The following is a 122,514-nucleotide window of genomic DNA, read 5'->3' as shown; positions in this document are numbered from 1 at the left end:
CATGGCAGTCTTGCGGATGGGAAGATCGGAGAGTGCATGGGTTTAATATTTGACTAGTACCTGGGCGACCGAATTTTGTTATTTTATTTTATTTTATTGCTATCGTTTGCATTTCTGCATTTGGTCTTCAGCTGAGCTGGGAGAGTTCAGATAATGAAGTTCTAACATGCCTGACCTCTCCCAGAGACAGTAAAATCTGGACTCTTTCAAGAAGATCATCTCAGCTTCACCCCTAACATAAAACTTCCTCGGAGCAAGGGAGAGATCTCCCCCTTCACCCGAACCGGAGCTTTGTGGTTCTAGTCTCTCTTCCACCCATGCAAATTGCAGCGCTTGAGGCTCGAGAAATCCCAGTGATGTTCCGATACCAGTCATGCCCTTGTGCTGAAATTGATTTTGCCTCATTCCCTTGTATTGATTTTCTGAGTCTGCACATAACCCCTAATCCCCCCCCCTCCCCACACACACACTCCAGTGCTAGACATAACCCTAGAAAGAATCTGACCTGGTGCTGTAGGAAGACTGGAGGGGGAGAGGGGGGGATGTCGAGCAAAAGAAGTAGCTCAGCACAATGCTTAATAGAAACGAGACTAAAAATGCAGGCTACAGCCGCTTTGTCTTTGCTTGCTTGCCTTCATCACAAAGATACCTTTCTTTGTGAGCCTTGATCGTTAGTTTCCACGGTTTTAAACAATCAGTCACAAAGGAGCACACAACTAGGTGCTGGAAGGCATAAAAGTTATTTTAAGTAGAATTATTTATTTTATTTTGCAGCCAAAACCGTTTCACCAATGTAGGAAGTGATTTTGGTGCTCAGTATTACAAGCTCTCTTTTCTTCTAAATGCTTGTGAGAAATAAAAAACCTGGAGATGACTGTCTTTATTTCCGGGAGTAGACTTCAAAATACGTGCCAGAAATGGACAATTCGAGTCTCCTTTCTCCACATCAAATGCGAGCTGGAAGGGGGATTAAAAACCAACCACGTGGTAGATCTGGTTTTATACTTTGCAACCTCCAGCTCCATTTATGTTCTTTACCCTGCTCAGGGAAGATTAGCCTCTAGATGGATGTGTCTGAGGGATCACCTCAGGGGCAGATCTGCATGCAGAAACCGGTTTTTGCCATGGCTGGAAGAGAGCTATGACCTAGCAGAGCGCTCCATCCGAGCGGCTCCCCCAGCACTGCAGGAGCTGCTGAGCGCTTCCTGCACAGGAAGCTTTGTGAAGGCAACAGCTTGGAAGGGGAAGCTCTTCAGATCTTTCCCCTTCTCCTCCTCCTCCCTGGCCTGTGAGTGATTCAGTGTCCCAAACCTTAACTTTTTGTTACCACCTTCCTCCTCTTAATCTCCTTCATCTTCAACACCTCCTCCTCTATCACTACCATCTTCTCCTCCATCTGTCTGCCTCCTGGATCTCTCTTGTTTGCTTGCTTCCCCCCTCCTCTTCCACCTCCCTCCCTCTCTTTCTTCTTGCCTTTTCCTCCTCTCTTTTCTTCTCTTTTCTTTCTCTTTTTCCTCCTCTTCCCCTACACGTTGTTGTTGTTGTTAGGAAGGATTCTTGCACCCCCTGGTGCTCTTGCGTTTTGTGTGGTAGGAGAGGAGATTGTCTTCTTTCTCTCTCTCCCTCTGGTTGCTCATTATTCAGAGAGAGACACAGAGGGTGAGTGAGAGAGAGAGAGAGACGGATATCTCAGGTCATCTGCAGCTGCAGCAAACCAGTGAAGGAGAGAGAGAGAGAGAGGGAGAAGGGGGGGGGGAAGCAGGGAAAGATGGCGATCCTCCATTGCTGAGACCTGGCAAGGAGCACATGAGACTCACAAAACAACTTCCACAACAATAACAAGAAGAAGAGCTAGGCAGAGAGGAAGAGGAGAGGAGGCAGCAGCAAGAGCAGCAGTGCCGGGACGCTCCTGTAAGTTCTTGCAATTAAAACCCATCTCCGGTTTGGCATTGGAGAGATCATCTCTCGTGTGTGTGTGTGTGTGTGTGTATATATATTTTGTTTGGTCTTTTCTGTCTTTCTTTCTTTCCACCACCTTCCTCTGAAATCCATTCATTCGGTCAACGGAGGAAGGAGGAAGAAAGAAAGGAAGGAAAAAAAAAAGAGGGGAGCGAGAGCGGGGTGTTTTGTTTGAGAGAGAAGTCTCTTGCATGGAGGAGGAGAAGAGGAGGAGGTGCTGGTGGTGGTGGTGGTGGTGGTGGGAGGAGGAGGAAGGCGGTTAATTAATTTTTTGTTGTTGCATTAAGGGGGGGTGTGAGATATGGGGAGATAAGTGAGATATCAGCCGAGCTTTCGGGGTGGGGGGTGCCCGAGAGGATGTGTGTGTGTGTGCGAGGTCTGGATGGTGCTGTGCGTGTGGACTTGGATCAGAGACGGGAGAGACACGGAGGAGAGAAAAGCTCTGTGCTGGCACAACCCAGGCAATCGGGTGACCTCTTTCTTCCTTTCTTCCTTTCTTTCTTCCTTTCTTTCTTTCTTTCCTTCTCTCTCTCTCTCTTTCTTTCTTTCTTTTTTCTTTTCTCTCTCCCCCTCTTCCTCTCCTTCTCTTTCTCCTCGTCCTCTCTCGTTGCCCTCCTCCTCGCCGCTGGTGAGGCTGGTCCCTCACCCCGGCGGTGGTGCCCCCACCGCGGCTCTCCTGGAGTTGGGATGCGGGGGTCCCCGGCGGCGTCGGGGCTGGGGGGCTGGTGGTGCCCGCAGGAGGTTGCTTGGAGGAGGACAGCGTTCAGCTGGAGAGCAGGAGCCATTACACACGCTTGTGCTCTCCTTTGAGAGAAAGAGAGCGAGAAGGGAAGAAAGGAAGGGGAAGGAGCCCACTTCTTCTTGCTCAGTTCCCCGATGTCCCTACCTTTAAAGCAAGAGAGGGAGAAGGCGCTTTCTCCCCTGCCCCTTTCTCAACCACCCGGAGCAGCTTTCTCCCTATCTCTCCCCCTCTTTCCCTTTCTTTATCTCCCTGTCCTCCATTTGCAAGCTGTCTGCTTTGGTTCCAGTCCAGGCTCCACAACACAAAGCTTCTCCTCGCTCTCGCACACATGCACACACACAGTCTACAGGCTCTTTATGTCTTCTGGAGTAACCTTCTTCTCCCCCCCCCTCCGCTCCTCTTAGCATTGTGGTTTCTATTCTCCACACAGAGAGATCTTCCTGGAGCTTCATGTAGTTGTGATCTGATAGGATTTCTCCCCCCCTCACCTCCCTCTTTTGGGGGAGAAAAAGGGAAAGTTTCATTCGTTTTTCTGGTGTTTGGAAGGAGAAAGACCTTCAAGTTTGAGTGCTTTCTGTTGCTGCTTTTGTGTGTGTGTCTGTGGGGGTCTGTTTGTCTCATGAAGCTGCTTGCATGTCTAAGAGGAAGTGACTAGTTTGGCAGAGAGCTGTGATCTGAGTCAGGTAAGCCATGTCATGTTCTCTAGCTCCACCAGAAAATGGAGGAGAGAGAGAGTAGACAAAGCTGAGATGGGAAGTGCTCCTAACATCGTGGATGTCTCTCCATGTTTTGAAGCTTTGCTGGCAGTAGCTGGCTTAATCATGATTTTTTCCCCTAAGGTTTCTTCAGTTTTTTCAATGTACAACATTATGATGGGTCTTCTCTCCGACTTCATGCTATCAGGAAATGAGGATTGGAGGAAATTGCTCAGATTCTCCTTCACACAGAGAAACACATCCTCAGGCTTGTTTGCTCTTATGCTTTCATGCAGAGGTCACCTTTCTAGATATTTTCGTTTGGTTAAAGACCACAGAATTTAGAAGGTTGATCAGTTGGCCAAAGAAATAGTGTATATATGCATATATTTATAGATTTTTGAAAGCATTTGGAGGTAAGTGCATGCAGCTTGGCTGCTCAGGTTCTTCCAGAGAACGTCATGAAATGTCATTTTTTTCTAGGTGATGATGGTGGTGCCTGATTTTTTGGGATTTTTAACATCTGATTTTCAAGAGCATTGCTTCTTTTGGATGTTTTTTAAATTAAGATGGAATATTTCTCCCCACTCACTAGGTCGCATTAAAATGATACTGGCAAGCTTTTAGTAGGTTCCTCAGAGCATCATAACATACATAACTTCTCTTGGAAAAACCAAAACAGTTTTCACAGCTGCCTTTTGGTGTCTTAAAATATTTTTTTCTGAACACTTATGGCAACATTTTTGTTATGATTTTAATGTCATTATGGAGACCTAAGATCTTTAAAGTGAGATAGCAGTTAAACAGGATTTTGTGTGCTTTTCTTTAACCCACCTTTTAAGCTGAAATAATTTTGAGTAGACTCAAACCAGGCCTCAATCTTTCTCCACCAACCTAAGTTTACACATCAGTTGCATAGTAGATGCAGTTCCTCAAAAAATTCAAACTACATGCTGAAATGCATGAGGGGGATACCAGAGTGAAGTGCTACTGTGCTTGAAGGCATAGTTCCATAGAAAGGTATCAGTAATGTTCATACGTAGGCCACTCTGAAGAGTTTAAGAAGGAATGTGTTGCATGTGGGAGGTGTAAGTGACAGGATAGGGGACCAGTGAATCTGAATCAGAACACGCTGCCAGATGTGCGAAAAGAATAGAAAGATTTGAGGACTGCAATAATGAGTGATGAATGTAGGATCCAGCTGCTGCAAGGTTAAAATCAATGCCATTTTCTTATCTTTGCTGTGGAAGAAATGGTTTATTACATAACCTAATATACTTTGGAAGGACATTGCACTATCAACCGTGCATTTCTTAAGTTCTGATTCTGATATGTCACCCGAATTACTGAGATAGTGTGGTTGTCTCCATCTTTTAGAAGTGGGCCATGGAATATACCATTTCAGGTATGTTTAGTCTTAGATTTTGACAAATGGGGGAGGTTAACTGTTCGTTTGGTTTTTGGTTGGTTTTTTTGCCTCCCTTGAGGTGATGTTCTTTGATGCACTTTGCAATCTTTGCACAGGACTAAATCAGCAGCCACTGAAGAAATTAGAAGAGTCCCCACTGACCTTTGCATATTTGGGTCAGATCCTAAATATCCATCCTCTGTATAAGACTGTTAGGTATCTGCTTGTATTTCATAGTTCAGAATTGTGAATCTCCTCTTCTTGGGAGGTCAACTCAGTGCTTGCGCTACAGTGTGCCCTACAGATACATTGCTCTTGAACATGGGATGTGCAATCCAAGAACAAGTTAGGGATTTAAGCTGAGGATCTTTATGGGAGGGTCTCTTATCTCCCTCCTGTGGTTACAGACACTCTAGAAAACCAAACGTCGTTGGAATAGTTTCAGTTGGAGTGAGACTGGTGTTATTTCTATGGGGGGTTTCTTCACTATGAGAGACAAATCCCTTATAGAGAATGACGTTCTTGTTGACGATGTTTCTTGCTGTAGTTCTGCCCAGACAGACTAAAGTTCACCTTGCTGTTAAAGTAGTAGCTGAGGGTCTTCTTTCATGTTTAAAAACAAAAGAAAACTAATCTAAAAAAAAAAAAAAAAACAAACCAAAAAACAAAATCCAAGCCAGTGAGTTTTAAAGGAGCTCTAGAAAGATAATCTTAATTCATGAGATGGTGGTGACTAGAACTGGTATGTAATCAGGCACAAATTTCTTCATTCAGACAATGGCTTTCAATTGCTTTGGGTTTGTGGGTACTCAGAACTTTTTCATGGTGCAGGCTCTAACAGAAACTGCATTCATAGCTTACTCTTCAGTATATAAACTTGGCTTTTCTTAATTGCCTTTCTCAAGCCCATTAGACATAGCCTATGGACCACTGCTTTAAAAATATTTAAACAATTATTTGATTTCCTTATACATTTTTACTTGTTCATAATGTATTACATTGTTGAGAAATTTAAAATTTCATGTTTAGAGTTTCCTTCCATAATTTTTTAAAATTATGTTGTTACAAAAGAAAAACTAAAAATATGTTGTGTATACTCAGACTGTGAAGAATTTGAGTACATAATTGGATGCTGGAAAAGGAAAGTAGAACAACTGCAAATAGAAGTGGAAAAAAAAAAGATTATAATTTCAATTCAGTGAAGTTTATAACAAATTCTTCAGTGCTGTGAACTTTGACTTTAAGGAGGATTGACTTTTATGAAGACATGAGTGATTGAAAAGAAAGCTGATAAGTAGATAAGTATTGGAGAAGAACTGTGTTCAACATAGATGTCTGGACATCTGGCAGATGTTACTCTGGGCCCCAAGGAATGGGGCCTCTTAAAAAGGAAATGGGAAGAACTGAAGTCTTATAATAGTACAACTTACAGTTTGAGGAAGGTTACTTCAGAAAAGCGCAAAGAGGTCTCTTGAAATTTGGAACTCCCAGAAACAAGTGTAAATGAGGTTTTCCTATTGAGTTTTCCTATTATTCCAAACAACATGTGCAGAGTTACAATGTAACTTGAGATTGCTCCAGTTTGCTGTAACGCTTTCTCTGCATGGTGTTGTGGATAATTTCTTAAATTGAGCAGAAGAACACTGCTTTGTAGGAAGAAATTGCAGGAAAAGGACTTATAAGTGTGTAACTGGTGAATAGCTGTGTAGTATTCGTTAGCTGCATTGCCCTTTTATGAAGCTATCACTAAGCAAACTTAAGGACAAAACCTGTGGTATCCAACCGCCCCCCCCCCCCCCCCCCCCCCAAAATACTGAAAAGAGTGATTTGAAAAAGCATAATGATAGAGGAAGGAGGTCCTGTTTTGACAGATCAGGAAAGGTCTATGAAGGCCCATATGTCTTTGTGCCTTTTCAAGCTATTTCGTTTCCTTATCCTTTGTTACACTTCCAATCCATTGTACTAGAAAAATAATGTAAATGCTCTCTTGACAGATATTTGTGTATTTTAAAATTAAATAATGGATTTTGTGAACTTGTTACAGATTAAAATGGCCTGCTGCTGGTGCCAGAACTGTATGATTTGCTTAACTTGCATACTTGATCAAGATGTGATCAAGTATGAACTTCTAATTGCTGGCTTCAGTAAAAATGTTGAACTTCATCAGCCTAAATGCTTGCTTGCTTTTCAAGCAGTTGCTTCCTTCTAGAGTACTAGATCATGCAATCTGTTGAAAGGGTTTATTTAATGGAAATCTTTCAGGTAGTGTTAAAACACATTATGGGCCTGTAGAAGGTGAGCAGGAGGTCTGTGAAGTGTTAATTGAGGAGGGGATGAGAAATGCCACCTTACTCTTCAGAGAGTGAGAATAATTTTGAAGTAATGAAAGAGTATGATGAGAATGAAGGCTTCTTAAACATCTATCCTCTCAGAGAGAGAGGAACTCAAACCGTTTAATTGAGGTGCTGGAGAAGGTGGTGTGATGCAAGTCTTCAGCTGCTGGCAGAGACACAGTTAACATTGTAAACGGTTGAACTTCAGCATGGCACTTCTCCAAATGAGTTGACTGTTGAAAATAAAATGTTCCAGAAGAACTGGGAGAACAGGAAAGAAGTTAAAATAGCATGGTTTGTATGCCAGTGCTGAAAGAAGAAAAGGGGGGGAGGAAGGGAGATAGCTCAACTTATGATAATTATCTTGTTGGTTGTAGTGAAAAGTCTTTAGTAGAAGATTCCAAATGAGGGGACTAGATTTAATAGAATGCAGTCTTCATTTGTGTCCTGAGTTCTGGAAGCATTCTTCTGCTTTCAGCTTGTGTTTGGGAAGTTGAACACATAGGTAAATAAAAAGACATGATATTGTTTTGTGTTTTGTTCCATTTTGTTCTTTTAACTTCAAAAACAATCCCAAAGATCTAAATTCTGTCCGTCATCTCAGGTTTTATGAAGCTGTGCCAGATGTTGCAGTACAAACACAACTGTGAAGGGGTTTGAAAGAGGGGGTTTGAGATATGGAAAAGGAAGTATTTATTTCTGGTGTCTTGTATTTGAAACACACAGTCTTATGTACAATTTCAATTTTGTCTGTGTTTTCTTCAGCTCTTCCAGAGTTGAAGATCTTGGTAAAGTTGCTTTGTTCAGCTTGAGGCAGTATGTGTTACTGCAATAACTCAAAATGTCCGTGCCTAATCACTACTTGAAGGAACTTTTCTTTAAGCAGTGTTTGAAAAAGAGCCTTCCCTCACCATTGGTTGTGATTACTTTGTAGTAATTTTTGAGACATGCTGGTTATCAGGACATCAGGCCCAGACTTACCATCAGTGCTATTCCTTTTATTTCCCCGTGATCTAAAAGCCTCTTTGTTTTTGGCTAATCTTTGTGATATAATTATGGATCTCCACAGCTGCTGTCTAGGGAGGGAACACAACAGGTTTTTGGCTTGGGCTAACAGCAGCTTTTTGGGTAGAAGATGGTAAGATCCCTCGAGAAAAACAATCCGTTTACACTTACTTGGTAATTTAAAGAAGATGGAGATGAGACATTTCAGAACGTGCAGTCATTGTTCTTGAGTGGAGTCAAATACAGTCTTTAAGAATGCATGTTTAATAATGTCAGCATAAAGAGCTGTAGGCACAGCATCAATGTCATGAGTGATTAGGAAGGACTTACTGAGGGCTTATCGGGGTAGCAATCATTGCAAGGCCAGTGTGTTGAGGACAAATAATTCTGAGAAAACACTTGATTTAGACTACTCCTCTAGTTTTGAACTAGTTAAATTAAGAATCCAGTTGTTCAAGTGTGTCACTTGTTACTTCATGATGGGCGATAAAACAATCTAATTGGTATTATGCAGAAAATTGGAGAGTTATTTCATGCCTTTGGGAGAAGCTAGGTGCTTGCATTTTGTGCCTGTGTTTTGCCTTCTCCTTTCAATGCCAGGAATTTGCAATTAATAACTTGCTAGTCATTTAGATAATGGGTGGTCAGCAGCACTGTATGATGTATTTGCAGCACTTGTTACAGGTACAGGCTCTATGCTGACCTGAAGATTAAGAGGTGGGTTGTTGAGCGATGGCATTACTGTTGCTATTAAAAAGCTCTGGAAAGGGGCCTGAGAACCCCAGCTGCTGTCGTGGTGGAGGAAGTCAGGCCTTCAAAGGATACAAGGATTAGAGTGTCAGGAAAAGTAAATGGTAGCATCAGCACAAGTAGAAAATAGGCAGAGCTATTCAGCAAACAGAAAAGTAGGCTAAGGCATGCCATAATTATGTGTAGTGGAAACTTGCTGCTAATAGAGCAATTGCGTGGGGTAGAGAGGCAGGAGAATGATTTTTCAAGACAAAACAAAGCAGACATTGCAGAGAATGATATAGGAAGACTGAGGATTCAGTGTGCTTGTGATAATGTGAAAGAGAAGACTTTGTTTTGAAAGATGCTAAAAATGGAATCTTCTGATGTACATGTGGTCACTGTTTCCGTGGCCTTGTAGGACAATAGGGGCTTCTTTGCTCTGCCCGAATGAGCAAACTCTTCCTTCCCGCTTGCAGCTCTTAAGGTTCAGATAGTGCTGCTTCAGGGTGGTATCAGTGGTTGTGGAAAGAAGGCATCACAGGATATTCCTTTTGGGAAGAAGATGGATCATACTGGATTGGACTGTTATGTAAATTGATTCAATATAGAGTTGCTGCTTATCACAGGACCCAGGCAAACACATGCCTCCCACACATGGTCCCTAGACCTCTCATTGGTGGCAAAGAAAAGAGCAGAATGGGCGAATGTGACACACAGAACCTGTGCTCCAGCAGCCCATATTTTGAATTTAGTCCTTATTTATCAAATTAATAGGGTAGCCAGGGGAAGACTACATGTGCTGCAAGATTTTGGTCCAGCATGAGTGTGACATGCAAGGTGGTTCATTTACCTTCTAATGACTTTGACTTGCTGAAGACTTTAATTTAGTGTCTAGCTGGGAAAGGGATCATTAATAAAGGCCTTGCTGTGGTCTGAATGCCAGAATTCAGCTGTCCGGTGATGCTGAAAAGCATTTTTTTCCTTGCTGCCTCCCTCTTGTTGATCTTAAATTGACAGCTCAGATAGTTCCTAGGTCAGAAGTTCTAGAGTGATTGGTGAAGGTGGCTTACGTCAGCGGATATTATGTTGGATGTTTAACAACTTCTTCCTCCTTTCCTTTCAGGTTTGTTTGTTTTGTTTTGTTTTGTTTTTTAAACAGAGTGGACACTCCAGTCTGGGCTAAACTTGTGAGACAGCTTGGAAGAGTGCTGGTCTTGAGGTGGATGCAGTGAATCAGGCATGACTGTTCATCTCTAGTTGAGCAAACTGCTTCTGGAGAGAACTTAGAGAGGTCCTGAATATTTATTTCAACTCAGACTTGGATTTTTCAGTTCCAGTCAGGCTCAGCTAGGTTTGTGGCCATGTGCCTCTCTACAACAGGGTTTTAGGCCTCTCTGACCAAACAGTAAAACCAAAGAATTAGTGTCTAACCCTTGAAATCTTGCTCTTATTTTTTTTAATTACTTCAATCATCCACCCCTCTACCCAGTAATATAGGCATAATTAGGATTTAGCAGGGATATTGGAAATCAAGACCTTGGTCTGGATTCTGTTGCTGTGTATGTTGCAACAAACCAATATGTAGAAAAAAAAAATAGGAAAACCTCCTTTTGCAGTGATTCTGGTGTGTGAGACTGGAGCAGACCTCTGCTGTTTGGAAACACTTGGGAGATGGGAACTAGAGTTACCTGCCACTTTGTTTCTATGTCACGGCTGTCATTCTGACTGTTCATTCGTTCTCAGGTATGTTGCTGTTTGTGGTGAGTATGGAAGAAGGGACTAACTATATATACAGGATCTACTTAGTTTAGTTGGTAATGCAGCAAAGTCTGGAAGGCAATGGCCATAAGGAGTCATCCTGTTTTCTTCTGTGTTGTGTGACAAGTGGTACTGTCAGAAAAATAAATAAATGTCAATATGAACAAATTTGGAATGATTTCTCTCCTTATTTGATTGGAAGCTCTGATCTTGCATTTCAGTTTTTCCCTCCCTTGTCTACATCTGGGTGGCTCTGGCTGTAGGATATAGGACCTCCAGCACTGGTGGGCTCTGAAACTGTGGTTCTATCATGCTCAGCTAAATAACTTGACAATTGTAAAAATGTTAACAAATGGCTGATGGAAAATTGAGAGCAGCCAGACAGCTCTCAGCCTGGTTAATTAGTTTCCTGACTGCTGAATTGTTCCTCCCCTCTCATACAGCTGTGGCTTGCAGCCCTGTGAGAAGGGGTTTGGGTTCCTGGCCAGGAGTGCATCCCAAAAGTTGAATTCATGTAACTTGAAGTCAGTGGGGACTGGTTCCTTTTGGTCTAAATGACCTTTTATCTTCATTGGGGGAGGGCAGTGGGGAGAAAGCATATCAGCTTTCAGCTATGTCAGGTCGCATAGAGGTCAAGTTCTCTTGTCTGCAATCAAGCATATGGTGTAAAACAGCCCAGTGCATGATAGCACCAGGACCTGGGGAGAGGAGGACTTTATTAGGCCTTCTGGAGGTAAATATGAGTGAAGGCCATGTGGTGGATCTGCATATATGGTGGCTTTCAGCTCAGGGCTTGCAGGATTTGTGTGTTTAACTCTTCTGTGGTGCTGGCTCCTGGTGTGTTTCCACCCTGGTAGGTTGAGAAGAAGCTGTTTCTCAAGAGCATGCAGATCTCTCCTGCCAGGTCATCTGTGCATGTGTGAGACCTTCTGAAATCCCTGGCTCCAAGGGCATAACTGTATGACTCACTGGAGCTGCTGAAAGAGTGAGTCAATATATTTGGGTCTCCCAGCTGCATGAATAAATGAGTAAACCTGAATTATTTTTAAATTATGAGATTACAGGAGTGATAACATACTACAATGAATTTTCCATCCCATGCCCTCTACAAATTTGCTGCTCTCCTTCCATGGTGGAGTAGGGGAGGAATACAAGATTATCAGTGTGTTCTTCTTCCAAGGAACCACATAAAACCTGCTGAGGTCGCACTCAGAAAATGTCTTTCTGACCAAAAGCCTTGAGTCAGAAGTTGCTTGGCAGGATGACAGAGAGGTTGACCAAAGGTTGCATGTAGTGTGCTCTTGCAAAACGAACATGAAATGCTCATTGCCCTCCATGGTTCTTTGGTGCTTCCACAGGTTCACCCATGTTACTTCAGTGGTGTACAGGAATACAGTTTGCTTGCTGGTATTCTGGTCTTATCTCTGAAGATATTTATTTTAAGAATTCGTGTCTACATAGGTTTGTTAATACTGTACTGTAATATCAGATGGGCTGCTGAGACCTCAAGGGGGTGAGAAATCTATTTTTAGTGTGTTTGAAGGGTAGATGATGTTTCAGGTTGTGGAATGACTTTCTGGGGGGCCTGTCACCATATACTGAAGTTTTGTATGTCATGGCAGTAGAGGCCAGTCATATGATGATGAGGTAGTAACTTAAATGGGACATTAAAAAAAATCTTGCTCTTTGGGGAAATTTTAAAGATAGATGGAGCTAAAATGCCACACAGTCTGTTCTCAAGCTTGTTTCCTTGATGTGCTGAAGATATCTAATCCTCTTTACAGGTGAAATAAGCAGCATGCTTATGAGCTGAAGGCAATGCCTGCTGATCTGTTGATGTCCACATTGGAGGGTTATTCATGTCTGAGAAAGAATTTTAGTAATGGCTGTTTTAGTTGCCCAAGTGGTGTGAAGAAGATGGTTTCTGATCTCCTTCCACGTCAGAAGTTAGTCACATGTGGGAAGTTGGATAATAGCAATGCTGTCCTATTTAAAACCTATTTGACACCCCAGCCTGCAGAGATTTGGAGCTATAGTTTGAGAAGACTGCCTCAGATAAAATGTGTGCATGCAGCAATCTGAACAGTGAATCCAGCCTTGCTTTGGAAGCGCTGCACTGTAGTGGTAGCCATGAAGAACAGATTTTAGTGATTTATTATGGTTAGATTTTGTGTGGACTGGCTTCCTATTTTCTTTGGAAGGCAGTAAAACTGCAACTTTTACAGGATTCTTCTTACATTCCTGGGATTTTGTTTTGTGTGCAGGCATGTACGCTTTATTTATTCATTTAATAAATCCTTACTGCCACTGTTAGGAACATTAACAAATGCTTTTTAATAGGTCAGACCTCAGCTACCATTGCATTTTATTGTTACTGTAGTACATTTAGCAGATAATAGAAGATGGGGGCTAAAGCCCTTTTACTGTAAAAGCTTATTCATGTGAATAGTTGCTGTGATCTGATTTTGAATTTTACTGCAGTTACTCCTGTGGGTAAACACTGGAAGATCAAATCCTTAGCTGCATGGACTAATTCTTGTGGAGCTTTCAGGGAGGCACTTGGAAATTACATCTCGAATAGAAGATGTCTTTAGCTTTCACCAACTACCAACTACATACATGAGATGTTCATTTGTGGTTGAGTGTAAGGGCATGGTTGTAGCTGATTTCCAAGAGCCAATGGGAGCTTATGCATTACTAATTCTTTCATTCATGTACTCCTTTTCTTTCATTTTTGCTCTTTCTATTTTGACAGGGGGAGCATGTATGTTTCAAGTACTCAAGTTTGACTTCAATTAATGCTGGGATGTCCCTGAAGAAAGATTTCATATAAGTTTGTGGGTGTTCTAGTGTGAACATTCATGTTGCTGGGCTGCCTGTAGATGATGTTCATGTGTTCTGGAGTCCCATCACTAACAGTGGTCTTTTCGGAAGCCATGGTTTTTCACTTTTTTTTTTTAAATTTGATTAAGGGATTGGTTTGAATAGATAGTAATATGGTAACTGCCTGTTCAAGACAAAGGTACTTTGGATCAGGGAAAATACAACCTAGGCCCTTTTACAATGACAGGAGTGTGTACCTTTGCATATGTGTACATAATACAAGTTGTTATCCATGTGGTTCATACTGCTATGGTAGTTCATCTGGCAGTTCATTTAAATATTTACTCCAAAAGATCTTGTTCTCTGTTGGTGTGAAGCAGCATTTCCAGTTATTTTTAGGTCATTTTCATCTTAGCAACCCTGTTGGAGATAAACCAGACACAAACCCTGTAAACTGTCCCTGCATCTTTGTAGAAATTAATAAAATAAAGTTTAATGGTTTTGTCCCAAGGGGAGAATGGACCATCTGGTTAACAGAAGGTTAGGCCAAGTAATACAGTGCTGAGAGTGCCACAGACCAACCCAGAATATCTGGTAGTGTGTCCAGTTGCTGCATGTATTAAGCATTGAAATGGTGCTTTCAGATCTGCAGAGCCAGCAGTTCTGTTACCACTGCTGTGACGCAGGAGATAATTCTGTTGGGCAAGCATCAGCATGGGGGTGGATCTACAGTACAGGATGTGTAATGTCAACATGAAGCATGGGAGCTGGCAGTAAGAAGGAAAGCAGCCATTTCATGCCAGTGCAGGAAGCCTAAATAGATTTTTCCCCTCTGCATCTTGTCCTTTTATGCTGCTTTCATACTTGGTATTAAACGATTACCTTCTGCTTTGTCATCTGAAAACTTCAGCCCAGCAGGGTTTAATTTCTTTCTCTTTTTGAACCTGTTTGTTTTTTTTTAAACAAGTGAAGTGCACTTCAAAAGCATGTCTGATGGATTATAAAAGGGGCTAGGGGGAGGCTGAAGGGCTAAGCAGATCTGGGGGAAGAGAAGAGTTCAGTCATGTGCAAGTTCTGAGCTTCACATGAAGTTTCATTGTAGATCCTTTTGGCTCTAGTGCAGAGACAGTTTGTTCAAAAGCTGTAACCATTTGAGAACATTGTACTGCAGCTGTGAAATGCAGAAAGGTATGAAATACTGCAAGTGATACTGTGTAGACTTTGAAACTCTGTAATTACTAAGAAGCTGTAGAAAGCTATTGTAATTGTTTCTGCTTTCTTTTTCACAGGAATGTTCTATTAGAATTTCTTTTTCCTATTTGGTTAAAACTAGTGGCAAATTACTATGATACTAGGTTTTTTTTAGAGCCAAATACTGTTACATGACTGTCTAAATCTGCACAAAAAGAAATTTAAACAACCTTGCTAAGCATTCTGTGGACTTAAAAATCTAGTGATATGTCTTCTGGCAGGTCTGTTGTGGACTGGTCAACAGGCCAGTTTGGAGTTTTTTATTGTGGTGGGTTTTTTAGTGTTGGGTTTTTTTGTTTTGTTTTGTTTTTTTCAACCCAAAGACACTTGGAGCTATCTTCCTCTAGCTGCAGCCTGGGAAGCTCTAGAATACTAGAGCTTGCTTCCTGATGAGCATGGCAAAGCGGAACTTCATAATCAGAGCTCTCATGGTTTCTACTGCCTGTTCAGCAGGATTTTCAAAGAATAATATTACAGCTGCCCTTGAATGAATCCTTGTCTTAGATGCTGTTCAGTAGTAGCGCTGCAAAGGTATGACTTTCTTCATATGTTCCTAAGAACTGGAGTGGGAGTTTGGGAGTAGTCAACCCACAGGTATGTTTTCGCAGTTGCATTTTGGTAATGGGAGGAAGGGATGCATATAAAACATGGCTTGTGTGTGAAGACTGATTGCTCTGTTCTGCAGTAACTTCATCCTTACGCAGTCCTCCTTGCTCCACTGGCTCCATTCAGGAGATGTTTTGGTTGAAACTTTGGGAGTCTAGCACTTCTGCATAGGGCACTTGCAAAGAAGTGGCACTGAAGAATCATGTGAAACTTGAACATCATCTCTCAGGGCAGAACAACTTCTTGGTTCCATAGATAACTCTGTTGTGGTAGATGTTTCAGCATCAGAAGTATTAAGGATGCAGGCAAATTGAGAGACTTTTTCTAAGGTATGATTGTTCTGTCATGTCTGTCCATGTAATTTCCCTTGCAGATTTTATTTTCTAATAGCTGGTAATTTTGTGGTTTTTCTAGTGGTGTTGAACAGTTTTTAGAACACACTGGAGAATGTTCATCAGAAGTGTTTCTTCGTATGCAAATTAACGCTTCTAGATTTTTTCCTGCACCTTTTCTCATAGAATATCTTTATACTGCAAAGAAAATACATTGTCCTTGACTTTTTCATACCAAAAAAGGTGCTACTTGCCGAAGATAGTTTATTATAAATAACTACTAAGATGATAATCTCACCACAGCATGCTTGGCAGTCTTCCACTGAGTTAGCCTGTTTCAGCAAGGAGCTGTCGCTTAAGATACAAACCAATCTGCAGGGACATATGATCACACACACTGACTGTTTTCACTGTCATCATGGATGCCTCATCATTTCCTGTGTCTCATAATTAGGAACTGGAATTATTATCGGGTAGACTAGCAGGACCTAGCACCAGAAATATGGACATGAGTTCCCATCTCATAAACACCAGGTTACAGAGAAGTTTGCAGTTATGGAGGCATTAGTAGGAGAATTTCTGTTGGACTTGGTTGCTCTTTTTGATGTCACAAGGATAGACGTGAACTCTGGGGAAACTCTTTTTTATATATGTATGTTCACAGCATACTTTCCCATTAGAAATGGTGGAGAAACATAAGTCTACTGGCAGTGGTGTAGAGAGGATTTTTTTAGGTGTTAGTTTTGTTTGGGTAAATAACAACTTCAAGATCTCTGAATGTTTTGTTTTGTAGAAATATTGTCCAAAAGAAATGAGAAGAGGTAAGAGGTAGTATCCATTTTTCTGAGGGTTTTGGAAAACTAATATTGATACCCAGTTTTGTTTACTATCAATATTTGACTAGTCACATAGCTTGACAGTGACTTTTTTGAGTTTGAAAAGTTGATACTGCTTTGTGATACGTGGCTGTTGAGTTATCATTTTATTGCAACAGTTGTGTGATGGGTATCACTGGCTGTTTTATGCAAAATTCTTTTCAAGTAGAGTGCTGGAAAGTGTACGTGTTTCATTTGTTTAGAAACAATTTGATCAGGCCATCTCTACTGCTTTGTTAACAGTATAATATGAATAAGAACTTTTTCTAACCTCCATGTTACTCGTGGATTCTGTTCCTTGGCACTTGATGCTTCTCAATGTCCTAACAACTTCTATTTAAAGCCTGGGCATCTATGGCTGCTTAAAAGTATGGCATGTGATATTTAATGGAAGCAATTGGTAAGACTGAGATGGAATAATGAAGGTATCAACAATGATGTTGGAATTACTTTCTCCCTTATTTGACAAATCCTGTTAATTCCAGTATGTATCTCAGCAGGATCAAGGGGAAAACAGGACGTGAAGAATTTAGTCAGACACTGACTTTGCAAGCCTTAATACCAGTCCTTTTTTGAAAACCTTACAAGTGTTTGGAGTTGACTCTCATCTGGGAAGTAATTTGCTGTCCTCTGAAAGGAAGGCATGGAAGGAGGCAGAGAGATGGTAACTCTTTATTTAGTGATGGTATCCTTCCCCACAAGCTCTACAAAGGCAAATTCCTGTGTTCTTTGCTGAAACTGTGGGAGTAGATTAATGATGGGATGGGTTCTGCTTGCTGATAAGATGAAGAAATAATTGGAACTGGTTCCTGATGTTCAATGACCCATGCATCACTGTGTAGTGTTCATCTTTTAACATTTGGCCTAGATACCTTTACACTTTGGGATGGCTGTTCAGATTCTGTCATGTCCAGAAGCCACCTAACTTGGGTGACCTTGTGGCTTTAAAGAAATTCCCATGGAACTGTTAGTTTCAACCTTACTGAAGGACACATTCTGAAGAGCTAGCTCATTAAGCAAGCTTTGAAGGGTGTGCTCTGCAGAGCAGCTTCCTGTTATTTGGTTAATGGTTGACCTAGTTCTATTGCCATATGCCTCCTGGAACGCATTCTAATATAAAATATGTGCTAAAGCAAGACTGGGATAATAGAAGGAAAGTCAAAGCCTTTATGAAACAGAAATCATATAATTCTGTTGCATTTTGGAGGGTATTGTAGTTACTAAAAATGGCAATATCTTCCTGGAACTGTATTGATTCTGATTGCAAACTCAGGAGTGGAATAGACCCATTTCTGTATTTTTTTTCAGACTGGCCTTGTACAAAAGGTTTGTATCAGTAATTCCCTGTGCTCCATATGTGAAGCTAAAGTTAGGGAGTGAAGCACTCAGAGTGATATTATAGCTGTGAGGAAAGATTAGATTAGATTTGGCTGAAGGCAGGAGGATTTTTCCCTCGTGGTGGGTGTTTTTTTCATTGCAAACCATGGATTAGCAAATTTTTTTCCTCTTTAAATCCCGGCTAGAAGCTGGAAATGGGAATTCAAGATTTTACCTGGTATCAGAGACAACGCAGCATACATACTTAGGCAAAAATATAAGAAATTTGGAAGTACGAGGTGAAGTTCAACCTCCAACCTGCATGAGTACATTATGACACACTGAAGTTCTGAAGAACATATAGGCTGTGTTTTCTGGTTAATTTGATTTTCTGCCCTAGGAAAAGGAATGGTGTGCGATTTTTCATAAGTAGTGTGCATTATGGTTGAAGAGGGGGAAGGGAAAATTAAAGCCATGCTTTGTAACCTTTTGAGAGCTCATGACTCTATCAGTAGATGTGGTGATTTATTATTATTCTGTCAGTGTGGGAAACTGAACTGCTTACCAGACATACTGCTTTGAATATTCATATAACCTGGCAGTGGCTAACCTGTGTCTCTTCAGTTGCAGATGGCTTGCAAGCAGTCCAGGTGTGAATTCTGGGCAAAGGTATGTCATGACAGTGGTGGGGGTGGCTGCGGCCAGCCCTATTTGTCTGTGTGGGAAGAAGTAAGCTGTCAGGACCTGTAAAGACAGCTGTTGCTGATCAGCATCTGCCTAACCTGCAGAGAAGTGCTGGGATGTCTTGGGAGTCATAAGCATCTTATACCCCGGTAACTCCTTCAACTCAAGGCCCTTCATGTGCTTCTCATGACTTTGGGCTCATTTGGTGAGGTTATGAATATTTTGGCTTATTTGGCTAGGATACATCTAGTGACAGAATTACAGTTTTCCCTCCTTCCTTAGTGCCTAACACCGAATGGTATTTTTGTAGAACTCCTGGATCTGGGGGAAAACAAACTGCAACATTTTTAGTAGGACACAATGTGTTGCATGAGCTGTAATCATATTGGCCATGAAAAAAAATCTCTGCTCTGGGGAATGACACAAGCACAGTTCTTTGTGCAACCTGATCAGAACAAAGGATAATGCTTCTGCTGCAAGATCAGACAGATCTGATGCTTCAGCAGGCTGAGCAAATGAATGGAGGAAGTGGTCCGCCTCCTCTTATCCATTGTCTCAAAGATGCAGACTCATAGAGAAGAAAGGGAGGTTGAATTGAGCTTCTGAAGGAATATGCTCCTTTGTGTTCTGTGGGAAGAGAGCAAGCAGGAGTTCTAGAAGTTCTCTGCAACGGTGGGCTGAAAAGCTTGTGATAGGAAAGTGTGGCAATGGACTACTGGTATTGAAAGAGTACTTTCTCTTCTATAGCCTGCCTAGAAAATCTTAGTGGTATTAGAAGGTGATGAAATGTTCCAAGCTGGGAATATGGGACCAAGCCTACCTTGAAGAAAGCCCAGTGGGTGTAAAAGTTCAATAAATTCTGACCTGCTAGTAGAGAATGATTTAAAACTTTTTCTGTACATGAGGAAATTGAGAGTTTTTTATCTTCTCCTTCTCTTCTTTTTCTTTTCCCACCCTGAATAACTCATCTGTGTGTTCCAGAACACATAGGGAGAACTGGGATGATCAAATTACTGGGACAGGCAGAGTTGTCTTCTGCTTAGGAGAATCCTTCTGTTTCTCTTGCTCCAGCTGTCAAGCTGTCATAGCCAAATTAACCCAAGTGGTATTTTAGTAGCAAGCTCCCCTTTTAAAGGCATAATGAGGCCAAGGAAATGTGAGAAGAGAAGGAGCAGAGCAGGGATTTTTGATAAGCTGGGCAGAATTGAGGGTTACGTCACATTCCAGAGTTATAATATTTAACTTCCAGCCTCCAGGGAGATTTCAGCTGTGAAATGAATCCTTTAGAGGGAGGGGTGTAGAAGTTCTATCAGTATCATAGCTGGTTAGATCTCTGTGTATTACCTTTTTGCATGGTCATTGGGACTAGCAATTGCTAGCAGTTAGGCTTCTGATGATCAGAATACTTTCATATAGAAACTGTTTTCTTTCAAATCAAGCTTTTCTTGGCTCAGGCATCCATAGCTGAAATTTCTTTAGCAAGTATGCTATTTTTCTTTTTTTAAGTTAATGAAGATTAGATTTGTGTCTGTGATAGCAGAACCAGCTTTGGTGATCCATGAGGTGTCCCTTTGATCCATCCAGCATGTTCTCCCACACACTGTCTCCAAGGTTATGTCAAAAGAGAAGTAATTAGTTCCACAGGAAGCTGACAGAGTCCATCACTAGTCTGTAGTGAGGACGAAGATGCTTCTTTGGGAGCCCACTTAATAAAAGCACATCAGAAATCCATCAGACTTCTTGAGTGGAAGCCTGTGTTGAAACTTTTAAAAACATGATGAATGGGCTGCCATGATTGGCATGCATAGAATCAAAAAACAGTTGTGAAAATTCCCTCTGTTTATTCTTAGGAGAGGGTTAAAACCCATCCCAAAGGATGTGCCATGCTGGATTTGACTCAACAGAGCCTTCAGTACAGGTTTCCAGCTGCTTTGACCTACAGGAAGTACTATTGGGGAGAGGAAATAATGATACCAGTTGCTCAGTGGATGAAGTATGATGGCTGCTTTGCCTCCTTTATTCAACCATGGTTACACCATGTCTAAACAAAATCAGTGTTATTTGGACAGGGTGATCAAAAATGTGTATATTCCGAAAGCGTCTACTGGAAGAGTTCAGTGAGCTTTCAAACAATGCTTGCATATGAGGACAAGAGGAAAGATCTCCAGCGTGGATATAAATCTCACTAATAAATCAAGCAGCATTTTCCCAAGTGATAAAGATTTGGGTCTGAAAGTGAGTACTTTCTGAAGGAACAGTATGAGCCTGGTGCTAAGAAGAGAATAAAAGTAAATTGTCTATTGGTGAAGGCTGCAAAAGAATTTCTTCTGCTTACTCACCTCTTTAGGAAATAGGAGGCACAGCAGATGGATCTTGGCTAGTTTTGGAGATCTTCAGAAAAGCATCCTTTGAAACTGTTATATTTCCCAACTTCGTGTTATGCAGATCTTATCTTTATTTTGTGGGATGTTTTTATTATTTTCTTAATAGAACTCCATAAGATATAAGACAGTTAGGCCAATCACTGTTTCCTGAAAAGCCACAGCACTGTGCCAGTCATGAAGTTAATAATGTTTTCACAAAAAAGGCTGTATCATGGCCTAGATAAGAGGAACCATGAAGGGCTGGCTTACGTGACACTTCAAACAAGAGCAATGTGCTTGGTTTCTCAGTCATCCATCAGGTCAAGCAAGGTGGATGTCTGACATTCTGTGACTGAATGTTGAATTTTGGAATTTACCCATTATACTTCAAAGACCACAGCAAATTTTTGGGCTATTATCAAATGTTCACAAAGGAGTTGAGCTGAAGAAGGGAAATCATCCAAACATGTATTTGTACAATCTTAAGGTCTTTTGTGCCTTTCTTCTCCTCCAAGTAAAAGGGATTGAGAATTGGGAGAGTTTCCCCAGGGATCATCCAGATGGAGGCACCTGCTTTTGCAGCTCAACAAGAAGGGGACTGTGGGGTGAGAAAACCTCATGCAGAGAGTGCGGAGGAATCATAGGTCTCATTGCCCATTGGCTTTTCTAGTGTATCAGAAAAGACTTTTGGGGCTTTCCATGACCAAAGTAAACTACGACCTTGCTTTGATAGATCAAACAAATAACACCAGTGTTGTGCCTTTGAGAGCCCTTGATCCCAAAGAGAAAAGCAAGGGTTTTCCTTTTTATTTTGGACGCATTCCACTGCAAACAAAAGCATCCTACAGGTCAGACAAGAAGGGTATCTGACAGGATTTAAAGAGACTTTTCCTTTTTGCTTCTGTTCTCTATACCAGTAATTTATATTTAAAAATATCAGACCTAAAAGCTCCTCATTCAGTTTATATCTGTAACGGATAGAAAATGTGGAAAATGCACTGTGACTCACTCTAGAAATGTCTTGGCTTTGTAGCCTATGTGGGCTTTAAGAGTCCTGTCTTCCTTTTAAATGATAAAACAGTGATCCTGTAAAGTAGTAGATATCATTCAGAATGGTGAGAATAGCTAAGTGGACTAGTACAGCATTTAGATGTATAAACACAGGACATACAGTTGTTCCTCTGATCTGTTCAAGTACCGCTCTCAGAATACTAAATCTGTTCCTGAAGTTGGCATGTTTGTGAAAACTGAGGGTGGAAATGCTGGGCATAGTAATGATTTGAAGTCTGAAAAATTGTGCTTCACACTGAGAGCTTTCAGATAGTCCATTCCTCCCTTTCAGAGGTTTTCAGAAGTGACATTTAGAGGACTAAAAGCAGTTAATTTGCCAGGCTATGTCCAATATTATAGGAATCTGGAATCTGTACCAAGCTGTAACAAGATGCAGTGGCTGGAATCTAAGACTAGAAAATGTTTGCTATATAAATAGTTCCTTATTTCTAATTTAATAGTGGAAAAAGATTAAGAGCTATTGGAATGACTGATAGACTCTGTAGAAAGTCCTAAGGTGTAAAGCCTAAGTGTAGTTTCTCTTCAGATGCTGTGGTGGGAGGCAGGGGTTAGACTTGTTAACATTGAGTTGGATGTGGACAACTGTCTAGTTGTAGAAGGTGAATTTTCAGCAAGCTGACTCCCACTGCTGTTATCTCATGTTCGGTCAGGGATTAGTTGTCTTAAAGAACAGTTGATGGGAATGATATAACTTAAAGGTGTAGGGAGCCTAAGAAGGTGACTGAGTTTTAACAGAACATGCAAGAGGACTCCTTCTCACCTGGCAAAGAAAAGGGAAGCTAACAACCAAATTAAGTGAAATTATAAGGCTGACTGCAGGTTTGTAGTTATTAGTTTAGGTTTGATTATCTGTAGCAGGTTTTCCTCCATTTCCCTGTCTTAGGCTTAAAATTATGAACAAGTGGTTTGCATTTTGTTCTCCAAGTGGAATCTGTGCACAAGCTTGGTGGAAGCTGCCTTCCTCTTAAAAATTAGATGTGTTTTCCTGTTACCTCAATAGAGGAAGAGAAGAAATGGAACAGGGTTTTTGTAGATCTGACAGAGCTACTATAGACTTTCACATTGTGGTTTATAAAGGACAGTAAATCCCCCAAACAGAAGACCTCTGGTTTCCTCTGAATTCTACAACCCAGCATTTTGGTCACCCAGAACTTTAGTCCTGGTTTTGCAGCCAGGAACTATAGACTTTGGTCCTGCAGTTACCACAGAGGTGGTTGTGGCATAAAAACCTAATCAGAATTTGTCAACATGTCAATTTCACAGAGTAACCTAACTTTCTATTAGAGATATCCCACCAATTATATTATGAAAACATTTCAGTAGATTCAAGGGTCTTGACCCTTTCAGTAGAGAGATGTTTCAGTTTTTTGTTAGACACCTCTAAAATCTTAGACCTTGGTCTGTTAAGGGTGACGCATCTAGGAACTTAGAGATTAACTCTTTTTCTGTGCTAATCAAAGACTTCAGCAATAAGCGCTATCATTAGATCCTCTTTTTTTGATAACTGATGCACAAACAAGTCAGTTTCTGGGAAAAAATGATACATTAGCTTGGTTTCGAAGGTCATGCTGCAGTTGAGGCCCCACTGTAAGTGCTTTTTTTTTTTTTAACTTTATAAACCAATTACTATAGCAGGATGAAGGAGAGTTTTGATTCCCTAATTGACAAATTGTTTTCAGTTCTTAATTTGTAGTTTCAATTTTGGAAGACTGCTTTCAAGATTCAGAACTCTGTATTGCAGCAATCTAGCTGGAGGAGTTAGAAGACAATGGGAGAACAAAGGAGTTCAGGAATTAAGAAGGAGAAAGAGGTTGAGCTGTTTCTTCTGTTTCTTGGTTTTGGAATGAGTGACTATTATAACCTCTAAGTAATGCTGAGATTAGTGGCTATATTCCATCATGAAATGCAAGTAAAGTTAAGATACGAAGGTAACTCTTGGCAAACTGTTCCCTCTCCATTTCTCTCCCATATTCTGTGTAGTCTTTTCTCCCAAGCATGGGTACAGAAGAGCCTTCTTGTCTTCTAACTTGAACGTTTCTTTTCTTCTAGTAATCAAGCCTACAGATATAGCCCCTGTGCACTCAGCTGAAAAGGAAAACACTTTTTTTTTTTGACAGCGAAGTTTCACTGCCAAAATGATCTTGTACTGCATGTGGCTAGAGGTATATGATACAAGTTACTTTGTCAGCTTTGGAACACATCTGGAGAGCAGGCTCTTCAGAAAGGGTGAACCGTAGCACTAGTCCTGTGATTAGCAAGTCTGGTTCTGCCTCCTTCAGCTTCTGAGACCTTGAAGAATCATTGCAGGTTATGCTTTTGGGTAAGGAGAAACTTATACCAATTTTGACCCTCCACTTCATAACAAAAGCCTTTAGTAAGTACTGATCCACATAAAGGTCTGGTCCTTAGCTGGGAAAAACTGGCAGAACTCCAGCAAATTTCTAGAAATAAAAAACTGGAGAAATCTCTGAAAGCACAGCAGTTTCTGGGACTTGCACAATATTCTGCAGCCTATAAGAATACAGGAGCAGGAAGTTGGAATGACACTGATGGCTTAATCTGTGATCTCTTGTTTTTTTATGAGGGAAAGAAAATCTTTAGGAGAGAACTTTGCTCCTGTTCTCTTGGTGGTATTGGCTTGCATGGCTTTGTTTTTCTTTGAAAACTGATAGCAGAAGACTATCCAACCTTCAGGAGTGGAGCCATTATATGTGGGGCTGTGCAACAGGAGCCAAAGTTTAAAAATAAAATACCAGGCTGCCTTCCTGAGGATCCAGACATAGCATACACACACACACTCTCATACGCAATATCTTGACTGACCACAGTTATATCAGTTACTGAGTACAGAGCAACAGACAATGAGGACCAAAACGGGAGTCTTAGTCTTGTTCCTCAAAAAGAAAGAGGAAGAAATATAAGACTTCTGCAGACTCGGATACCAGTTTCTGGAGTGCATGAGAGGCCCCTCATCACCAGCAGGGTTGAGAGAGAGCAAGACCAGATGACTGTCAGTCATTCCTGGTGGTGTCTGCTGTAGCCCCTTCCCAGCCCTCCCTTTTCTCTCCTTTGTTTTCTCTGTCCTACTAAATAATGGTTCTGGGCAGAGCAGTTTTTTCTGAAAATGTGCTCCTTTTTTCAGACATAAAAGCAGTGGCTTTTATTTCATACCGAGAGCTGAGGGACCAGCACACCAAACATCATAAGAAATGAAAGACGAACTGCTTTGACTTCAGAGTTACTTAAAATATGCACATCACCAGAATCATTCTCTGCTAGGCTATGGAAATAGCAGATAATCAGTTTGCATCTTTCCAGAAGACCTGGAGAAGGAGGGGCCTACAGAGGAGGTAGTAGGTGGACCAGGAAGAATTATTTGTGGCAGAAAAACAGAAATGTAAGGTTTAATGCCAGGAATACAGCTTGGAAGTTGAGATAAGTTATGTTAGAAGGAAGAAAAAGTGACACTACTCAGGCAAATAATCTAAGAAAATTTGAAGATACAGTTCTTGATCACTTGTAAAGGTGGACAGGGATGAAGAAGGTGAAAGATTTAACCCTTTTTGTGGCTGCTTCCCTGAAATGCTGGTGTCGTATCAACTTCCAGACTTTGCTTGATGATTGTAAGCTAGGCTGACAAAAGGTAGGAGTCACAGAATCACAGAATGGTAGGGGTTGGAAGGGACCTCTGGAGATCATCTTGTCCAACCCCACCTGCTTGAGCAGGGACACCCAGAGCAGGGAGCACAGGACCACATCCAGGCAGGTTTTGAATGTCTCCAGGGAAGGAGACTCCACAACCTCTCTGGGCAGCAGGAAGTAGGATTCCTCCCAGTGGCTTGATGTGAAGCAGCAGGGAGCATGCTTCTCTCAGGAGATGTGACATAAACTAGTGCAGGTAGCAGCTTTTGACTGCAGATGCAGTTTCCAGAAAAGCCCCTGATCCGCAGATGCACCTCATGTAAATGCAAACTGGATTTTTAGCTAGGCTTCTTCCAGCTGCAGCATGAATGTTTGTATATCTCAGTTGACAGCTACAGAGTTAAAAAGAAAAAAAGAAGAGGTGTCACCACTTCGTATCTTTGCCCAGGCAAAGTAACAGTCACAGCTGCCCATGACACACTTGGCTTTTGGCAGAGCTCAGGCTGATTTTGCTCTGCAGACATGGGATGAAGCATGTTCAGTATGCTTCTTTCAAAAGGAATGCCAGCAGTATCTTGGATTACTACAGAGACCGCTCGCTGTGTCTGTGAGCTTCTTCTGCAGAGTTTGGGTTCACATTAAATTGGATACGGAGTCCTTGGTAGCCTGTGTATTGCTCTCAGCACAGGCTAATCACCTTTTTTGGGAAGTCATGTTTTCTTAGACATCCAGACTGTCAAACTGGAACGCTTACTTTATTGAAGATTTCCAGAAAAACCATACTAGCTTTACATACTAGTTGAACATACACAGAAGGTGATGCTGTAGCCTAAGGGTTTTCTAGGACTTGATTCTCTTACAGTCTGAATTATTTTTTTTTAATAATCCATAAAATATCTGGGTCTTGTTTGTGGTGATGTCCTAACAATGAAGGGTAGGTGCAACTGTCAGCATGTGAAAACTAATTGCTTGGTAAATTCTCGTAAATTTTGTTAGCCAGGGTGGAGTGGAAGTGTGCACATGCTTTGTGGCTCCAGCTAGCATGTGTGAAAGAGAGGTCTGATTAAATCAAACTTCCTCTTCTTCGGTCATTAATATCTCCTGCTTACAGAAGACACTGAGGAAGACCTAGAGTGTTCCTCTTAGAGATATTTCTATAAAGGTGCTATAAAGAAGACTCCTTTTGATGACTTATAGTAAGTTTTGTTGAGTTTTTGTCCAGACATTTTCTAGAACAGAAGAATTATTAATATGTTGCCCATTATTTATAAGAGTTTGGGAAGACAGTAGAAGGATTTAGTAGTTTGGGGAAAATGGTGTTAAGAGAAAAGCCTCTCAAACCATATAAGAATCCTGTCAATCCTTCAAGTATCCTTCCTCACCCCCCATATATAGCTCTCTTTTTGAGTGGCCACCCATCTTTCCATCTCCCTCCTCCCACTGTCATCTCAAGTAATATGAGTATTAGACCATGTTCACCATCCCTGAACTCTGTCTCCCTTGGTATTCTCATCAGCTCTGCAGACATTTTGCTGAATTGACCTAAATTCTTCAGCAAAAGGCCTGGATTCTGTGCAGAAAGCTGGAAATGGCAACTCCAGTTAAGTAAATACGAAGATAAATAAAGAGCATCAGTTAATATCCTTGTGTGTGGTGTATGATTTACCCCTGCTCCTGAAATTTTAACTTCCATTGTGCTGGAGAACCATCCATTTGTAGCTGCTGGGTGAAGTTACCACTGGGATTTCAGGCACAGTGGCACAGAAAGGTAGCATGGCGTAACAGGGAATGGCTGGAGTGTGGAAACACACTTTCTGCTGCTGGCTGTGCCACAGACCAGCTGTGCAACCTGGAGTCAGGCTACTTCACTTTCCTGTGCTTCTCCATCACCAGGTACAGGAAGACGGTTCTCCATGGTACAGACTCACTCATCTTGCTTTTCACAGAGAGAGCCTACAACAGTGTGACCTGAAGCTGCATGAGTCAAATAAATAGGTAGTAACTGCATGGAATGGAGTGTCAGTGTTGCTACTTGATATATTTAATTCTGCCATATGTTCCTTACAGACTACCTACAGGTTGTGAGTCTTCAGATTTTGTTCAATAATTTGAAGCTGTTCGAAAACCAAAGGAATACTTCAGTCTTTTCTCTCTCTGAGATCAAGTCACTTCTGCTGACTTAAATGACTTGTTTGTGATAAATGAATGGAGACCTGAAACATATGAGACTGTCTTGTCTTGCTTTGGTGTTCCATAAACAGCAGAAAGAAAAAGTAAATTTCTGCAGGACTGATTGTATGATTTTGGCATAGACTCTTCTGTCAATGAAGTCCTAAATTAATGTGAAACTTTCACTCTGTATACATTCCTGCAAACACGAACCCACACTTGAATGAATGCTTGTTGCATGAAAAAAAAAAAAGTACAAATGCCCTTTATTCAAATGAGTTTTAAAGGGTAAAAGGTCTAGAATGGCCCACAAAACACATTACATTCTTCCTTTTTCTCTTCCATAGAGTTAAAGGATATTGGCTAACAGAAATGAAGTGCTTCAAAGTATTCTTTGTATGTATTTTGGTGTCATACGGTTCATGTATGACTCTTGGGAGTAGATTTCAGCTGACTGTCAAGTTGTGTTGCTGAATGCTGTGTCTGAAGGGCTGTTTACGTACCTGGACTCTTACTGAAAAGAGATGTCTGTTTAATTCTGTGACTGTCCATGTCTTCTCTCCACGTGTAGTTGAAAAAAATGCATTGTGTCCTTTTCATCCAGCATAAATCTGAGGACATACAATTTTATAACAGTTGAGTCTGTGGTCTTTGTGGTTTAGGACTTTTTTTTTTTTCGCTTGCTGATTTCCATCTTTGTTCCTTTAGTGAGAAGAAGAAAAAAGGATTTCTTTATATGGTTCTGCTTTGCAGTAATCCTGATTTATTTTAAAACCTCTTGAGCTGGAGGATTCAATGACATTTGATCTACGTAAAGTATTTATGTGTACCTCTTGGAAAAAAAGTAAGTTGGGAAGTTTGTACGTTTCCTCCCTTTAAGTCACACTTTGGTTCCTTTTTTTAAGTGGTTCTATAATAATCAACAAAACCAACTTCAATTATATACCCCTTTGCTTTGGAACTGTAGAACATTGCAATGTGTCTTTGTTATTACCACACGTAATTTTTTCTCTTTATTGAAAACGTGAGTCAGACTACCCTTCCTTTGCTTTCAGAACATTACTTCTTAAGATTTCAGATTAATTAAAAGGCATGTTATGTCGCATAATTTTGTTTGTATCTCATCAGGTTGAAAGTTCTGTTGAGTGTTTTAAACCATCACAGAGCTTGAATCTTCTGGGTACTTTTGGGTATTTTTTAAAATGTTGTTGCCATCTTTGTTAGCTTAAAATATATCTTATCCACTTCCATCTATTTTGAGTGCAGAGTAAATGTCGAGTTTGTCTACCCATGGAGTTATTTAGAGAGAGCTATTGCAGTTTCAAATAACCCCCCTCAAGCCCAGAAGTATGTCCAAGTGTGGGTACAGCCTCACTTCTGGTTCTTCTCACACATATGGCTTGGTGTGACGTGCAGGATGACCTGGAGCCTTGATGAGTGTTTGTAGGAAAACATATTTGAGGTCAGTTGCAGACGGCTACTCAGAATCATAACACTAAGTGTTACTTCCAAACAAAATGGATCTGCTCCATATGCAGATACACAGTGACCTCATTGTACTTTTGTATTTTGGTTGAGGAGCAGTTGGTAGTCAAGATGTTCTGTCTCCTCCATTCCAGAGAGGGAATATGCCTGGAGCAGTTACTCTTTCTGCAGCTAAAGTAATGGCTAGTGTACCATGGGAAGAGAGAACTGCCGCCCAGACTGCTTTCCTAGAGCCATGCATGGGTGGGATTCTGGTGGTAGCCACAAGCAGAATACCTGTCCTGAAGAGCCACTGTCTCATGAACCTTCAATAACATACCTGGATTTGAAATGAAAGAAGAGATTTTCTGAGGACAAAGCTTATAGGAAGACCATTTCTTTGCTGTTTATCTAATGCTTCTCTTCAGGCTTCTTCTAGGTGTCCCTGCTCAAGCAGGGGGGTTGGACAAGATGATCTCCAGAGGTCCCTTCCAACCCCCACCATTCTGTGATTCGTTGTCGCTTCTTGGTATCTATGTGCACAACCAAAGTCCTGGTGAAGTCTAAGGTGCCTTTTCTTGAATTTGTCTAAGTATCTTAGTGTTTTTTTCAGGGCATTTTTGTCCTATTTGGAGAAGGTCCCATTTTTGACCAGGCACATAATGAGCACTTTAGAAAAAGTCCTTCCACCTTGAATTTACCCTAGAAGTCTCTTCTTTTAGGCAAGGAAAACTGAAAATCTCTTCCAGTCTTCACCTTGCTTTAGAGAGAGTGCTGTCTGGGGACCTGTGCTGACTTTTCTAAATCCTGCCTCTTACAAAAAATCAAGCATTTGGGTTCAGTTTCCAGGTTACACAGATTTCCAAAGGTTAAGGAAACTAATTAATCCAGAGACTTTCTCTTAAGTGGACTGTCCTATGCTTTTCTTTTTCCATAATGAAGATATGCCATTTTCTTTCAGAGTGTTTGAATAAAACATGATGGCCAAGTTTCAAATTGGTGATGGCCAGAGGTAGCTAAAATCTTTAATGAACTATTTGTAAATTATGAGAAATTGTTAGTTTAATTCACTGGGTTAAATGGAAGGATTGTGTGGCTGGAAAATATAAGAACCAGGTGTTCTGGTCTCCCTTAATTCTTTTCTCAAAGAGATACCTTTTATATTGATGAACTAGTCTTGAACTAAACTTCCCTTATGACAAGAGACACTTTTATTTCTATGCAGTTTGTCAATTGTTTACATATTCTGGGATAACATTTTGGCAATTAGTTTCTCTTTTATCAGCTTTCACCCCATACCTTTAGGGTAAAGCAAGAATGGTTCCACTTTCTTCAAAATGAGAGTAATCTTATGACAATGGAAACTGATTATTTTGTTCTAAAATTGGATTTTGTTACCTTCCTAGTTATTTAAGACACTTGAAATTTTTCCACTTTTAAATGGTTAAATGTAAGAGCATTTACAACACCAGAAAAAACCGTGTTCTGTAATGGACTTGCAGAAGAGAAAAAAGCCGCAATAATTCTGTAATGTCTACATACTTGCAAGGATTGTAGCTTTTGAAAGATGCATTTGGTTAAAATTCTCAGCCCCTCTTAGCCATGGGCCTTATTACAAAGAAAGTGTTAGTTATTTTTTCTTCTTTATGGTCCATTTCCTGTTTGGGTATTTCTTGGGAGGAAGAAAAAGAAATTGGGTGTTAGTGGCTGACCCTCAAACGGCTTATTTAAAGCAAAAAAGGATTAAACTAGGACAGAAGAACTCTATTAGGAGCTTCCACATCTTACAATTTTTGATACAACCCAGCTTTAATAATAGTTTTTTCCTTAATTTGAATCTGTCCGAAGTAGTCAGGGGAAAGGACTGTTTATTATTGGAAAGATGAGAAATAAGGTTAACAAGAGGTTGGGGTTTTTTCTTTTTGTGAGGGAGATCGTTCTTAATTATTACCCGCATAACAAAGTGTGTTTGTTTTATTGATAGGGAATAGCAGCTTCTTCCTATTTTTAATGCAATAGTTTCTAATGCGTCTTTGATCCAAACACTTTCTGGCTGGAAAACTTCAATTAACCTTGGTCAATTCTTAGATATTGTGATCCATAATCTTAGGATCTGTCTGAATTACTTCCCCCCCTGCCTCCACCTTGAAAAGCGTTGTAGATGTTCCACTTAGTTTCTTCTAGGGACTGTATGCTATCTGCATATCACACAAATGATGATGATTGAGCCAGTATGCTATTTTAAATATTTTGTACCTGGGCTTTATAGATTACACCAACTGAAAAAACTTGTTTCCTGGAAGGACCAAGGGGCCGGAGATGGAGGTTGAAGGGGGAGTAAAAGAAGTAAGGTTCTCATCTGCACCCAGGATATTGCATTCCAGTGTGCATATATTCCATCCCAACATGTTATCCAATGGACTATAGAAATACATATAAAAATTTATTTGTGACAAAGTGAAGTATTTTGGACAACGTAAATGTTAGCTGCAGCTTATTGTCCCTCCTTTTCAGCAGGATCACTTTTCAGCCATCAGTGACAGGACCAGCATCTTGCTGCCACCATCCCAAACAGACAGAGGATCTTGACTTGCGCAGATGGAAAAGATCTTTTGGGAGGGATGGCAGGGAGAAGAGTGGCAGCCTAGTGATAATCACTAGTCGGGAGATCTGTCAAATACTTGAAAAGTATATATTCTACCTGGGGCAGAAATGCTGGCTGCCATACTGCGAGTGACTCAGTGGGCAAATAAAACTCTGTATTCTGTCTGGCATTATAAATGGGTCAGTGATGGATTTGTATTACCTGAGGAAATGAACTGGCTGACAGAGAGGCTTCTGCTTACTACCCAGCAAATGTCAAATATAGCAGGAAGCTTGGGGGAAGGGGAGGGGTAACTGGAGACAAAGGCCATGTTAAAATAGCTAGGATGTCAGTGAAGCTCCTCAAACGAGTGTTTCTGGGGAGTATACTGGGAAAGCAGAACAATCTTTAGACTTTGCTGATTAGTGTTTCCTTGTCCTCCACCACAGTTTCAGCATGAATCCTGCTTTATAATTAGAGTGGTGCATGAGGTGGCCTTGAGCCTGCATGAGGTGGTATGTTCTATTCAGTTTTGTTTGCTGGTTCAGAACATGACTTCTGGTTCCAGTTTTATAGGGTTAAACCCATTCCTCTGAATGCCCTTTTCATCCTTTCCACCTGCAGCTCTGCGTGGCGTTAATCCTTTAAAGGAGTACCTCTGGAGTATGCAAGATCTCAGGATGGACTGAGGGAGAGGACTGCATCATCCCCAGGGCCTTTACTAAGCTGACCTCATATTGGTGACAAAAGGCAGGCAGTGGGCTTTGGCTCGCTTGGATCTGATCCATGCAATGTTTCTTTGGTTCCCAACTACCCTGTGAATTTCTCTTACTCAGAGAGTCTTGAATGTCTACCAAACTTGGTGCTGTATTATGGAAGTGATCTCTGGCTGAAAGATGACTCCTCTCACCAGCCAAGTTCAGTCTCTGTCACCACTGCTGTGACATAGGTCCAGCAAAGCACGTAAAGGAAGAACATGTGTCCAGCAAAGCACCTTTTCACATCCATCTTTCAAAGTGGTGATAATCTCTATTTTGCGTTCTTGAAGACATTTTTCAGTAGCAGTCCCAAAGCAGAGCTTTGCCCTTCGCACTTTTGGTTTCTGAGTGCAGTCACTTGATTTCCATCTCTGTGACTCCACTGAGGGTGCCTGCTTGTGTTTTGAACCAGCTGTGTTGGCTCATCTAATCTCAGATCTCTAAGATTAAAATTCTGTGGCCCCTAAAATAATCCAGCAGTTCATGTGTTCCCACAGTTTAGCTCTGTCACCAGTTTGTAAGCTGTATTTAGCCTCTGTAAAAAAACCCATGCTCCTTGCAAACTAAAATTGGTCCTCTAAAGCATGCTTGCAAACAACCAGCATTGCAAGTGACCATGGAATGGAGCATGTAGTCCGGGGTGAATGGCAAGGTTACTTTTAGAGGCACTACAGGCTGTGCAGGTCTGTTTTAGGGTTCGTTTAAGGGCAGATGGCCATCAGGAGATAATCTGTTCTTTCTTCAATCACAGCTTTATTCTTTCCCACTTCAGTTCATGGTGTAGCAGGGTATGTGGTTGAGTTTGTCATGTATGATTTGCTACTGGCAGGACCCCTTTTATAACAGCTCTGACTTCTTGGCAAGAAAGAGATCTTTGCTGGGGTTATGCCAGGCTGAGGAGCCTGCTCCTCCCCCTACTCCTTCCAGGGTGAGGCTGGTAATGCATCCTTTGTGTAAAGAGCTCCTAGAAGATGTTATTTGCAATGTATGAGAAGGAATTAGGTTTTCTGGAGTACCGAGGCAGATTGCTGCCGTGTTCTCCAGCACCACCTACTGACATCTTCCTCTCCCAAGTCCATGTACACAGTGGAGCGCACTTCTCTTAACTCTCAGGAACTGCATTTCTCGAGTAATTAACAACACACTCTTGGCTGGAAATTAGAAACCCCAGACCCACTGCTTTCAGTTGCATTATGCCATATGGGGAGCACTAAGGATCAGAGCACAAAAGCCAAGTTGCTTGGCTCTGGTATCTGTTTTCTCAGGTTGGTCCAGCCCACTTGCCTCTTGAACACGTATGTCGATGCAGAAGGGTGTTGAGAGGTTGGGTTGTGTTAGTGAGGTGGGTAACTTGGCTCGTTTCCTGTAGAGTTTTGCTCTGTGCTGTTCCATCTTCCTCCTAAATCCTGGAAGGATTTAAACAGGTATTTTCTTTACAGGTTTTGACTGGGAAAATGGTTTACTGCTTTTTTTGTGTGTTTTCATTTTCTCCCTCTTCTTCACCTTCTGGTAGGAAAGGAAACATTAAGTTTATTCTGAAAAAAAAAAGAGTCTATCTGATAAAAATTTCCCCATTCCTAGTAAAATTATTGTTGCATCTTCTTGTAACACATGGCCAAAGCAGTATTCTGTTTACTGGCTCTGGTGAACCACAGAAAAACTTGAGAAAACTGTGTGTCTGTATTTGCACCTCTACAACTACTTTTGTGCAGTAAATTAAGTACTTGCCATTCTTAATAAGGGAAAAAGTCCTACTCTGACCATTTAGTTGTTCAGATTCTCACATATATTTAGAGTCTTTTATTTCTGTAGGGATTAATAACGTGCCATGAAAGTTATTTAGAAGATCAGAAAAACCCATCAGTGCTTGGAGCAAAAGCACTTAATATTTGAGATCCTTCTCATAGGCGAAGTTGTTCATTCTAAGACTCAGTTGCCCATGCTCTATACAACGTAATGTTTCAAAGTTAACCTTCAGGAATGGAAGACAAAAAAATGTCAGAATCATACTTTGTATGACTCTCTCTTAATTTCTCTTTACTTAAGTTGTGGCATTTTATTTGCAATCTGCTTTTATTTTAAAAGTTTGACATTTGAAAGTATCCTTCAGGCATTTAGATGGCCTCTTCATGTATCTTTAAAAAAAAGAACAGATATATATGTACACTCCAGGAGCCCAGAGAAAGAAGAGGAGACATTATTTGTAAAGAAATTGAAAAGGAATGGTCAGCATTTAGGTAGCTTGAATCACTAAAGACCCAGCCTGATGCTATTTGTAGTTTTGTTACTTATATCTGAATTATCTTTGTTGATTTTATTTCCTTGCAAGTAACACATGAGTGTAAGATAAAGTATTCCATCTTGGACTTTTGTCTTCCTTGCTAGGGAAGTTTGTGTTTTCTGCAGTGAGGTAACTTACCAGTTTGTTTTGTCTGCTTGAGCCTGAGGACTGCTCCTATCTGTGATTTTCATTTCTTTCATACCTTCTTATAAAATCTGTGATGTGCCTCTAGTCTCCTAGAGTCTTACAGTGAGATGGCTAATATGCATTGACATTCACTAACTGTACACCATATTTTTCTGGTTTGGGGTTGGTTTTTTTTGCATTAGTTGGTTTTTGGCTTTATTTCCCATTTTTAAAAAAAATCATAGTCTTGGAGAACTGGTCGAGCTGATAGCACTGTATCCACCATTTGGACCTGTTTCAGGGCATTTATGTGTTTGTGTATTCAGTTCCCCAAAAGAAAAATAACCAGAGGTTCTGTGAATCCTTGTTCTCTTCCTGAACTGAAAAGCCCATCTATGCCTCTGGCACCTCCGAGCACTGTGTAGCCTCTCTTCCGCAAGCTTTAAGAGTAATGTGGTTTATATTTCCTTTAAAGTGTAGAAGATTTTGCAAGCTATGCGATAGCTTTACAGTGATCCATGTATGGTATCAGGTATGTTAAATGAATGTGTGTATTCAGGAACATAAGTAAATAGTGTATAGGGATCAACAAAGTTGGTTGTCCTGTTTTCTGTGACTGGGAGATTTCTGAAAAGTTTGGAATATAATGTACAAAGGAAGTAGTAGGAAGACTTCGTGTTGTTGTGAAGTCTGACCTGGAGCCCACTTCAGGTTCAGTCTTCCAGGTCGCTGGATAAATACCTTTTAGGAAAAAAAATTAGTCTGTCTCTGCTCTGTTGTTTTTACTGATGAGTTGTAATGCATCTGTAATAGAAGTTCTTTCCTGAAAATATCTTATGTTGTATTCCATGTACAGAAATATTTACTGGAAGAAATGGGCAGCGTGATCACATGTACCAGCTAATGTATTTCCCTCATAGCTATAACTGTTAAGTTCCAAAATGTAATATATGACCCAAAACTGGGCATCAGTATGGAGATCATTAATAATAAAAGGTATAACTGGTCATAAAATTTTGTCATAAGTGCATTACATGAAAATACGAACCACAAAGTAAGCGTATCAGACTGGGCAGTTGCAACGCAACCCAACCCATGGAGTACTATCAAAATACAGTTCTATCAAATTAAAAAAATAAAGTTAAAAAAGAAATGTTCCCCAGGGGTCTGTGCTGGGTCCAGTCCTGTTCCACATAGTGAGTAATGACCTGTACAAAGGGACAGAGTGTACCCTCAGCAAGTTTGCTGATGATGCAGAACTGGGAGGAGTGGCTGATACACCGGAAGGCTGTGCTGCCATCCAGCGAGACCAGGACAGGCTGGGGAGCTGGGCTGAGGGGAACACAATGACATTCAACAAAAGCAAGTGCAAGGTCCTGCACCTGGGGAGGAACAACCCCATGTACCAGTACAGGCTGGGGGCTGAACTACTGGAAAGTGGCTCTGCTGAGAAGGCCCTGGGAGTGCTGGTGGACAACAAGTTAACCATGAGCCAGCAATGTGTCCTTGTGGCTAAGATGGCCAACCCTATGCTAGGGTGCACTAAAATGGGTGTGGCCAGCAGGTTGAGGGAGGCTATCCTTCTCCTCTACTCTGCCCTAGTGAGACCACATCTGGAGTACTGTGTTGAGTTCTGGGCTCTCCAGCTCAAGAAAGACAGGGTACTACTGGAGAGAGTCCAGCAGAGAGCTATGAAGATGGTCAGGGGACTGGAGCATATCTCTTATGAGGAAAGGCTGAGAGACCTGGGTTTGTTCAGCCTGGAGAAAAGAAGACTGAGAGGGGATCTTACCAATGCTAAAGGGATCTTAACTATATCTAAAGGGTGGGTGTTAAGAGTTTGGGGCCAGACTTTTTTCAGTGGTGCCCAACAACAGGACAATGGGCAATGGACACAAATTGGAACACAAGAAGTTCCCCCTGAATATGAGGAAAAACATCTTTACTTTAAAGGTGACAGAGCACTGGAACAGGCTGCTCAGAGAGGCTGTGGGATCTCCTCTGGAAATATTAAAAACCCACCTGGACGCAATCCTGTACACCCTGCGCAGGGTGTACTTGCTCAAGCAGGGGTGTTGGACAAGATGATCTCCTGAGGTCCCTTCCAATCCCTACTATTCTGTGATTCTTTGAAATGGTATTTCCCTTTAGTTTATTTTGATACCAGCTTGGAGGAGTAACTCCAAAGACAACCCTCAGAGGACCAAAAATCCCAGTAGCTTGACTGGATTTTGGTAATTGAAAAAAACATTGCATGATTGTAGTTGACAGTTGAATTTATTATTTTAATTCCTCATTAATTATGGGTTTTTTCATAAATGAAAGATGAGGGTGGCTTCCTCCAGTTGGAATAGCCTTCAGGTTTCCAGTTTCTCAACTGTATAAATTTTTGCATTGCTTCTATGATTTTACTTGTTTAGTCCTCATTTTCCCTGTTGTGACCTTATATGATAAAAGTGTTTAAAAAAAAACCAGGCAAACCAACCCCCAACCCTAGGACATTGGAGCAGCAGCTCCATCACACATGAGCTGAACGCAGCCAGGATCCCAGGTGGCACAGCTGGAAGGTCCTCACTGCAGCTGTACGCACTGATGCCTCGTAAAACCCAGGCTTCTCTGGCAGGGAAAAATGCCTGCAGTGTTACTCATGGGAATTTTGAAAACTACTCGAGTCTGTAATTAGTTGATTGTGAATCGTATTGCCATAGTGTTTGGTAGTTTATTTCTGGCAGGTTGATCTCCAACAGCAACAGGAAGGAGGTGGGGAGATTAGACCAACACTCAGGCTTCCTGCATGTTTTGAAGGAAAAAATATGACTCTGGTGCATGATTCCAGCCTCTCCTAAGACATTTTGTTTGTGCTAATCTGCTCTGACCCAACGTGCTGTGCAGAAGTCACTGGGACTCCCGATGGAGCCAGCAGGTCAGGCTGGCAGCCAGGGCCCCACCACCCCAGCTGGGAGCAGGGCAGGCCTAGGGGCAACCTCAGCCCCAGGCATTGGGAGCACCCCTGGGGCCCAGCCAGGCCATGGGCTTGCAGGTGGGCCTGGCTCAGCGGGATGCAGGGCAGGGCTGTGTGGAGTTGGAGACTGGCCCTGCTGTGGTGTCACTGGGGCAGGGGCTGATGGCACCACAGGGTGAAATGGAGTCCTGGGCTGTGGGGAAGCCCCACAAGGGCTGTTGAGGAAGAGAGAGGCCTGTGGGTGCCCTGAACTGCATCTCCAGGGGGACTTTCTCCAGCTGAAAGCGGTTTGGCAGTGTTTCTGCTGGTGTGATGGGGTGTGTAACATCATAGAATCATAAAATCATAGAATCACTTAGGTTTGAAAAGACCTTTAAGATCATCAAGTCTAACCATAAACCTAACAGTGCCAGGTCCACCACTAAACCATGTCCCTAAGTGCCACATCTACCTGTCTTTTAGATACCTTCAGGTATGGTGACTCAACCACTTCCCTGGGAAGCCTGTTCCATCTGTGAGCTCCACCTTGGCACAGAGTAAAATGAAAGCTGTGTTTGCAGCCTGCGTGTATGAGGTAGAGATAGAGATGCCTCTGATCATCTGACTGGAAGAAGGCTTGGAGAACCGGAGATTTCTTCATTTTACATGCAAAGTTACTAATACTGAGCTGGAAGTTCACATAGTGTGTGTGGTCTGACTGACCTTTTCAGTTGTGGTTGTGCATGTGCATATTCTTAACTTCTAGAAGCTCTGCTGACTCCATCTCAAAATGTAACGGATGGGTAGTCAAACCACAGAAGCTCAATTTTGAGGTCAATGCCTTGGGCTTCACAATTAATTTTGCATTTTGAAGCTTTAAAACCAAACTTAAACATAATGATTTGTACTACTTTGGCTGCTGCCAAATTCTGTAATGACTGTTGTTCAACAAGCACAATTATATTTTGTTCTGGAATTTTAAAAACCTACAAATCTAATGCAACTGTGTCTCTGATGTTCTCACGCATTTATGAGTGTAGAGAAGGAAGTCAAAGACAATTCGAGGCTTCACCTTGGGTCTTTAAAACCATGGCTTTCCGAATCTCTTTTGCCCAATGTTTTGGAAGCTTTCCACATGTAAGGAAACTGAGAATACCTCTTCTCCGTATTAAGCATTAAAGCCATATATTTTAGGAAGAGGTTGTAAATGCAAACTAGTCAGACAATGGCCTTTTAATAATCTGTTTGGTGAGGTTAGCATCGCATTAGTAAGGGTATTTTAGAAGTCACATTATCTGTGGGCAATGTGGTCTCAAGAGATTGGTTGTGAATATGTTAGAAGGCTTGTGGGATTTATGGATTAATTTCATGGTGGTTGTGTTTGGTTGTTTTGGTTTTTTTTCCCCACTCTAATGCTTTTTAGTTAGTGGATTTGGTAACTCCTCTCTCCCTCCACCACCTCCATCCCCCTCTAAATTTTCTTATACTGCTGTTTGAAAATTTAAAGGATTATGGAATGCATTGCTTTAGCTGGTCATGATGGAAGCTGCAACTCTTGCTTTTTCTCCTTTACTTGGAGTGTGTGTCTTGCCAGTATGTTAACATCTGCACTTGAAAATGCTCTTTACTGGTAGGTAGGTGGGTCTCTCTCAGTTCCATATCCCATGCGGACCAAGAAGAGAGAATGACACACATTGTGTCTCAGTTTCTTTTGATATATGAGCTCAAGCTAGCAGTCTGTGTTTTTCTTCGCCTTTGTGCAACGCCTGAATTTTGAACGAAAAATGTGGAAATGGTAAAGCCGAATTCCTTACAAAATACTTCATCCTGCTTTCAGTGTTATGCATGGTGAAAACTTCAAGTCCATTCAGCTGTACCTGATGTTTGATCCTCATAGCTGCAGTAAGATTAACCTCTCTGACTTGGTGCTGCCTTTGTGGTACAGACCCTGCAGAGATTCAAGCTAGAACCCATTAGAAAGTCTCCCATCAGTTTTTTTAATCAGCAGCTGTTAATGATGTCTCAACTATTCCTTCTGATTTTTAGCAGAAGGGTATTGTTGGTTTAAGACTGCTTAGGCTGCAACCAGCATCCTTGAGGATACCTTCTCCAAGCATCAGTGACTGCTGGAGATGGGGATAGTGGTGGTTTTACCTCCCGAAGCTGCCAGGATGATCTTTTTGCAGAATGTCAGGTTTGCATTCCCTTCTGGTTTTCTATTTTATAAGCTGGCCTGAAGTTTCCAAAAGAGAGCTGAAAGCGTTTTGTGGTGGTGTTTCTAAAGGGTCTGAGGTTGGGGGGCGGGGGGGGGGGGGCCGGGGAGGGCGTGAGGGGGGAAGAGCGAGATTTGTGTGTGTGTTGTTTTTTCTCTGTTCTACACAATGGAGCTTTCAGAGAACCTCTCCTAAAAGGCATAGCTACAGCCTTTGTGTGAAGGGTGTGTCCGCTGGCAGGGTTTGCTGATGCAGACGGGCTGGCTGGTGATTAACAAAGGTCATTAGACTTTGGAATCTGGCAGGGGAGTGGGGTTGTGTGTCTTCTGCGCCAAGCAGGAGAGCTCCCCAGGGACAGGGCAGGCTGGAGGCCCCCTCCCTGCCTCCCCCCTAGCCCCCCCGCAGGAGGCTCAGCTGTGTGTTGCCTCTGCCTGTAGGACAGCTTGGACCAGTGTCTTGATGCTGTAATGCTCTGTTTCTGGAACAAACCGTCACATTTGTTATCCATGGGACAGGGAAACCAACCCTAGGAGATGCTTGTGGGTGATCTGCTCAGGGAGGGAAGGCACTGCTTGGGCAGTGAAGGGGTACAGGGGCAACATGACTTGGGGGGGCAAGTCATGCAGGAGAAGGGGAGATACATTCTGGGGATGCTGATTTTTCAAGTGCCATCCAAGACGGAGGAGGGAAAAAAGGAGGAAAAAAGAAAAAGCCTGGTGTGCTTGAGATGAAGCTGAGATAAGCGAGGCCATGTTGTGCACTGGTGAGAAGCTCTGAGCCTCTGAGTGCAGGAGTTGTCTGAGCTAAAATGGCTGCTCCCAAAGCTCAGAGGACTAGGGCAGCTTAGTGAGTCTTAAAGCTTCAGTGACGCAGGGGCTCATATCTCTTGAAAGTGTGATAAACACATTCAGCAGAGCTGTGGCTTGTTTGGCTGAGATGAAAGGACTAAGCTTGGGGGATGGGTAGTGAAAACTGGATGATCTGCTTTTCTGTGAAGTACTCTAAATGCAGGAGTCGTCTGCTCCATGGAAAAATTTGTTTTCAGGTCTAATGGACTGTGCTAAAGGAGACGTGGGGTGGGGCTTCACTCACTGCTGTAATTTGATCCAGAGCAGATAGCAACCTCTTCCACACAATTTGGTCTGGTGCTTGCACATAAAAGCTTGAGTATCTCGATTATTGTAACGTTGTTAGCTGAAAAGAAGCTGGTGCAGCGTTCATTTTCTTTATTGGTGGTGGGAGGGAGTGGGGGAGAGAAGGGACACCGTGCAGCCTGCAAAGTAATGTAGGTGAATATATGGAGAGCCTCTGTGCTCAGACTGTCCAGAATTTGACTTCCAAGAAGTTTATTTTAGCAGTCTAGCAGAAGAAGCATCCTTTTGTACAAAATCCTGATGCTGTACCCTCTCTTGTTTCTGTGCCCTAATGTTTTGGAGCTTTCTCCTCGCTGTGGAAGTAGCTTCCTACTCTACACACAATAAACACACAGAATTACCGGTCCTTTGGGCTGCCATTGTGCCTTGGAACTCTGAAATACTTGGTTTATCATCCTTCCCCAGTGCAGCACCTGGATCCTTAAAGAAGTAATTCCTATATTAACATAGGAAGGTTGCTCATGTGCCTATGGATTGGACAGGGTAGGAGGGTCTAAGGCTTCTTGTCTTGGTTGTGCTTTGTGTTGTCTCTCCTTCATGGTGGTGTCAAAACATAAAACTCTGTGTTGCTGGATTAACTGGTCACAAGCTGAACCACCATACTTCATGTTACTGTATCTTGTGTTGCTTTATACTTAAAGGTACACAGAGCTTTTGGATAAACCAAGAAAGTAATGATATCTCTGAGTCTTTGTAACTCCTGTTTCCATTGTACTTTTGCAGTATTCCTATTGCAGTTGCTGTCCCTTTCTTCCTGCATGCCTTTCCATCCCCCAGACTGCTAATGCACAAAAGTCATCATGTCCCCAGTATAACTAAAATTAAACCATAAACATTTTAACAAAGAATGGAGATGCCCTTACAAAGTTTGGTGGAAGTAGGGCAGAGCAAAGCATTCTACCTTGGGTTCATGTAGCTGCACCTCATCTTGCAGTTATGTCTAGGTTTTCCACCAACATCAGGATTGATGGGAAGAAAGGCAAGTTTCTTCCTGGGAGGCTTTTCATCTGTGGTAGTGAAACTGGCAGGACTTGGCAATTTCCAGGGAGGCTGGAGTGGGTCTCATAAAGGCAGAAGCCACTGTCTTCTGATTGTAAATTTCAGTGCATGACTGGGAGTAATGTACTGTTTCTCTAGCATATGGGTTGTGGTCTTTAAACAAGACAAAATTACTGAACAATAGCCCTATCCTGTGTAATGGAAAAGACAAGAGGACAAAGTCCATTGAATCAATAGTCACTTGCTAGAAAGTTGACTTAGTGTTGAGTCAGCAACATGTGAGCTACCTAGATAGGACTTTATGTGAATCTGAATTGATGCCTCTTAATATGGTAAGCAAAGGTTGAGTTTTATGCCTCAGTATTTGCGAATCTCTGGAACTGACTGAGTCATCATAAGCTTGGTATTACTTATTTTCAGGATTCGTGACAATGGCATTGCTGTACAACATGTCTCTTTCTTCTCTCCATCCCGTTTTTCTTGCAGAATTTTCTAATGTAAAAGATCATCCCTGAACCATGGAGGTGCTGCAGTGTGACGGCTGTGATTTTCGAGCTCCATCTTATGAAGACCTAAAAGCTCACATTCAGGATGTTCACACTGCTTTTCTGCAGCCCACTGATGTCTCTGAGGAAAGTCCTAGCCAGCCAAGGTCTGGTTCCATGAATGCTAGCAACCAGACTGAAGTTGAATTTTCTTCTGTAAAGGATGAATTTACTATTGCAGATGAAATAGCAGGTAAATCTCAACTCTAAGATTGATCTCAACTCGAAGATCTCAGCTCCAACCCTCTATTTTACATGTGGCTTATTTCAGTGTGTTTTAGTTCCTACTTTTAATGTGATTTAAAAGCTCACATTATCTTTATTGGTGCGTCAGCAAAGCAGTTGTCTATCTTCATCCATATTGGTTCTGACCATGGCTTTTTCTGTAAATGCAGACATGGAGGATGATTTTGTTTCCCAGCTGCTTTTGATATATTTCTTCATACTGCTTTTTGGTTTTCAGAGATTCATGGTTGTTCTTCGCTACCATGAACCACCTCAAAATTTTCAACTTTATTAGCATACTAGCTTTCTTTTTTCCCCAGGAATATTACTTTGGAAATTATCTATCCCAAACTGGACACCACGGTCATATATATCTGTAGACACTATGCATAATGGTAATTTTTCTGACCATTGCCAGATATGTAGATATCACCATAAGTATGTGAGGGAATCCTGGTGTGATTATCATCTGTTCAGGATGTGGTTGCATTTTTATGCATACAGGGTGGGTGGAGAAAAGCCTCTTTATTTGATTTTATTTATTTACATATACACCTTAATTCTCATTTTAGGGCAAAATGCAACAAGTCAGATGGGAACTGGAAGTTACTATAGCCAGAGCCAGACTTTCTATGGTCAGCACATGGCTCCAAATCCTAAACCAACCAACAAGTTTTTCCAGTGCAAGTTCTGTGTGCGTTACTTCCGTTCCAAAAACCTCCTCATAGAGCACACACGCAAGGTTCATGGAGCACAGTCTGGGGGGAGCTCAGTAGGACCACCAACTGCTAGTTCCCTAAGTTACAACATCATGATGCATGAAGGGTTTGGCAAAGTTTTCAGTTGCCAGTTCTGCACCTACAAGTCACCCAGGCGCGCGAGGATTATTAAGCATCAGAAAATGTATCACAAAAACAACCTGAAAGAGAGTTCAACTCCTCCTACTGCTGCCGCTATGTCTGAATCAACGTCTGCTTCTGTGCCAGTGCAAGAACCCTGCAAGGAGCTGCCTGCAGAGGTGGTGGAGCGGAGCATTTTGGAATCTATGGTCAAGCCCCTGACAAAGTCTAGGGGCAACTTTTGCTGTGAATGGTGCAGCTACCAGACACCTCGAAGGGAGCGCTGGTGTGACCACATGATGAAAAAGCACCGCAGCATGGTAAAAATACTGTCAAGCCTGAGGCAGCAACAGGATGGAACCAGTGCACCTGATGTACCATCTAAGAGTGCCCAGAGTGCCTCTCCAAACTCTAATTATATCTCCATGAATACAACAGGACGTGAGATGTCAAATACTAATGTCTCAAACTTCAGGAGCTCTGTGGGCAATTCCCTTATCAGGCCCAACTCTTCCGCATCTTCCAAGTTTTCTTCTGTGTCTTACCCTCAAATGAAGCCTAAGTCACCTCACAACTCGGGCATGGTTAATTTGTCTGACAGATCCCGCTATGGAATTGCTGATATGACGAATTCTTCCGCTGACCTGGAAACAAGCAGTATGCTAAATGACTCCAGCTCAGATGAAGAGCTAAATGAAATGGACAGCGAGAATGGCTTGAACTCCATGGATCACCAGACCTCAGGAATGTCTGCAGAGCAGCTGATGGGATCTGATGGCAACAAACTATTAGAAACAAAGGGGATTCCCTTTAGAAGGTATATGAACAGGTTCCAGTGTCCTTTTTGCCCTTTCTTGACAATGCATCGCCGAAGCATTTCCCGTCACATTGAGAACATCCACCTGTCTGGGAAGACAGCTGTGTACAAGTGTGATGAATGCCCTTTCACTTGCAAGAGTTCATTAAAGCTTGGTGCCCACAAGCAATGTCACACAGGAGCAACATCAGACTGGGACACTATGAACGCTCAGACTGAAAGCATTGCCTCTTCTTTGAATGACAGTACAGTGTCTTACGAGAGTGGAAATATAAATGGCAGGAAGTCAGCTGGGATGATGGAGGCGGTGCAGCCACAGCAGCAACAGCAACAACAGCAGTCACCCCAGCCCCATTCACAACATCCATACAAGTGCACAATGTGCAACTATTCCACCACAACTTTGAAAGGCCTCAGAGTTCATCAGCAGCACAAGCATTCATTCTGTGACAACTTGCCAAAATATGATGGACCGCCATCAAACACACCACAGGAGAGTGAGGCAGATGCTCACCCCTCTGCCAGCACAGTGAAGAAGAGCCAGACCTCCATCCTTGGGCTGTCATCTAAAAATAACTTTGTTGCGAAGGCCCCTCGGAAGGTGTCAAATGACTTCCCTTTAGATCTCTCTCCAGTGAAAAAGAGAACTAGAATTGATGAAATAGCAAGCAATCTGCAGAGCAAAATCAACCAAAACAAACAGCAAGAAGATGCTGTGATTAACGTAGAGGATGATGAGGAAGAGGAGGAGGACAATGAGGTGGAGATAGAAGTGGAGTTAGACAGAGAAGAGGAGCAAACAGAACCAATGATAGAGGTTTCCAGTTCTTACACACCCCAACAAATGTGGGGCAGAGAGGCTAATGATTCCCAGAAGGAGACAAACTTTAGAAGCATGCAGCATGACTACAATTCCACCAATGGAGCAGAGATTGAGCTCACTTTATCTGAAGATGAGGAAGACTATTATTCTTCTGTGAGCATGAAGGACCATCAGAGCCCTAATACCTCTGTTCTAGGGAGCCAGTCAAACATGTATGGTACTGATCAGAACAACGAGAATTCGGAGTTTAGCGACTCTGGCAGGCTTTACTATTGTAAACACTGTGATTTCAGCAACAAATCTGCCAGGAGTGTTAGCACCCACTACCAACGAATGCATCCCTATATTAAATTCAGCTTTAGGTATATCCTGGATCCCAATGATCACAGCGCAGTATACCGCTGTCTTGAGTGCTACATTGACTACACAAACTTTGAAGACCTGCAGCAGCATTATGGAGAGCATCACCCTGAAGCTATGAATGTACTGAACTTTGATCATTCTGATCTGATCTACCGCTGCCGCTTCTGCTCTTACACAAGCCCGAATGTTAGAAGCCTGATGCCACATTACCAAAGAATGCATCCCACAGTGAAAATTAACAATGCAATGATATTTTCAAGCTATGTTGTTGAACAGCAAGAAGGTCTGAACACAGAGTCTCAGACACTGAGAGAGATCTTGAATTCTGCTCCAAAAACTATGGCAACCTCCACTCCCGTGGCTCGTGGGGCTGGTGTGCCAGCTGGTTTTAACAAAAGTGCCACCAAGAGTTTTAGTCCTGAATGTGAAAATCAGAAGGAACCTCCAGTCAATACTGTGGTTGTTTATGACTGTGACGTGTGTTCATTTGCAAGCCCTAACATGCATTCTGTTCTGGTGCATTACCAGAAAAAGCACCCTGAAGAAAAAGCATCATATTTCAGAATTCAGAAGACCATGCGTGTAGTGTCTGTTGACAGGGGCTCTGCCCTGGCACAGATGTCTTTTGAGTTGGGGACACCTGTCTCCCCAAAATTGTCCAACTTGGCTTCTCAACCTCCACCTCCCCCACCACCACCCCCAGACCTCGCTACTGAACTCTACTATTGCAAACACTGTTCATACAGCAACCGCTCAGTTGTGGGAGTGCTTGTCCACTACCAGAAGAGGCACCCAGAGATAAAGGTCACTGCCAAATATATCAGACAGGCACCCCCCACCGCAGCAATGATGAGGGCTGGTGAGTTGACACCTGGTATTCAGAGGCCACCAGTGTCAATGCAGCAGTTGAGCCGGGGTGGATCTGAGGCCTCTGTGAATCCTCCAGAGAATGAAATGTTCTTCTGCCAACACTGTGATTATGGAAATCGGACTGTGAAAGGCGTGCTCATTCATTATCAAAAGAAGCATCGTGACTTCAAAGCTAATGCAGATGTGATTAGGCAGCATACAGCCACCATTAGAAGCCTTTGCGATCGCAGCCAGAAGAAATCAACTGGCGGCATGCCTGCTCACACCTCCAGCACCGAACGGGACAAGTCAAAGCTAAGAGCCCTCAAATGCAGGCAGTGTAGCTACACATCACCTTACTTTTATGCATTGAGGAAACATATTAAGAAAGACCACCCAAATCTGAAGGCCACGGTCACATCCATTCTGAGATGGGCATTTTTGGATGGCTTGATAGAAGCTGGTTATCACTGTGAATGGTGCATTTATTCACACACAGAGCCAAGTGGTTTGCTTGTGCATTATCAAAGGAGACACCCCGAGCATTATGTTGACTATACGTATATGGCAACTAAACTCTGGGCAGGTCCTGATCCTTCCCCTCCTGCCCTAGTGATGCCAACAGAGATAAAGACCTATAAATGCAGAGACTGCATTTTTGAAGCATCTTCCATTTGGGATATTACTAATCACTACCAAGCATTTCACCCTTGGGCCATGAATGGAGATGAATCTGTGTTGTTAGATATCATTAAGGAGAAAGATGCTGCTGAGAAATCCATCCCGCAGCCTGATGAAGCTGGGGCCAGGATGGATTCTGAAGACCAAATAACAACATCACAGATGGATCAGGATGCAGAGTGTGCAGAGGATCCCAGCCTTTCCCAGGAAAAAACTGTCCAGCTGACTTCTGCAAACCCTGCCATCTCTTCCACTCCGTATCAGTGTACAGTTTGCCAGTCTGAGTACAACAACTTGCATGGCCTCTTGACACATTATGGCAAAAAGCATCCTGGCATGAAAGTGAAAGCTGCAGACTTTGCTCAGGATATAGACATTAACCCAGGGGCTGTATACAAGTGCAGACACTGCCCATACATTAATACACGTATTCATGGCGTTCTCACACACTACCAGAAACGGCACCCATCAATAAAGGTCACTGCTGAAGACTTTGTGCATGATGTGGAGCAGTCAAATGATATTGCTCAGAATGATGTGGAAGAGACAAGTAGGATTTTCAAGCAAGGCTATGGTGCTTATCGGTGCAAACTCTGCCCTTACACCCATGGAACACTTGAGAAGCTGAAAATTCACTATGAGAAATACCACAATCAACCTGAATTTGATGTTTTCGCCCAGTCACCACCAAAGGTGTCTGCCGCAGTGGAGCCAGACATGGTGACTGAAATCAAGGCCTCCCCAGAAATTGCTGCTGAGGATGTTGGAGAAGTCTCTCTGCCAGCACCTCATTTCTCCAGTTCTCATTTAGTGTCTCACACAGTTTTCCGGTGTCAGCTCTGCAAATACTTCTGTTCCACCCGGAAGGGGATAGCTAGGCACTACCGCATCAAGCATAACAATGTCCGGGCACAGCCAGAGGGCAAGAACAACCTCTTCAAATGTGCTTTGTGTTCGTACACCAATCCTATCCGCAAAGGGCTTGCGGCACACTACCAGAAAAGACATGACATTGATGCTTACTACACTCACTGCTTAGCAGCCTCCAGGACAGTAAGCGACAAACCCAATAAAGTGATCATTCCATCTCCTCCCAAGGATGACACTCCTCAGTTAAGTGAGGAGCTGAGGAGGGCTGTGGAGAAGAAGAAATGCTCGCTTTGTTCCTTCCAGTCCTTCAGCAAAAAGGGTATTGTGTCCCACTACATGAAGCGTCACCCTGGTGTTTTCCCTAAGAAGCAGCATGCAAGCAAGCTAGGGGGATACTTCACTGCTGTGTATGCCGATGAGCATGAAAAGCTAACTCCAGCTGAGGAGAGGAATGACTTTGAAAAGCCTGAGGTGGACACTGAGGCTCAGGAAATTGAGTGGCTTCCCTTCAGGTGCATAAAATGTTTCAAGCTGTCCTTCAGCACAGCAGAGCTGCTGTGCATGCATTACACCGACCACCACAGCAAGGATTTGAAGAGGGACTTTACCATACTGGGAAGCGGCACCCGCTCTCAGAACCCTGTCTACCAGTGCAAGCACTGTGATACCAAATTGCATAGCACAGCAGAGCTGACCGCACACTTGAATGGTCACAACGAGGAATTCCAGAAGCGTGCCAAACGTCAGGAGAGGAGGAAGCAGCTTTTGAGCAAGCAGAAATATGCAGATGGTGCTTTTGCAGATTTCAAACAAGAGAGGGTAAGGATTTGTGTGTCTGGTCTTTTTCCCTGCTGCCCGCTCCCTGCCAGGGAGCCCACTAATGCCCACTTCCATGTTCATTTTGACAGCCAAATGACCACAGGCTAATGAATGACTCAGCATGCCAATGAGCTCCATAAGTCAATTACACATTGTGCTTTAATTTCCTCCACATCTCCCCAGGTTCTGTAGAAAGCCCTGCTCCTTCCTACTGCTTCCTTCAGTAGTTTATCTGCTTTCCTTCCTCCCACCCTTCTTTAAAGCAAGGTATCTGACAGTTCCTTGTTCTTTTGTGTCAAGGCTGCCATGTACTTTGTTCCAGATTCTTTACAAAATGTCCCATCCCCCTCTTCAGTGTATCCCTGAATAACACATCAGTTTCCTTCTCAACCTCTCTCTCAGTATTTTATTTGATTAAGCACTCAATATTAACAGGACATGAATTTTTTCTGGTGACTGAAGCTTTGGGCAAGTGCCTCACAAGCAGAAGACAAAACCGCTACTTTTCTTGCCACTTATTCTTCCTTCTGCTTCAGTTTGAAATATACTTGCTGTGGAAAACCTCGACACAGCTGTTGGGGAAGTTGTGGTGTCAAAGAGCACAGTTTCTGGCCAAACTGAATGGTCTTCTAAAGGACCACTGTTATGCAGAAACTGAAGGTTTCTCCTGCACAGACGTCTTGTCCACTTGCTCTGGGGAGGCATTAATAGATGTCAACAAAAATTGACCTTGCAGTTCTGCAAAACAGGACATGTGTACATCAAGCATAATTTCCCTTCAGGTGTAAAATCTGATACCATGTTCCTAAGAATGAGATAACAAAACATACTTCCATGATTTATGCTTATGTACTCAAACAGGCTTTTGGACACTTGGAAGATGTTTCAAAACTTAAGGAGAGGAAGGTGGTTGGCTACAAATGCAAATTTTGCGTGGAAGTCCATCCAACACTTCGAGCCATCTGTAATCACCTCCGCAAGCATGTCCAGTATGGGAATGTCTCTTCTGTGTCAGCTACAGTAAAGGTAAGAATTTCAGAAAGGTGACTGAAGGCGACTGTGACTTCTTGCATTGTTTGAAATAAAGGACTCATTGAAAACCTATGGAGGGCTCTTGTAAAGTTGAATGGGTTTTGAACTGGGTATTCTGGTTCAGCATGATGTTTTAATCTAACACTAAGTTTCTGAAGTGCATTTGGTTTATTTTAAAATGTTTTAACTTTTTTTCACTCTTGATCCAGGGGCACGAAGACTATTAATTCTCATTTCTTCTCAGCCAGAAAGGAGTTGATGTCGTTGATGACCGAAAGACTTGGTTTATGAGCAGGAGACTTTCTCTCAGCTATTCTGGGCTACTTTTCTGCTTAGTTACACCCTAAAGAGCTGCTTGTTTTCTTTTTTTCTTGAATTTTTTTTTTAAGAAGAGGAAGTGTGCACATGCAAATGTGCGAAGTTGCTTGTGGTGCACCTTTCCACGTGAAATTTGTATACTGACTCCAAACAAAACATTCAATGGCCAGCTGAGCCAGTGGTCCCATTCAGGTGATTAGGTGTAAATGTGTCGTTCCTTTCTCTCCGTGAAAGGCAATGCCTTCTAGGACGTCTCCAAGGATAGGCCGTGCTCCACAGCTGTATTTCCAGGATATCGGCAGGGGCAGTGAAAGTGCAACAAGGCTGTGGGAAGTAGCTGTGTATTCCTTCTCGCGCTGCAGTGAGCTCTTGGCAAAACTCCTGCTGCCTAAGGGTGCTTCTTTCGTGACATCATCTACTTGTTGTGAGGAAGCCAAGTCCTTCATAGCCTACCTCATGCTACCTGAGAGAGGTTTCATTGCCCTACCACTGACCTTCCTATACCTTACCTGGTACTACTGACAGATTCAGATGCTTTCTTCTTAACAGTCCATCTCCAATTCTCCTTGCTTCTTAAGTGAGGTTTATGTAGGGTCAATGCTTTCTTTTGGGTAAATAGAAATTTTGTAGCAGGGAACAAAAGCTGAAATCTATGGCTGAAGGAGCGTGATGGAAATACTCTTATAGGTTATTAAAGTTGCTGAAAAATGCATGCTCTGGTTAGAATAGGGAAAGGAAAGTTAAGAAAGGGAATTTAAAAAATTTTTTCCTTTGCATTTTACTTTTAAAGAGGATTCTAGGGTCTTAGAGTACTGGCTTCTTTGTTGTGAATTTGACACTGATGGACAAAGTCTAGTGTAGACTACACAGCTGTATTAGTCTGCAGAGGAGCTATGCAGTAAGCTAGAGCAAGATAAACTAAAATTGACTTGCTCTATAACTTACTAATGTTTATCTGATCAAGTTTAGAAGATTCCTATCAAGACTATTGAAAGGTAGTTGATTCCGTTTCTTGTCTTTTTGCATTATCTGACACAAATTTGATTAAGGAGTGAGGCTCCTTTTACATATGTGTGTATGTATGCAATAATTACATTTTTCCCTCCCAAGAGTAGGCCCTTTTTTCAGAAAGCCATTGATGTGGAGTTTGTGTAGGGATATATTTAGAAAAATAATGCAGTGGGAAGCCTAGGCATTATAATGAACACGTGGGAAAGACTGAGGGACAGAAGGGAGAGAGAATTGATGGCTCTGGGGGGGTATGTGTTTTTTAGCAGGAAGCTGAAGATTCTTCAAACACAACTTTGATGGAGGGTTGTGAGGGAGCCAAAGACCCTGGCATTGTGGAATTTACAGAAGCTGAATCTGGAGCATCCTTGGAAGATGAAACCAGGCCTGGGGGCTACCACTGCAGCCAGTGTGACCGGGTTTTGATGTCTATGCAGGGTCTGCGATCTCACGAGAGGAGTCACTTGGCTCTGGCCATGTTTACCCGGGAAGACAAGTACAGCTGCCAGTATTGCTCCTTTGTCTCTGCTTTCAGGCACAAGTAAGTTGTAGCTTTTATTTTTGTTTTCAAAAGAAGCACAAAATAGCACTACTGTTTTGTAGGTTGGCATTGAAGAAGAGCTCACTCAACTTCATCTTGAGTAACACTTTTCTCAGCATTTAGGTATTTTCCGTGCAGCAAAATCTTTGGCCATTATGAGTGGCTATTTATAAAAGGTCACATCTTTATATCTTCTTGAATTTATTTAAGCCCTTTTAGCTTTTTGCATGTAGGGGAAAAGCATGTGAGCAAAAGAATAAGACTTCTTTCAGTAGGCAGACAGTGAGGCCCACCACTTATGCAACCTTGTCAAATGCATGAGACTTAACAAGCCAAGAAGAAGAAAGTATTTTCCATGTTAATCTTTCATATATAAGGAGTTTCTGCTGCATATAACTACCTTGTTTATGATTACTATAATTCTTTGATGATTGAGTTTGCATTTCTAATGTTAAATAACTGTCATAAACTTACCTTAAAATTAGATTTTTTTTTTGTCTTTTCTTAGTTATGGTATGCAATTTCAGTCTACAAATATTTCAAGTTCATACTAGTGTGATATACTAGTGACTCTTTCAGCATGTTTCCTTGTCTGATGTAGCATGTGAAAAATACATAGTCATCATTAATAGTCACATTTCGTATGATTTGTTTCCCTAATGTTGTCTTTGCCTTCCTTGAGCTGGGTATTTTTTTAAATTATTTTAATCATAATCATATATATATAGCATACCCCAAAAAAGTGGGGTTTGGGGGATATTTTCCCCTGGCATCTTGGACTGACTCAGAGGCACATGTTTTTCCAAATTTCTGGGGAGAGAGGTGCTTATTTACCATTTTAATAAAAGAAGAGAGATCCAGGTGCTCATTTGATGTAGGCATTGATAGCACTGTCAGTAGCGCTCTTAAATTTGGTGAGGATGTCACTGGTTTGCAATCAAATGCATGTGAGAGAGGAAGCATGATAAAAAGCATTTTTTAACTCATGTTAGAAAGCAAGATTTCTGCTAGTGTCACAGCATTGCAAATTGATGCCACAGTGTGGTCTGCCTTGTTGAAAAGGATTGAGCAGCCAACAGTAAGAAAGGGACTGGGGGAAGAATGGGTACTACTGGGTGAATCCCACCCTGCTTTGGCAAGGCTGACAGTGGGGGATGCCCCTACCTTGCAAAGTTTAGAGAATGTGCTATTTGCCTAGTAAATGGTTTGCTTCCAAAATGAGACTTGTGTTGAGTTTGGTGTCTAGTCACTCTGTTTCCTACCTAGGAAGCGAATAAAGTCGTGCCCTACAAGTAGAAGGATGGGGTAAGTCAGAAAGTGGTGGATGGCAGGGAAGAACTCTACAGGTATCACCAAACTTGATAATAGGTATTGTCGCTGTTGTTGAAGTCATCTGCTTCATCTTTTATTTTTGTTTCTGATGCAATTACTCTCTCGAGAGATAGTCTGTGAAATTAACAAACCAAATGCTTAAACAGCCCACTGTTCTCCCAAATCTGACCAACACTTAAAAACCTGCCTTCAGAAGAATTTTGTGGGCAAAGTATGTGGTTGTGAATGTACTTTGAATTGTTGCTGTGTAGAATACCTTAAAGTATGTATTTAGAATAGCTTGATATGTATTATATACATCTTTGGCAGTCTGCTTTTATTGTTAAGTACACTCATTTCCTGTCAGCTATTTAAAACTGGTTTTGTTCTATGAAGTATTCACTGCAAGGGTTCAGTGTCTTACTCATTTGGGAGACTTTTTCCCATTTCTGCCGAAAAGCTGTACATTTTATCTTGCCACAACCTCCATCCCAGATTTCTATGAAATTGTATTTGTATGAAGTGGCCCTGAGAGGAGACATAAGCTCATTTTTTATTTTTTTGCTGTCATCAGATCTTTGAGTACACAGACTTCAGTGTTAGCTCTCGTAAACAGGGATTTTCTGGCTCAAGCTCTTGTCAGTGTGGGACTAAAGATCCCGTGACAATTTTGTGTAGTGTGAGAGGGCTGGAACAACTGCCACTTGAGCTGCGTGCTGATAGTCAGTAAAAAAAGGACAGTTTAGGAAAAGTAAAATGAAATATGCTGAAATACATGTAGAATTAAGGTGGCAGGTGGGGGGTAGTTTTGGCAAATTGCCACTCCTCCAGTGTGCTGTGTCTGCCCTGTTGTTGTTCCACCACCATGCATAAGGTGACTCAAACTAACACTAGATCACAAAGCGTGAATGTGTCAAGGAGGAGGCTGTACTGGCACACTTTACAGCCCAAGCTGAAACTACCTGCCTGGCACCTGGAGACTCTGAATTCATGGCTATTGTCCACAGTGTAGGAACTGTAGAGCTCTGCAGGGCTCACTCAGATAGAATGAATTTGATCTTCTGTTAGAAAATGTCGAAAACATCCTTTTTTCCCTTCCAAACTTCACTGAGCTATTATGAGAAACTGTGGAGAGAGAGCAGGTTCTGATCACCCCCCAGTATTCAGACTGTCAGTAGCTTCCAGTTTCCCTGAAGAAAGTAAAGGCTGGTCTTTGCCACCCGTTCTTCTCTTGTTGAGCTTCATGCAGAATCTCCCACACTGTTACTTTTGAAACTCTGCTGCCTTTTAATCCTGGAACTCATCAACTGCAGCCTGCTGGCACCCTCCCCAGAGCAGGATCTCTAATCTGCTTTTGCTGCTGTAACGAAAAGAAGGCTTCCTCAGTAAAGCTGGTCGAAAATACTTCCCCCCCCGCCCCCCATCAGCAGGACAAAAGAGGGCATATTTTGATGAAAATGTTTGCCAGGAGAAAGATTCTGTAATGATAATTTTTTTTTGTTCTTGTCTGTTTCTTGTTTCTTCAACTGATCCTTTAAGTCTGGATCAGGTATGATTTAATTTATACTAATCTTGCCCTATAAGTTTATGTAAGTGGTTTGCTTTCTGCATAACAGAATTGGCGTCAGTTCTGCTCCTTTTCCTCAGTTAGATTCTACTTTATTCTGTAAGCAGACCTATTAAACTTTAGGACAGAGTATGAGAAAGAAGAGTTGAGCCTGGTCTGCCTCTTATTTAATTTATTATTGCTGTGAAATGTGTGCTTTGCATCTGAAGGAAGAGTGAAAATTATTTACTCTTTTGTGTTTCCCTTTTCTGTCTTTCTCTTTTTAAGTCTGGATCGTCATATGCAGACCCATCATGGACACCATAAGCCGTTCCGTTGCAAACTGTGCCCATTCAAGTCCTCTTATAATAGCCGCCTGAAAACCCATATACTCAAGGCTCATGCTGGTAAGTTTTCTCTCTCAGTTTTGCAGTGCAGCAGCTGAAATGGCCCATGTATTCTTCTTGCTGATCAGAGATGCTGGTTTGAACCACGTGTTTTGTCACCAAATTTGGGTAAGATTTTCAAAGGCAAGTCAGGATTGGCCAGCCTATGCATCTGTTAGAATCAATGGGAGTTTGGATAATGTTTTTGGAAGGACAAGAATTTAAAACAGTGATCAGTACTTTACGAGCTTCTTTCTTTTCCTCTATTTTCTTTTATTTGAATAAATTTTTTTTCTTACAATTTCTGCTTGTTTTCAAGTAAATTTAATCAGTCTGCTTGTACCATTGGTGCTGTCATGGATTGGTAGTGAGATTTGCTCCACTGTATTTGTATTTATATTTGTGCTTTAGGTGACTCTGAGAAAAGGCTTGTGGATTGCACCTTGGTAGAGTCTTATGCTGGCTTTCGTGTTAAATCCAAGCACTGCAAACTTTGGGAGTTGGGTCACTTGTGCAGCACACTGAGAATGGCACGATTCCATTATTGTACATGGAAATTTTTCTTGCAAATCTCTGTATTGCAGTATGGAATCCATACAAGCAAGCACACGACATGCTACTGAAGAACAGGAATTGGGAAGGTGATATGTCATACAGGATAGGTCACCTCAAAGTGTTGCACTTTTGATTATTAAAAAGTGAGAGACACATAATTTCCTCATCTTTATTACGTGGCCCTAGACTAATAGCACTGACGCGCATCATGCACTGAAAGGTTATCAGAAGATTGGTATTAAAAAGCACTGGCTCCATTGGTTACAGCTGCATCTTTGTGGTTAAAAGGACAAAAAAATCAACCCTCAGACCGCAGCCCAAACATGTACTCTGATGCAAATAACAGAATAGTGACCAATCTAAAAAACTGCAAACTAGTCCAGTTGTTAAACACTTGCAAGTAGAAACTCCTGGAACAGATGACGAAAGGGCTAGAAGTATGCTACTCTCTATTATATGTTTACACTGTGTCATACACTCGGGGTGGGGAAGGAAGATGGGAAAATGGGAAGAAAAAGCATGAGGAATTTATAGCTGTCTGCTGATTTAGGAAAAAAAAAAGGTAATTGTCACCATTGATCCAAAGGCACTTTTCATCTACAAAAATGTAGGAGGGATTGATGGTCACTTGCACTTCGTTTCCTGTATTGATTTCGTATTTCACAGAGCTTGTGCCAGGACCCTTTTCTGTAATTAGGTGGGTATTGTGGATTACTTTAACTTTTGCCAACCTCCTGTTTTATGGGACCATAGCATTCTGTTCCTTCTAGGAAATCCAACTGTATGCAGCAGTTCCAGTTTACAGAGTCCCACATCCTGTATGGAAGTGACATGGTTCTTTATCTTCTCCAACAATAAAAATGTTTTCTTTATGCTCTTGTACAGTTGGGCTACTTTGTGTTACCTTGTTTGAACCTGCCAGATTTTTAGCACCACTAATATTTACTTTGCAGTCCTCTTCATGTAAGTCATTGATTTATTTATTATGAATTCGTGCTCTTGAACTTGATTAGCAGACGCTCCTTGAAGGACCATGTTTTGCATCGTACAAGAACACATTTTCACGGTTGCCTAGATAGTGCTTACACAATGACTTGTGTAAAAGGGTTTCCAAAGGCTTATGAGATGTTTCAGCCTGCGTCCATTCCTACCAAAAGAGTATTTGCATCACAGAAAAATCGCTTGTATGTTTTTCAGTCAGAGCTTTGCTTTGTTGCGTTTTGAGTCAGTCCTTCAGAAATACATACTACTGAATAAACATGTTATGAAGACTTTTCCTCAGACTTCCCCATTTTCAATAACTCAGTGATTCTCTGAACCTCTCTTTTACTACTGTTTTTTGTCTCCTGTCAATCAACTCATTATCAGTTTATTTAGAAGTGGAAACTTCTCTGAATTTTTCTGAGTTCTCCTGGAGATCTTTAAAATCCTGTAAAATCCGGAAGTCTTTTGCTCAGCCTTTTACTGCTCTTTTACTCTCTCCCTCATTTTCTGGGGTTGGGTCAAAATTCAGTGGACTATAAAATGCATTCTTGCCTAGCAGCTGGCACCACTCAGTGTTTCTCACATTTGTTTTTCATCCAGTATGTGCCATCTCCTTTGGCATGGAGCAGAACAGTTTATAGTATCTCTAAATGGGCTGTCTGTTGTTTTCATCTGAATTTTTTCACCTGTTCTTTTTTGGGTTTTTTGGTCTTATATGTTTGGGGGGCCTTTGTTAGCATTTTCTAGTGTCCTTGCTTCATTAGTAATGACACCGGATGCACTGCATGCACAAATGGATGATTGTAAGACAGAGTATTGGCTCTGCTCAGTTTCTGTGTAACCTGTAACATAATGCTTTGAGTACATACCAGGTGTTGGGACCCACTACATACATTTTTAGATCTATTTTTTTGTATATGTATTAAAATAATCATTTTATGAAATGCAAAACTAGCAGTGAAAGAACTGAAGAAGGCTTCTGTTGAGCCAAACTGTAGCCTTTCCTCTGCAATCAAACACATCCTTTCATGCTAATGTCCACGTGAACTGTTATGGCTATAGTGGGTATATTTATTAGTTGTGCCTAGACTGCTTAATATGGAATTGTCCCCTATGTGCTTTAATGTCTTGTGGTGCTCTTAAGTTAACGGTTGGTGCCTGCTGTCGCCCAGGAATCTCTTATACTGACAAACCATAAGTTCTATATCTGTATCTCACTGGTGTCTTATACCTTGGAGTTTCTTTTGTCCCTATATTATTCAGTTCCACTGAGCAACTTGTTATACATGCTATACAAAGAATGTTTTCTTTCTACTTGTAAAAAGGTAATATATAACTGATACAAGATGCAAGTGAGGAATGCCATTTGAAAAAACATGAGACAATTTCTTGTTTCACCATTTCACACTCTAAGTGATCTGTTCTTTTTCAGATGTACCAAAAGAGGCTTTTGAAGAGTTTGTATTTTGTCACTGTGATTAGCATAGGTTTTTTGGAAGAGTGGGGCGGGAACTATTTTTATGTAGTATGGTTGTTAATCTTTTCAGGTGTGCTTGCTCTCACTTGCTGCAATACATGTGTTTTCACATACTCTTTTGGTTCACTTATATCCAGTGTTGGAAACAATGCTGATTGAGGACCTTGTTTGCTAAATTTGATGAGAGATGGAAAACATGCTCTGCTTCGTTCATTACCTGAACTCTTGTTCTTCTGTTACTATTCATGAATATTTCACTCCTGTATTAGTTTTGGCACTTTATGTACAACTCATATATGGCCAGTGTTACTCTTGTACATGGAAGTGGCACTTCCAAAACAATAACTTGGCACCTGCATAATATCACATTGTTTGTGTTGGGACAGTTTCACTTTGTGTTCCAGTTGCCTCCATGCTTAATGCAAAACAAATCTTGTCTCAGGATTTGTTTCCCCTTGTTTGCTGTCTCTATGGCTTGGGATGTATTCAGAATTAAATTCACTACTGTTCATTGCTTCTGTTCTTTCACTTCTTTTTAGTGCTTTTTCATAACACTTTCACATAGCCTTACAGGTATGCACTGTTCTTAGTATTGCCATGTTCACGTCTTGCAGTAAACCAGCCTTGACTTGGTTACCAGTTCTATGAAGATTACTCCTGCCTAATGGCAGGTTTTTCATAAGAAAAATGCGACCTTCCCCTAATGTAAATACCCTCCTCCCCCCTTTTTTTTTGGAGGGACCTTTCTTAGCATTTTGTAGCGTCCTTCTTGCTTCATTAATAATGATGCTGGATGTGCTGCATGCAGAAACAGATGACTTCACCCTCTCTAGTTGCTGTGGTCCCAAAGAAATTTGGAAGTGCTATAGTTAAGTGACTCCATTTTCATCCCAGAGTCTGTTTCTTTGTCATACCATGCAACACAGGCATGCTAAGAGTCTGGTCTCTGTTTTCTGGCATCAGTCACTTTACAAGGATCTGCAGTTGTCAGAAAGCGATACTTTGGTCCAAAGCAGGTGTCTGTACTCACAGACTCCAGACTGCTCCAACAAGGAGACCTGCATAGCTTGTTCTCTTTGGGGTCAGTCTTTCGCTGAAGAGTCCATGGGAATTTTACTGCCGAGTTCAGTAAAAGAAGTATGGGGGCCCCATTTTGTTTCTTTTGTGAGCTGATGACTTGCCTGTATTTCGCTCACCCAGGTGAACATGCCTACAAATGTTCCTCCTGCTCATTTTCCACCATGACAATCAGCCAGCTGAAAGAGCACTCCTTGAAAGTGCATGGGAAAGCACTGACACTACCAAGACCCCGCATTGTCAACCTTGCAGCCTCACACGCCCACCACACCTCCAAGAACCACACTCCTGCTGAAGAAGTGGAGGACTCTAATGGTAAGAGGTGCCTCAGAGCAAGAATTTAATTGTCTAAGGTGCCACTTAATATTTTTATTACCAAAAAAATTACAGCAGGTAGCTTGCCCAAAAAGCAGCTTCATTTGATCATTAAGAAAATCCAGAAGTTGCATCAAAACCAAGACTAAATGTGGTGTTGTAGGAAGTGACCTGCTTTAGATTCTCACCAGTTCATACTACATTAACTTGTCCTGTCACCAGTTGACTTTGGGATATGTCAGTGCTGGCTTTACTTCTTAGCAGAGATTTAAATGGTAGAGAATTTTCACAGGCAGAGCTTCTGTTGATAGCCAGTGGGGAAGGGATGATCTAATTCCATCCATACTCCTGAAAAACACCCCTTTATCTTGTTAGTAGAGCACTGCAGTGAAACCACATGATTAAGCTTAAAATGTGAACCTGTAATGACAGTAAAAGTAATTATTCTTTTTGTCCTTGCTACAGAGGACACCAAAAGTACCTTCAGTTATTAAGCTGCATCTGCAGAAAGGAGAATCTGAGAATCATTTCTTTTCCATGCTTTCTTTGAAAGCTGTTCATCCCCTTGTGCTGGAGGAGTATGCAGAAGATATTTGGAAAGGAAGGAACATTGTTAACAGAGAAAGTGTAGACTCAGAGGTGTTGTGTGGTATCACAGCAAGCGTTGAGGCTTTTTAAGTGGTAGCTTATGATGCATGTTTTGGGTGTCACTTCCTGCCAATTAAGAAAAGAGGTGGTCTTCGGGGAAGGGGGGGGAATCTTAATTCCTGGATGAGTTGCACTGGCATGGGAGGAAAATGTGAGTGACTCTAAAAAAAGGTTTAGACCTGCAGATGTTCATGGAATTGGGATGTATGCAGGGCGTATTAGAAGAGAGGAAAACAAATTACCTTTCTTCCAGAAGTTTGAGAGGTTCTTAGGGTTTTTTGTCATTACTGTTTTGCTTGGGTTGTTGGCAAACTAAGGATGGGAGGAAAATATTATCAGTAATAATTTTGTAGCATTTTTGGTCTCCCATCTTCCTTTCTTTCCTTTCTCACCAGAAAAAAGTGTGAAATGAGAAAGAGGGAAAGATAAAGAATTAAGTTCAGAAAATGGCAGAAAGGAATTTAAAGAAAAAAGTAATCAGCGTAGAAATACGTGACTGAAGAAAAAGCGAGGTGTGAATAATATTTTTGTGGTTCAGCAAGTTACTTCTGGGGTCAGAATCACAATTAACAAAAGATTTTGGCTAGCTGCTCTTAGACTATCTTTTGTCAAAGTGTTATACGGAACAGTGCAGTGAAGATTTACTAACTGAGCTTTTATTTTTGCTAATGCTAGCTTAAATTAATCCAACAAGCAGAATACATATTGTGTATTCTGCTCCTTTTTTATTCCTTTTTTTAAAAATGTTCCATTACTGACTAAGAAGTGGGGAATAATTTTCAGTGTCTGTCCTAGTCTTTCCTGTGCATTAGCAATCTTTTGGTAGCAATGGTGTGTGAGAGATACAGAAGGGCAATATTTGAATTTGGGAAGGCTGGTTCATTTACTCCTTTTTTTGCTTATCCCATGAGCTCAAAGTCATGATTAGTGAGGTTTAAATTTTAGTGCAGATCTCTGTAGAAGGTAATTTTACAGCCTTTAGGAACTCTTCCTAAAAATAGATAAGATGATGACTTTGTTAACAAAAGCATTTCATGAGCTTAACTCTGTTACCTAGATCTGTATTGCAGTCTGAAACCAAGGCAGAATTTGTCCCAGTTAGTTTGATCATCTTTAAACAGGGTTAATGGTTAAGTCACTTTGACAATAATAGAAGCCACCCACTTGGGAAGTAGTCAGAGAAGTACAGGTGTTACAATAATCGTGTAATCGTTTTCAGCATTGCTTGAGGAAGGTATAACCTGTTTTAAGCAATTTTTTTACATTAGGAAGCTGGCTGCAGATCAAGTTAATGATGTCTGCTTTTACAACATCATTTATTTTTGTTTTTTAGAAGAGAATAAATCAATGTCTCTGTAGCCTAAGCCTGCAAGTTGCAGGTGATATGTAGGATTAGATAAAAGACTGGTCCCACTAATAGGAAATAGGTCTGTGTGACTGGCGCTATTATTTCCAGCTGGAGCCAATATTAAGTGGGGCTCACCTGGTGTAGTGTAGTTGGATTTTGCCGGTGTTAGTACATATAAATAACCTGCAATTTGGGCTGTGATCAAGTTACCTCACTGGGATGCAAAATTGAATTAGGGCTGGGGTGAAAGGCAGACAAAAGGTTGCCTCACATTGTTATGAACTTTTTTTGTAGGTTGGTAGGTATGCAGCAGGCTAGTACAATTGAAGTGGTTGTAGAAAGGGCCTGTTCTTGTCTGTGGATGAATATTGTGGTTGGAATAGGAAATAGAGCAGGATGACTTGGGGGAGATTTGAGGAGCTAGCAGAACTCATCTTGCCAATTGTTGAGCCCTATAAAAATGGAGAAAAAGGAAACGGGTACTGAATTGTAATAGCAGAGTGCATGTCTGAATAGAACTGTTCTGGGACAACAGCCCAGTGGAACTTCTGCTGATGCTTTTTTTCCTGCAGAAATTGTTCCCTGCGGGGCCTTTCTTAGAACACGTCTTTTGTTATTTTAGATTGATCCATTCATTAAAAGATGCAAGTATATTTAAATTTCTGTGACTCATCTCTTTTAGTGTTCAACTGTATATCCTGGAGATGTTTTGGGTGCTTGATATACTTTTTACTGAAGTGAAGTTAAAGTGGAGTAGGTGCTGAATGTTTTAGGAAGGCCAATCCCTGGCAACTACATTGTCATTAGAAAGCATAGCAACCACTTCAGTGCTTGTATGCCTCTCTCAGAGCAGTAGTGTAAGACAGGGATTGTGTCAGCCTCAGTAAGTCAGCAGAGACGGGTTTCTTACAGAGACATCACTGGAAGATGCTGCTTTTTGTATTCTACCTCGCTGCACGTTGAGTGATATTTTGATATGTAAGGAACCAGTTTTCATTGTATCCGAATCTAACCAGAGGTAAAGCACTCAGGTTTTTTTTGGGTGGTGGGGTGATGATGGGTTTTTTTGAGGGTGTTTTTCTTACAAACACCCACAAAGACCCAGCAACTGTTGATCTCCAGTGCAACTTTTCTCTGTTTTGCATAGCACAGGGGCACTGAATACTTTGTGGTGGTCAACTCTTTTTGAAATGATAAGGTTGACAAATACCTGTCCTCTTGCAAGGAAGGAATGGTGGTGTCTGACTATTTTTATTTACTCATTTGCCATTTATACTGAAATGTGGCTTAACACTTCTGAGAACTTACACAGTAAAAATTCAGTGTCAATTGAAGTATGACAAACTGCTAGGAGGATTGGGTGAACCCCCTAACAAGATCTGTTTCCATGTTCTTTCAGAGCCTTTCTGAGAATCAGAACTTATATTCATGTTAATTTCTGCCCAGAAGGGTTGTATGGATTTATTGATGATACTGTCATCCTATGGGGCAGTGTGTGTCACAGACAGGGGCTTCCAATGTTGCACTGAGCAGGCTCAGCTCTGTTCTGTTGACTTGAGTCCGAGGCAATGGAATCCCGCAGTCTGCATTGTCAAGGCTTAACATTAGAAGAGAAATATGGAAGAATTGGAAGCAAGGCAGAGACACAAAAATTGCATGACTGAACACTAGAAAACAGGACTAGGAACAGCAACTGGTGTTACTAGCAAAGTGATCATCAGCTAAGGAGAAAGCACGTGGCAACAGGCGTGGATTGCGTAAGCAGTGGTGTTGTGTGTCTTTGCTTGTATTCAAGGGCTGTGGAGGTGGTGGACTGCCTTCCTCTTATAAACTGGAGAAATTAATGAGTGCAACCTATTGTCATAAAGCCCACAAAGTAGAATTACTCAACAGATTGATAAACAGTATCATGTTATGACTTCACCTTCAGCAAAAGCTTCTTGGGAGCATGTAAAACACTTGCCGTAAACTGCCCTGGCTAGTACTACTGCTTTTTTGAGTAGCTCGTTATTATGTGAAAATAACCCCTTTGATCTAACTGTGTTGTAGAGCAAAGTACTACTCTTCATTTGTGTGGTTGGCAGATTGGAGCCTCGTAAATTTGTTTGTATCATGACTGTGTGCAGTAATTAAAAATAATAGGCTTTTAATTTTACTGATTAAGAATACTGAATTCTCAAAATAAAACAGCAAAGTGCAACTGATAGACTAGAAGGACCTGGATGTGGCTTCTAATGTCTTCTCAGTCATGCTGCTATTGTACAAGATCATTACTTTTTAGTGGTAACCAGTTCTTGAAATATTGAAAGCAGTACTCTCTGTGTGTGCCCTTGAAGCTCAGTAATCATGCTTTTCACTGTTGGACAAACCAAACGGGATCTATCATTAATACCAGCACACATCACAAAACACATGCAGGGTCAGAACTAGAAGATTTTTTGAGTATCCCAGTACATGGTATGTCAACATCTTCATTAAATTTAATGACTTGCAGCAGCAACTGCATTGAAGACCGCTAAGTGAAACACCCAGTGCCCTGTACCATCTTTCTCTGAACTTTAGCCTTTGCCAGTGGAAGAGAACTTTGCCTCATCTAGAGACTGAAATATAAATACATCTGCTTGCTCTGCCAGAGCTAGGCTGGGTACAAAACTGCTTGACTAAGTTCTGTTTCTGGGACTGTTGTTTAAGAACTGTAAATCCCTTCCCATTTCTGTATACTTCTTCAAAGTGTATAATGCATAATCAGGACGTGTGTCTTCTGTGCCACTTGTCAGATAAAATCCTGAGGGGTGCAGAGGGCCTTTAGCAGGTTTGCTAAAGCAATTTCATGTGATACCAGAATGAGAGGAGAACAGTGGGAAGCAAGGAGCCTTTTCAACCAAATTCTCTCAGCTGGTGCCAGTGAGGCAGGACTGTTACAGTGATCCACTCAGCCCTAGAGCTGCATATCTCCCTCTTCCTTCCACCTTTCAGAAGAGAGGCAACCTTTCCATATGCTCAGGCATACTACTCCTGATTTTTTTTTGATCCATACCATAGTTTGCGACAGAGTTGTTTATTTCTATTTGCTTGAACTGTTGCTGTTGATAAAGGATACTTTTCTAACTTTCCAGTCAGGGCACAAAGTTCCTAAAATGATCCTCCTCACCTTTGGTGCTGTTTCTCGTTGCTACTACGTCTCAGTGTTTTATGGCTGCTGCATGCTGTTTGAGGAAGACCACAACTGTCCTCACAGCCCAGAAACCCTGTACTGAAGCAGAATAGCCTTTTCCTTGTGTTTAGTTTTGGGTTTGGTTTGGTGTTTTTTGGGTTTTGGTTTTGTTTGTTGTTTTTTTTTTTTTTCCCAGGGGAGGGATTTGGACCCCACTCTTTTGAAATTTAAGACCCTCTTACTTCACTGTTGTTTGACTGGGAGGCAGAGAGCCAGTAATGACTACAGGGCAAATTCAGGCAAAGTTTCAATACCAATTGCTTTAATTGCAAGGTGAGTTGGAAGGGATAGCATCCATATTAAGGATGCAAGATGGGGATCTGCATACTGCAGAACAGAAGATGCCTCTGCTTTTGTAGTTGCAGTCAGGCTGCAAAGAGTTATCTACATACTCTGCCTGTTTCCTGGCTTTTGTGCTCCATAGGAGTGATGCTACATGCTCACTCTGAAGTATCAGATTAACACTTCTTCCTTGCAGCCTGCCTTTTTTTCCCCAGCCGTGTTCCTTCTTTCCATAATCTAGAGCAAGTTTCTGCTTTCCCCTCAGACTTTGCCTGTCTTTCCTTCCCAGAGGTGCCACCAGTGACCACACTGCCTGCCAGTGCTTGTTACAACTCTCTGGTACTTGGTGATGGGTCTTGCTTCTTGTGGTCAGCATTAAAGTAATTATCAGATGTTGGATCAGATGGGAACTTTTCTCCTGCATCAGATTGGCAGGAGCTGGTGGAACAAGTGCAGGGCTTGGTCACCTCCAAGTTTACTGAACAAACTCCTCAAAGTTTCAAAGACCTAGGGCAGTGATGATGACCTTGTTCTCTGCAGCTCTCTTCCACTGGTGTACAGTTGTTTGGCTTTTGGTCTTTTCCTACAGCATGTTGAGAATAGTTTTGTGGCTAGTGGAACAGAGGGAGATGTTTATTCTGTCATTGGCTGCCGTCAGGGTGGGTGCCAACTTGCAGATAATTGTGCGGTTTTCTGGTCCTGAGCTTTTTGTTCTTGAACTGAATGGGTAAAGACAAAATGGGGATTCAACAGGATGGAGACAGGAATGCATGCAGCTGGGAGAAGGCTGCTGTGTCTGTATGGATTTGGCCAGCCTGCTGCAATGGGATTGATGTGGTACTCAAAAGACTTGCCTAGTTGTAGAGGGAAGACAGAATAAACTGTTTGGGTGGATCAAGTAATAAATGAAGGAGGAAACATCTTCTAGATTCCTCTGGACAGACAGAAATGGCCTGACTGCACCCACGGGGGAAAGAAAGAAGCATATCTAGGCTCCTGTTGGGTTTTTTGCTGAGGTTTTTGCTTTCTTTTGGCTCTGACTTTTACGTTCAGGATAGGGGATGAAGTGGTAGGTGGTGCTCTCTTAGCTGTCATGTTCTACTGCTGTCCCTGGAATTTGTGATCACTCTATGTAGAGTAAAAAGGATGCTATTGCTGTGAAGGGGTGTTGTGATATGACTTGACAATTGCTGTGCAAAAGAGCATTTCTGCAGGCTATCGTTCCCACATATTAGTAGCCTTCTTGTGTAAGCTAACTGATATTCTCCCTGTCCCCTGAGACTCCAGGTATTTTCTACTGATCTAAAACCTACTAGAGGGATTTAGTGCTTGATGGAGAGGTAAAACTCCTTTGCTCGTTTTAGCTCTGTTGAAACTGACATATGCGATCATCATTGTTGACGGTCCAAAGTGTGAGGTTTAAGTAGCTGGTTTTATTTCTTCTAGAAGGGACATTGTTAGTATATTTTGGTACCAATGCTTGAAAATACTGCCCAAAGTGATCTGAGCTTAGAGCTGGTGATAGAGATGAGGCCTTTCTGTTGACAATAATAATGTCAACGTGTATGCTGGAGGTCTCTAGAACAAATTACAAGTTCCTGAGCTCGGTGATTAGAATGGATCCCCACTACCCATATATTGTCACTTTAATTTAGGGCCAGTTTCAAAGCAGAATGCAAAAATGTAGCACTTAATAAAGATTATTTCTTTCCCCTCTTCATTTCAAGGTTAGAGGCAAGCAAGCATTTAGGTGACAGCAGCATGTGCATTTGTGGCTCTGTGATTGTATTAATACAAATAGTTAAAGGACCAGAGCAGTAGAAAAGGAAGTGTGGAGTGCTCCTGACAAGTATCAATGAATTGCCCTTAAAATGAGAAAGGAAATCATGGAGCATAATAGTATGAGAATGGTTCAGTTAACCATGCCAAAAAAAAAAAAAAAATTGCTTGGTAGATCATTGTCTGAGTGAATAATCAATTGAAGTAGGAAATCTTTGTAAATTCAGAGAAGAACCCATTACCAGTAAGTCCTCTTGGCAGCTTGGTTAAATTAGCATCTTGCTAAAGCTATTTCCAGATCTGTTTGTGTTCCTCTCTTCTGAAAGTGTACTTTGATTTATGAGGTTTGAGTTTAGCTCAACAGAATAAGGAATAGCTCAGCAACTTTTTATTTATGAATTTTATGAAAATAGGTAAGCACATGCAAATCGCCATATTTGACATGTAGCAGAAGTCTTGGTTTTAAGTGCCACCCTGTATTTAGACAATGGAATTTTATTCTTTGTGTAACTTAAAAGTTAAAAGTATAGGGTTAAACTGTGACCAACAGTTTGAACTGTTCACCCAGTATAAGCCAATGGCAGCAGATTCTCAGCCTGCAAAGTTCTTTAAACAGAAGGCAGTGGAAGAACAGAGGTGAAATAACACAAATGCGGAGCAAGGGAAAGATGTTGCACTCCCCATGCATCATCTGTATTCTAAGAGAAAATGGCAATAGGTAAAGCAACCGGTAGGGTTAGAAAGCTCTAGTGGCTTGACACTGATGCAAAGGTTGCAAGTGGTAGAGCAGCTGCTGAAAAAATGTAGTTTATGAGAGGCTTGTGTGCAGCCTAAATGTGACTAGTAAGTGGCCAAGTCGTCTAAAGAACTGCAGGAAAGATAAATTGAATTGAATCCAGGAAAGAAATTTTGTTGTGGAGACGATGGATGAAAAGAAGGGATAACTAGAAATTAAATAGCTGTATGATGCAGTTTTTCCTGAGCCCTAAAACCAGCCCTTCCAAATCACAGCATTAGAAGAGGAGGGTAATGATTCAGGCCGTGTTCATGACCATGTTGTGCCTGTCTTGAAAGTTAATGCTAATAGGAATTCCTGGTAGTGTTGGATACTCAAAAAACAGGAGGACATGGGAAGCTCTTGGACTGATCCTTCTCTTCTGATGGAAATAGTATGGTATAACTTATTTCATTACTCATTTGTAAGCCTTACACAATTCCTACTGCTTTCCTTTGCATCATCTTATACAGAGTATTATAGCCACTTTCCCCTTGATCTCAACTATGAAACTCCCAGATTCTTCACCAGGCAGCAGTATGAGACTCTCTCTGTGTAATGGAATTCAGATGATAAAATTATTTATTATTCTTAGATGCAATTTATGTCCCTTTGAAATTATTTGGATAGTAGCACAAGAAGCTGCATGGCATATATCCTGTCTCAGTTCCATTCAGAAATAGGTGTGCACATAAGTGAAAAGGGAATTCAAAGTTATAAAGAAACATGGATATAGCTTCTCACCTCTTTTGAATAAACAAGATTGCATAGTCCATGTATCTTTCTGGTTGCCCTCTTCTGAGCCTTAGACGTAGATGTAATATCTTTCTCACAAAAGCTGGTCCAAAATGATCCAAAAAGTGGCCTTTTCAGATAATGCTGAAATAAATTCCTCCAACAAGGTTTTTGGGTTGGGTTTGTTTGGTTTTTTTTAAATAAATCCTTCAAATGGCAATTTTATTCCAGGGCTTTATTTTCTTTCTTCTGTGATTACTTTTTTCTTTTGTCAATTGGAGTGTGTGAACAAGGACATAAAGTTTGTTTCCATTACATGTCGTTCACAGCATCCTAGCAATGTAAAGGTTTTTTAGTAGAAATCAGAATTTAGCTAGAGGAGTAGGTTCATACTCTGTTTTTAAACACATAATGAATAAAACTTCCTTATACTGTGTGGTTTGCTAAGCTTCGTCATGAATGTTTTGTTGCATCCCTCTGAATCTTAGTCTTTTCTATCTTCCGCTCCCCTCAGCTTAATTTATTGCCAGAACATTTCACCCTCCCACATATTCTTCCTTCCAGGTCAGTGCTGCATGGCATAAAGTGAACAAATGTGTGTAGTCTTGACAATCTTTGTATGACACCCTGCTTTGCCACCTTCCCACTTTTCAAGCTGTTGCCATTCATGACTGTATGCTATCCTACCACTCAGTGAGCTGGTAATTTTGAGTTCTGTTGAGTTTCAGAAGGGATTATGTTCCTAAATCTTTTAAGTTCCACTTTTAGCCTTATCTTAGCCTTTTAAAACAATAATTATTAGTTCAATCCTCTGTGCTTTTGGCCATATATTTTGTGTGTGTTGGTATTTTTTGGTATAGTATTGCATCTTGATTTGGTTTCACAAATATGTTTCTATCCAGAGGAAACCATTTGTCTGCTGCTTTTCTTGATGCATTGGAATTCTTCTGTCATTCTTCATAGAAATTGTCTCTTTACAAGAGTGATTTAAGAGAAAATTAAATAGCATTCCAAGTATTTTCCTTATAGTCTCTTTACGACTTTTTCTCACAGATCCATAACGTCGTAGGCCTGTATTGTTACTACATTCCCCTTTTTTCCCCCAAAGTGTTTTTAAGCACTTTTGGTTATACATTCTCTTTGGTTTTTTCTTATCTCAGGAGCCAAACATCCCCTTCCCCAGTTTTATTTGTCATACAAATGCTGATCTTTATTGACTTCGGTTGACGTTTCTGTGTGGATGTACCAGGAAAGCACGTTGTCTTCATTTTTTATCTCCCACTGTCTCCTGGTCATTGAGCTGTTCAATTATTAGTAGTTCGCAAATACAGTAAGCTTGCTTTCCAGTGTACTCAAACAGTTGCTTCTGAACAGCGTTTCTCTCTCTGTCATTGTGCAGGCATGCTTGTATTAGATGTGTCTAGTTCTGTTCACCCTAAAAGGATGTAGCAATGGTTTGATTTCTTTCCTTTAATAGGTACTTTTTCCTCTGGTTTCTCAACTGCTGCTGCTCAGTGTCTCTTACTTAAGGCACATCTAGGTGTATTTCTGGTCTGGTGGGGTTTTTTTTGTTTAGGTGGCTTGTTTTAGTGTGTTTTGCTGTTGCATATGTGTTTATCGATAGCTCTGAAAATACCTACAAATAGCTGAAACCTCATTTAATTTTTGAGTAAATTTCTATATCCAGATCAAAATCTTTAGGTTTTTTTCTTCTGAAAAAATCCCAAGTTTTTTTTCTTTTAGGTATCTGAAACATGTTATATGCTGCAGAGGATCCATGAAAACCTGGATTTTCATTTTGCTTCTGTGGTGGGTTTTCATTGTGGTGGGCTTTCACTCTATATTTTCCCCAGTGCATGACCCCAGGGTATGCAGGTGTCTTATCAACCTGCATTTTCATGATTGCATTGCATTGCACTGTAGTGAGAGTGTGAATGCTCTTTTGGATGAGGTAGTAACTTCCAGTATGGTTCATAGACTCATTGTGCCAGTCTTTGCATCTGTACTCTGAATAAAGTTTTCAGGGTGGCAACATCACTTACCAGGCATTTAAGTGTTTTAGGCACTCTGGAAATGCTGTCTGTCTTCACCCCGTGCAGAGACACTATGAGACTTACTTTATGTATTATTACCAGCATACAGTAGTAATTTAGATATGGCTGTGTTGATGGGGCACCATGTGGACAGTCATTTCTACTGCTTTCCTTTCGACTAGTCATTTTCTCATTTGGATATGAGACTGCTGTTGTATACTGAGGGTAAATTCTGTGGTCTTTTAGATCCATAGGTGCTGGCAGGGATTATACTACTTGCTAGCTTTGTTGTTTTTCCTGTGCAGGTAGTCTGTGGATAGATGTGATATATGAAATCTCAAAAATGAGATTTGCAGCATCGCCACTGTTATTCCATTTTTGACTACATCAATTACTGCTAATTTCTGCCTCTTGGTATGACAGTAGGTGTCCTTCCTTTTATGTCAGAGCATCCGATGCTGTTACCTTGCTTTTGGAGTTGCATGGTGAAGTCCTTCCATTCATTTTGGATAAAATTACTTTTAAAAATATATCTTGGTGGTTTTGGTGTGGGCATTTTTTGTTTGTTTGACTGTTCTAAATCAGTCAGGGCTAAGTCCATTTTCTTTCCTTGCGTTGCGTATATGAACATGCTGTATTTTCTTGTGCTGGCTTGAAGCTGCTCAAAGAAGAAAGTGCCACTTTTTTTTTTTTCCTTAACATGTAATCGGTACTTCCTGGTGTTTAATTTTTCTTCATTTTCTTCCCCTTCATATATTTTCTTTGCCTTTGTGTTTTACATTGCTTAATACAAATTCTCTTAACTCTTCCCTTTGCATATTTTAATGTCATTCTTCTGCTTTCTGACTTTGATGTAGGCCTCTCAGGCCAGTTTACTTTTTTCAAATATGGATGGCTAGACCCTCTTCCTGCTCCAGGCCAAGGTTGTTAACACTTTCCCAGAGTGCTCCTAACCCTTTGTTCTTGGGGTGCAGGAGAAAGGCTGAGGTGGATCTTGCATTGTGTACAGCCATGACTCATTTGTTGGTCAGTTCTGAGGAAAAAGCTCTGTTCTTTTCCTCCTTCATTCTCCACTCTTACATCCAGGCATTCTGTTGTTGCAGCAACACCACCAAAAGCTGTCCAGCAGCTTGGTGCACAGCAGCTTGAGGCCTGGGTAAATGCTAAGGTTCTTAAAATACTTGATCCACATCTTAGGTCAGATCAGCACTGAAGTACATGCAGAACCATTAGGAATAGAAGCCTGCTCTTCCAGCAGGAGTAGAAGAGGTGCCCGTGTAGAAGTGCTTTGCCAGTTTAAGGCAGCACTGTTGCTCCTTGGCTGTCGATTTGCCTCCCTAGTCCTTCTCTCAGGTACTGCTTTTGAAAAATAAATTTTAAAATGCAGAACGTAAACCCCATAATCTGTTTCATATTTGGTGGCAGTTCATTCTGTGCTGTGTGCTAAAACACATGTTTGGAAGCAAACCGAAATCAGTTGCTATCTTTCCACTGCCTTCAGTGGTTTTAGAGTGGGCATGAAAATGTGTGGGTCACTGAAGTTGGTGGAAAACCTCCCATGCCTTTAGTTGGCTTTGAACTCTGTTCAAAGTGTTCCTGGTGGAGCTGGGTTGCACCTGTATGCTAGCATAGCTGTCTGTCAAGCTGATTCTCAGAAACCAACAGAAGCCCTATACCCATGTGTTAATCCTGGGTGTTTTTCTTCAGGAAGTACTAAATCTTGCACTCAGAAGGATTGCAAAATAATGAAAACATTTGGCAAGGGAAAAAGGGAGGAATACATAGGCAGAACTAGGGACATGCATGTAACCATTGTTGGTTTTTTTTCTGTAAAAATCATAACTATCTTAATTGTAATGGAGCAATATACAAAAAATTTTAAGGTGGCCAGCATGAATCCTGGTTGAAAGACAGTAAGAATTCAAATATCAAAGGTAGAATTTGTTTTTGGCTATTCCTGATGACAAAGAAAGCTACTTTGTGTACTTTCTTTCCTGTGGAAATAGACATGTAGATGTCTACTTTTAAAGTTTTCACATACCAGATTCCACAGAAGTACCTAAATTACTGATTGAAAGTTTGAGAGTTGGAATAATAGACACCAGATGATAGGGGAAGTAAAAACATCTGAAATGTAGTAGGTCTTCCAAACAATGACAAAACTTCCTTGTTCTGAAAATAATAGTTTTAAACCTGTAACTTTCTTAGCAGTGGATATCACTGAGGCTTTGGCTAAGAACTTTGATGATGTGATGGAAATTTTTGATATCTTCTTCCTGAGGAAGGGAACAGTAAGCTACAAACTAGATTTTAATCAATATGCTACAAGTAATTTGACTAGTACACATACAAAAAGAACTGTTTCCAGTGCTATGAACTTTGTTTTAGGCTGTTATATCATTGTCAGGAGATCTGTCTAACTGTGTTTCAAGCTTTTAGAAGCACTGAACCTGGTAGTCCAGGCGTCAGGCTGCAGGTATAAAAGTCAGCAAATCTGCTCTGAACCATGCATCATTTTGGGTATCAAGGTCCTGTTCCAAAACAGGGTGAGCTCACAGTTGTTGCCTTTCAGGAGAAGAGACTTCTGCAGAGGTTTGCAGTTCCTCAGGCCTGTCCTGTGTGAAAGCAAAAGAAGTGGGGAGCCTGTTTCAAACACAAGGAAAAGAAAGCCTTGACATTTGAATGGGTGGAGCTCACTGTGAGCCCTCATGGTGAGCAAACCTGCTGTAGAAGTGGTGCAAACAAGAGATGATAAATGTTGCATTGTAATGCCTCATTTCATGAGGCTTGGATAGGAAAAACAAGAAGTATTTAATTCATTTTACTACACTCTTTCATGTGTCTGCCTTTGTCTTTGCTGTACACCTGGTGATAAAGCCAGGGGAGTCCAGAGACATTTATCTACTGTTTGTGTTTTGTTTGTGTGTTTGTTTTTTTGTTGTTGTTCTTAGTTTGTTTTTTGTTTCTTAGGCATGTATAACCCCCTTCTGTGGTAGTGAGAAAAGAAAGCAAACATTTTACTCTTTTGAAGACAGGTGGAGAAGTCCCCACACTGTGTACTGTATAGGCCTGTTTGCCTTTTGTTTCTCCCTACTAATCGGTTAGAATGGATGGTGTTAAGTTCCCACAAGTATGTCTGCTAGAGAATTCCTACATATCCAGCGTCAGGGAATTAAGCTTTGGAAAATGAAGTACCCATCAAAGCAGGAGGTGGCTGGTACAGTTTGTATCCTGACTTCCCCCCACTTACCCCCCCGCCCTGCTTTTTTTTCCTTTTTCCAGAAAGCTTAAGAAAAGAGCCTTTTGTCTTCTTTTCAGGAAAGTTACACTGAAATTCATCTGTGCTTCATTCATCTGCTTTCATTTGTGCCATTCATGGGCAGCTGTGGGTTATATAGGACAAAGCAGATGAATTCCTAACCTCCACATTCAAGCAGTGTGTTGGGAAAGGTTCAACACCACCCTCCCCCACTCCTTTTTTGGGGGGTCCAACTAAAGTATTATAGCATTCAGTTTCAGTACTGAGACATCCTGGACTGTGCTTCTACACACGCCATTAAAATGGTGTGACAGTCCTGCTGGGTTGTAGGAGGGATACGTCTAAATAGACATATCTATATAAAAAGATCTCTTTCTCAGTGTAGCAGCTTCTAAGGAAATGTGGTTTAGAAGTTTGTTTTACTGGAACTTATGATTAAATATATGTTTTTTTTCCAATGACGCCTTCATTTTAAACATCATCAGCCAGGAGAACTTGAATTTACCTGTTGTGAAGACTGCTTCAGATGTGACAAAGTAAAATTGTATAATTTTGCTAAAGTTAACTTTTGACCTGGGTTTCTTAAATAACTGCATGAATGAGTAGGGAAGAGTATCCATATATTTTTCCCCTCTCACTCTTTTTTTTTTTTTTTCTTTTATATAGGGTATTTATATGTATCCTCTGCCAGATATTCTTCTGGTGTGAACTGGCATAGAACATTTGAAAGGATCTGCTCTGATTTATGCACCAAACACATAAACACTTGTCAGTATGATTAATGTGCTTTACCTTCACAAATTAAAAGTGTCTTAAAACCAGACTTCATTTTAGACTACTTTTAATTTAAATCTGTCACTTCTTTCCTCCCCAAATCAGATCTAAAAAGCATAATTTACACTGATCATCTTTTAAATTGTAGAATACATATTAAAACAGAATAAGAAGTGCCACACCTCTTTTTCCTGATCCCTTCAGAAAGCTGTCGGTGGATTTCATAACAAAGATCTTGATCAACCCCCCTCTAAAGGCCAATAGGTGCTGGAGCAGATCTCAAACCTTTTTAGATTTGTTGATCCACCTGGAATAACAATTTCCCTCTGTTTCTCTACAGACTCTTCATATTCTGAGCCTCCTGATGTTCAGCAGCAGTTGAACCACTACCAGTCTGCAGCTTTGGCCAGGAACAACAACAACATCAGCCCAATCCCACTTTCTGGGAATGCTGCAGGAGTGGAAAAAACAGAAGCCATCCTTAACTGTGAATTTTGTGAATTCTCCTCGGGTTACATACAGAGCATTCGGCGTCACTACCGTGACAAGCATGGAGGGAAAAAACTCTTCAAGTGCAAGGATTGTTCCTTTTATACAGGCTTTAAGTAAGTACTGTGCAAAACAGAAAAACTGAACTCATAAGGGTTGTTTTAGCACTTGAAAAAAGTTCTGAGATCTTTGAGAGCTGGATGTCAACATGGCTGCTGCTGACCAGGGAGAGGAACATAGGAAATGCCATGCCAGATCACAGCAGCATCCATGTAATCCATTTTCTTCTCTCCTACAACAGCCGGTACCATCTGCTGCAGACAAAAGCACAGTAAGTCCTTGCAGTAGGTTTTACTTGCGGGAGAAAATGGTACAGGTAGTACTTTCCTCAGCATAGGCAATTAGAGGGCTATCCTGATCCTCAAGTGTGAAAATTTTCTCTACAAAAATAAGGTCATTTTCTGGTGCCAACAGCATGAAGCATGGGACAATCAAGTGTCCTAGGGAGACAAGAGAATTTATATTACCTTCCTGAAGAAACCTCTCTCATATAATTTTATTTCTCCCACCATCTAACTAGCTGAAATGCAAAGCATTCTCTAGCTTATCTGATAGCATATAGAGACATTTCAGAAAATCCAATTAGATGTTCAAAATTTAAAAACTCTGTGCTCTATGTGTGTGCGTGCCTCTGTGTGTTTGGTTTTAGCTTCTGTTCTGTAAGGAAGCAAAAGGCCTATGCACCTGTGCTGTTCATCATTTCCTCCTGATATGCTGGACTCTCAAGCATAACACCCTCAGCTGACATTTGAGGTCTCAAACTTGTTAAGGTCTTAGGAGACTGGTAGCAGTAAGCAGTGTGACTGGATAAAGGGGAGGAGTTCTTTTGAAGAAAATCTTGAACACAAATCTCAGAGAATCCACACAAGAGCAACCTCTAGTTACATTTCTCTAGCCTCTGTTGTTTCAGCCCCTTGCTGTCTGTATGGTAAAATTTGCTGCTTGTGCTTTATATCCTGATTGTTATCTGTCTTAAAGATTGCCAGCAATTGCCAGGTCTGTTCAATCTGTTCGTATCTTGCAAGTGCCATTTTCTTCTACCTGGATAATATGAAAAAATCTTAAATCAAGCAGCATTTAAACATGTTCATAGTTGCATAAGGGAGTATTGTTCTTTCATCTGGTGTTTCAAACATTCAAGGACTAAGTCTTGCTTCATTTAGAAGCACAAGAAAGTCTTTAGAAAATAGACAGAACCTTCTTCAACTCACTGTAGAAACTTAAATGCATGAAAGCTCTCACTGAAGTTGATAGAAATACCCCAGTAGAATTCAATGATCACTGGATCAGGCCCAAAGCCAATTGTGTTAGAAAGTTGCTTTGTGTTCAAGCTAACAGTCTTGAAGAACTTCAGAGAGACTTCTAACTCTAGTTCAATGTGACAAGCTCCTTAGCTTTTGCAAGTTTTACCACTGCTTTAGGAAGAAATGACCAAGTGCCCCAAGTTTACAGTCACCTCTCATTTCAGTAGTTGAGCTTGTGGTTAGATAGGTGTACAGTTAATTTCCTCTGTATGCATGTCTCTTGCAACTTTTAGGTATGCAGCCAGCATGAAATTTTTTGTTCAGAAGTACTGTGGAGTATTCATTCATTCCTCCACATTAATAAGTAGAGTATTCTTAGTCTTGGGTTTTCAGATTCTTATAGCTGATGCTCTAAAACCTAACTACTCATTACCAAACTCACTGTGAACACAAGTCTGTTTTGTATCCTGAATCTAACATTTTAGCTTGTTTTGGGCTTGTCCTACAAAGAGGGAGGTGGTTAAGGACATTATCGGCTTCCAGAAACAAATCTGTCCTTACCTTTGCAAGTCCAGAACAGTTGGTAGGTTTTGATGAACTTGCTAAAAATTTAATCTTTGCCAGAGAAAGTACACTGAATATTTCAGCCTGAAGTCAAATAATGTGCATGAAAGATGGGAATTCTTTCGCTGGCTTAACTATACCAATGTGACTCTAGAGCAACCCGTGCAAAAGAATATCGTGTCAGAATGAGTGTTTGTTACTTGAGGATACAAGCCTGCAAATACCTCTGCTCATGTGTTACTCATGTGAGTAGCCCAAATGAAATGTCGTGTGGCACTGTGAAGACAAGGCTGAGTGGTATCTGTACCATTTTACACGACACGTCCCTTATAGAGCTGTGACACTTCATCGTTCCCTGCACACCTCTTCTGACTGCTTCCATCTCTCCCTCCCGTTTCACAGATCTGCTTTTACTATGCACGTGGAAGCTGGGCATTCGGCAGTTCCTGAGGAAGGACCCAAAGACCTTCGCTGTCCTCTTTGCCTATATCACACCAAATATAAACGCAACATGATTGACCATATAGTTCTGCACAGAGGTAACAATATCCCTGTATGTGTCTGTATCTGATGAGGGGAATGCTGAACAACACCCTTGTCTTTCAGACTGGTTTCATCAAATTTTTCCTTCTCTGCACATCATTACATTTTCCCCTTTCTGTACATGAGAACAAGTATGTTGACTAAGTCATCAGCCCTTGAGTATCTTTTGTTTCATTTCTAAATGATGCATCTTATTTCCTGCAAAATTCAAAGTTAGCCAGTGCTGAAACAGGGCAGATTTAAAATTGGTTTTAAGCTTTTCCTCTAGAGAGGTTAAGTCATCAAATACCTGTTCAGCAAGAGTTGCCCTAATTTACAGCTCTAATCTAGGCCAGAGTTGTCTCCTGCTTATGTCCTTCTTATCATAAAGGCCTTTCTACCATAAACTCTGTGAGAAAGTATATCAACTGAACATAGAGGCCCCCAAAATATCCCTTGATTACTTGATTGAATTTTTTTCTCTTCAGCATTCTTTAGGATCAAAACAAGAATTCTCATATTTTTGGTTTTCTTTAAGACTCCTTTTCTATCTCCACCTCGCCCTTCCTTTTTTAAGCCAGCTAAAAGTGGGATTAGGGATTTCTATATTCTATTAACTGCGGGCTTGCTAGCTCAGAAGAGACAGCTGTTTGGGCTCTCTGGGCTGGGATTCCTGCCCATAGCTATCACACTTGATGCTTGTAGATGGTCTGTTGGCTGCTGAAATCTAAACCCATGTGTTGGGATGGCACTCTGCCTGCTTGCAGGTTGGGCAGAGTTTCACAGTAGGGTATTGGTGGTGAGCAAACACAAGTTTTGCATGCCATCTTTTTCCTGGAGGAGATCCTGGTGTGACAAGCGCTTTCGTAATTCCTTGTAACATACCACTTTTCAGTGTTGGTAGCTTAAAGTCCTTCTTGTACCAAAGCAGTGAGGTTGGCACTGTTTTCTGTCTGCTAGCAGGGCTATTCTGAGGGAACATCTGGGAAAAATGACCTGTCAGTGATTCAGAAAGCACATTACAAAGCTGCCTTATTTGGTTGTAAGAGTTTGGCAGATGCTTTAGCTTTTACTTCCTGTCTTTGAAGGTGTTGCTGTGTCTGATTTTGTCCAGCTTCAGGGCATACACCAGAATTAGCTCACTTTAGAGTAGAGGAGGGTTTAGTTAATGCTTGTGCAGGGGACTGTGCAGTTCCAGGTGCTACTGAGGGGTGCTCTGTTTTGTGGCTGTGCCAGGGCTCCAGTGGACACTGACAAAACTTTAAAATACAGATAGACAGGCTGAGGGAGAACTGGATGGGCTTGGTTAAGGTATTTTCCATCATGTGTAGACTTGACACTTGGATTGTCTAGTTGCAGAAGTGGAAGAGCACTTCATGAGCTCAAGCAGCTGTATGACCTATACAGAGCTGTTTCTGGCCGATTGTAAGGAGGTGGTTACCTCCTGGGTAAGTGACACTGCGGATCTCTTTCTTTTGTAGAGCTGTTGCTTCAGTTGCACAAACCATCCTCGAGCCTTTGTGCTGCTGAAACAAAGCTGATAGCAAAGAATATAATGATATACCCACGAGAGCATTGGGAGAGGTAGAACAGAGTAAAAAAAGTTTTAATGTAAATGGGATTATAGCTGATAAAGAATCTCAGAGGCCACTGAGGGACGGACAAGGGCCTTCTCTGGCATCAAGTGTCCAGGTAATAAAGGAAGTAGGGTCCTTCCTTAAAGTTCCTTCTGGTGCCTCTGGTGCGTCCAGCTTAAAAAAAACCACCTCTACAGTTGTGTTTAATTGTGTGGCAGCTGAAGCAGACAATTTCGATGAGATTTAACATGGACTGAAAGAAAGATTGAGGGATGGTGAATGTAGTCTAAGGTAGCCTTCCTTTTTTTATAGCTGTTGCATTGGTAAAACAAGGGCATAGCCCTGAGCTGTGGTCCAAGAAAATGAGTTCTGAGGTAGATGGAGTGGTGCAGTGTGTAAAATCAAGAGTGAAGGATTTGATCCATTCATAGTTAATGTTCCTTCTGTGTAAAAATACATGTTTACAGATGTGCGACCCTTACATTTCTTCCAAGTTGTTGCACCCCTAATCCTTGGTGAAACAGCATGTGCTTGAAAGGAGAGTATATTTGCTTCTTAATGAGTGGCTGCAGAAGCTGAGTTTTACAGGGCTAAAGTGTTATCAGCTAGAAGCCTGAATGCCTAGTGAGAAAAAATTAGGCAAGGAATTTGCTTCCCATTGAGAATGAGGGCAAACAGGAAGCTTCCCAAGAGCCTTCTTCCATGTATCATCTATTCCTCATCGGTGTAAACACAGTCCACTATCATTTCTGCGGGTACAGATGGAGCACAGACTCATTACAGGTGGCCTGTATCAGGGGACTGACACAGCCAGAGGCTGCTATGCAGGTAGGTGAAGAGAACAAGTTTGGCTCTCGAGTTCTTCCTGGCCTTTATGACAGGCAAGCCTTAGAGAGGAGACATAGGGAAGACAGGGAACTTTTGCTCTGTGGACAGCAGAGGTGCTGGCCTTCAGTGTAGTCTGGACAATGCAATTAGTTTTTGTTATCCCTTCCAGTAGCATTCCCATCACTCATTTTGAAACACATTGGTATTTTCCAGGCCCAAATGCAACTTACCAATATCATTGTTGGGTCTACTTTAAAATCCTTGGGACATTATTTTTAATTCTTTTAGCAATCATTTTATTCTCTTCCCGGTACAAATAGTGATTTTGTTCATCCATTTAATAGAATCACACCCATTTCTCTTGAATAGTAACATTAAGATTAAAAAGTCAAATTTTCAAATTCATCTACCTCCCCAAAAGCTTCATTGCTACACATCCAGATTCGTTGCACATGGTTATTTCTGGCATTATCCCTTGTACATGCAGAACCCTTGTGCTGTGCTTGCATTTGGCTACTGGAATGCAAACGCTATGTGTTTTGTGACTGTAGCTTGGATTTGCAGGCAAAAATGCATGTTTTCAGACACGCAACATGACCAAATAATTGGTGTGTGTCTAGATAGTAGGACTATGTTGTTTGTACTTGGTTTACCTTTAGGGGGAGGAAGTAACTTGTATATGCTGTGCTGTGTTGCTGAGTAAAGATTTTTCTTACAGCTAAGGACTGCTAGAATCATGGGCCCTTTATGCCTTAAGCAAAAAGATGTATATCTGCTTTGAGTTACTGTATTACAAATACCTAGTGCCTTAATGGTATTTCAGTTTCATCTCAGATCTGTATTACAGTTAGCCTGAATAAAAATGCAGTTTAATGGAAAGGTTTTATTTCTTAAACCAAGATGATGCTTTTTAGGTGTTTATTATGTTGTTGTTTTTTAATTACACCTCTTGCAAAATTGTCCTGCAATTCAGGGCATCTTTTTGTGAGGCATATACAGTAGCCTTTGTTTAGACACTTCTGAACTTTGAAGAAGTCTACACATGGATAAAGAAGCTACTGCTTTCAATATGTGTATGAGACTTTATGGTTTACTGTAATTTTGTCAGTTGCCCAGATGTGATAAGTGCATTCTAAATGAGAAATAAACAGACCTTTGTAGGAGCAAGCTGGAGATGAGAACATTACAAACCGTGAGGTTCTGGACCCAAATAACCATGCAAGTTCCAAAGTCACTGCTTCGAGGAAGCTCACTGACATGATTACATCTTGTAAAAGCTTTAAATCACCCCCTGAAAGTGAAATCCTTCAGGCTGGAATTGATGTTTATGTTTATTTTGCTTTTCTTGTGTTATTGTGTTGCCTTTGATTTGGGGAGTGTGTGTGTGATTGTGAGATAATAGGTTTTGCTAATGCGAATTAGTTAATGCTGCATTACTCCAGACTGGTAGATAAAAAGTTTTATACCATCCCATGTTTTAGCATTTTTAATCTGTGCCAGGTGCTAGAGGAAAAGTGAATTTTCAAATATAATAATTAGTATTTCTCTTTTTGAAAACATCACTTGACTGTTTCACTTTTAAAACCAGCTGCGTCACTGATTTCAGTGAGTTCAAAAGCACACAGCTGCAACAACCTTGTAAAAAGTCTTGTTATGACCCCAGAATCACAGCTTTACATTCTGTTGGCTATTAGACCCTATTCTCACCTCCCCTTTTCCCACGCTTAATGGCCACATCTTGGTGTCTTCATAGCTAGAGAAGCTGTTGTTTGTGTACAAACGAATTAAAAGTCTACAAGGGTTTTTTGAAGGCATAGCTTTGGGGAAAACCTCCACTTTTGAAGAGGCCAAAGAGGAAGTGATGAGATAGGATAACTTGTGTTCAGGGAGAAGCTGAGCAGGGTGGAATATTTTTGGGGCTGTAGAAAAAGTCTTGTGAGCAGTGGTGGCACGTGGATTGGCTAAAAGCGAACGAATAGTGGATCTTTTGCCACCTTCTGAAAACCCTAAGGGAGTTTGCATTTCTGTAGTTGTCTTTGGATGTGATATTACCCTCATCACTAAAGAAAAGGGCCCATTGGCTCAGATCGATACGTGGATTGTCACGTCTCATGTTCCCCTAGCTTTCACGTGTACTGTCTGAGATTCAGGCCTGGATTTTTAGTTTGTTTGTTTTAACCTGTCATTAGGGATGATCTGCATACACAGGATCAAACTCCTCCTTTAATCTGCATTCCATAAGGAGTAACAATACTAAATTTCAGTGTTCTAGTTCAAAAGGCCAGCTGAGTAACAAAAGCCGATAATGAGGGTCTCCTGGTGACCCTCAGCTGAAGGGTCAAATTTGGGGTTTCCCTTGTGCGCACAGCTTGGGGGGAACCACATGGCTGAGTGTTGTGCACATTGGATGGTGGTTCTGTCAAATGACTGAAATTAATTGCTGCTCTATGAAAGGTCAGTGCTTTGTTTGAGAAGCGGAGAGTTTAAAAACTCAGCAAGAGCATTTTCAGTACATGCCTGTATCCATGAGCTGAACTGTGACATAACATGTGTACAGATTTTGGTTGTGTTGTGAAGTTTCTGCCCCTGGCTGAACTGCACAGCCTCTTCCAGGAAAAGGTGATGCCTTGCACACCCACTCTGTCCTCAGAGAATAGCTTTAGATGTGGTGGTGAGGATACCAGCTCCGATTTTTATACATCCAGCAGGGTGATGCACTGGGAAGCACCCTGCAGCTTCCCTGTTTGTTACATTTCTAGCAGCCGTTCCTAGCTGCTGTCAAGTACTCAACCAAAATGGACTTTTGGTCTGGCTGATTTATGGCTGGTTTTGTATGCTCAGGCCCTGCTACTCTGACTCAAAGATGGCGTCTCATTTGCCTCAAAACCTCTATTCCCATCCTCTTCACCCAATAAGCAGTTACACTTATGAGGACACCTGCATTTGTAGCCTTGGAGGATTAACCCTGTCGTTGCAGGAAGAATTGTTTTTTGTGTTGGTCCAGCTTAGCTCCCATTCCTTTATAGATGGACTACCTATCCATGTAGCAGGTCCTATTCCTTGTGTGGGTGGTAGTGCCCAAACTGTTCACAAGTGGGCATGGTATTTCATAAAATTTGTTAAGTGAATTTTGTCCTATCCCTACAGAAGAGCGGGTCGTTCCCATTGAAGTCTGCCGTTCCAAACTGTCAAAGTACTTGCAGGGAGTTGTTTTCCGCTGTGATAAGTGTACCTTTACCTGCTCCAGTGATGAGAGCTTGCAGCAGCACATAGAGAAGCACAATGAACTGAAACCTTATAAATGCCAACTCTGCTACTATGAGACCAAACACACAGAGGAGCTGGACGCTCACCTTCGAGATGAGCACAAGGTAACATCCAAATAGTTTTAATTCGTAGCAACCTACTTCTTGCAAATGCTGTATTAGTCTACTTGCATGTCAACTCTCAGTAGCCAACTTGCCGTTCGGTTTTTTTCTCTCCCTCCCCAAATCTGGAAACTAACCCCCTATTGGACTTCACTTCCTCTGTTTTCTATTATTTCTTTTTCTCTTTAGAAACTCAAAATTGAGGGTTTCTGAAGCTGTTCAGATTGATCAGAATTGGCAGACTGTTGTATGCAGAGTATGATTGTCTGGAAAAGGCACTTGTGTACGCTAGGTTTATTTAAAGAGGGGAAAAAAAATGTTGTGAAACAATATTAAGGCTGTGTGATTCAGCTTCTCTAAAAGGCAGGAGATTCCAAACATAAGATTGCTCTGGCAACTTCAGCAGCATGACATGCCATGCATTTTTTAATAACAAAGAGGGCAATACATCTCCGTTTACATTTAACAAGAGAAAGATAAACAGCGAGTATAACCAGGTCCTAAGTTAAGACTGCTTTGGAGTTTTTTGTGGAGTGCCTGAGTGCAGACCTGATCCAGTCTTTGAGAAGTCATTAGAGGCTTTCCACAGACTGTTAGCTTTCAATTTCTGTAACTGTGAGCTGTGTAGCTGAGAGACACTGAAGTTCTAGAACTGCAATGTGTTTTGCAGTATTTCTTAAAAATGCTTCCTTGTCACATTTCCAGGGGAGGCAGCTAGATGCCTCCACCTGTTGGAGCTGAGCTGCTCAGGTTCTCACTAAAAACTCACTCCTGCTTCACGGACTGAATAACGCTTTCTTTACAGCCAAATACATTTATATTGACAGTTTTAGCAGCAGAAGTCCCAGCAAAACTTTCCTTACTTAAAAAATATTTGGCTGTCTTATAAAAACAAACTCTGTGAACCGATGTTGGCCTGCTATGCTTATCTGCCCTCTTCTTTATTACTTCTGGAGAGTCTTCTGCAATTCACCCAGTACATGAGATGCTCCATGCCTCCTAGTCACCACAGCAAGGCGCTTGGCCCGTGCAGGAGGCACTATCTTCATTCTTTTAACACAGTGCAACAGGCTGGGAAGATTATTCCCTTACTTAGCTCTCCCTTCCAATCCAGATCTGCACTGATGGTGCCAGTAGTTTAGTGTATCTTTTCTCCATTTCTCTTTGGTAATCTATATCGCTAATTTGTGTCCAAGTTCTGGGCTCAGAGACCCAAGTGATATATTGCACCTTAGAGTTCCTGTGCATGAGCTGAGTTGAATTAAGTGCCTTGCATGTGGTCTTGTTTGTTTAAATCTCCGTGGGTAATGTGTTAAGTCAGAGAACCTCATCACAGCTCCCTGTACAGAGTAGTGCTAGGAATCTGCACACCACCGCATTTAGGATAGTTTGCTATTTGGAGATACACTGCAGTCTAATTCACATGCTCCTTAGGTTCATTCACATTCTGTTTCCCACGGGGGGATAAAAAAATAGTCAGTGGGTGTTGATATTTCATTCAGCATCTTTCAGGAGGTGTTATACTGCACGCATTCCTCCATCTCTATCCTCTCTGCCTCTGTGGCTCAGTGCCTATGCTGCTGGAAGGCTGTGTCTTTGCATGAAAGATTAATCCAAAATCCTTCCCAGCAGCGATCAGTGAGCTCAGAGGGCACTTGTCATCCAACAAGTATTAGCCCTAGTGTCCTGGTCATGCTCCACGTTCTCCGCCTGTACTGTAAATCTGGACTGCTCCTCTGCTGTTTCTGTTGGATGTGGTGGAGTTCCTGACTTCTGTGCCCCAAGCTGATCCTTTCATACTGCTGCTGTGAGCTGTTAAGTAGCTGGTGCATATCACCCTAGGGTGAGCTGAATTTGACTGCTGGGTGGAGTGTTCCCATTATAGCCTGTGTATCAGTTTGCAAAGTACTTTGCAGCCCTTCATAATGAAAATTAATCTGTTATTAATGAGTGAAAGTGTATGTGGCACACAGCAGCCGTGTTCTTAGTAAAAGACCCATCCTTTCATGAATGAAGCTGAATGTCACAAAGAATTTTCCTTCAGTGTGGAATAGGTAGTGCAATAGCAGCATTTGATCACAGTGGTTGAATGGTCCCATATAAAGCTGAAAACTTAGTGTTTTCCATTTTGTGTATTTTTTGTTTGTTTTAATACATCAAAAACAGGAAGAAATGGGGGGGTTTACTGAATGTCACTAATTTTTGAAAACCAAAAATGCAAATGCAGAATCAACAGCAAAAGAAGAATCACTGTTATTGAAAAGATAGAGTATTAACTTGATTAGGTAACTGCATGTCACCTCTAGCTGAGCAGGCTTTGGGGTGTACTAGATTTTGTTTTGCATACGTGATGCTTGTTCTGCTTAGCTGATGATTGTACTGATTGCTGACAAAAGTGTTCCTTTGAAAGGTGAGTCGTAATTTTGAGCTGGTTGGACGGGTTAACTTGGACCAGCTGGAACAAATGAAGGGGAAAACAGAGAGCTCCAGCAGTGATGAAGAAGAAAAAGAAGAAGAGTTAAGCCCCAAGACTGAAGAGAGAGGTCAGTGCAGCTTCTTTTTTTTTTTTTTTTTGGCACTGCAGCATGCACCACCAGTCCCACCAAGCAAGGTCAGCTGTTGACTCTACAGCACATTCCTGTAGAGCCATGAAGGCATGCCAGCAAGAGCAGAATGGGGCTTTTGTGAAGACACTGCTCCTGGGGGAATCTCATGTTTCTAATCCTTATTACAAGTTTTCTGTCTGTTAAGAAAATACATACTATGAAAAAACACAGATAGCATCTGTGTCTTATCTCCCCATGCAGATAACATGTATAAGGGCTTGGAAAACTATGTAAGTGGAGTATTTTAGTGGTCTGTCAGATTTTCTGTTTTGGTAGCCAGTTTTCAGCTTTTCACTCGGCATTGTTCAAGCAAGGGCTGAAGGATTCATGGCCAAACTTTTTTATGGGCTGTTATTAACTCTGTGCGCGGCATTCCTTGTCAGACAGAGTCAGTCGTGTTGCAGTTGCTGCAGTTGGCAGCTCTGAAGCCAGTGTAGGTCCATGCCCCACCTGTACCATTGTGCATTGAATTATGTTCCTAAGTTAATATCTAAGACTAATCCCCCAGACTTCAGCAAGGCTAGGCCATGTGCTTCCTAATGCTTTTGGTTTGGTTGAAGTTAGATCAGCAGGGAAAAAGTAAGTTCTCTGTAAATTGAATTAAGGGTTTTTTGTCCTTCCCTTCCAACAACCTTCCCCCATGAAAACCAGGTTATTGCAGTATCTGGTGTAAACTCTCTGTTGTCTAGTCTGCTCTGGTGCACAATTCATCAGTCAAATTCAGTATGTTTGCAACTCTTTAGCCCTGTGATATTTGAATGTCAGATTCCCAGCGTCACCCACCCTCTTGATGCTGATGACTGCAGTTAGCCAAGTTCTGTGTACTTTAACTAAAGATAGACCACCAGTTTACCTTTTCCCTCTTGAATTTTCAGCTTTCAAACTCTCTCGGGAGTTGTTCACAAAAGAAAATGTGTCTCCCTATGTCTTTTCAGACCTTGAAAAATTCTGATTTCTGGATTCACAGGTTGTTTACAGAACAGGAGGGGCTCAGATCATGCTTCTTACCTTTTAATAGCAAGACCCCAGCGTCTTGGCTTTTGTTTATTGTCCCTCCGCAGCATAACTTTGGTCTGCACTTGCCACCAGCACTTCACTTCAAGTGTGGCTAGTGATGGTTTTTATTTAAATGAGAAAAGAAGTGAGTTGGATAGGAAACCATTTACATTTTAATGAAAAATATCCTTCACAAGATTTTAGGCAGAGCAGTAGAAGAATCAGAAGAGGACCTAAAGGGATGTTTGTCGTATATGTGTTTCAAAGTTCAACATTAGTAACTTGTGGGGAAACATGCTTGGGTGTCTGTCTGGGGACAGCTTTGACCCTCAGAGCTTCAAGGCTGGAACAGTGATTGTGCAATGTTTTGACTAAAGGACCAGCTCACCTTAGTTGCAGATGTAGCAGGCTGATTAATGTTTTGTATAGACCCATAGCTAGCGGGGGATGCTGTCCTTGTGAGGATTTACCTTAGCATTACATACAAGCACAGGTGCTGAAATGACCTTGGAAGCCATGGTATCTAGACCAAGAAGAAGGTGCTATCTGCCAAGCCTTACAAATCCCTATAAATGCACCACGGGGAGGGGGACAGCCCAAGGTGAAATTCATTGTTTAAATTGGTTTTAGCCTTTACGCTATGAAAATGTGAAAATATCCCTTTCTATGATGGAGTTTTTAATTTGCAGGATAATAAGTGTTACCCCCATGTCTCATGTGATCAATAGTTAAGCAAGGGATGGTGTCTTAATAATTCCAATTTTTATTTTGTACTTTTTTTCACCTGTATCTGTGGGTTTTTAATCTGTAACTGGCTAAAATGATTTCTGCATTCTTGTTCACATGACCAGTCTAAAAAAATTACACATATTTCCAAGTTTGTTTTGCAGCTATTCTTCCTTAACAGGCCTATAGGGCCAATGTTTCACCATTGTTATTTTTTCCTCCTTTTTAATGTGTTACCATTTGTAATATATTTTACTAAAATAGCTAGAAAATGCAGAAAGCCCTTTTGCCTACTACAGCAAGGGTATTTAGAAAAGATCCAGCTGTAGTGACTATATTTTTCTAGACAAGTTGTGGGTTACCACTGTAAGATGCAAGATGCAAGGTATGCTTTTGAAAAATGATGCCAGTTAGAAGGAAACTGAAGGCGTGATTGGATGCTGAGTTGGATGCTGACATCTCCCTATGGATTTTCAGAAGATAGTTCTAAAACAGAAATGGTTTTCCCTGTTAGCAGAGGACCAGACCTATGGTCTTAAATATAGCCTGTCGCAGTGGTTAATGCCATCACAGCTTTCAAACCACATCAGATAGTGTAATCCTGTATGGCACTCGGGTGCTTTTGACAATTCTAGCCTGTATGGTGTTAGCAGGAATTGGGATTTGCTGAGAGACCCTCTGTGTGCTCAGAGTATCTGGAAGCAAGTGCTGTCTGAACCCCCTGAAGTCTGTGACTTCAGCAGAGCCAGGATTTCTTCCCATGAGTCAAACAGGTGCCTAGAACAGCTTGCCCTCGTAGGGACTGCATCCCAGAGGAACTGTCTTCACAGACGTTTATGCCTTGGTCTTAGCAGAAACTGGAATCAAGAGATGTTTTTCCACAGTAGACAAAAATAAATGTCCATGAGTGCATATGTGATGGAGGAAAACCTCAGAGGTCAGTTGCCTGTGCACTCTGTTACCTCTCATCTGCAGGCCCAGAGAGGAGCAGCTTCTGATATTCCTCCAAGGAAGCAGTACAAATCCACAGCCCTAGAAGCAAAACTGATTGGGAAGTAGGGTGAACAAGATAGTGTTTTCTGAAGAGGTGATAGATTTACTAGAGTAGCACTTTCTAATCTTGATGGGAGTTGCAAGTATAAATCACAGACTTGTTTGGGTTGGAAAGGACCTTGAAAGATCATGCAGTCCCAACGCCCCTGCCATGGGTGGAGACATCTTTCATTAGATAAGGTTTCTTAAAGCCCTGTCCAACCCGACCGTGAACACATCTAAAGATGGGGCATCCACACCTTCTCCGGGCAACCTGTTCCAGTGTTTCAACACTCTCATCTTAAAAAATTTCTTCCTTATGTACAATCTAAACCTGCCCTCTTTCAGTTTAAAGACATTGCCCCATGTACCGTCACTGCAGGCCCTGGTAAAAAGTCTCTCTCCATCTTTCTCATAAGACCCCTTTAAGAATTGAAAAGCCACAACAAGGTCTTCTTGGAGCCTTCTCTTCTCACGGCTGAACAACCCAAACTCCTCCCTATTTAAGCAAAACAGCCTCTATGTTGTGTATCTCCTCTCTGCAGAGGCCCAGATTAAACTTCCTATTGTGTATTATACGGTAGGTATGTTCTCTTACAGAACAGCAGCATTTGCCTCTAAAACTGTACCCTCTGTAAATATTTGTCCCTGTACTATGACTAGTCTGTGTTGTGGTGTGTTTATAAATTCATACCACACATAAGGTATAAAATCCAGATGTAAACTGAACTAATGGCATTGATTTACTTTCTGGTGTTCGTCTTGACACAGCACCTTACTTTGTGAGATTTAACTGTGTAATAAGTCACTGACAGTAAGTAATACAAAGTGGTTTTTTTTTCTTTCAGGGGGAGGAGGCAAAAAATTAAGAACCATTCCATACAGAACTTTTGTGAAGGCTAACTAGTGAGAAATGTGTCACTAAAATACATTTAAAGGACTTACATACAGATAATAGGAACGTGTGGGCAATTTAAAAGTTCATAGGCTGATCTTGAACAGAGTAAATCTGAGAGTGCAGAAATCAAGTGAGCAGGGATCAGAACCAAAATGAAGCAAAATCCCTTTTATTATGTAGTTTGGGAGGAGTCAGAAAGACATTCTGTTGATTTCTTGCTTAAGATAATCCCTGGTAAGGAATTAATGCTCTAGCAGATGGTGCTGTCTCATTTCCAGCAAAAGAATCAAGTCAGATAGTCCATGCAATTATTTTTAATGGCTTGTGTGGTGATCTTCTTAATTTGTGAGAAAATGTTTCATCTTTTGTTAAAGCTGGCTGTGTTCACATGGAGCTTGGCTTTCAGAAATACCGCTCCCTGAGCTGCCAGTGGCTTCACTCGTATTACTAGGTGCTTGACACTTCTGCAAATGAGGCCCCAAACACTTTGTATAAAAAATTAGGATGGGATGAAACACCTATGCAGTTAAAACGCAGGACTTAACCCATGAGACTTCACGATGAAGGGATTTCTATTTATTATGAGGATCCCATGTAAAATATACCAAGTCTTTGTTTTCTAAAATTCATACTACTAATTCAAAAATCATTGATGGGCTCCAGTGGATTCTTTGATTTTGGTTTCAGCCATAAACTTCTCAGCTGTGGTTTTGAATTAAAAGTCTGCAGTTTCTTCATTTGTGGAAATACAGGAACAGGGAGTAGTAACTGGTTACCCTTATTGGCAGAGGTGCTGTAAGACTTAGGATAGGATTTGATGCTTGCAGTGTCACTTTGCTTTGGGTGAGTTGCATTTTCACAAGCACGGTTATTTGGTAGCTAATTACTTTTGCTTCTTAGGCATGAGAAAGTGCAGCAGAAGGGATCAGAGTAGGATCACAGCGGTCACTTCTTGCCCTGGCACTTATGATGAATTAATGGGCTATGCTGACATTTTCCAGATCCCATGATGTTTCCTGACAGCGGTGCTCCAGAGAAACGCTTCCCGTGTGAGTTCTGTGGCCGGTCATTTACGGAAGGCTCTGAGTGGGAGCGGCACGTGCTGAGACATGGCATGTAAGTTGGTTTACATTCCTTTGCCAAGCATCCATAGGTAACAGCAGATCTCTGTGCATTCCCCTCACCCATTCCTCGCCTCCCAAGAAGCCCTGTGATGAAGGCAAACACAGTTCTATGAAGAACAATTCTGTCTATCACAAGTGTGGATAGAGCCGTCAGATGTCTCTGCATGGTGAGGTCCTGTTCAGCCTTTTTAACTCTTATGCCTAGGGTGGCTGTAGACTGTAGGATTTAACTGTGATTCTAAAACTTAAGATTGTCCCAAGGTGAATACCACTTGTCCAGGATTAACTTTACATGAGTGTACTGTTGATTTTGCTTGCCAGCAAAGCAGCATAAAAATGGCAGAAAATTATACAGAATGTTCTAGGAAGGAACTGGAGGTTTTTTCCTCTGTATTTTTATATCCCTTTCGCACACTTGCAGCTAAACTTACATAGTGCAAAGAATTACGTGTAGAGAAATGTCAAGACCTTCAAAGGAAGTAAAATCAGCCTGAATTAACTCCTCCTACAGTGTGCATGGTAAAGTTCACTAGTTCATCTTTATAGTGCAGATCTGTGCCTTTCTATACCAGTTTGCATGCTGTAGAATTATATGTTTCATAGATAAGACAGGCATCTCTGGAACAATCATTTTCCTTCTGTTGATGAAGATCTTGTTGGTAGCGGAGATCTCTTTGTCGACCAGAGTTTCTTCAAAGAGTAGGTTTCATTCAAGTTTGCTGACGTATGGAAGACATTTGAATACAATATTGCAGCTTAACTGTCATGGGATGAGAAATATTACTTCCCTTAATCTTGTCTGCCTAAATATGAATACTTGAAACGTTGCAACCTATAGAAAGTTTTATTGGATCGTTAACTCTTTGGGAGTACTCTTTTCCTATGCCCTTGTTTGGCACTTGTAAATCTTGTTTACAAGGGACTGGGGAAAGGAGAATAAACTTTTAAAAGTCAGAATTGGGGTTCTTCCCTCTGATCTCATATCTGTCCTAGTGTAGAGCACTATAGAATGCCATGGGTCCCACTGGTAGCTTCATTCCACTGCCTCTCCTTTAGAGCATGAGGTGGCAATGGTGTGGCTGCTTGCATCTACCTTCTTAGAAAGTGATGTGTTTTTCAACCTCGTGTGACACACACAGATTGACTTTGCTGTTCTCTGTATCAACTGTGTTTCTGTTTTCTGCCGCCTGGTTTTCCAGGGCACTGAATGAAAGCAAGCACAGGACCAGTGAGGACAGCCAGCCAAAGGAGGACATAGAAGAAACTGTTAGCACACTGCCAGAAGAAAAAGAAGGCATTGAGAAAATGGTGGTGGACTATTCCCACAACAGTGAAACAGCAGCCAGCGTGGTAGCTGCTGACAAACCTCTCCAAGACAACTCAGAGGCCAAAAACGAATAAGCATTTGGTGTGATTCTAATCAACGTACTTGAACAGTGATGAACGGGGTGGGGTGGGTGGGTGGGGTGGGCAGAAGGAAGATATAAAGCTGCTTTTAGGACTGAATGATCTATTTTCAAAGCACTGGTACCTGTGTGAGTGTGTGTATATTAAAGTTATTTAAGTGATGGAATAAGTGGCTCCATTACATCACTGCATCTTTTCTTCTGGATCTTGACAATGGGAAGTTACATTCATCTTGGACTAATGAAGCAACTCCCCGTATTCCTACATTACACATCGTGCTTTGCAGTGGAGACTTGGATTGTTTGTGGATGGAAGCGTCGTGAGCATGGAAGAAGTGGGGGGGACAACTTTTCAACGCACAAATTTGTGTGCGTTTTTCTAGTTTTAATACATAATGCTTTTCCAGACTGAATGCAACTGCTTTAGAAAAGAAAAAAAAAGAGAAAAAAAAAAAAAAAAGGAAAACAAAAACAAAACAGAAACTGCTTTGCTTAAAACAGTCACCTGTTTCCTAGTACCTCAGAATTAACCAAGGGAGATCTCTGCATTTGTCAGTACTACCTGTTGTTGTTGTGGTTAAATGTAGAGAGACTGCTGGGCAAGGTGGTGAATGGAGGAAGAAAAGAAGTTTTAAAGAAAGGAAAACAAATTGTGCTTAAAATCCCAGTGTGGGTTTTATTTCTTAAAATACTGTGATTTTTTTAATTATTTTAGTAAAAAAAAAAACAAAAAAAAAGAGAGAGAGACTTTAATTCCTAGATAACTGTTTGTGAATTGTCATCCTTTATTCCAGGTAAGCTGTTTGTTAGTATTCTGTTATAATTTTAGGATTTGATAGATTTCATGTGACTGATTGTGCAGTTTTGTTTGCCCCATGTTTATTTTCTATCAGCCTGAGGTGTTACAAATACAGCACAATTAAGTTTCTCATGAAAAATGAGTATTTCTTTTCGAGGGGGGACAGGGAAAGGAGACTAGATCTTGTGAATAGGACTTTTTGTTGTTGTTAATTTTAAACATGGAAATAACAAAGAAGTTTTAACTTTTTTTAAAAAACTAAAGAACCAAACTTACGGCACAGCTATGCAGCTCGCGGGCCAAACACATAGGTCCTCATAACCGTTCTGTTGCTTGTCATATTAACATCTATCAGTCTCACACCAGTAACTTTTCGTTAAGATTGGCTGCCTTTTTTTTCTTCCGTCTGTGGTGTGTGTGTTGTTTTTTTTTTTGTTTAGGTGTGGTGGGAGGGAGGGGTGTCTGTTAAAACATCTTTTTGCAAGCGAAGGTGAAATAGTTACATACGACATTGAGCCTGGAGAACTACTTTTACTCGATTCAAGATGGAGTTGCTAAGTTTTTCCCCTCCTCCTTAGCTTTTAGCATGAGGGGAGCAGCGTAGAATGAATATGAACCTGCATACCTAAGTGGCTGATCCTGCACTACTTCTTGGGTAGAAAGCCTACCAAACTCAACCGGAATTTTGCCTGAGCAACAAATACAGGATCTGTGCCCATGGTATGTTCTGATTGTGAACAAAAAAAAAAAAAAAAAAAAAAAAAAAAAGAGTTTCTTTCCAAAAAGTAGAAAGTACTTGACTGAAACCTAGTTTTAGAAATGCATGTGTCTTTGTTTGTTTTTTTTGTTTTGGGGGGGATCTGGGGGAGGGGGAGGGGGGAAAATAGGGAGCTGCTGAGGAAACGGTGTCCTAGAGAGCTTCACATAAAATTGATGGCAAAAATGTTGCATTTGTGGAATAAGTGCTACTTGAGAAGCATGGTGTTTTGCTTTTGGGGATTCATCAGTTGTGTGTTAGGGGGATTATTTTGATTTTTTTTTTTGTTGGGTTCTGTTTTGTTTTGTTTTTTGAAGTAGGGAGGGAATGTCGTGGAAAAACACATTGGAGGGACAAGTATAAATACACATTTTGTGTCTGTATTTGTTTTTTAATTGGCCTCATTTCAAATGTATTTAAACAGTTCCATACCTGGATTGGGTGTTTGTAATGGTTACCAAAAATGAAAAAGAAAAAAAAAAAAAAAAAAAGAAATAATGATTGTGACATGCTTTTATCACTACTTTATTTTTCAAATAACATGTAAATATTGTAATCCATTGGATTTTGTTTTGCTAACCTGTTAATAAAAAATATGGGACCATTATCCTTTTAACAAGCCTAGAATGTCCTACTTTTTTTCCTTTTATTCTTTTCCCAAAAATGTATACCTGATGTATTGTGGACACACATTTTAGATGCATTATTATGATTCTGTTGACTGTAATGACGTAGAATTGAAAATAACATTTTTTTCATTGTTTAATTTATACAGAGGACTTTTTCAGAGTTTGACAGAAGGAAATAATAGCAAAATGCTAACCCATTGGCTTCAGCACTCGGTATTTCCTGATTTTAAAATTACTGCTTACTGATGGGGGATAGGAAGGGGATACTGAACTGTTGCACTGACGGGTTTGTTTTTTTTAAAAAAAAAAAACAATGAAAATTAATAAAAACTTTTTAAGAGTGTGTCCTTGTGTGTGTAGTTTTGTATTGGCTACTCTGATGGTAGGTCTGTTCAAGTGACTGGTTCTGCAACTGGCAGCTCCGGGAGGCAGCACAGCACCCTTTTTTCCCTATACACCTTTTCCTCTCCTATTTCACAGGGAATTTTGGATTTGCAGGCGGGGGGGAGGGAGTGACTTCCCCTAGCTCACACGGCTCTAGGGTCTACCACATCTCTGAAGAATGCCTTGAATATCCACCACCAGCCCAACATACATTAGAGGTCAAGGGCACACTGCCAAGGTCTGCTGACTCCTCCTGAACCCAAACATAGAAATGAAGGAATTTTGCGGGCTGTCTTGAAGGATCAAAATAGATGGAGACAGGCTGGTATTTGGATTATCAACTCAGTCTCTTCATGAGTTGGGGTACTGTACACTCCAGTATCTGATGACCTACTGGATCCAGCACTGAGGCTGTGCTTAACTGCAGTTGAATATACGCCCAGTAAGATGGAGCGGGAGGCATCGTTTTTTCCTCTTTCTCCATTGAAAACTTAAACTGATGCTTGTGGTGTTGTCTTGGAATCTTTCTTTGCTAAACACACATTCAGAAGATGTCAGGGTTTTTTTTCTGGGTGTGTTTTAATCAGATCCTGTTTCCAGTTTAAGTAGCTTTTTGATTGTACTGGAACTGGATCTCAACTGAGTGTATATGACATTAAACAGTATGAAAGCTTTGATCAGCTGATAGCTTTACATGCTTCCACCTTTTTCCCTAAGAGTCAAAATATTTCTCTGTTAAAATACTTATTTCCTTATCCTATGTTTACAGAGAAGTAAAAGAAAAGCATGCAGTTCAGGCTGTTAAGACATTTCCTTTTTTCAGTGGTCCCTGGGAACATTTGTTCATAAGGGAGACCTACAAATATTTTGCACATTATATGTTCTAGCCCAGAGCTAACCTGCACTTCTGCCAATTTAAAAAGAGAAAGGGTTGCTCAGTGGTATGTCACTAACAAGAATTATGTAACTGATGCAATGAAAGACCTTGGGATGATTTCAGGAGTATTACAGTTGCATTATCCCCTTCACCTCAGCGGCAGGATATGTGAGTTTGAAACAAAGCCCTCCACCTTCCCAGTTTTAGGTCTCTGGCTGAACATGACTGGATCACCTGCCTTGAGATTCCTGTGCTGAATTGAAATATAACAAGGGGGTGGGAGGAAAGAGGCAAAGGAAAGAGTTACTAACACAATTCTATACTCGCATTACTTCTCTGCCTTGCTGGACAATTCCCTTTCTCATAACTGGGAGCCCTGGGCTTCACAGGGAGCATTTGTGCTGTGCAACAACTGGTGTTCTGCACACAGTGTATTCCCAAGCTCATTGTCCTTCCTTTTCTTAAGGAGTCTGGGTAAATGTTTGCCATGTTATTGCTAGCTGACTGCTGGCATTTTCTTCTCGTCTAGAGGTCCCTGAATGCTCTCCATGCAAAGATCTTGGCTTTGTATTCACACCAGTGCAAAGGCTTTGCCAGGAGTTGCTATGGGAAAGGAGACTGCTATCTCCCTCTCTTGCAAACACACAACCTCCCTGGAGAAGAGTTGAGCAGTTGAGGTTACTCTGTGGGACCCCCTTGGGGACCAACACTGAGGACTGGCAGAGTCATGATAAGTAAGGATTATAGATCCATAACTGTAGGGTTTCCAGTGGAAAGCCTGCTCTTTGCGAAGTGATAGGGACTATGTGAAATGTTGATACTTGTGGCCCAGTTATCTTGGAAACTGGTGCCGTGCGGAAGACTTCATATGAACTTAAACAGCATTCTCCTGGCTTCAAGAAAATATCTAGCTACAATTGCAGATGTTCAGTACATTTCAATGAAAACTGCCCCAAGTTTCCCCGCTCTTCCTTACCCTGAAGTCTTTCTTCAATATTTTTCTGGTAACACAGGACTTTTCCACCATGAAAGCCAGCTGTCTGGCTCCAAAACAAGATTACTGACTAGGAAGTGGTTCTGGATAAGAAGATTTTGGAAAAGGGAATGTTTTAGTCCAAGATAGGCTTGAGATGTTAGAGAAACCTTTGTTTGTTTGCAGCATGGTTGATTTCATGCCCCCCACACCAACCACTGCTGGAAACAGGGATTCCAGCTTGAGCACTCTGAAGTACAAAGTTTAGCCTTGAAGTCTGTAGTCCTTCCAGGATGTAAACCTTGTAAACTTTTTATTGTCTTCTCATCAGTCACATACCAAACTGTCCTCAGATAAATGGATGGGTGCAAACACTCTGTGAACTAAAGGTGGGGCTGGGTGGCATAAGTCAAAGAGCAAACATCCTGGCCAAAGTCTTGGTAAAGGTGGCTGATACCTACTTGGATAAACTAATGTTTGGGGAGCCTAGCTGAAGGCATTGTCTTTGCTGCTGCATTTGCAGTTACCTGTGTGTGGAAATACAGTGCATATTTTGCAATGGTAGAGGGAGAGAAGGAAGTCTGATTCATCAGATATGCAGGACATATGCGTGTGGGTTGGATGAGTGGACAGTGGGGTGGATAGAGAACTGGCTCAACAACAGAACTCAGAGGGTTGTGATCAATGGAGCAGAGTCTGGATGGAGGCCTGTCACTAGTGGCGTTCCCCAGGGGTCTGTGCTGGGTCCAGTCCTGTTCTACATATTCATCAATGACCAGGATGATGGGGTAGAGTGTAACCTCAGCAAGTTTGCTGACGATACCAAGCTGGGAGGAGTGGCTGATACACCAGAAGGCTGTGCTGCCATCCAGAGAGACCTGGACAGGCTGGAGAGCTGGGCTGAGGGGAACCTGATGAAATGCAACAAGAGCAAGTGCAAGGTCCTGCACCTGGGGAGGAACAACCCCATGCACCAGTACAGGCTGGGGGCTGAACTACTGAAAAGCAGCTCTGTTGAGAAGGAGTGCTGGTGGACAACAAGCTGACCCTGAGCTAGCAGTGTGCCCTTGTGGCCAGAAGGCCATCGGTATCCTGGGCTGCATTAAAAGGAGTGTGGCCAGCAGATCAAGAGAGGTTATCCTGCCCCTCTACTCTGCCCTAGTGAGACCACGTTTGGAGTGCTCTGTCCATTTTGGGCCCCCCCAGTTTAAGAAGGACATGGAACTGCTTGAGCAAGTCCAGTGGAGAGCTATGATGCTAATCAGGGGACTGGAGCATCTCCCTTATGAGGAAAGGCTGAGAGACCTGGGTTTGTTCAGCCTGGAGAATACTGATGGGGAATTTCATCAATACCTATAAATATCTAAAGGGTGGGTGTCAGGACGATAGGACTAGGCTTCTTTCAGTAGTGCTCCATGACAGGCCAAGGGGCAATGGGAACACAGGAAGTTCCACCTAAACATGAGAAAAACTTCTTTACCGTGAGGGTGACAGAGCAGTGGAACAGGCTGCCCAGGGAGGTTGTGGAGTCGTCTTCTCAGGAAATATTCAAAACCTGCCTGGACGCATTCCTGTGCCCCCTGCTCTGGGTGTGCCTGTTCGAGCAGGGGGGTTGGACAAGATGATCTCCAGAGGTCCCTTCCAACCCCTACCATTCTGTGATTCTGTGACTCTGTGTGTGGCTAAAAAGAGAGAAGACATTCAGGTAGGACAACAGGATAGCTTTTCTATTGGGAGAGCAGTGCAGCACTGGGCCATGTCAACCCACAAGCATGGGGTATCTTCACTGTTAGTAGTTTTTTGGACTCAGACAGACAAAGCCATGACTGACCTGGTCTAGTGTCAACAATAATCCTGCTTTTGGCAAGCAGTGGGACCAGAGACCTCCAGAACTCCCTCCCAGACCCATGTCCTATTTCAGTTTGCTATTTTCTTATTTCTTTGGTGTTCTCTTAACATTCAGTTTCTCCAGCTTGTCTCTGACTTTTTGCAAGCCCACATTTTTGAATGTGAACTACTTTAATGATGTGCTCACTGACTCATAGACTTTTCTCTGACCAGCATTTCTGTCTGTCCTATGTCCGATCATTTTTGACCAAAAGGCATGCCTTCCATTTAAATGTACGCTCAGTGACATATAATGTACCTAAGGCAATGATCTCATAGCAGGATCTAAGCAAATTTTATCAGAGTTTCTCTGTGGGTTTATATGTTACAATAGCAAGGGACAGCACCAAACAGCTCTTAGATCTAGAAAATGACTATCATGTAGGAGAAGATATCAATCTGTATTTCTGCGTTTCATCTTGGCCCAAACTATTTAATTAGTTCTGACTCGAATCCTATAATTCCTTTCCTCCAGCACTCCCACAATATGCTACAAATCAAGTGAAATACCCAACAAAATAGTGTCAGTGTGGTGGGGTTTTGTTTTCGCTTTCCCTTTGTGATGGAGCCAGTATTCTCGCTTGTTACAACTGGAGGAATCCAATCCAAAGTTCTGTCAGCTTGGGGAAAAATGAGGAAAACAGCATGAAAAATAAGCAAAATAAAATAACTCCTCATGCAAGGCACTCCATTGTGTAGCAACAGATGGAGTGTGCAGCTAAGTGTCAGGTAGCACTATTGGCTTTTCTTTCACTGCGTTTGAGATCTATTTTATTCTATCAGAATGTGGGAATTGATCAGACCAAGTCTCTTCCCTGTCTAGTTCAGTGTCTTGACTCCTGAAGGAAAAAGTGGGGAATTCCATGGTAAGCAGGAACAGAATAATCTGTCCCTAATTAAAGTCTCATCTTAACCTGTTCTGACAATAGCTTTATGGACAGAAGCAGGAGTTCTACCTCTTTCACATTCATTTTATGTTATGTAAGTTACAGTACTTTTGCTACCGATTCCATTTTAAATTTTGCTGAACTATTTGTTTCCCCTATGAGAACTGACAGGTAAAATATTTTTATGTTTTAAAAAAATTCTTATTATCCTAAAAATAAATGTTCCCTAAAAGTTAGTTGTGTGGTCTCTGTTACTCTTACATTGTTCAAAAAATGCATTTTTTTATGTACATAAACTAATCTGTCAAGAATTCCAGTTGATTCATTTCAGATAGGATGCTTAGGAAAAAATGAAGTCAGCTGCTGGAATGAGAAAAGACTTGCTTCTCTTCTCAAATAATTTGCCTTTTTGAATAGTTGGTGTAAAAGCAGATATGCCTCAGCCTTATTCTTGAATTCTCTATCGAGTTTACACTTCTATTAATGAAGAGCTTAGCTCAGTCCAGCCAACTGTACATGCATGACTTCCAAATCTAAGTGAAATGTGTCTCTTTGCAGCTGTTCTGTTTTGCTTTCAGTAGTGTTTGAAGAGAAATATATTTACCAGCTATGCCTCAAATTAATTTAGCCTGTATTGAAAGTGTTGGACTGCAATTTAAACTGTTCTCTGGAACTGAAGGAAATCATATTAAGCTACTGGGCCAAATGATGCTTCAAGTCTTTGTGGAATAATTTAGGCTGAAGCCACCAAAGACTTCTAGCAGAGACACTGCATTTAAAGGAGTGGCAGCTTTGGTCTGTATGAACCAGTAGATAATTAGAAGGCAATCCCCATAAAGCAATGAGTCTTTCATGTGTTATTTCCAGAGAAAATGTTTTCCTCTGCTTAGACTCTTCAGGACCTCAGGTATGTGATTGTTAAAACCACATAATTTAAGTAAATATAGACATTCAGAAGTAGAAAGGATTTAGTTTCTCATAGATAAGTAAATATACAGCACTGAAAACATGTTGCCTGCAGAAAGACGTAAGGTCTTTGAGACATCTTGCTGCAGCTGCAGGGTATTTCTCCCTATTACTGTAAGAGTCTCCTCCTGGAAAACAGGTCAGAAAATAGGTTTGTTTCTGCCGTTCCTCAGCTGCTCCTGTAATCACCTCTTCCACCTTCCTTTGCAGGATTGCTCCTAGTAAGCAGACGACAAACTCTGGCCGTGCTGGAGGTGGTAGAAGTTGTGCTATTGTATTTAGGAGACTGAGGACATTATCATGGTTGTTGGTGCTGGAGGAAGCCCAGGCTCATGTACACGCAAGACTGAGACTATACAGACACTGTCCCTGCCTGGAAGGGAGGAGCGTATAGCAAGGCAAGAAAACAGAGTTGTCTGCTCAGCTTCAGCTGGGACCAGACATAATCCATCTGGTGATCAAAAGAGTATCTCTGTGCTTGCCTTCATCAGTCCTTATGATCTGTTCTGGAGGGGAGGTGCAAACAGGATGTGTGCTTTTTCAGCTCAGCTGCAGAAAAAAGCCTTTTTGGAGTGAACAGATTTAAACATGTCTGATCGGTCTCTGAAGAACTGGTTGGTCTTCTGTCCTATTCACCAAAAGCCGGAAGGACAGGCAATCAGATGTATATATCATATCCCATGTAATTAACTCAACTATCATCAGCAACAAAAGTATAATTATATACTGATAATCAGATTAAATGTATGTTGTTATTTAATCTACTTAACATACATGTTTAGCAATTAGGACCTCATTCTGCAGGGATTCGTGCTGTAACTTAGATTTCTTTCCATGTAATTTAATTGGAAAGCTGACATGAAGATGCTCTTTTCCCATTAATTTATATCAAATGGGTGTTGTCCCTGAGTGAGTGAGGTGTTTTCAGGGACACTGTACAGTCCCAGAGGGCCTTAGAGCGAGATGGAAAAGAGGAATAAAGGATCAGGGTCTCCAAACCAATAAGCTGGTTACAAAAAATTAATGACAAAAAAAAGCAAATGCATTAATTCCTTGGAGGAAGCATTGCCTTTCGACATTCATAATGGCAGCATTGGATTTTTAGATGTCTCAAGAGGCCTGTTGGCATCCTTTGGCATCTGAGTGTTTTTGAAAACGTCTGAAAAATCATGCTTTCCATTGCAGGAGGTGTGAGTTCAGTACTTAATATTGGAGTTGGTATTTTAGGTGTGCTGGTGACCAACAGGATCTCAAGGCACATCTTTCTGACTGCAGGCATGGAAGAGTTGCTTTTCATGGGGGGTCTCCATTCACCTGGAGCAGGGGACTTCAGTCATCTGCTCCAGACCTTTTCGTTTTTGCCTGGGACAAAAAAGCAGACCTCCTCCTCAGTGTCATCCTTGAGAGCAAACTCTGTGATTACACAGTGCATTAAAGTAGAAGCATGATCAGGTACCACCATTAGTCAGCAATGGAAAAGTGCTATGCTCACAGGTGGTCAATCTGTTCAGGGAAGAGATGATAATTTTGATTTTCTGCAAAAGGGGAACCTTGAATAAGATGATTCTCAAAGATTTCTCAATTAAAATGTTCAGATTCAATTTCAGAGAGCTCCATCCTGATACGGACACTAGCAAAGGCTGCAAATGAAATGGCAAGGGTACAGCTGAGCGGTTCTCCAGGTGAGTTTCTGCTTTATGAGAGTTTACTGGCAGATTCTGTCTTTTAGTCATACTTCCTGCAAATAGCAAGAACTCCATTTCATGGTTGGTTCTTATCAAAATGTAGGCCGTTTTATCAAGATAAAACTTAGGTACCTCAAGCCTGCCATTATGCTTATATCTTCCAGATGTCTAAAGTCATCTGAAAGCTAATGATGGAAAAGGGAAAATGCAAAACTAGAGAATCATGGCACAAGCTTGCTTCCTAATTTTTTTCTGTCCATGGAGTTATGTGTAGCTACCATCCATGTTGAGATAGTGCTTTTCCTCACAGACCTCAAAGCAGAGGCTGAGGTGAGGTAAAATGCATGTACTTCTTTTCAGCACCATCAGGTGTCTGATCTCTTATAGCTGGAGCTGGGTGCAAGCTCTCCTCTCAGATCCAAATTGTGCATAAGCTTAGGAGAAGTCAGGAGCTGAATACTGCCCAGTCCCCATGGTAGGTCAGACTGAAAACTTACTTACAGAATGTCTGAATTCTGATCAAAACTTAGTGGCTCAGATCCATCTCTAATCTGAACATCTAAACTGACGGTTCCTAAATAACCTCTCTGTGCAGCTGTTTCATTGCTGGACTGCTTTGTTCTGCACAAAGTTTTCCAGACATCTCTAGCTGTCTGTGAGCAGTGAGGAATCTTATTTTCTTCTTCAACAGCAGGTTTCCAGCACAGCTTTAGTTAGTCCAGATTGTGTCCAATTTCCGGCTGGGATTTCTTTCTTTTAAAGGTAGTGATAGTCCTCTCTTGACTAACTTTCCTGTGTCATGAATAACATTCATTAAATCTATAATATTTATACTATGAGTCCTCTCAGAGCAGGAAGAGTTGTACAAACTTGCATTCAAAATTACTAAACCTTAAATCCTGTTTATGTTCTAATGACAGACAAGGGCTTAAAACTATTTATAAATATCTCCTGTCACCATTTAAAGGCCCCCTTCATGGAGGATCCATAACACTAGGAAGGACTCTGTTGTTAATGAAGCATTTCAATTATTTTAATTCTCATGTTTCTTTTCACTAATGGTAGTCATAATTTGAGGAAGAGCCCATTCATATTTCATGCATTACTCTCAAAGAGAGTAATTTATGGTAAGAGGATGGAATAAAAAGTGGAACAAGACACTAATCTTTTTGTACATGACAATAGTATATAAAGAAGTCATGTCACACAAATACAGCTTGCTGTAGTATGAACAGAGCACAAACCCTTCACCAAACAAGTCGTGGCTTACTGTTGGAGCAGAAGGAGGTTTTAATATCTCTTTTTGCTAGATAGAGAACTGGTACAGGAAGTAGAGGAAAATGTGTTGTCTCAGGGAAGTCTGTCATAACTGGAAAACAATTCTGGTAAGTTGTGTCCTTATTCATGGCCTTAGTGTGAAGACCTTCCCTTCTCTTTTACCGGAATAAGAATGTAAAACCAGAAAGGACTGTCTGCATTATGGAGCTGGGTATTGCCAAGCTAATCATAAAACTGGTTCAGCCCTGAATAATGCACTGAACATCTGTTCCTGTGCTTGAAGGACACTCAGAATTAGGCAACAAATGCCAGGCCAAGAATAACACCCCCTGAACAAAGAATACAAAGAACAGGAAGACACTAGAAGCTGTACCTGTGTTGGACAGAGCCACCTCCAGCTGGACCCACCGCTGGCCAAAGCTAAGACCATCAGCTACGTTGGTAGTGCCTCTGTGATAACACATTTTGGAAAGGGTAAGAAACATTTTGTAACAACTGCTGGGAGAGAGGATTGAGAAAATGTGAAAGAAACAGCCCTGCAGACTGCCCAAGGTCAGTGGAAAAGGAAGGGGAGGAGGGGCTTCAGGTGCCGGAGCAGAGATTCCCCGGCAGTCCATGGAGAAGATCATGGTGACTAGCGTTGTTCTCCTGCATGGAGGTCCACGGTGGAGCAGATATCCACCCTGGCAGCCTATGGAGGACCCCATACCAGAGCAGGTGGATGTCCCCTGAAGGAAACTGCAGCTCATGGAGAATCCATGCTGGAGCAGGCTCCTGCCAGGAGCTGAGGCCCATGGAGGTTTTATGGCAGGACCTATGACCCCGTGGGGGACCCACGCTGGAGCAGTCTGTTCCTGAAGGACTGCACCCCATGAAAAGGACCCACATTGGAGAAGTTAGTGGATGACTGTGTCCCATGAGTGGGACACCACGCTGGGGCAGGGGAAGAGTGTAAGGAGGAAGAAATGGCAGGTGCAACGTGTGATGAACTGACCACAATCCCCATCCCCTGTCCCCCTGCACTGATCGGGGGGAGGAGGTAGAGAAATTGCAAGTAAAGTGGAGCCTGAGAAGAAGGGAGGTATGGGGAGAAGTTGGCCTTAGTTTTGTTCTTGTTTCTTACTATCCTACTGTGTTTAATTGTCAATAAATTAAATTAAATTCTCCAAGTTGAGTCTGTTTTGCCCATGACGGTGATCTCCCTTATCTTTATCTCGACCCATGAGCTTTTTATCATATTTTGTTCCCCTGTCCTGTTGAGGAGGGAGAGCAATGGAGTGGCTTGGTCAGCACCTGGCAGCCAGACAAGGTCAACACACCACAAGAAGCTATCCATCTCTTGGTCCCACAGCTGCTCACATTTAAATCTGTCCTCTTGGTAAGTGCACAGATATCAAGAGGGAAAATGCTTTTAGTTATTTGCTTGAAGTTAGTTTTGTGCATGAACGGCACACAATTTGGGTGGGGTTTGGTCTTTGGTTTTTGTTTCTTTTTCCTTTTTTTTTTTTTTTTTAATGATATATCTTTAAAGCTGGTGGGATACCATAAATTCAGATTTACTATCAAGATGAGTAAAAATGCAGTCAAATATAGTAAAAGAATTTAGGCAAAATTAGTGAGTGGACACCCTTTTTCTGAGGGGGAACAGACCTGTCCACCTCCTTGGGGTCTGTTAAATTATGCTTCTGAGAAAAGAAAGGCTTTTTACCCACTCTGGTGAGAAGAAACCATGCATCTGTATGGCTGGGGACAAGAGATGGCCCTCTCTTGGACATTCACCTTGACCAGGCACTTTCACACCTGCCCCACAGAAGTCAGGGGGCTGGTTGAATGTCCTCCTTCTACCATCTCCTTCTCCAAGCAGAGAGGCACAACAGTACAGGTCTCCCTCCAATAACCTGTCCAGCTTGCTGGTGGCTCTGCCTTCCTGTGTACTGACCGTTAGCAATCCCACCTTTTCTCTGAAGGTGTAGTACAAGTCCACAGCCCTTCACAAACCTGCAGGAGCAACGGGCAGCGCTGGCTGCATGCAAACCCCTTCCACACCTGTGCCTCTTCCGTGAGTCTGTACACAATAGCTGAGAGCCTCTGTGAAGAAACCAGTCTCTTGATTGCAGTTGGCAGCCTTAAGCTATGTTGCTGAGGTGAGGATGTTATCTTGCCTGGAAAAAGGAATTTATCCTTTCAAAACTCATTGTGATGGGGAGGATGGTAACATTAGCTTGGGCAGCAGATGGCTTTTTCAGGAAGACATTCTGGGAACGTGTTCAGGTTTCGCCTTTCATGTGGTGTATGTGCATACTGGCAGCTGATTTAGACTAAACAAAGGGTAATTCTACGTTGTGGTTTCCTTCTGTCAACAGACTGCATGATTGGATGAAGTTCCCAGTGGCATATATCGTCTACTATTTTCCTTCCCTCTGGGATCCCTAGTGAGCATCCATCTTGACTGCAAGTCAAGTCTAAGGTGCCCCCTCCCCCTTTTCTACTTTTTCAAACTCCTGTTGCGGTACCTAGTCAATCACTCTTTTCCTGGTGATGCTGGAGGCCTCCAGCTCTCTGGTTTCGGCTTTCCTTTTCCCTGGCCTCTGCCACAAGCCTGTCTGCTGGTGTCATTTACCACTAGTCTTCTCCTCTTCCACGTGTGGACCCTCACTGCAGATTTACTCTCCTCTCTCTCCTGTGTGCTTATAGCTACTGATGAAGTTCTCCACATTGTGAATTGCTATTAACTTATCTTTTACTGGCCAGATTTTAAAACACAGCTTCAGAGAGATGAGAGCGGAAGACCTTGCTCAGGAGCATCTGTTCCTGCTGTCTCTTTGTCTTCATGCTTTCTCAGGAATGTCCTGTATTGTAAGAAAGGTGATTCTGGAGACAATGCAACTGCGCAACATATCATTTTTCCTGAGAGAACATGGGACACAGCTGATATAAAATCTCTGAACGGTAGCTGAAAGCACCTAATTGCTAGAACGACCTGAGCACTGCATGTTGGGGGGTGGGGGGTGGGGGGTGGGTGGTTCACATGGGTAATGAGAAGCTCAACAGTATTTTAGTGATAATTTGATACTTAACTTTTAGCCTGTTATGTAAGTGCTAATTAAATGTTTTAACATGCTGTACATGTTTTATGTATTAATAAGCAATAAGTGTACAAGTTACACTTTTTATGTGATTTAGAATTAATTGCAGGGTGGTGAGATTTTCTCCTTTATATACCTATTAAACCCACATAACTGCTGTTTTTACAGTTGATTGGTGTTCAGTTAACATACAGTAATTGCTCTTTAAAGCCTTTAGTAAGTGCATATTTGAGACAATTTACAGTGTTAGCAATTTCCTGGTACTATTCCTCAGAGGTACAGGGAAGCTAATCATGTTCAATGCTGGAATTCACTGGGAGTCTGCCACGCGTTCCCCACTGTGCGCTGTGTGAGCTACGTTCAGCCATGAGGGATTCCACTTTCAGGGATGATAAACACACACGAAGAAATACTTTATTGGCTATAAAATGATCCTGCTGCACAACATGCTGCAGCGAGGCGAGCAGCTGGGAGGTAGGGACACATTGTTAGAAACACAAATCAGGAGGGCCATCACTCAGGGTTTTCTGCTTTATCCTGCAAAGCCACAGAGAAAAGCAACTGGCTGTCCTCTTTTCTCCTGGTAGATCACACAGCCCCGCCGTGTTTGCCTCCAGTTTAAAGATGGGGAAGCTGTAAGCCTGAGTCCCTGCTTCTCCATGCAATCTCAATGTGACCTCAGGCAAATCACTTAGTGCCTCCGTGCCCCACTTACCCTTCTGTGGCTGTTACACTCTGCCTGTCTTCACTCCGAGAGAATATTGTTCATTCGAGACTACAGGTTCCAACACTAAAGAGATCAAATGCATATTTAAGATATATTTAAAACCAGACAAACAGCACCACCCTCCTGCCCCATTAATGCAGAAGTTTTGAGGGCACCAGAAAACTGATTGCTGCTTCCTAAATGACTGAGGCAGCAAGGTGCACAAAGTGCCTGCCGTTTAATTGACACAGCCATCTGAAATCCAATCTACCAGGCAAAGCGAAGGAAGAATGTAGTTTGAAATCTGTATGCCAGTGAGAGAGAGTGCATGGAAAAGAAAGCAATTTTTTGTTCCACATCATTCCTTTTGCATAATGTTGTATCCTTTTTACGAGGCAGCATAATAAAGCTTAACCCCCTCTTTGCTCTCCACCCTTCAATCGCTGACTTAAAAGAAAGCAGCAAAGCCCTATCTTTAGTGTCAAATGAACAATGGGCACTCTGCCAGTGAGAAGAAATGAGCTGCTTTTGAAAGAGTTGTGGAGGAAAGTGCAAAGTATTCTAACTTCTCATGAAATAAGTACTTGAATGATAGTCACTTGGCTCATCCTTTAAGATAGTGCAGGTTTTGCACTCAAGGTTAATATTAAATATTGGTTGGGGTAGATAGCGGGGTCAGAAAGCCTACCTTGTGGGTAAGAAAAGACAAAGATACAATAACTTGAAAGATTTTCACGTTCAATATACTTCAGAAACAGTAACTAATTAATATTTCCACTACAAGACGGTATATTTCATCCTATCTTACGGATGAAGCTTAGCCACAACTTTCCAGGCAGCCTGGAGGATATTGAGACATTGATTTTAACAGGACTTAGGAAACTCAGCCGTTTAGGCAGCACTGCATATTTCAGCAGAGGCTCAGGGCTGTGCTGCTCCAGCTTGAACAAAGCTGCAGGAAGTCACTCAGCACAAAGCAGCAGGGAAAATGCTTTCTTCTACAGGATGCTGAAGACTTCGTGAAGCAGCACGGGCTGAGACCAGCCAAGGACCTGTTTGACAAAGTTTAAGGCTTGACCTGAATTTTTGCTGAAGCCACGAGGCACACAGACCAAGCACGAGGAGCTGCCCACACAGAAACATGGAGAGCCTTGGTGCTCCACTGCTTTCCCTGTTCTCTTTCCTTTCTTTAATTTTTTTTCCTTAAACTGTTTAGCATGGAAAAAAATACTTTGTTAACAGTGTTTAGGCTTCTGTTATTATTGTTGAAAGCTAATAGAAGCTTTTAGAAAAGTTTGGAAAAGCTAGTTTGAAAGAGGTTCTGACAGGCTAAGGGGTTGCATAATTCCCTGTATTATCACGGTAGATTTAAATTTTTTGAAGGGATGTCTTCATTTAACCCACTTTAGCAAGTTTGGGAGGGACTCCACCAGTTTTCTTTCCCTTCCAGACACAGTCACTGGTGAAATGGAGCTTCCAATGCTTTCTCCACAAAGTGATAATAATAAAAAATCCTTGTATGTTTGTGCTAGATCTTGCACCCACAGGAAAATGTCTATAAAAATGATAATTTACCTGGATGGGCACAATGTCAAACACTAAAGTTGCCCTCAGCAGCTGTCGTGGTTCTGGCAGTTCTTCATTGTCTCAGTTACTTACATGTCTCCCAGTTTTCCTCCTTTGGTGTGGTTACCTCCAATATGAAATCCTCTAGGTTTCTATCTCCATCTGAACTATGATTCAGTGTTGATGTGCCAGTGTGATTTTGCCGTAAGCGCTGTTTCCAAAGCAGAGATGGTTGGAAACTTTCCAAAGGCAAGGTTTTCTGCTGGGAGGTGCTGATTCAACAAAGGCAAAACCTGCCAGGCAAGAGCATTGCTCTGGCTGGAATCTCCTTGTGAATCAGAACAATTGGTTTCAATTGTTTGAAGTCCTGAAAGGTAAGTCCTTTGTTTAGAGACAATACGCTGCTAAAAGTTCAATTTGAAATGGAAGATTTTAATTTTGATTGAAACACGCTATGTTCTTTTTTCTCTTTGGAAGGCACCCTGTCACCTTTTTCCTGGCTGGAGCTGTTTGTCAGTGCATGTGAGGAACTGAAGCTCCATCTCAAGGTGGTGGAGGATTAAGAGCAGTCCCAAGGATTCTTTCTGAGCATGCGTGGCACATCACCTCTGCCTGCATACCAGACACGTGGGCTGGCAGGGTCCTTGGCTGGGAGGGCTGGCTGCTCAGACCTGCCGCAGAGCTGGTGCTGCTCTTTCCCTGGGATTTGGCACCTGGTGTTTGGTGCTCTCAGCGTGGCTGGGGACTGCATTTTCTCCTTCCCACTGCCTGCCATGGGTATGTCCCCATAGGCCTCTAGTCCCCTCCATTTGTGAGCACTGGGGAGAGGCACCACAGACTGGCAGGCTTTGATCATGTTTTGTCTTGTGCCTGTGATAAATGTGACCCAAAAGGCTGTGCCTCCCCTCACTGTAGCCCTCCTGCAGGTACCACAGCCTGTAGCATGAAGCATCCCCTCTGGGGGAGCAGGCAGTCTAATCTAAGCAGGTCCTTTCACATTCCCTGGTCAGTGGCGATACTCTTGCCTATCCCCAGCCAAACAGCCCTGTTTGGTTTTGCGCACTCCTGTCACCAAGTCCCACAAATTTCCCTCTCTTGGTGCAGGGGACACTCGATACCCTTTGACAACTGGAGGCTTAATTAAAGTGAACCGGATACGCTGAGGTAGGAATCCATGTTCTCCAGTTTCTGTTAAAGGTAGTGCAGAGGGTGGGGGTGTCTAATGGGAGCAGAGTGAACAGGAGGGATTAAAGCTGTGTTATCTCATCTCTGTGGACATGGAGCGGAAGTGCAGGGGGCTTTAGAGGCTGATGACGTCTGAGCCACAGCAGCAGAGGAGGCAGGGAGTCAGTGCCTTCACACTGACAACTTCTCTGAAGCTTGGTAAAGCGGCGGGCAACTGAGATGACAAGCTTCTGTTACCATCTCTGGATCCAGGCTGGACACCAGAGAAAAGGATGAGGTCAGGATTACAGAAACAGCACAGGCTGAGGAAAGGCAGAACATGCCAGGCAACGTACCCCTGGTGTTTTTCCATTACCTCACTGGGCTCAGTTTCTCACCTTCTGAAGCCTAGAAGAGATACCAGGGAGTCAAACAAACAGTGGATCCTGAAGAAGTGCATGCACTTCACACTGTCCTGCTTAAAAATACCAGTGTGTCAGGGAGCTGCAGCATGCCTTAAGACATGAGAGCATCCCACAGTAGTTGTCTCCTTTTCCTATTGTCTCCTATCACCAGCTTCTGCCTGAAAATGGGAGTCTTTTCCTCTCTCTGAGCCTTGCCAGAGATATAACCAAGGGCAATAGAGATTTAAACTGTCAGTGGACTTGCTCTTCTTCAATATCCTTTATTGTTACACAGAAGCTTCCTTAGTTCAGGAAAGGTTGAGGATCTCGTGGTGTTCAGAATTGTAATGCTCCTTTACGACACCTGTCTTGCTCAACTGCATGTCTGTGACCTGTTCTTCTCGGTGAAGGAGACTGCAAAGAACACCAGAAGTTTTGTCAGTATCTCCTTCCTCACTCACACTAGCCAGCTTGTGCCTTCACTAGCACTTCATGCTGGTGCAGAAAAAGAAGATGATGAGTTCTGGCAAATTATCTCCAGGAAGATTGAATAAAGACAGTAAAACCCTAAGTGCTCATAAAAGGGATTTGCAAAAAAAGAAGAAATAATGAAATGGAGGAACACCTCATAAGTGATATTTCCCAACCTACAGCAGTGACAGTGGAGCTGCTGACCTCTGATGTGGGCAGCCGCAGCTGTTTCTGTTCCACATCGCGTTCTGTGGTGCCTGAGGTATTGCCAGGAAAAGTGCTGCATGACAGATTGTGGCATGTAGGTACTGCAGGATGCAACGTTAAGAAGTTGCATTGGGCAGGGATAAATAAGAAAGGTGAGGGCCCAGCAAGTACAGGCTTAGTAGGGGTTATGAGCATGGAAAGATGGGGACACCAGAGCATGGAACTAGAAGTTAGGGGAAGACCTAGTGTTTGAATAGCTGGCATCCAGTCCATAAGTAGTCTGAATTTCCCACCTAATGGTAGAAGAAAGATATTAATATTAAAAAAGACTTTGCTAGCTTCACACACGCACACACCTGCATCTTGCAGTGTTTCTGCAAGAGAAATTTCCTGATGAAACGGAATGTGTGACTAAAGCATTTTTGAAGTTCCCCCAAGGCTTTGGCTCTTCCGCTAGCATAAATCAGCACTTCTCCATTGACTCTGATGGATTTACTTCTCTTTGTGCCCCCCAAGAATCTGGCCAGAGGCATGTGCTACCCTTTGCTGCCCTGTCGGGTATGCAAGGTTGCAGATTTGCACGGTCAGGTACTTTGAAATTCCACCCTTTGGTTCCAGTGACAAAACAAGCCAGACTTGAGCTTTTTCAGTGATTTGGAAGGTGCTCAGATGTCGCTGTATAAATAGCTAACTAGATCTAGCTCTTTAATGTTTCTAACAGTGACTGCAGTGAAGTGAATTGTGGCTCATAAATCTGTGAAGGTCTGCAAGTCATTGCTCATAGTATCTGGAGAGCAAAAAACGAAGAATCTTTCAGGAGCTCACTGCATACATTATTTCAAAAGAGTAGAGTACCACTGGAGTTTCTGCTAAGCTAAGGGGCCTCACGTAATAGTGTTGAGCATCTGTATGTGAAGTGGAATGAGTAGTACGGACTCAACTGTGTCTGAGCGTTGCCTTCTGAGGTTGAGTGCTACTTGACACAAATGATTCAACACATGGTGGGACAATGGTAGCACTTCCATTTAGCACTTGCATTGTGTTCTGCTTCTAGCTGGTGTGAAAACAAGAAATGCATACTTCCTGGCAAAGAGATGTCCCTGACCAAGGCTCAGCCTTGCCCTATTGAAGTATGGCTGTGTTCTCAGAAGTGCCTGGGGAAGTGCACTGTGGAGTTGCGTGCTCAGTTTGCTAGTGACTACCCATCCACTGCACCTCAACATGCAATGACATGCCCCTTATTTCTCACCTGCCATGCTTGTGTGCTCTACCACAAGTGCTGAGACCATGTGGGATGTGTTCATCCTCCTTTGTAAGCAATAGAAGTGAAGGTTCTGAGAGGAAAACTCTGCTTTCTGTTCCACTCACATTAATCTTTACGGGGTGGCAGCAGGAGCTCAGGAAACAATTTAGTGATGATCCACAGTCACAGACCAAACCCATGTCCTGCAGTCTCAGGGATGTCATCTCCCTGGTGCCCAGGGAAGAAGAAAGGTATGAAGTGCTTCTACAATTACTTGGGTCACACAAGTAGCTGTGTATATGAAGAGGATCCCTGTTCTGTAGCAGCTGCCTGACAGATGGAGAATAAATGTAACCATTCAAACTGATGAAAAAAAAAAACCCAAACAATGGTGGGGAAAAACATTTATAAGTATTTTAGATTTGGGATTCTCAACAGACTTCTGTATTCAGGCCATGCTCTGACTTTGCCTATTTAGTCTGCATAATACCCCAAAAATCAGCCTTTTCTACGCACCCATGCAAATAAAACTCTTGCATGTCAATTGCTACCAAAACATTTCTCTGACCTTAACAAATACTACTTTGCCTTACTCATTCTGTCCAGACCATTGCTGCAGCAACTGTTTAGCTATTTAACTGTCATTGCACCTTTTCATTAGCTGCTTTTCTCCCCAGGATCAGACACAAGACTGCTGCTTCCCCTGGCTCTCAGGTTCTGCTGAAAATCCCATTCAGCCCACACTCAGGCTTGAGAGGCTTTTAAACAGGCATCTTGATGCCTTCTTCTATACCTTCCCCACTTGCTGCACTGCCTGCAAAGCTGCCTCCTCTTCTCCAAATCCTTCCTTAAAACTTTTTTGGCATGGAGTCATCCCTTCCGAGTGCTTGGGCTTCTGTTGTGCTGAGATCACTGGCTGACCTGTGTTGACCAAGGGATTTGTTGTTTCTGTACTCTTCCCCATCTAGACGTGCCTTTCTCGTGTGGACCTACACCGATACTGATGCTTTCTGCGGGAGGGGCTATCTGCAACCTTGGCAGAGAATCCAGTACGGTTGGATCCAGGACCCTGAGCACAGCACAGTACAACTTCCAGAGTTTAAAGATTTTACCAAAGTTGTCAGGACCATGAAAGCTGTGTTATGGACAGAGGAAGTGATAAGTCCAAGGCCAATTTTTGTGTCTGAGGATTTTTATTTCTGCAGTCCTAAGCCTATAGCACTGTACGCCCCCACCACACACAACCTCACAACCTGGTGAGAAATGGGGGTGGGATTGGAAAGATCAAAAAAAAAAAATATATAATTTTGTGTTTCCTTTAATTTAAATTCTGTTAAATATATCTCTGCTTTAGATATGGCTTTGATAAGCTCCTGTGGCCTTCTCTGTGGTTTGAGCTATTAGGTCCCAGATCTTCACCTTGGTGGGCTGTGAAACCTTTGAGAGTTTCACTCACATTTTCTCAGCGTGAAAAATATGCCTAAGGTCATATTGTGTGTGTATGAAAAAAAAGGACCACCATACCTTCCACTTCCCAACCCACTGAGTCTGAGATCATTGTTCTCTGGATTGCATTGGTTTTAACCTGGATGCTATTTGATCCCATCAGCCGAGTAACAGCACTGTGTTAGGATATATGGATGGCTCTCAGGAGATTACTAGGCAGGCTGGGAGGGATCTTTTGGTTTGCCTTTGCTGTATTATGTTACTCTTGGAAATCAGGAAAGCCCAAGATTTGTCCTGATTTCACAGAGGTGTTGAATGATTGCAGGTGCCTTTGATTTATGGGAATTGGGTGCTTTCAGAAAAATCAGGTCAGCCTGGGGTTTCTGTGAAATTGATTTCTTTTTTTTTTTTTTTTTATTGAAAGAAAAAAACTTACTTCCTTATCAAAATTAATCTGTATGCAGGGCTTGCAGTACTCAGCATCTTACTACCTTGTTAACTTGCTGGCTAAAGAAGTTTTTGCTGCACATTTTACATTGGTGAGCACAAAAAGATTGTTTCCCTACTGAAAGTTTTGCAACACTTCTGAGCTGGTTTTGTAATTCTGGAACTGGGTGAGAGAGCAAACACCAAGTTCTCCTCTTGGGAACTGTCTAGCACAGCAATATGTGGCTCCAAAGTAATTTCTCTGGAATTAGAGGGGATTTTATCTACACCAGTAGGTAAGCAATTTGAGAATTTGGCTCCATGTCTTACAAAGTCTGACTGCACTCAAATACGATGTGGGGACTCCTGAGGCACTGTCAATCAACTCTTCCATTTACAAAGCATTTTCAGCTCCCTTAATTGTGTTAGCTTGGGTATGACGCTGATAGGGTTATTCTGATGCCAGAGTGAGGTTGGTTGGTGATGGTTTGAACATCTCTGAACGGCACTCAACTGAGTGATTCGACAAACCCATCATCTCTCACACAACTGGTTCCAGTGCAATAGGCCAGCTAACAGCAGGAGGAATGACAAGTTTGGACCCAGTTACACAAATGGACCCCATCTTCCCTGTGCTAAAGTTGCAAAGCAGTACACTTCCACCAGGATACACCAGTTCAGCCCATCTGACCACTGAAATACAACAGGGCATCCTCAGCTTGAGGTGCTCAGCATTGTTTCACACTGTATTTATTGTATTGAATGGAGACCTGCATCATCCTTCCACAATTTTTTCTCAATACATGGATTCATGCATTAGGTACAACTTCAGATGATGACTACCTGTCAGTGTACCTGCCATTTCAGTTACTAGAGGCTGGGGGTAGAGTGTGGCACTGGTTACTCAGACCCTGATGGCAAACAGGTGAGAGACCTACCTGACCTTTTCCTTCCTCAACAGAGAGGCAGAACACAGACATTTTTTCTTAAAATCAGAGATCTTTCCCACTCCCTTCATGAATCAGGGTTGTTAAACTAAGGGTTGCAAATGCGTCTACAACTTTATTTTGCCACCATGCACTGTCTTGTTTCTAAAATCCACAAGTCTTCTCTGCTCCACCTCTGAAGAGTGGGAGTAGCTATTCCTTGAGGCTTAAATAAATTCTTAGCCTTCATGTTTGCTGATGTTGATGGTAGCATCCCAGAGAATGAGCTGCCTGTTCTGGAGGAACGTGATATTTAGGTGGGATTTGGTTTTAAAACTGAGCAGACAGGCAGCATCAAAACTAATGACAATAATGAAAGCAGTAGGCTTAGAAAAATGGTATCTCAGAAGTTGGAAGGAAGTAGTAGAAGGCATAAAAGTTTTCTCCCTGAGAATGGGAATAGGACCAAAGGAATGGAAAAGGAATCATGATGATGGAGTTATACTTAAAGTGTTCCTTGTAATACCAGAGAGAAGCTAAGAAGGAGGGAAACAAAGTTTTCCAATTATTATCTTGGTAAGGAAAATGCTAGAGAAAAGTGTCCACTTGTCTGAATTTATGATCCAAAGCTTGTGTGCATCTTTCTTTATGTACTCTGCATGTGAAGCATCTCAGATGAATGTTTGTATTTGGACATTTGTATGCTGCCTTCTGTTGGCATACATGGGTACCTTCTGCATGCGTGTTTAGATGAGAATTGGATCTCCTAGTACTGTTAAAAAATACAGCAGCATGTGATAACCACAGGGTCCTGGCAAGACGGTCCCACTCCAAAGCACATTGCTGCAGGTGCAGTCAGTGCTGTTACACACACTAGGCTAGTCTTGTGTGTCTGTGGAGTAACTAGCTGATGTTAAGTATCTGAACCCTTGGTAAGCCACTCTGGGGTAATGCAAACAATGTTGTCTGGAGATGACTGCTCGTCTCCTCCTTTCAGTCCAAAATAATTGTTGTAATAGATGAGGTTCCTGGACCGATGAGTGTGACTCACCCAGCTTGATGTACAGAAGGGAGAGGAAATGAAGTAAGGGGCCAAAAATAGTCCTAGAGACATTAGCTTAGAAGGAAGGACAAAACAGAGCACAGACTAGAAAATAAAAGACCTACAGTGATGTGACATTAAGACCATCTGGACAATGTTTGGCAGCAGTTGAAAAGCAAACAAAGCCCCGAGAAGGGTTTCTAAAAGTGAGGGGAATATAAATTACATACTGCCCAGCAAGCTCTTAGAAAGCATTGATCTTTTCTTATCTATCTGCATTGGTGCATCCAATTTTGAAAAGGAGCAGCCCAAAGAGGAGAAAAAACCTGCCTCAGGGAATATGACAGTTTGAAGAGGGATTCAACCAAGTGTTGGCTTGCTTATACTTGGAGAAGCTCTCAGAGATCTCTGACTAAGACAAGGGTGTCTGAAAGGCAGGTAGTGTAGTAACACTAACCCGCTATGCAAATAAGTCCCAGCAATAAAAGAGCTCAGTGGCTGACATGCAAAAAAGTGGACTTATAAGTTTGCATAATGTCTGCCACAATGATTGAGGTTGCTCGTTGCTGTTGCCAGAGGAATTAAGAGTAGCGATAGTATCAAATGTGGTGTAAGAAGAACTTCAAAGCTTTGAAATTCTTGAGAAGAAATAACTCTCTTGGAGCAGTTCTTGATAGTTGCTATATTTATAAAGTTGCTCGAAACATGACAAGAGTTGACCATGAGAAATACTGTATTTGGAGGGAAAGAAGGGGTTGTTGGATGCTTTTCTGAACTGAAAAAGATGGTCTCTTACAAACTTTTTTCTGAAGAAAATCCCAAAGCAGAAAACCTGCTGTGCTTTTTGGGCTAGTGTTTTAGAGTTTTTTTTTCCCCTGGTTATCTTTTTCTTTAAAAAGCCCACCCAAAATATATTCTAGCTACAACTTTTCAGGCTGTGCGACAAAAAGATAAGGAGAAACAAGAGATTCTAGGAAAAAGCTGTTTTGAATCCTCCTCCTTCCCATGATAACAGACATTTTGACCCAAGTGCCACAGCAACACTGCTGGGAATGTTTCTCCTATCTCTAGTCCAAAATTAGAGTGAGGGAACTTTGCTGGCAGGCAGCTAAGCTTTGTGCTGGGGAAGTATATCTGTACAGATGATCATGAGCTACACTGCCTTTGGAGAGCAGCTAAGCTTGTGGGTGCTTTTCCACCCAGACCAACGGATGGAACAGAAGTTTCCCTATCCAACAATTGCCACAAATCAGATGAAGCCCTTAAAAACACCACAGCTACTGATGTGAATAGGTGTCCTTCTGTTAACAGCGGTAGCCTTGGATAGGGTGATGGTTTGCCATCCTTCCATACAATGCATGCATCCCTTCCTCCTGTGCTTAAGGAATCATAAAAGTAAATATCAGCTTTGGGGTAAGCCATAGGTTTTGTGGGTTTCTGGCTGCTGTTTTGTTTCTCTGTGTGTGTGTGTGTTCAACAGGAAATTACTCCTACCCCTTCCTTGTTCTGACTCTGTTCTTGTCCCCTCAGCGCCGGTTACTGGATCCTCTTATCACATGCCCCTGCTGCAAAGTTCCTTCTTATCTAAACTATCTAAACTGTGATCTTGCATCTGAATGCCCAGCACAGAGGAAATGACCCATTGCAGGAACACAAGCCACAAGGCTTCAAACTGTTGATTTCTCACTTATTTCCCTGCAGTTGGCAAACAAGCCCATAATTTCCGGGTTGGGCACTCCCAGTTGCTAGACTCACAAGAACTGGGAGTAGCAGTTGAATTGTGTGAGGATATTTAGGGAGGGGAATAAAGGCTAATTAATCAGAAATTAATCTCTACCATATATAAGTGAAATTTAGAGCTTTGCCTCCATCTAAACCTCTAGCACCAAAGGGGCTGAGAGGGGTGTGATCTTTCCAAACGCAGCTGCCCCAAGGTTTTCATGCTCCTAATGAGTAAATAGAGCTGGGGAGGCAACGTCTAGTTAGTCAGGGCTCAAGGATATGACCAGCCCTGGCTTGAAGAGATGTCTTTTACCAGCTGAGCTGTGGTAGCTCACAGCTGAGAACGCTAGGCTTGTTCCATCAGAGAGCTCAGGCTGGCCAGCTCAGACTCCTCAAAGCAGACCTCTTCCCTCACTTTCAGTTTTCTTGTGGGTTAGGCTGACACCAAGCAACTCATTAAGCAGAAGTAATGTTGCTGTGTGATTGATCTTGGAGACTTCACGTTACCTCCACTTTACATATCATGAGTGTCTCTCATACTCTGAGGCCACCATCTTCATCTGTGTGAGTCTCCAAACAAGGGACATGCTCACAGTGATCAGACAGCTAGAAAAGTCTGCTCTCAGGTTGTCTGCAACATGAAATCCACAAACAAGTCTGAGAAAAATGGAGAAAGTGAATCTAAGTATCAGTAACCCATTCATACAGAGAAGAGTAATCTGATGAAGGCAATTTATTTAAAAAGTCAATTTGTAAACAGGAAACCACAGAATACAGGCTTGGTAGAGGTATCTGCTCCATCGCTGTGCCTCAAGGCTGATTCAGTCTTGCCCAAGTTATCCAAGATGGATGTTTGTCTAATCTCTTCTTTGATCTCTCCAGAGGTGGAGTTGTGATATGGATGCTCTACAGCTCAGCTATTCCTGCTGTTTGAATGTTTGTTTCCTGAAGCCAGAGCTGAAGATCTTTCCCTGATTCACAGCATAATTATGTGTCCCATCTGCAATGGAAATGGAAAACAAGTTATTCCGTTCTTCCTCAGAGCAGCCTGGGACATAGCTGAGGACTGCTCTCATTCCTCCCTTTGCTCTCCTCTGAGCTGAACAACCACCAATGCTTTCAGTCTGCCTTTGCAGGTCCTGATTTCCAGCCTTTCAATCACACTGTTGCTCTCCTCTACACTTACTGCAATGGATTCACATTTTCCTTGAAATTTGGTGCCCCAAAATGCCCAAATGAGTAAATACATGTAAAGCCATATCAGTGTGAAGAAGCAGAGGGATGATTTCAGGTGTCTTAAACATAACAGCTGTATTCCTGTACCCAGGCATATAGTGTGTGTATGACGCCTGGCTTACATTTAGTTTGTGACCAGCTATAACCCCCAGATATTTTTATCCTCTATTTGTACTGTTGATTTATCCTAACTGATTTTTCTTTATTATTTTTAAAAGAATTATGTTCTTTTTAAATCCTTTTCCAGACTAATTTTCTAGTTTGTCAAGATCAGTTTCAATTCTCAGCCTGTTTTTCATGGTCTACGGGCCCTCTCATTTACCATCTACAAATAGATGAACATACTTTCAAGTCCCTCAAACCTATAAAAACATGGATTAGTAAAATGTTGAACACAGTCTTTATCTGAATATTGTTGCAAATGGACTTTTTATTATGCCAAGGTAACCTCAGTTTCACTGAACAACTTCTCCCTAAAAGGAAACACGCAAAGATGTCTCAGTTTTGCCCCATGCAGGGAAGTGCCAATTTCAGACATGCATCATAGGAACAGAGATTTGTGTAAGGAAAGGAGGCAGAGTTTAGACACAGATGTGGTTTATAGCTGGGGTTTCATGCTGGCTTTGGATGTCACCAAGCTCACTAAAGACATTAGGAATCTCTTCCTCCAAGCAATGTAACGAGGAATGTGACTGTCACAGACTGCCAGAGTACGGTGGGTGACTCACTCGGCACTGAAAAGGGACAAAACTTTAGAAGTGTCATTTCTTCACTTTCTTTTACTACTTGACAATGATCCAAAACTTCCTATAATAATCACCAATAATTACACAGGCTGTCCAGGACCATTGGTTACCACAACTATTTCGTATGCAGAATACGGGACTTTACGTTCCCTACTGCTCCTATGAATTCCCTTGATTCTTGAATACATTCTTACTGCAACAGCCAGAGATAGAAGGGCTCATATAAAAAAAGAAGAGGTAATAATGAATGCCCTACCAGCCAGAGATATGGCCCTAAGACACCAATTTATTACTGATTCTTTTAGCTGATGCTTTGTTATATACCCTCCAACTTTCTCAGGACTTGAACTAGTTTGCTCAAGTTCAGAACTTCTTTAAGCAGTGGTACTGATGATGTATCTCTCTTTTGTAACAGAATGTACCAAGTTGTAGATGATCCAGTTCACCCTGCCAACCTGAAATTGTGTTGTCAATTCAGTTCCAAAGTATGTATTTCATAACAGAAAAAGGTGTCTTTTTTTTCCTGATGCAATAGTAATTAAGCCCTGACTTCCAATGGGATACTGACTCAATTAAGTGTATCTTGCAGGCATCCAGATGTGTTTCAAGACTCCCATTTTTGATGTATGCTGGAATTTGTCTCCTCTGACCTTGTAAACAGCCACTCTTGGAAAGCATATAGGCAAGATTTCTGTCCTTTAAAACAACCCAGGCTGAAAAACTGCACTGAAGTTGTAACTGATGTTGTTGCTTGGGAAAAACATTTGGTGCCAGCATAGCTAACTCTTCATAACATCTTTATATCATACCCAGTGCAGCAGGCAGAAGCAGTTAAAAATGTGTGAAGGACAAATAGGCTCTATTTAATCTTTTTTTTTTTTCACAGTAAGCCAAAATTTTCTTTAGGCTCTACTAAGGACTGAGACAGTATGTCCTACTTCCAGTGGGAAAGGTGCCTTAGATTCAGCAGCAGTAGCTGAAGTGCCCAATGGCAAAATGCACTACCATTCACACCTCTTGTTGCTCTCCCGGTACAGTCAGGTATGAGGAGATACCAGTCAGAGAAAATAGGCATGGTGTGGATGTAGCTCACCTCCTCCAGTAGTTTCCAGCCCTGTTGACACAAACCAGTCCATACTGACTGGGGTGGAGGCCACCAGGCTTCAGCTGATCTGATCCACATTAGTGCTGTGGGCATAACTTCTCACGGTACCCGTTCATTTTCTTGCTGGGGAGAAGATGTCAAAGAGAAGGGAATTTCTTTGAATCCAGTTATTTTCTGCCCATCATGAACATAAAGATTCTTCCAGGTGTTGTGAGCTTATCTTGTTATTCTCTGTGAATTATACCTTTAATTTACAGATCATTATTTCCTGTGGGATTTTGGGTGGTGTTTAATTGCTCGTTCTCTTGCAAGTGTAGGAGTGCTCTTACAGTATTAATGACGTTGCACTATTTTGGGTAACCACCAAGCCCAAAAGAAAAGACTGTACTTAAGTTCAAGAGGTTCAAGAACAGAAGGGAGGAAGACTAGGAGGTCATTTAGAGCAGCACTTTTCACACTACAGCCATGTTTTAGTATTGTCTCTGCACAACATCAGTCAGCTCCCAGTGCTTGAACTACAGGTGTTTCAGAATATATGCAAACTATCTCACCTACCTTCTTCTTGCTTTTGTCTTTACAGACACTATTATAGTAGAGTTTGTGCACATTATGAGCTTTCTTTCAAGTTTTTAACCTCAGAAACTGCTGGGAAGAGGGAAATGCTTTGCCTTTTATTTCGTAAATAAGAAAATAAATCATGTAATGGACCTAGATGAATTGGATCCTAGCCTAACTTTGGATTTCTAATAGTCTAACATGGCCATCTTACTTTACAGAGAACAGACAGTGCAGAAGGTAACCAGTGAGTCCAGCCCTTGGTCAGGAGGAATGCCTGTGGCATGGCAAAGGACATGAACTGTGGTCACTCCCAGAAGAGCAGGTTAATCCCCAGGCTATTCCTCCTGTCAGGTTTTTGGAGACAACTTTTGGCTGGGCATAGAGAAGGAAGGCTACTGGGTAATCCAGTAGCTGTCTGTCCCCAGGGCATCTTTTAAGTGATCTCCAACAGCAATAGCTCTGCTGTGTGCTGCCAAACCATGCTCCTGTCAGCATGTGACGAGTTCTACCTTGCATTAAGTTATTTCAGTGATAGGAGAAGCTGATGCCATGCAAACAAAGCCACGAGGAGAAGGGACGTAGTGGTGACAGTGTTGCATACAATAAATGAAGGGTTGCTTTGTTACCTATTTGGGGGTGGCATCATCTGGCCACACAAGGAGTTGTGGAGGTGAAAATGAGGCTGTGAAATAATATGATTAGGCAAATTTCTCCCTGTGATAAAAACTAAATTAAAAATAGACATTAAACTGTTCAATTAATTAGAGTGCACTAATGTACTCTATTCTTATGCTCTAATTTGTGCCATGTTGAAAGTAGCTGCTTCTTCCCCCTCCGCCTCCTTATAAATAAATCATATGCTTTCTGGATCAACTCATCCAATTATATCTTAATTGTTTCTAGGAGCAAACCTCACTACTACATTAATTGTCATACAAGGATTTGCTCACACAGGGCCAGATTCCCATTGGTGATATTTTAATTATTATTGCAGTGCAAACATGGACTTCAATAGCTTATTAACACTAGAGGGTTTAGTAAACAAATACCAAAACGGGTGTTTCCTGTGAGGAGGTTGGTAACCTCTTTGTTTATCTCTGAAGAAGCTGGGAACCTGAATAGGTCTCAGAAGCCTGATTTAAGTAGTGGAGATATATATAATGATATATCTCACACTACCAACGCCATAATGATGTTTAACATGCAATATATGAGTACATAATAGATATTTTGCAAGACAGACAGCATGTAGTGAAAAGGAGGGGTTATCTTCTCATTTTGTTACAACTACATTTCTGATGTGTAGAGGGCCACATAAGGCTTACAAAAAACATTTAGTCAGGTAGACGCAGATTTAAATCAAGGTTTAAAAATGCTGAAGAAGG

General features: G+C 41.7%; 1 protein-coding gene across 6 annotated transcripts; it reads left to right on the top strand.

Moving 5' to 3' along the window:
* Window positions 1-1,106: 1,106 nt before the first annotated feature.
* On the top strand, window positions 1,107-94,481 carry ZNF462 (zinc finger protein 462). 6 transcript variants are annotated; one of them, XM_064439059.1, is made up of 13 exons: window positions 1,120-1,911; window positions 42,772-43,023; window positions 43,628-49,116; window positions 49,978-50,142; window positions 51,741-52,015; window positions 55,161-55,279; window positions 59,475-59,666; window positions 74,854-75,118; window positions 77,273-77,409; window positions 82,945-83,168; window positions 85,576-85,708; window positions 90,425-90,539; window positions 91,747-94,481. In XM_064439059.1, the coding sequence occupies exons 2-13, from the start codon at window positions 42,804-42,806 to the stop codon at window positions 91,946-91,948; spliced, it is 7,536 nt and encodes a 2,511-aa protein (XP_064295129.1). In that variant the 5' UTR covers window positions 1,120-1,911; window positions 42,772-42,803; the 3' UTR covers window positions 91,949-94,481. The 6 variants fall into 6 exon arrangements, with proteins under 6 accessions (XP_064295135.1, XP_064295129.1, XP_064295132.1 ...); XM_064439062.1 differs by having other exon boundaries at window positions 1,122-1,911; window positions 51,912-52,015; XM_064439060.1 differs by lacking the exon at window positions 1,120-1,911 and adding an exon at window positions 2,236-2,428.
* The last annotated feature ends 28,033 nt before the right edge of the window (window positions 94,482-122,514 follow it).

Source organism: Phalacrocorax carbo, chromosome Z, assembly GCF_963921805.1.
Source record: "Phalacrocorax carbo chromosome Z, bPhaCar2.1, whole genome shotgun sequence".
NCBI classification, from domain to species: Eukaryota; Metazoa; Chordata; class Aves; order Suliformes; family Phalacrocoracidae; genus Phalacrocorax; species Phalacrocorax carbo.
Note: the sequence above shows the minus strand (reverse complement) of the source record. Positions and strands in the feature narration are given on the sequence as shown.

Bases quoted from the DNA above. Each gene is read 5' to 3' on its own strand.
- ZNF462 (XM_064439059.1), top strand. From the start codon at position 42,804: ATGGAGGTGCTGCAGTGTGACGGCTGTGATTTTCGAGCTCCATCTTAT. The intron at 49,117-49,977 runs GTAAGGATTTGT...GTACTCAAACAG, and splicing joins CAGATTTCAAACAAGAGAGG to GCTTTTGGACACTTGGAAGA. The intron at 52,016-55,160 runs GTAAGTTGTAGC...TCTCTTTTTAAG, and splicing joins GTCTCTGCTTTCAGGCACAA to TCTGGATCGTCATATGCAGA.